The 144179-nt window shown below is 38.8% G+C and overlaps 1 protein-coding gene across 3 annotated transcripts; it reads left to right on the forward strand.

Annotated features, from left to right (window-relative positions):
- Nucleotides 1–16245: 16245 nt before the first annotated feature.
- Nucleotides 16246–82704, forward strand: RAB28 (RAB28, member RAS oncogene family; the record flags this gene model as incomplete). Of its 3 annotated transcripts, XM_081998974.1 has the most annotated exons (8): nucleotides 16246–16323; nucleotides 23722–23818; nucleotides 29071–29159; nucleotides 37912–38041; nucleotides 72169–72272; nucleotides 75180–75257; nucleotides 79838–79896; nucleotides 81523–81955. In XM_081998974.1, the coding sequence occupies 8 exons, from the start codon at nucleotides 16246–16248 to the stop codon at nucleotides 81605–81607; spliced, it is 720 nt and encodes a 239-aa protein (XP_081855100.1). In that variant the 3' UTR covers nucleotides 81608–81955. The 3 variants fall into 3 exon arrangements, with proteins under 3 accessions (XP_081855100.1, XP_081855102.1, XP_081855101.1); XM_081998976.1 differs by lacking the exons at nucleotides 79838–79896; nucleotides 81523–81955 and adding an exon at nucleotides 82528–82704; XM_081998975.1 differs by lacking the exon at nucleotides 79838–79896 and having other exon boundaries at nucleotides 81512–81955.
- Between the last annotated feature and the right edge of the window lie 61475 nt (nucleotides 82705–144179).

Consider the following 144179-nt stretch of genomic DNA (forward strand, 5'->3'; position numbering starts at 1 on the left):
TCCGCAGGAACGAAATAAAAATAAAATATCTAAACAAAGTATTTTCTCAGCTCTCGTTTTTGAGGTAAAGACGATAGAAAAATACACCAGCCCACTTGTGAGGGGTTTGCATGGCAAGGTTTTGGTAGCAGGTGGTCTGCAGGGGCGGCTTGTGTGAGAAGCTGCTAGAAGCTTCCCCTGTGCCCGATAGAGCCAGTGCCAGCCGGCTCCAAGATAGACCCACTGCTGGCCAAGGCCAAGGCCAAGGCCGAGCCCATCAGTGATGGTGGTAGCACCTGTGGGGTAACAGAGTTAAGAAGGGGAAAAAAACCACCTGTGCAACTGCAGCTGAAGACAGGAGTGAGAATATGTGAAACAACTCTGCAGCCCCCCAGGCCAGAGCAGCAGGAGGGGCAGGAGGGGCTCCAGGTGCCGGAGCAGAGGTTCCCCGGCAGCCCCTGGGGAAGCCCACGGGGAGGCCGGCTGTGTCCCTGCGGCCATGGAGCTCCACGGGGGAGCAGATCTGCACCCGCACTCGGGGAGGGCCCCACGCCGCAGCAGGGGGATGCCCGAAGGAGGCCGTGACCCCGTGGGCAGCCCGCGCTGGGGCCGGCTCCGGGCAGGGCCTGTGGCCCCGTGGGGAGAGAGAGGAGTCCCGTCTGGAGCAGGTTTGCTGGCAGGACCTGGGACCCCGCGGGGGCCCAGGCTGGAGCAGCCTGTTCCTGAAGGACGGCACCCGTGGAGGGGCCCAGGCTGGAGCAGCCTGTCCCTGGAGGACGGCACCCGTGGGTGACCCAGGCTGGAGCAGTTAGTGAAGAACTGCAGCCCATGGGAAGGACTCATGTTGGAGAAGTCCATGAAGGACAGTCTCCCGTGGGAGGGACCCCAGGCTGGAGCAGGGGCAGAGTGTGGGGAGTCCTCCCCTGAGGAGGAAGGAGCGGCAGAGACAGTGTGTGATGAGCTGACCACAACCCTCATTCCCCATCCCCCTGTGCCACTTGCAGGGAAGAGGGAGAGAAATCAGAAGTGAAGTTGAGCCCAGAAAGAAGGGGGGGGTGGGAAGTTGTTTTAAGATTTGGTTTTAGTTCTCATATCTTACTCTGATTTGTGTGGTAATAAATTAAACTAATTTTCCTAAGTCCAGTCCATTTTGCCCGTGATGGTAATTAGTGAGTGATCTCCCCCTGCCCTTAACTCAATTCATGAGCCTTTTGTTATACTTTCTCTGACCAGCTGAGGAGGGCAATGACAGAGCGGCTTTTGGTGGGCACCTGGCATCCAGCCAAGGTCAACCCACCACACTGCTACATGTTAAAAATTGGGGCACTGCGAGTCAGCTCGTACTGACTGACTACCAGGAGCAAAGACTGCTTGCCTGGGAAAAGAAGGCTGGTCTGAAATGCCCCGGTCCTCAGGCGGACCCAAACACATCACAGGGGAAGGCAATGGAGTGCACAGGTTGTTTGGGAGCCAGGTCCCTCCTCTGTATCCTCACTCCTCGCCCCAGCATGCGGAACTCCAGTCCTGTGTCTTTGCCACCCCCTCCCCACGTGCTCTATCCCACCGGCCTTTATTTCTGCAGGGCCCCAAGTACCACTGAGCTCTCCCACCTGTGTCTGCACCACCTGGACCCTCAAATGCCTTCTCATGCTTCCTCTTCTCGCCCTCAAGGGATCTGCCCAGTTTTAGGTCAACGGGAGAAATGCTTGACTTGAGTGTCCTTGCTCAGTGAAAGATGTGCTCGGTTGCACCTGGGAGGTTGGGGGTCCAGAACTGCATCATGCAAAGGAATAGACCCACGTCCCTCAGCAGGAGCAGGTCTGGAGCTGAGGCACTCCGTAGTGCTAGGAAAGTCATCGAGGACACCCTAGCAAGAATCCTCCAAACTCAGCAGAACAGTAATTGTTAATGACCTTCACTCGGTTTGGACATGCTGGTGTGATTAGAGGGTCTTTAAAGTTTATTTCCCCACCGAGACTCTGCCAGGTGTCTGGACTCCAGATAGCTCCATTTCTGTCAGGTTTGGTCTGGGGCTTTTGCCAGGTTTTAGATCACATTCATACCTTCTCCACTCTCACCTTCACATGCTCCCCCTCATTGATTATAGTGAGCTTCCCAAAACAAGCAACAAGACGAAACCATGGCATTGAAGAACTAATAAAGAAATTTTCCTGTCTTTGACAAGGACTAGGCTCTATGTGTCACTCTAGCCAGCTACAGACAGTGGTGATATATGAATTGGGAAAAAAAAATTTAAAAAATTAACCTATATCTCCATTCTCAGCTAGGATAACACCAGGGAAAGAAAAGCAATGTACCAGCGACAGAAGGTCCATTTTCCTTGCTAACTTAGATACAAGATACATATAATTTTATGCCTTAACACACCGTCTTAAACGCGAAGATCTCAGAGATCTGTGTGGGAGCAAGACCTGTTCCACAGAGTACTGTTTCCTTATTCCTTCTGCAGGGTATTTTCTACGTATTGTTGGAACAGAAAGGTCTCTTATCTCCCTAGCAGGAGTTCCACAGGGGTATCAAGGAAAGCACAAAGACCTCAGTGCTGCTTGCTTCTATCCCCCCTCCCAAGAGATCCAGCTGAACCAGTCTGCAGTCCCCTGATGGCTTGGTACGTGGTGTCTGACACTGCCATCTTGTGTTCTAGAGTTTCAGTTATTATTTACAAAATCAAAGTCTCTGTCACGAAGTTTCAATGAAAAGGTGTAATTTGCAAAGAAAAAGGTGTAGCTGAGTCTGCAGACAGTTTCACACATGCTCTCAAAGGGGGGTGCCAAGTACCCATTTTATTTAAGATGCTAAACTTCAACATTTTAGCTTCTAGTTAAAGAGCAAAGTTTAAGCATAATTGAGCCTGTTGGATCTTCTTGAAGGATGAGCAGGTTTTTCTGCATCTACCGTCTGTCTATCAGGCTTTGTTGACCTCTCGGGTCTCTCCAGTGGCACTTTTCTTCTAGTCACGTTTACCATTCTCTAGGAAGAAACTAGCAGAATTTATCTATCCTTTGTAGACACAAACATGAAGGTCATGTCAATAGTTTCCTGCATATTTTCTGCCTTTTCTACCACCACTGCAACCCCAGACAAATCTCTGTGGACTCACCATGCAGTGTTGGTGAATGGCTTTAGTAGGTAAAACCGCATGAAAGAGAAAAGCGAAGGAAAATAATTTAGATGAGGCAAGACAAGGAAGTTTTACCCTAGCTTGATAATTTGAACTGACTGGCACAGACATCTGGACAGTGAGGACAGATGGAAGGGAACTGAGGGTCATATACCCATTTTATACCTGCTAATAAACATTAAAAAACATTTTCGGGAGCTGAAAAGGGAAGGGTAAAATGGGGACAACAGAGGCATCCCTGGAAATGCAGAAGGGCTGGCAAACCGTGTCCTTACTTTTAAATTATGTAATTTTTTTCCTTACAAAGAAGGCCCAGTGGCATGTTAAAGATAATGACCCAAAGTTTATTTAATGTTTCCTAACTTTTTTTTTTGTATGTTATGACCTAGATTACTTAAACACAGTTTTCTTTTTTAATTAAAATAAGTATAGATTGCAAATCACTGTATCCTTTTAAAAGAATTAAAGTCACACAAGAATGGTGTAATTAGAGCAAGTGATGAAAACTTGCTGGTCAGGACTTCAAAACACATCAAATTAATAATGAACAACTTGAGTAAGGTGTTGCAAATAATGTTAATTAAAAATGTCCACGTGCAGTCCCTTTGAGGGCATGTGAATAAATATCTAACAGTTTCTATTGGGGTCTCAGTTTATACTGAAAATGAGGAAGTCTTTATAATTCATAACTATTACAGAGTCTTTATAAATGGTCTTTCTCATATTTCCCACTGGAAACCATTAGATAATCTGTTTTTATTATACAGAGCCAAACATTTGGCTTAATATTTTTGTTTTAGAACAGACCACAGAATCGCGGGGATATTAGCCATCTCATAATTTTTAGGGGTGCCTTAAAACCATGTACATTTATTCCTGTCCTGAGACTTTCTTAAAGTTACAATCTTTGATCCTTGTTCTCCTAAAAATGTTACCCAAGATACATATAAAACAGGCATTAAAGGAGTTTCCTACTCCATGTTTCTTCATTAGCCATCTACCTTACCACCCACCAATGCTGTGGATTTAAGAGTCTACATAATTGAGTCAGTAAATTAACAAAAAAATCCAGACAGCTGGAGCAACCAAGCAGTAGATGGTACATTGGCCTTAATGTTCTCATATTAGCACATTAAACAAGCAGAAAGGGAGCTTTTAATTATGCCTGGGTTTTTTTCTGGCAACAAGATACCTGTTTTTGCCTGACCTTCCTGCAAAGTCAATATATTTTTGGGGCCAAAACTGAATTAAGAGAGATAACAAAAGTGCATGGATTGAAGAATTATTCTGAGTACCTGAGAAAAATTGTAGGTAGGAAGCAATAAACTTGAAGCACAATCCAAACTGGTGTTCAGTGTTCCAAACTATGAGTTATTCAGCATTTCAGACTGACAGCTTGTAAATGTAAATTTTATTAAATGCAGAGCAATGAAATTTTGTATGTTTCTGTCATTTTAAATTTTAGTGTCTCAGATTGAAGCCTCCAGCCTTTTAAATCAGAACTTGTATGAGCACAGCTCTAAAGCATTCACCATTCTTAAATGTGTGCTTTTCAAGACCTCATTATTGCCTTTGCTTACAGAATATCCTTGTCAGGATCCAGGTATGCATGTCTCATGTCAATGACAGGCTGACATGCCCTCTGTTGTGTTTACATTGTGTATTGTATAAAGCTTTCTTCTCTTCATTCTCACTAGGCAGAAAATAAAACAGGGTTAGCAGTGATATCACCCTTCAGACCAGCCAGATTTTCTCCTTTGATCTCCAAAAAATTTCTTTGCATGTGCACGGCAAAGAGTCTGGCTCAAGGATCCTTGTTTTGCACTTGAGAGAGACATCGAATGATTCAGGACAAATGAAAACATACTAACACCTATCAGTTAAAGCTGAAATCTAGCAGGGAATATTTCGGAAAAGTTCTTGCAAGACAGTGAGGTCAGTGGAGATCTCTGGTAACATTTTAATGGATTAACAGAGCTTGAGGAGGAGGCAGTTTTGTGTAGGCAAAGGATCGCAGGAACTTGGCCAAACAGCTCAGACATTTATGAGACCAATTTTTTTTCAGAAGATTACAGCTGCCACTGAAGCACCAAAGTGAAGGGACAGAATTGCACGGCATCCAACAGGATTGTGTTTGCCAGCGGGGATCTAAAATCCAGCCACTTCACTTGATGTGCTCCAGCAGTCACAAATACATTCATCAGGGTGTGTGGATGTGGGTGTACATTTGTCCATTTAATAGGAACACTATCAACTTGAATATCATATTTTCTTCTAAAAACATGTGTAAGCAACTGTAGCAAATCACTCCAAACATTTCAAATTGTGTTGCATGGTGAGAAAGATTAAAGAGCCAGCACAGCTCATTGTAAGTCTGAATCTTGGTTCTCAGAGTACTCTAGATGTGTATTTTTCATAGTATTTCATCAGATCCAGGCAATAAGCCATGCAAGCTCTTAATTAATTTAATATATTGCCAAACTGAACATGAATTTTAGTCTGTTATTAACCAGCAAGAATTTTGCCTGAGTAAAGTAAAGTAAAACCAACAGGATCTGATCCACTATTAGATGCTAAAAGGATATGTGGTGGAATCCTCAAGACACTGAAAATAATACCTAATCTCTCATAAGCAATAGTTGCATGTTCTCAAAATCTTAATTGCAAGGCTTCATCGTGGTCTACTTGGGTACAGAATTAGATACACAAATTCTGCCACAGTCGCTGCTTTTAACTTTTCCCAGTGTGCTTCTCCTAACTCTCTCTTCCTTACTATTTTCTGTATTTACTGGGTTGCTAATACATCTCTACAGTTTGGCTAAACAAAGATCTGAGATAACCAGGCCATAAAGCTACTCCAGCTCCATCAAGAACGCCTATAGTTTTGGTAGCAGTAAATGAACTGCCCTCAAAGATGTAAAATTTCCTGTGAGGAAATTAGTTTGTGAGCACATAGACTAGCGCTGAGCAAAAGCATTTTGTGCGAGTCATAACTTTTGACACCACAACAGAAGAAAATCAATACAAAGTAGAGTTTTGAAAATCAGTTATCCCAGATATGTAATTCTGCTGGTCATACTCGCTTATGGATTATTGGCAGTTAGTTCAGATTTTAGTTTGTCACATGCAATAAGAAAGATGGACAGGAAAGAAATTTTAGCCCTTTGTCATTCCAGCTGAGACACGTTATCACTGAGCTGTAAGCTTTACTGTGTTAAATAACATCAGTAATATCCAAGAGAGTATGTTTATTAGAGCTACGACAGGCCAGCTGCTGAACGGGACTGCGACGCCCAGCCAGGACGGCAGCTCTCCAGTTTGCTGGATGTCACAGCAGCCGAAGCGGCAGCAGGGATCTGTGCCCGGCCCCACGGCTCGCGTCATGGCTTAAGTCACTGATGAAGATGAATGAGTTCTTCACGCACAGGCGTGAGGCTGTGGTGTGGGTGAGGTGTGGACGCACGTTCATTTCTGCCAAACCCCTTGCTGCGGTGGTAACCGCGGGCAGAGGCGTGGTAGCGCGTACCGGAGAGGGTGGGGACGGTAACACGGGGGACCGCTGCAGCTGGCTGCTCTCTGAACGTGAGTCAGAGCCCTCCGCCACGCGGGGCAGCGACAGGAATGCCTGTTGGGCACAACAGATGTTTCAGAGCCGATTAAGACATGTTAGGTGCAGTTAGTCAAATGGGGATCATTTTCTGGCAAAGTACACGGGGGTAGTTAGTGCTTCCGTCACCTTTGCCTTCGTTCGCTGACACGTTGCACTGAGCTGGCGCAGCTGATGAATGGCTGGGTGGTTTGTGGAGGTAGCGCTAGGCTTCATCCTCACTTGCCCTTATCTTATATACAGTCTTATCTTATATAGTCGTGTATCTTATAAACTCCTCTTATATATAGGAGTCACTAACAGCAGTACATACCTGAGTAGGAGGCTACTAAACGACACTTACCAGTCATTTCAAATTCATTTTGGACTGGAATAGTTGCCTACTCAAGAAAATCAGGCTCGGGTGTCTGCAGGCAGTGCAAACCTACCTCTCCCATGAAAGTTTCACAGGAAAGTGTGCATCCAGCTGAGTAATTCCAGACTGAGGTGCACACCTGGCTGTATTGCTTATCTATTCGTAGCAGCTCCGTAGTCAGGCATGAGGATCTCAATCCACTAGGTGACGTGCCCAGATATAGCCAATAGATTGTATTTGTTCCTTGAAAATTGTAAATTGCAGTCTAGGGATAAAGAAAGAAACAGAAACTTGCCACAGTCATGGGGAAGAACCAAGAAACAATGAGACAATTTTATTCAGCGTGACAGACAACTGTACTCGATCATCAGTAACTTCCAGCTACCAAGGTGTTCATGACAAGGAGGTTGAGCAGTGAAGGAGTGAAGGAACAGGCTCTCGTCTCTTCACAGCCAAGTCCTCCTGTAAGCAGACTAGTAATGTTTTTTTCCCATACAATATCGGAGCTTCTTGAAGAGCTATGCAGATGCATAACCAAAATAATTCAGAGTGATCTCTTTCTGCAAAAAGGTTCCTGGAACAGGGATTCAAGTTTTGCCAAGTGCATCACAACCCAGAATATTTTTCTATCTATATAGAGACTAGTAAAGTAAAGCCTAGCAGTCTGGGGAACTAATTAGGTTTGAGCACACTGAAAGCATGGTTGGTATGTGCTGCAGTGAACACAGAACTGCATGTTTAGGTATAACAGTCATGACTAAGATATGCAATTTAGTGTTGAAGATAAATGTATTTTTGGAGAGGTTGAGGTAGGAAACCCTGAGCTCTAATCTTGCCTTTGAGGCTGACATTATATATGACTTTGAGCAGGTCAGTTCAGAAAGGGGATTGCAGTGGGTTTCCCATATCAAGATTCGTTCAACTCAGGTATGTGCAGTTCCTTGGATGGGGATCAATAGCAAATGATTATTCTTGGAAAGGGTGATCATAAAAATGCTGAAAGGGATATATTCAATATCATGGGAGTCTTAAAAATAATTTTTGATTATTAATTTATTCAGAAAATTGAGTTTGTCTTCTTGTGAATTGTTCGTAAGTAGATCATATTTTCACAGATTGATAGATTATATAAAGGCATTTACTGATGTACTTCCAAGTGACTTCTCTTGGCATAAAATTCAGTGCAAAAAAGAATAATTAATAAGAACCTCCAGGCAAGTGGAAGATAGGATACATTGCAACACAGGTTTACTTCATGTGTCAGATTAACATGACAGTTTTCTTTGCTGAAAGATTTTTTAGACAGGGGTGATATCATAGATATCATCTATGTGGATTTTGATAAAGAGAGAAAGAAAGGTGAAAATCAGTAGGTAAATGTGGGAGAACTAGCTAAAGAGAAAATGATGATGGATATTACCGAAAAAAATACCGGGTTGCAGGGGATGGGCTAGCTCAACGATGAGCTTCAGGTGCAATCTTGTGTAATGCATTTCCTAACGAGCTGCCCACAAAAAGCAGGATGGGGCTGATTAACTGGTAGGAGGATGCTGGGAAGCTATAGAGGATGCTTAAGATACTGGCCAAAAGAACAGGGTAACTCTGGTCTGAAACACTTGATGTGGGGTAAGATTCAGCCATATAAAGTGCAAGGTCATACACTTAGAAACTAGTAACCAAATCTCCAGGAGAGGATAAGACATCATAGCGAACAATTTAAGAGGAGAATGAGGCAGCTACCAGGTTTATTGAAAATGTGCTTTATTTGTGAAAAAGGCAAATGCAATTTGTGTTCTGCCATAAAAGCTGTGGGAAAGGAGGAGAAAGGGGGGATATTTGAGGTTATGGCATTTGTCTTCCTATGTAACTATTATGCATGCTGAGACTTTGCCTCCAAGGAACCTTCTAAGCATCTACCTGCTGATGGGAAGTAGTGAATGTATTCCTTTTTTTGCTTTGCTTGTGCATGCACCTTTGTTTCACTGACTAAATTGTCATTATCTCAATCTTTATTTCTTGCTTTTGCCTTTCTGATTCTCTCCCCCATCTTGCTGACAGAGAGTGAGCAAGTGACTGGGTAGGCGCTTATCTGCCAGGTGGGGTCAACCCACCATATGGAGTCAAAATACTAGACTCTAGAATAAGCTTCCAGCAAGAGTGGTGGGGGCAAATGACTTTCCTGCTCTTGTGATGGAACTTTGTTTCCTTCAGGAATTCTACCACAGGACACCAGTGACTCAGGTGGGTCCTTCCAAACCTGTAATCCTAGATGATAGAAAATAATCCTAGAATTATTTTCCATGTTGTTATAAAAGGAAGAAAAAATAATGGCTTTTGATTGGACTGGTAACAGTTCAACACTGTAAGAAAGACAGCTTTCTCCATTATTCCAGCAAGGATTGTGGTTTGGAGACAAGGAATAGCAGTTCCCAGTGGTCCTCTGTGTTGAGGTGGGAAATTTCAAATTTGCGTGATCCTGTCAGTAGAAGTTAGATGTACTTTGTGTGAATTCCAGTTGCCTCTTCTATAAATTAGTTCTTGTTCTGAAGGTCTCTTTGACCCCTTCTCTTTCTCTAACTGTTGTAATAATTTAGCCTGGCTGTTGCAGGATTTTCTACTCTGAGTTGGCTAGTGTGCTTTCCTTCAACAACGAGAAAAAGTGTTTACCACACTGAGAATGTGGTGTGGCTTTACTAGCAAATTCGGCTAGTGGAAAGACCAGAGAACTTGTTTGTGCATTCACACAACTGGAGAGCAAGTTTCCAATGTGGGTTTTTTATGTTAGCTGCGGCCAGACTTAGTGTTCATCTCTTAAATACTAGCCAGTGTCAGTTAGCTATTTCCTTTTCCACAATGCAGGGAAAATTTAGCACCTTACACAAAGAAAAAACTTCTACTTACTTTACTCTTCTCTCCCTAGCAGACAGTGTAGAAGGAGATATGTTGTTTAGGACCACATGCCTTGGTCACTTTTGCAGGAGGGAGGATGAGGTTAGCCTTCTCTTAAACATTTAGCTTCGTCTCCATAGTCTCATGCTTGGTGAACCTCACTGGTCCTGTTTTACTGGGTAGTTTGTGGGGAACAGCTGGCTAGCGGTTCTTCCCTGTTTTATTAGGCAGTGTAGTTCATAAAAGTTGCGGCCTTCAGTTTAACCATATTCCTGTCTGGAAAGTCTTGTTCACTGAAGTGTCTGGGCCAGAGACGTTTACATCACTGTAATCAACAAGCACTTAAAGCAGTTATTTCTTAAATGACCTTAGGTTAGCAGGAAGCAAGATGGAAGAATGCCCTTCTAAAAGCAAGGATTTCCAACTTGAGTAGGAACTGGGTTTTTTTTGTGTATAAACAAGTGATTATTTACCATTTCCACTCAGTTGTCAGTCAGCCACATTAATCACTGAGCCTGACTCAAGGCACAGTAATCAAGCAGTGCAGAAGAAAAGACTATCTGGTAAAGACATTAGAGATGATACTGATGAAGAAGAAACAGTTCAGTTTTTATTTGCAAATCTCTAGTGCAATTAAAAGTAACGGCTGCTTTCTACCCTGCTCCAGAGCAGAATGGCAAAATCAACACAATAACACAAGTAAATTTGTTCATTTTTTTGATACACATTCCACTTTTTTTTGCAACAATTTTGTTTTTCTTTTCAAGAAGAACACTTTCCTCATTCAAACAGATGTAATGTAATGGCAATTTCCACGTTGAAGAAGGAGAGTCTATGGATCCCAGATATAGAGACTTGAAATAGAAAAACTGATATGAATTAAACGCAAAGGAAATGCATGTGTTGGCATAAACACACGAAGAAACAGCAGAACACAAGTTAAAAAAATGGCTTATATTGGTAACAGAGGACACTGCTCTCGTAGACCACTGAGAAATGTGTTGTTTCCATCAAGCACTGAAGAGGACAGCACAGATGACTTGCTAGCTAACGACCCTGCATTCTTGACAAGGATGGCAAAAAGGTTGCAGACTCTCACATGTGCTGTTCCTTTTTCTGTCAGCCCAGAATTCCACCTCATTCAGCTTGATTCATGCCTTCCCCTGGAGCCTGGGAGAAGCATACGGCTCTGATACAGGGAAGGATGACACAAATGATTCTTATTATAGCTACTTCCTCTATAAGTAGTGATTTTGGGCTCTTTTCTAGATACTTGCATGTAGGAAATGCAACCTTATACTATATTCTGAAAAATTCACACATTTATGAAAGTCCAGTTTGCATTTGTACAACATGCATTTGCAAAAACAGTATACCTGTGTATGCCACAATTATTTAGTCAGGGTAACTTAAAGACAGCTTTGGTTCCTTCGCCCTATGTAACTGTGTTATTTCTTCCTCAAACCGAAACTGATTACTAACGATTATTTTCTAATTAAACTGGAACAAAATGGTGGGGAAAAAAAAAAAGGAATATTTCTGACTGCCGGCTCAACACAACAGCAGAAAAGAAAAGCAATGGGTTGCACTGAAAACTGACCAGGAGGGTGTAGGGGAAGTGTGAGGGAGGAAAGTGGTGGCCTCCAGGAGAGGCACAAAAAAGCAGGTGCCAGGAAGAAAAGTTCCTTTTGACCCAAATGAGGAGTAAGCAGGGTACATGGCCCTGTCTCCTGGGAGGTAAGAAGGTGTTGTACAGGAGGGGTTGACTGGAGAGAGTGAATAATAGAGACTCCCACACTTGTCTCTGACCCTCAGAAATTCCTGCAGATCCTTCCCAGCACCAGCTGACTACAACACCCACTCAACCCTTCCAGCCCCCCTTCCCTACCTCTTTTATATAAACCTCTGACTCCCCCACTGCTGCCTTTCTCCTCTTCTAAACCTCTTTGGCCCCTCTTGTCACTCTCCATTACCTCAGTCCACCCAAACTTACTCAGCAGTTGCAGTGATCCCACTCAGGGAGAGCTGCCAAGCCTTCAAATACTCAAGCCTGTTCATCTAAAACTGAACTGGAACAACTTCATTGATCATCTGAAGAACAAAACCAAATGAACACATTTATTAAACTTTCTGCCCAGCTAATAAAAGTGGAAGATTTAGTAGTGACATTGAGCAGCAGCAACAGTCGGTCTTACAGACTCTTAAAAGTCCTCAAATGAAGGTGAAAACCTACATAGGCTAAACCTAGGCCTTCTGGGTTTGCTTTTCTCAGCAAGCTTGCATGACTCCTGCAATGTGTTTTCAGATGCCCAAGGCTCCACTGATCAATAACTATTGGTTTAGGGAATTTAAATGAAGTCATCTAGCTCTTCCCTCCCTTCTTCTGAAGTATAGAGGTAAGAAACTGTCTATACCATTTGGTTTCACACGCTAAAAAAGTTGATTCAATTCAGTAGAAAATTCTCAAGCCAAATAATAGGCCAAAACTTGAGAGAGAATGGGGATACAATTGCTTTCTTATTTGGAGCCTAAAGGAAATATGGGAATTTTTAAATTGTTGCCATCTCACTTATCATTGACAATATTCTCGATTACCAGTGAAATTTCTTCATAAAGAAATAATATAAAGTATATAGAAAGTATAATGAAAAACAAAAGAGCAACTATCAAAATAAACAATTTATATTTACTTTCTGTGTCATTGAGTGACCCAGGCATTTTTCAGTGAAAGCCCTATTCAAAGGCACTGCTCGAGGATTTTTTTCTTAGTATTCTAAAAATGCAGAAGAGTTTAATGTTATTTGCATACTGCCATTGATGAAAAAAATAAATTAATTTTGACTGCAGTGTGTTCTCTTTGTTAATTCCAGTGCTTTTCAACATGCTTCATATATTTCCTTTACCTGGAAAGTGTCAAGCAATTCAAGACTAGCTTCTTTTCACCTATAAAATGTTGTTGATATTTAGCAACTAACAAACTAGTTAACATTGTAATGACAAAAACATTTCAATTTGAAAACCTCCCTAGAAGAGATGTGCTGGTACCAACAATCCATACTGATCCACATAAAATAAGCACACCACACCGTTCATGTGCTTGCTGAACATGGACAACTAAGATGCATAAAGATTTGTAGTCTGATCGTTTGCTCTGTTTTGTTAGTGTAAGGTGAAATAATGGCAAACAATATTCTTTTATAGTTTTATTGTTAAACATTAACTCCACCAGACAGCTTTAACCTTATACACTGTTTTTTTTATATAGACAAAAAGGATTTTAGTACATCCTTGTCATCCATACACTTAACAACTGCAAGGAGGCTCTTGAGGGCTGAGTTGTCCGATTACGTTACTATGTTGTCTCCTGGGGTAGTTTCCATTCATCTTTCTTGGTAGTCAAGAGCAAACATGCATGTTGATCCATATCAAGTATTCTTTGTATTTCCAAAATTATGCCTTAATACATAAGTGCTTATTTAAATAGACCAGATACACAGCCTCAGGACAGCTTTAAGACCATGCATGCCATATTCAAGATGAAACAGTTCTTTTTATATTGTTCACTCAGATGATGATACTAGCTTTTAATAAGCTCAGGTGATTTGTGGAGGAAAAGGAATATAATCTAAGAAGAGAATTAAGTTTAGTGATCTGTATTATAACAGACACATTTCTTTGTCCTATTTCAAATGAGGATACATACATTCTGGACACCTGGAGCACCTTCCCCTCTGATCATCCTGCTTTTGCACATGTAGCCCGCCCACCCCTAATTCTCCTCTTGACGGTTGAACAGAACCCTGCTTCTCCTCAAAAGCACCAGGAAGTTTTGCATTCATCTTTTATGTTCTTTCTTATTGTGATTGTGGCAGAATTGGAAGGAATATGAACAGTGCCATCAACAGTGGTTTACAAATCACGTGTCTGCCCTGTTGTGAGATGTGGAGCTTTTAAATGTCTAATGCCAATTGTATAGCTGTTCAGTGTGTCAGAAATCATAAAGGAAAATTCCATGTTTGTCCCTGTTGCTCTGCCTTCCAATAAATGCTGTTCAGCTGAGCCCTTATGCTGATCTTGATGAAATTCCTAGTTAAGAGAGTTTCCAGTATAATTAGGCTAAAAGATGATTTGAAGTGGAAAATAGTTGTTGAGTAACACATTTAATTTGTTTTCAAGTATGAAGAAAGTGACAAAGATGTGTGTCTGGTTTTCCATTAGAAATGAAGGTCTTTTCTGCCTTTTTTCCCCCTTTTTCAGAATGTCATTGGGAAAGCATTTGGCCTCAATTCTGCAAACACTTGGAACACATGAGTAATAAGGAATCTTCTTGATCCTGATGAGGATTGAGTAAAACAGTGTACTTGTAATACTGGAAATTTTGGACATACATATCAAAAAGAAAACTTGAAAGAGACTGAAACAGGAATGATTTCTAGTCAGACCTTACACAAAATTGTTCTAAAAATTCTGGTCTTGGTATTGAATCCATTAAAGTAATTCTATACTTTAAAGTTTTAGCTGGCTCTTCTGTTCAAATTGATGTGTGAACTGTGTCCACAGAATTGTTATCACTCATCGTATTGGAAGGATTTGTCAAACAGGGGCCTGCAGAGATCCAGTACTATTGGATATCTTTATTAATGACCTTGGAATAGAGAATATGATTCTTGAAGTTGCAGATATAACCAAGTTGGAAGGGATAACGTGTTTTGGAGGACAGGATTATAAATAAAACTACATTGACAAACTGTGCAAGTAGCCTGAAATATAGGATGAAATTCAATGGGGACAAGCAGAAGGCACTACAGTTAGACAGGAATAAAACCTCAAAGTGTATGAAATTCTGATAACAGGAGGGGATTCAGAGTTTTTTTAGTAAATCAGAAACAGTATGAGTCAGCAATGTCATACCGTGAAGAAAGCAAACATCATACTGGGATATATAAACAGGAGTCTCATATGTAAGACACATGAAGTAATACTTCCACTCAGTACTTGTAAGGCCTCAACCAAAGTACTGTATCCAGTTTTTGGCACACCACTTCAAGAAAGTGGAGGGAGGCCAAAGGAAAGGAACAAGAATAATCAGAAGGCTAGAAAAAGACAACCCAGGGAAAGACTGAAAGAAGAGTTGTTTAGTCTACAGAAAAGAAGACGGACTGAAGACAAGCTAACAATTTTCAAATATGTGACAGACTGCTGCAAATGAGGAGGTTACAAACTGTTCTCCATGCTCATAGCGTATAATAAAGCAATGGTTTAAAATTCAGTTAGGGATACGTCAACAAGTTTTCTTACTAACTGTCTATGTGGATAGAAAATTTATAAGCAGGTTGCAGAAGAAAACGGTGGCATCCTTATCTGGTATGTTTAGGAAAAAATTAGGCAAAAAGCTGTCAAGAATGGCAGAGCTGCAACATGGGGAAATTAGGCTGGACTCGGCGCACTGCTCGCTATCCTATTCGCTTTCTGTGTTAGCACATTTCTTTAAAAATATTAATATATCTCGTTGCTGTGCTGAAGCCCAGCCAAGAAAAGGACTTGGCCACGGCCGCGGATGTAGCTAGAATGAAAAAGCAGCCCCTCGGTTGAAGTGATCGCCTCCGGCAGGAAGCGCCGCAGGCGGCCGGTTCTGCTCTCAGGGAAGCCTCTCAGAGCGGTACCCGGTTTTCATTTTCCCTTTCCGAGTCCTCAAGCCGCCTGCCGGAGCTGCCCTTCCCTGCCGGCCTGCAGCCACCACCGGCGGGAAGGCCCGGCGGAGCGACAGGCCGCCGGCTGGGGATCGCAGAGCCACCCGCCGCGCGTACGTCCCTAGGAGCTGTTAGTCCCGCCCCATGCCCCGCCCACCCCGCGACCTCTGACCTCCACGTTCCTTAGTTACCGCGCGGGGCGTCACTTCGGGGCTAAAACTACAGCTGCGCGTAGCGGCGAGTTGGGCTGAACCATTCGCCTGGCCGCCGGAGGGGGGGAGGAAGTGAAGGCGTCGTGGGTGCCCCCTGTTTGCGCCCGCAGCGGCTGTTGCACTTGTTGTAGCTCCTGCCGCCGAGCTACCCTCTTCCCCCTTCCCTCCGCGCTCTCCTTGGTTTCGTCCCGTTCGGGCCATAGCGACGGCGGGCGCGCTGAGGGAAGATGGCGGCTTCGGCCTCTGCACTGCTACCGGCTCCGTGAGCGCGGCCCTCGCTCCTTTCCCCTTTCCCCTCCTCGCTCCTGCACCTCGGCCCTCCCGGCTGCTCTCCGCCTCTTCTATCTCTCCCCGCCGGGGGGGTAGGGACCATGTCGGACTCAGAGGAGGAGGAGAGTCCGGACCGCCAGCTCAAGCTAGTGGTGCTAGGGGACGGCACCACTGGCAAGGTCAGTGCCGGCCCCCGCCGGCAGCGCCGCGGTGCCCTCAGCCCCCCTTCCTTGTTTCCCCCCGGCCCTCCCGCTGAGGAGGGAGCAGCCCGCAGCGGCTTCCAGTCTATTGCGCTGCCGTTGTCGCGATACCCGGCGGCTTGACGCCGGCTGGCTTGCTCCCCCTTTACTCCTGGCCCTGCACTTCCCTCTCGCTCTGTTGTTTTGCCCCGCCGTGTGTGGGCCGGGGAGTAGCGGAGAGCCGGGACGAGTCTCTGCCGTTCTAGGGCCGGCCGGCAGGCAGAGGCGGGCTCTCGGCCGGGGAGCTTCGCTCCGGCACCGCCGCTATCCGCTCTGTGCTCGGCAAGCGGAATGGTCTAATGGGGTGTCCGTACCCTCGCGGCACCCGAAGAGGCTTGATCAACAAATAGACGTATACGACTTTAATCCAATTTTCTTGAGCCTTAATAAAAGGAGCGGCTAATAACGTAATCGCTGTGGTGCTGCCTGACACGGAGTTTCCCGCCGGTGCCCGTGCGCTGCGGACGGTGTGCTGGTGGCGGGTCGCTGCTCGGCTGCAGTTGCTTGAACAGCTCCGAGTTCTCGGTGGCCGGCGGTGCCCGGGAAGGGGCTGGAGTCGGGCCGAGCACGTGAATCCGCGGTTCCCGCCGGCACGACGAGCCACGGAGGTCGCTTAGCTGGGTCTCCAGGCTCTTCGTTTCGGCTTCAGAGCTAATAACCTCCAGGGATGGGTAGAACAATTTGGACCTCTTTGAGTTACTGTTTCAGACTTTGGAAAGGCGCTTCTGGGACTATTTAGTTTGTGACTTTTAAGGTTTTTTCCCTATCCCCAACAACATAATTAAGTACTATTTATGAAAGTTGTTTACAAGTAAGTTATATTTCTCTTTTAAAAAGAGAATTTTTGACAAAGAGAGACCAAAGAAGGCAAAAGAGAGGCTGCTTTCTTACCCATTGAAATAGTGACTGATCTTTGCTATACATGTGTGAATGTATTTATTTCCATATGTAGCCTGAATCCTTTTGTGAGATACACCTGAAAATAGTCATTTTATTGTATATTTGAAGAATACAGCTTTTCCTCTATCATCAACTTTTGAAAACACGAGGACGCGGAAAGTCTGCCAGCCTCACAGTTCATATGAAAAGTAGAAATATTCCTAGAGGTGGTGTAAATGAACTGCCTGCCATTAATAGAAATAAGCTGTCAGTGAAAGTGCATGCATGGTTTTGCTCACTTCTGCAGAGCTCTATGAAGAAACAAAACATTTTTTTGTCTCCAGTGATTCTAAACCCAGTCTTAAGTGGTATTGTATTCATCTGAGTCAGTAGATGGGCAATTCCCAGCGACTATGTGATGAGAACATAATAAATGCACGGGATTGACAGCTGAAGTGCTGTTTCACTGGTGGCATTCCCCAGGAGTTTTCCATTCAAACTGAGGAATCCTTTCACTACTGCTGTTCAGCACCTTGTGGCAAGACCTCTTGCCAAACATGGATTTTCAAGCATTCTTGAGTTTTGATGTATATTCCTGCTGGTTCCTACCTCTCACATGGGAGCTGCCACTCACTGAATCTCCTGCTGGCTCTAGGAATCCTGTGCTTCAAGTGCGGTTTATTTTGCACGAGCAGCAGCTATGCTACGGTGGGCTGCTTTTCCTTCTGTTCCCCCTAGATGATGCTGTAATAGAGGCTTCTTCCAGCCATCCTGATGGCCTAGCAGCAAACACTTGCAATAATAGATTTATTGTTAGATCTTGTAAAAATAAAGAAGTGATTGGGTCATGGAATGGAAAGATAAAATGTACCTAATGCTATTTCAAGCACCTCAGAAGACTAAATTGTTGAGGTTCCTCTCCTTTGTTGGCTACTCGTTCCGCTTACTTGTTGAAACGTGTATGTCTATATGTTTTCAACTCTAAATAGCCTGCCTCTCACATCTGGTTCACAGCCGGTCTTTACACACATGTATACTTAGCCTCTCATTTACTGTGCAAGACATTGTTTTTTCTCTTCCTCTGTTGCTGGGATCATGAGATAGGAGCGGTGTAGGAAATAATGGACTATATCTTTGAAATATTGCGTCTCATGTTTAGTGTGAAATGTTCACATTTGACTTCTTTCCACTGCTTTCCCTCTGGCCAAAAAAAAACCACCCCAAAAATTTATTTCTTCCCTCTTGGCTATCTGGGGCTGTCTGGTCTTCAGTTCTCCAAGGGGGAAAAAAAATTATGTCTTTGTGCACCTTTGGCCAGCTGACTCAAACTTCATTTCTTTTTTCTCACCCATTGTTTAGAAGCAATGTGATTCAGGTTCTGTGCAAGGGTTTGTAGCAGTCTAAAAACAAATCAGTGTCAGTTCAAGCTAAGGGTAATGTTCGTGTTTCCACTAGCTAGGAATTGCTCTGTCCATGAGGCAAGGGAGGGATGTTGTGCTTCTATTAATTTGTTTTGTGGTGGTTGAATGAGTAATTGGGTACTTAGAATTTAAGGGTAGGAATAAGCACTGCTGGAGCAAGTCCTAAGGAGAGAAGAGTAAAAAGGGAAGAAGGAATGAGAGGAGTGAGACAGAGCAGAATCTGAAAAAGTATTAGGGTAAAATAGAGATGGTAAGGAAATGGTAAATTGATGAAAAATTGAGGAAGGCAAGATTGCTTAGTAGGAAGATAATAGAGAATTATTTTAATGAACTAGACAAACTAAGAAAACAATCTGAAAAGAAATTGCAAGCGGGGACAATGTGAGATGAAAATAAACAGCAATTATTAATAGCAGTTGGCTCTTTGATTTGGATTACAAGAGGGAACATATATACCTACAGCAGCCTTATGCATCTAGGTTTTAAATCAACCCACTCTTCCTGCACCAAAATGATTTTCCATTAAAATAAACTAGCAGTATTAGTATGGATTGAAAAAAATGATGTTATGATTCAGATATTTCTACTCTTGCTATGCACTCTTGCTAAGATTAGCTTAATATTGAAGTATATAATGATGCTGATTTGAGGCATAACTAACTGATTTGCTACTGTTGGAAAAGGTTTTGGGCCTCTGGAAGCAAATCTTGGAGCTATTCATGGGAAGGGAGGTCCTGAAAAATAGGTGTGTGGGAGGAGCAAAGCAGCCAAGGTCCTGTCTTTCCACCATCTGTTGCAACTGGGGCTGCAGCATGGTAGCAGAAACATCCTACCTTCTCCTCTTAACAATGGATGATGAAAATGAAACCTGGTGTGGGAATTTGCAGGAGCTAAAATGTAGGCTGGAATACAGAGTGGTGTCCTGCTTGCGTTAGGATTTTTTTGGATGCCAGATTTTTAAGCATTGTGCCAGTTTTGGATCTTCTTGTTACGCATGGGCACAAAAACATTGTTGTCACTCTTTAGTCTTGCAGATGGCAAATTGCATCAAGTGTGTGGTGCAGATTGGCCTAGTTTCAGAGATGGATGTCTAATGTTGAAAAGTCTTGATAATTTTTTCTGTTTCATTGAACAAAGTTTCATCTGTAGTTAGGAGTGGGGTGGAAAGTCATCAGCTTCAGATGACAGAACTACTTCCTTTGTTTGCAAAATACTTCATCTCCCCAAGCTTCACTGTTTTTAGTGACAAATTCTGTGTTGGACAGTTACATACGTAGTTTTATGCAGGTTAAAGCATTTCATTATTTAGCCCAGTGTTTCTTGTCAGAAGACAGACAGACATTTTGTCTGCCTTAAAATCCTTGCCAGTAGGGCTGGGACATGACTGAGGGGTGTATGTTGCTGTGCTTGGAGAATGGCATTGACGTTCTAGAAGGGAGTGAGGGAAGGGATAGATTGCTTTTTGCAAGGTGGGTTCTCAGTTGGCTGGTAAAGTTGGTATGTGAATGGAAATTCATGGCTTCAGAACTATATGCTTGCATCCCATTGAATTTTGGTTTTAGTTTTTCTTTCTTACAACTGTGATACTACACTTTGGTATTGCTTTTGGAAAGCTTCCTTCTATAGGATTTTACTCAAAGAATTGTCTTTGGCAGGGTTTTCTCTACAAGTTTCCATGTTGTATTGGTGAGTAGTCAGTGTCTGTTAGAGCTGGATATCATTGCTTATTCTGTTTGACTTGTCTGCTACTATTTCATAAATATTGTTTGCTTTTTTATCTATTTACTCACTATGTAGGTATTTAGTAACAACTTGTCAGCAGTTTATACTCTGAGGTGTTGACACTGAAAAACAGAAGCAAGAAATTGTGTTGCCACACCTGTGATGTTTAATTGCATCTTTGATTCCAAAAACCCTTCCCAAATATCCTGTTGTATTTTGCACTTAGAATATTGTAATTTTGATGATGTGGTGGTGTTTGTTTTTTTTTTTTAACTGCTGTCTTGATTGCTCTATGTTAGAACCCAAAGACTTTTTTTTGTTTGAAAGGAAGGAGTTTGTAACACCAACCTTCAATAGTGTATTGCTATTCAGAACAGCATATAAACATTTGCTTTCAAGTATTTAAGACACATGTGAACGTGCCAAACTGGGTCTATGGAAAGTCTGCTATGAAAGTTGGTGGTCTGGTTGTCTTAGTAGAGATGTGAAGGAACAAGGCCTTCTTCATATCATACTATCCTCCCATCTAGATTAATGGCTGAAATTTTATGAATGGAGCATAATCTTTTTTAAAAACTGTCACTGATCACTTATTTATTTTTACAGCTGCAGTTCTACTGAACCATTATTTAACTTTGGTTATTTTTTTACATAGATTGTACTCAACATATCCATACAGGCAAAACTGTAATTCAGAATCTTTTATGGCAAGTATGGCAGAGAACAATTTTAGGATTGAAGGGAGTATCTGCATTGTAGAGGTACTTGAATATGCATTGATGTAACTTCTCTGTTTACTGTTGTGGAGAAGTTTGGACTGTTACTCTTAGTATTTTGTGGATAAATGCTTGTTCTGTGAATAAATAGGGGACTCTAGTCTGGTAATCCAACACCTTCCTTAAGCTCTAACATTTATTAGAAAAAAAAATTAAAAAGGAGTTAGTCAATGATTTTCTGTTATAAATTCCTTTGCATTCAAGAGCACAGTAGAGGAAAACTGTTTAAGAGAACTTTGCCATGCTGTTGATTACTTGCTGCTCTTATTGGTTGGCTGTTAATTGAATGTATGCTGTTTATTTTTACTAACACCCCTAGAAGCCCTCAGGGAATATTGAGTGTTGCAGAGTGATAAAGCTAATATTTACTGAGCCCTTAAAACAAGAAGGGAGTGGTTGCTTATTTAATGGGGATCTAAATTAACGTGTTGGAGAGCACAGAATGCTATGATATGGTCAGATGATATTTTAATTTGTACTCTGGGTACTGGTTACTTGTCATGGTCTGAAACCAGGACATTACTTTTCCGAAAAGGAAGATTTCAAGGAGAAGACTGTGTAGTGTATTCCTGCAATGTTTTTATTCTTATCTACATCTTTAAGGTCATGACGGGTTAAAAAGAATGTCTTTGTAATCTTGACATGCTAACTATTGTAATGAAAAGAATCAGTTATGCTTATTTTAGTACTTACAGTCAAAATTTGCATTGAATTTTATTTTGTGCATATTGTTAGTATTGCGGTCTCATGGCTGTAGGCAGAAGAATCTTCTCACGATTCATCCTCTGCGGTCTTCACCCCTTGTGCAGTGATATAAATATATAAGTATAGTCATGCTATTTCTAGTTTACTTGCTTTTTTCTGCATTTATTTGTTTATTTTTAATCCTCTCGGGACTTGAGTTCAGTGAAGTAAATGGAAATGTTGCCGTAGTCTTTAATTGATTTTTTGGATTACTTCCTAAACATATCTTGTGATATCAAAATATCATTTATTATATATTTGACAGTGATAGGAATATAAATGTGATATAGAAACAAGAAAACAGTAAATCTTGTGTTATTGATTTCACAGGCAATTTAATAGTTGAGTAAATGTTTGCCTCTTCATATTAGAGCTTTAATGCTAGAGCTCTAGTAATCATGTTTTCATTCAAAAAGTGTCACCTTTTCTTCCTATGTATATTTGACATTATTAACATAATTTAGATCTTATAACTGTTCTGTTAATAGAACTTGCCTATTCTCGTTTTTCACAACTATTGGCATTATTTTACTATTGCATTTTTAACTAAATGTTCTCTAACAGCAATTTCTAATACCAATTGATGTGACTCATCTCTTCAGAGATGAATGGAAAGCTGGCAAAAAAAAATTCCTTCTTGCCCATTTTGAGTTTTCTCAGACAGTGTAAGGGTTTTGTGAGGCTGTTAGGCTTTTTTCCCCTCTATATATGTAAAAACATATTTAGATTTTTTTTTTCTGCGATTACTTAGTTTTTCTATTTTCAGATGTCATGTCAACAAGAGATTTTTAAGTGTATACCACTAATTTGATGTAGGATGTATTTTATCTATGTGACATTAATTTCCAATATAGTATTTATTTTTTTCCACAATAAAAACTTTTGTAGTCTTTATAACTGCACTCCTCTATTCTCCTTTCCTTTTCTTTTAACCTTAGATTGTGGAGCTTGCTTGCCTTCTTTTACTTCCCCTCTGCCCCCCGCCCCCCCCCCGCCTTGCCTTGCATGGAGAACTTAAATTGCTAGTGAAAGAAAATGTCTTGCTTCATTACTTGATGTAGGTTAGTTGTGTATCCTTTTAGCAGTATGAATTAAAAGCTGATTCTTTATTAGGTCAACAGTGTATTGGTCTACTTTCATAAATCCACAAAATTTAAATTGAAGAAATAAGTTTCCAAAGTTCTGCTTAAAGGAATGATTCTGCAAATGTGCATTCTTAACATGAGTTTAGTTTTTTCTGTGTACAAGAAAGTACTCTTCCTATCTTAGACTTCATGTAATCCCTGATCCTGAAACTTTGATGTACAGTGGCAGGAATCCTGACACACTTTGGAACCCCTGTGTGACTCTGCACTGTGCAGACCTCTGTTCCCTCCCAGAAAGTTGGTCTGGGATCATGGTGTTCTGTACCAGTGAAGGACCCTTGTTTTGGGAATGGATGCTTTTAAAAAATAATAAGCTCTTCAGGTATGGGTAGCGTCACTTAGATTTGTGTCAGTTTGATATCAGAATGATACCTCATTCAAATCTGTGTAATATTTTGTACTATGACTATCACAGTTATCTTTGAAATACAGAGGAAATGTGCACCTTGCTACTCTTTGCATAAATTAGTAGCCTTTGTCATCTCCTCTTATTATGTTGAAGCTGACCGGAATGCTTGTCAATCCAAATCCATGGATGCTGTTAGCATGCATTGATACAAAAAGCGCTTAACCGTATTTCATACTTCTGATTTAACATCAAGTTTTTTGGTGTTTAAAATGACAACTTAATTTGATGTTGTTCTGTTTTAGACATCCTTAGCAACACGTTTTACCCAAGAAACATTTGGAAAACAGTACAAACAAACCATAGGACTGGACTTCTTCTTGAAAAGGATAATATTGCCAGGTAAGAGAATAAAAACTAACACTTACACAGCAGTAAGACTTGCAGAAATATTTCTTCAAGGTAATGTGTACTAAATAAACTTAGTACAGTGCTTTTTATGGCAAAGTAAATTAGGTTATTCAGAGAAAATTTTGTTAGTATGTTCTTGCCAGGTGACAAAGGGTTATGCATTTGCAACTTATATCTTTAAGTAAAACACTGAATTCAAATAGGAGGAATGCTATCTATTTTTGTGATTTTTATTATCTATACTTGAGTGTACTTGCTGTCCATCTGGATAGTGTAACATACAACAATGTTATTGAACTTTAAATATATTAATTGAGAAAGTATATGTGTTTTGAAAGAAATAGATTTTTTTTTTTTTAATGAAATACACAACCTGTGTTTAAGTTGTGTGAGAGAAGCATAATGCAGCTATGGAATTGCAGTGCTCTAATATGTGAATGCTGTTTTATGCAAGGCAGCATGAAATTGCTGGCATTTAATAGACCACTAAAATTTAGGGTCCCTCGGCACTCATAAAAATACAGTTTGAGCATTCAAGATGTTTCACTTCACGACGGCAAAGGAACTATTTAGATGCCAGTTGCAGCACACTGCATGGAAAATGCAGAGAAATAATTAAAAAAGAACAGTTGCTGGTAGAAGTTTGTCTCTGAACAATTGGGGGTTTGAAATAAGTCTTTTCATTGATTTGTGGTTGCTCAATTTCTAAGCATGAAAGAATTTCATTAAATGCATTTTCTTCTGGCTTCAGAAATGAGAAGTTAGAAAAAGTATGTGTAATTATTAAAAGTTTTAGTGAGATTTGATAAAGTTGATGCAAATTCTGTAGTTCTGTCTTTTTTCCTTTTGGAGGGTGGGGAGGGAAGCAAACCCAGAAATGAAGCATTTTAGCTATAACCTGAAGTTGTAAGAAAATAAATACAGTTCTCAAACTTATTTTGTTAAAATTATATTGCCAATAATTTCTTGATTATGTTTATATATTTTCTTAAGTGAAACAGAATAATCATTTCAGGCTATTCCTGTATTCACTATTTTTGTACTTTTTTAGTATCTGGTGAGTGATAAAGTACCAAATTTCGGTGCTTATTTCTCCATAAAATCAATAGAATAATTTTTTTATTGTCCTGCTCATGCCTCTAAAAATACCAGTGTGCATAATACTTAACAGCAGTACTTGCAAGTGGAATGTGTATACAAATCATGCAGTGTGCATGCTGAGAACTTGTATTTTGCAAGTTTTTTTTCCAGCTGTTAAGCATACAGAAGCTGTTAGTACATTAGTGGGATTCTAAATATTCTTGTTGAGTGGAAAGTTTGGAAAAATATCAACTATTGATGCATTCATTTCTTCTAGTTTATTTTGTAATAAAATCAGAATGTAGATGAAAATAGCTCCAAAACAAAGTCCGTACATCTTTTCCTCATTTATCATTAACAAAATAGTAACGTCCATGGAATGTTCGTGAAAGAAGCATTTTTCTGTAGATTGTCATTCTGGTTTTGCCTATGCCATATATGTGTTTAGGTATATATGGATTTCTGTGTTTTGTAGGTAAGCTGAACTAGTGGTGGGGAGTGAGAGGGAAGGAAGAGAAGAGGGAGGGAGGTAAAATTTCTAAGTACTGGAATGGGAAGCATTACTTAAGTAAGCGGATTTTTCTAATTTCTTGATTAGTTCAGGGTTTGCAGAGCTACTATGTTTACTTGAAAGGTTGATTTGTACTGCTGCACAGATATTCTAATGCATGTATCAGTAGGGAAAAAGCCTTGATTTCTCTTATTTGGTAGGAGAATTGATAAATAACTGTGGTTCAGTAGTTGAATTTTTTTCTTCTTGAAACAGAAGCAAAGATCTCGGAAGTTAAAATTACTGATTTCTAGAATTGCACAGAAGTTTACATTAGGCCACATTAGAAATGCATTTTAGCTTGTAAAATAAAGTACTGTTTTTCTTTTTTTGGGAGACTTTTTTTAAAAACAGAAGTGGTATTTGTCTCCAGTTGTTTTAGTAACTGATGCAGTTTTGCAGTGAAAAAGATAAATATTTTACAGAGTTAAAACAATATGGTTTAATACAAATAGTAAATCCTTTGATTAATTTTGAATGTGACTTTTAGTGTTCAACTGTTGACAAATTCTCTTCAAGCAGTTATTTAATTTTTTTTTTTTCCAAATGCAAATCAATTTCAATGTATTTATTGATGCAGTGTCTTGTCTAGTCTGGATGCAACCATGGTGTAGATTTTTGCTGCTTAAATAGTGTATGTGTTAGAGGGTTTGCTGATAAAGATTTTTAAGAGCCATAGTCAAATACTTTTAGGAGGGTTGTGGGTGCAGTCCAGTAAACAGGATTCTTCTGTTAAAGGATTTTTGTTTTTTTAAGTCGTCAGTGCAACAAGTGGGCAGACTTGTATTTTTAGTTCCATCTTGACTGTGCAGCACTTTAAGTAAAGGTTAACCAACGCACCAAGTATACTTCTGCAGGCTCCCTACTGAATCAACTCAGTGGCTTCTGTTCATACCAGAAACAATCTAGATACCTGCACTGTGTTGCCTCAGTTATTTTAACTTTGCCCTTGTGCGCATTTGCTACAGAGCTAATGTTTTCTTGTTCCTTACCAGTGTACTACATATTATTTTTATGGGATTCTTCAGTTATTTTTATTGGTATGTTAACCTTGTTTCTAAGAACTGTCTTATTGTGCATGGTTTCTTTTTTGTTTTGTTTTCATTCTCCAGTTTGTATGTTCCTCTTAAATCTATAAAAAACTAGAAAGTTTCAAAGTCTCTGCAGAAAACTTCATGTGGTGCTATCATAGTTGTTAAATAAATATTTGCTAGGCAAATTGTCTGGAGTTTTTCCTTCTGTCAGAATAATCCTAAGATCCTTCTTTCTTCCCCAAAATCAATTGGAACACAAAGCAAATATTACAGGACCTAACTGAAAAAAAGGGATGATGAAGCATTGTGGACTGCACATGATCAGCATGAATTTTAGTAGTTAGTGAGGTCTTAATTAAGAACCACTTCACCTTAAATGAGCATTCCAACCTTTTTTTCCCAGTTTCTTCTTTCTGTTGCTAGTGAAGGAAAGTAGATAATTCATAATAGTAGATTTTCAAGTTGAACAGTCACTGTTAGACCATTTAATTTAACTTCCTGCATTGAAATTCCTCAGATAATTTCATACAGTTATCCAGATTCTAAGCCCAGTATGCTGTGCATAATTACTACACTTAGGAGGAAAAATTAAGTTAGAAACTGTTTAAAGCATTTGAACACAAAATTAGGCATCTGAAAATTGTTGAGTTTGAAACTGATATTTATAAAGCTTTTTTTCCAAATAGGTGGCATGAATGACATGGTAAATTTCCAGCAGAATACGTACAACCAAGCTAGGGGTAGAATACTGCAGCATGGTGAGCTTTTGAGCATGTTTTAGTTTGTTTACCCACTGAAGATGCATAGTCCTTTTAGACTGCAGATTCACCAGTTTATCCATGCAGGATGCTTTATGGAAGACTTTACTGCATTGTTTGCAGTTGCTTATGTTCTAAGCTTTAAAAATAATTAATCAATACATAGTATATGCACTGTCAAAACAAATCAGCTTTTTAGTCTATGAAAGGTTGCCTTTAGTGAACTGGAGTGTTATGATGTATTTACTAAGCTCCATGTAGAAATTCTTTGTCTTCATATCAAATATAATAAGATATAATCAAAGATAATATATCTTATCACACAGATAAAACTCAGTGTCAAAACTCAGTGTGGCTTAAAAGTAATGTGAATAGATTGTCTCGCATTCATCTCTCTATAATTTGAGACCAAAGTAGCAGTTTACGAAATCTGTGCTTTTAACCAGATTAAAGCAAGATACATCATAAAATACCACAAGTAGCATATATTCAGCTATATAGTTCTAATTTGCTGTTTATATTCACTGAGTGCTGGGATATATTTCCATGGAGCACATTCCTTTGCATAACTCATGTGAGTCTGTTAGTTATAAATTGATGGCTGAATAGATCACATTGTGTAAAATCAAGTTGTTAAACTCTTAATTCAACTATTTTATGTTATTATCTTTCTTAGCAACCCAAATTAATGTGTTCTTTTTCACTTGATTCTCATTTGTGATGTGGAATTTGTTGCAATTAAAAAAATAAATGTAGGAATAAAATTAGCAGGCAGTTGTGATTATTTGTGACTATGTAGAATTGTTATTAATGTGTAAGTCATGTGAGTTGTATGTAGATGAGAAAAATTTTCATCAGACCTTACTGTATTAGCTTGGTGCTTCCAGATAATCAGTACAGTTTTGAGAACAGTTCTCACCGTACAAAATGAGCCAAATTATACTTTAATATGTTTGTATGCACGTGGTGACATACATTGCTGTGTGTATGTTTAGTCTATGAGTTTCTTGTTAGTTTGCAGACTATGTATGACTTGTAGGATATTAAATAGTCTGTATTTACACTGATCTTTTGTTACTTTGTTTTTGAAAATCTGTTAATAGTTTCAACAAAGCTTAAAGACTGTTTAGAGTAGAAAGGAAGATCTATTCTTGGTGTAGATTCTTCGAAGATGAGATTATTGTAAATCATGTCCAATTTAGTTGCCTGCTTTGGGGTGGTGAGTGGAGGAAATAATCATAGTTTGTATCCTCAACTTAGATGTGTGTCAGTATTTCCATTTTTTAATCTAACAACTATATAATTCTTTAACTGTGTAGTAGTAAGAGCATCACTACCAAAATACAGTTACTATGGAGATTTTCCCCACTTCTAGATTTGTAAAGAAAATTTGGAGGGGGGTGGTGGGGAAGGGAGACAGAGTATGGAATAATGTGGTTAAGTTGACATTAATTGTATTACCTTTCAGTTCCAAGTACTGTGCTATAGAACTTTCTCTGTGAAGTTTTACATGCTTCTTCAGTGAAGTATGTTATATAACTTCTAGTCAGGAATGTTTTACTTTATGCAGTTCCAATTCTTTTCTGTTAATATTAAATAAGTTAATATCTAGCTACAGTTTTACTGCATCTTAATGACTTAGTTGGACACAAGTGACTTTTTCCAAATGATACAGTCATCTTTGTGTTGAAATTTAGTTACTATTTATTGTATACCTGAAAAAAGTTACTGCTCTTGATATGCTAGAGTTGTATTATCAGCTGTGATAATATATCTTTATTTTTCCAGGTTATACAATATCTGTGTCATTTTCTTTTTTAGGAAATTTGAATGTTACTCTGCAAGTGTGGGATGTAGGGGGACAAACGATAGGAGGCAAAATGCTGGATAAATATATTTATGGAGCTCAGGTACAGTATAAATGATAATTGTATTTATAGTAATTATATAAAATTAATTGAAACTTTGTTCTTAAAATTATGTATATCTTACAGGTTGTTGTTTTGTAAATCTCAAAAATGTTGAATCACAGCTAAACTTAACCTTAGCTGATATTAATACACAAGTCTAGTTTTGGTACGTAGTTAATTTTTTAGAGCTGACTTAAAAAGCAAAGCAAGAATGCGCATTTGTAGATCTGAATAACTTTGAAGAACAGATGTATGTTTCCATGCTTTGTGTCTTGAGTTAAGAAAAGCAATCATAGTAAATAGTAAAAGCTATTTGGATATCCACATGGTAGATATAGTGGCTGCTTTTAGAACAGATGCCTCCTGGGGGGAAAAAGTAGAAGGAGGAAATTAAGAGCAATCCTACACCATTAAACTCATACATGCAACAGGGGTTATAAGAGGGCAAACAAAAGGAGGCAACCAGGTAGCTAAATATTTTTGCAAAACTCCTGTCCAATGAAAATTAATTTTATCTTGAGGTTAACTAAGCAACTTAAAGTGAATGGTAGGATTAAGTAAGAGCTAAATATTATAACAGTATCTTGAGTTATGAGATGATTTAGGAGGATGTACTATACACCAAACTTCTTAACATGCATGATCCTAAAATGTACTCTGTTCTTTAATTTGGAATTTGTAATGAGAACAATAGGCATAACATGTTTTATTATATAATGGTATATTTATCTGAAAAGAAAACAGACACACCTATTTTTTCCCCCGATACTTTAAGCAATAGGAATATAGAATCCTAAAACTTTTATTGGACAGAAACTTTGTACTAATAAGTACAGCACAGGAATGGCAAATTAAGGAGATTAGGATTTATTAGTTAAGGGGATAATGACTACTTGTCGAAGACTTTTGTCACTTTCAAAAAATGTCTGAGTGTTTTTAACTGTTGCATTTGTTTTATAACATTTTCCTATTTTTTAATAAAAAACATTTTGCTGCCCTGTTAAAGATCTACCAAGCAACAAGAAAAAGTGTCTTCTATGACAGAGTGAATTTGATTAATAACAAATTGTTGCCATATGCCCAAAGTAAACTCAACGAAGGAAATAAAAGGCTATTAACTTTTTCTGTATTGAATTTGGTCATAAACTTAGAGTTTCTTATCAGCAATAACAGGTCAAAAAGTTAATACCAGTGCCCCAAAGTGGTGAAAAAGTGGATATCAGTAAGCCTAAAATTACAAAAGTTTTTGGTTTTTTTTTTTTAGTCATTCTGACCACATTAACAAAAAAGCCCTACATCCAATCTCTTCTCATTTAATCATCCCCCAGCCCTCATTGTAACTCTAATTTTGTTAATGAACTAACAGCTGGTCTGTCTCCCATTGTTGGCATGTATTGCCAGTGTCTGTAATAGGCTTTGTATCATCAAAGTGGACTTTTCTATTAGCTTTGTAACAGCACCTGTCAAAGACACATAAAACTTATCTTTATTTTCATCTATTCATGAAACACCATGAATAGTTTGGAAAGGCACTGCTTTCAGCTTGCTTCTAGACAGAAGCTTATTTCATATTGAACATCCGTAGCCTTTTAGAAGAAAAAGAGGAAAGAAAGTAGAACAAGTAGGGGTATTTAGAAAGAAAAATCCTTTTAAGTATGTAAAGTCCTGTGAATGGACAACAAAGCAACAAGAAAGTAATTGGGAAGAGCTAGCAAGGGTAAATTGTGCCCAGCCAACTTGATTGCCTTCTCTGGTTAGATGATTGGCTCTGTGGAAAGCAGCGGATGTCATTTACCTTGACTTCAGCAAGGCCTTTGACATAATCTTCCATAATATTATTACAGACAAAATGCAGAGGTATAGACTGGAAGGGTGAACCATAAGGTGACTGAAAAACTGAACAGACAACTGGACTTAAAGGGAGATGGTCTATAGCTCAGTGTCTTACTGGTGCCTGGTTATAAGTTGTATTCCTTGGGGGTTGGTACTGGGGTCATGTCTTTTATTAATTCTTTGAATAATGGAACAAGACATTGTAAGTTTGCAGATGGCACTAAATTGGGGATGAATGCTCATTGTGCTGGAGGGTGGGGCTGCTATTGAGAGAGACCATGACCAATTGAAAGAATGAACCAACAGAAACCTTGTGAAGTTCACTAAAGACAAATGCAGAGTCCTGCACGTGGGACAGAATAACTTTAGGCAGGCTGGCAATCGATTGTTGAGGAATCAGTTGGAGACCATCCAGCAAAGGGCCTTGAAGCTGATTAATGGACTGGAGCATCTCTGTTATGAGGAAAGGCTGAAAGAGCTGGGACCCTTCAACCTGGAGAAGAGAAGGCTCAGGAGGATCTAATCAATGTATATAAATACCTGAAAGGAGGGTGTAAAGAAGATGGAGCCAGGCTTTTTTCAGTGGTGCCCAGTGACAGGAAAAGAGGCAATGGGCACAAAGTGAAACACAGGAGGTTCCTCCTCAACATCAGGAAACACCTTTTCACTGTGAGGGTGATGGAGCACTGGCACAGGTTGCCCACAGACATGGAGTCTCCATCCTCAGAGATATTCCAGAGCCATCTGGACATGGTGACTTTAGGTGACACTGCTTGAACAGGGTTGTTGGACCAAACGACCTCTAGAGGTTCCTTCCCACCTCGGTCATTCTGCAAAATGGCTTTGGAGAAAAGAACGTGGGGGTCCTACTGGAAAAAAAACCAGTTGCATGGAAGTCAACAATGCACCCTTGCAACAGTAAAAGCTAAATGAGTACTGTGCTGCATTACTAAGGATGAAGTAGGCAAATCAAGGAAAGTGATTATCATCCTCTCTGACATTATTGAGGCTACATTTGGAGTACTGTGTTCAGTTTTGGGTTCCCCAGTACAAGAAAGCCTTTAAAATAATTGGAGCAATTCTAGCAAAGGTTGCTACAAAAGAAGTATGTATACCTACGGTGTGTTGCACTTGGTCAGTGTGTGTGGTGCAACTGGGATTTTAAACATGTTGTTTGTAAAGTACACAAGCTGTACACATACACATAGACTAGATGATTTGGATCTGTTGCAGAAATTGTGTTCATCTGCCTGTATTCTCCATATCTAAATAACTGAAATTTAAAGTACATGTGTAGAATAGCTTGCAGCATTCCTACAGTATGCATCCTGCTTTTACCCAGTATTTGCACATGCCCACAGCCTTGAATAGACTTCACCTGGTTGATCATCTTGAGGTTTAGAAATCACAAGTGGCTGGATTCTTGGTTTTCTGCTCAGAACTGCAACTGTATGGTAGACCTACTTAATAAAATACTAAGAATGGCTGGAAAGGGAAGTTTTGAGAATCTACAACAGCTGAAAAGGTTATCTTAATAGCAAGTCTGCAGTTCACTTTATCTTGGTTGAAATTTGGTCAAGATACCAGGGAGAGTAAGTGGAGCATCCTTATATACTTTGCTGCAAACCTTGCCACTGGAGATTTCCTTCCTTTTGAAAGACAGCTGAATCGATTCTCTATGCTAGATCTTTTGGTTAAATTACTGTTAAGGTGCCATTTTTTGACTGAGGTCCCTGATTTCTTGTGCCGTGTTTTAAAATAAGAGTGCCAGATTTGAGGATGGGAACCTATTTAATTTGCTTCTGTGGCTGTAGTTGGAGAATTACTCTTCACTTGCCTTCTTGAAGCAGTTACTTTTTTCTCCCTTTTTTTTTTTTTTCCCCCTCTGGTGTTGCTTATCCAGAACAATATATTTGCTGCATCCTGTCTTAGTAGCCGAATTTCACTGATGGGTCAGAAGAACTCTGCAAGCTGTGGGGAAAAGAGTTCTTTGATCTTTATAAATAAGAGGTGCTGATAAACAGCTTTCTGTCAATGTTGCTTAAAACTGACACATTTATCTCAGAATTGAGAGAGGCTAGGAGTAATCATATAGTCAGTTACCACAGCTGAGCTCATAGACAGTAGCTCATTCAAGTATGGCAACTCAATGGCATGTATTTGAGTGACCATATCCTCAGTATCAGCAAAGACAACAGTGGTTAAGTATATGTAGACTGTAAACTGTTTTTGCCTGTAAAAATAGCATTTCTGCAGATGTGCAAGATATCATAATGAAGCTACTCTTTGCTAAAATGAATATTCTGTGACTAGAAAAAAATATTTTAGAATTTTGGTCTGACATATTTCATGAATATTAATGAAAATTTGACAGTTAATTTAGTTCCTTCATACTGAAGTCAGTCATAGGATGAGGGCAGCTAAGGATAAACCTGAAGAAGAAAACATATGGTTTTAATTAGTGTTTTCTGTAGCTTGCTTTTATTGTGACAAATCTTGACATAAACTTGACACCTTTTAAATGTTGATTGTCTAGTGTGAATATATTGCCTGGTTACACCACTTCCATAATAGCAGTTCTGCTGCTGTTTGCGTGGTAAATATTACAGAACCACTCCCATCTTGTACCTGTAATTGCTGCTCCTACCCACATATCTAGTTTAAAGTATCTTTAAGAGCTGGCATATGCTACCTCATAAATTGGCTTGTTAACAGAATAAGAATACTGCAGACTCTACCTTCTCCAGAGACCAGCAAATCATTTCTGCAATATTCTCTGTTGCCAGTGACTTATTTTTGAAAATACTCCTTCCAAAACAAAAAGCACTCACAGATGTACTAATGTAGGCAAAGTGTCTCTCTTACTAGAGTACAATTATACAAACAGGGACTATTTGTCACCTTCCTGGAGACTAGAGAATGTGTTCTTGGCATGTTGTCCTCCATATGCTTCAAACCTTTTTCATGGCAGGGAAATGCGCTACTTTTGTGTAAAAAGGCCAGTGTTAATTTTCCACCTTAATTCCTCATGCATAATAGGGAAATAACAGCTTTTATACTGTGTACTCATTTTGTACTCCGTATACCGTAAGTTTGTGGAAAATATGATGTATTTTTGTGAAAGCAGTGATGGAATTTATATGTTAACTAAAAAAAGTGAAATAAATTTTAGGTATGGGGTTATGACTAGTCCTTCATTAATTATCTATATCATACTAAGTTGCTTATGGAGTGCTGCTGTGGCAAAAATTTAAGCAAGAAGTATTCTTTATGACCTGGATGCCATGCTGCTTTTTTTTGCATCTCTAAGATGTCATACCTGCCGTCTTTGTTTCTTAAGTAGAGCAAATATTGACAAGATAAAAAAAAAAAGGCTAAGAAAAGAATAAGAATATGCTTTAGAGGTAATGTTTAGTTCATGGAAAAGGGGACCAAAAGGAAGTTAGGTGACCTCTAGTTGCAAACTTTGTTCATTGAATTCTTTCACAGTAAATCCACCATGAATAGTGGATTCTTCCAAAGGTATAGGTAGTTGGCTAAAGAACATGTAGCAGAGGAGCATTTTGATGACGGATAGTTATAAACAGAGTTGTCCATCCTTAAATGCTCAGATTTTATTAACTTTATCTTACATCTAACTCTGATTAAACTCTTCGGTGCTGAAGATGGTTTAGATAGTCTGCTCTGCTTTTCTGCAAGCTAGTGGGAGAACTTGACCACCAGTGAAGTGTGCCTTGTGCTTTTTCTTATTTACAACTTTCAGCCTTATATCTGTTTTTTTCTTTTTTTTTTTTTAATCTTTACTATACCTGTCACTCAGCTTGAGTTTCTTCTTTGTCACTGAGCATTTAATAACATCAGTATGTCCTTCCTTGAGCGAGACTTATAGTATGAAAGATGAATAGATGCATGCACAGGTATTTGGGTAGTTACAAAAATAATCAAATAAATTAACTGAGATGCAAGATGTTAAGGAATAAATTGTACAAAAGTTGGAAGAGGGAAGTGGATATTTAATATTAAATTTGGTTAGTAAATTAAGGGAGGAAAGATAACAAAGGAAAAGATGGGTGTCATAATTCTTAATTTCCTTGAAGGAACCGGTGAAAGCTGCTCCTCAGAAATTAATAGCAGCCATATATATAAGGAACAAGAACTCATTTTGCCAAGGAATTCATGGCATCGAAGGAAGAGATTGATTTGTATTGCTGTCATAGGGAAATAGGTATTGAAGGGATCTCAACAGGATCTGTTGCCCTCCTCCAAAGCTATATCTGTATAACATCTATTTAATTTTTATCAACCTTCAGAAATCCTCCAATGTTGTGAGACTGCTGTCCCTGAAGGAGGTGTATTTCAGATCTTCACTATTCTTACTGTCTACATGTTTTTTTTCTAGCATGTACCCTCGCTGTAATCATCTGGCTGTAAGTTAAACCTATTGCTACATGTCATTTTGATACAGAATCATAAGAAGGCAGGGTGGAAGGGATCTCAGGAGATGTCTAGTCAAACCTCCTGCTTGAAGTAGGGTTAGCTGTGAGATGGGACTTGTTCCTCAAGGCTTTATCCAGTTCCTTCTTGTTAAGCTCTAAAGATGGAGACTGAGCAACCTCTTTGGGCAACCTATTCCACTGCTTGATTCTCCTCGTGGTGAAAGAGCTTTTCCTTATATCTAATTTGAACTTCTCTTGTTTCAACTTATGCCCACTGTGTTTTATTCTCCTGCCATGCACTGCTGTAAAGAGCCTGGCTCTCTCTCCTTCATAGCTTCCTCATGGATATGAGAAGGCTGCTTTTAGGTCCTTCTAGGGCCGCCTTCTTTCCATGCTGAAGAATTCTGGTTCCCTCAGCTTTTCCTCACAGGACAAGTGCTCCAGCCTCTGATCATTTTGGTGGCCCTCTGCTGAACTTACTCCAGTTTATTGATGTCTTGAGGGGCCTGAGACTAGATGTGTTACTTTAGATAGGATCTAACAAGCGCTGAGTAGAAGGGAATAGATCCCTTGATATAGTGGCTGTGCTTCTGCTAATAGAGCTGAGGATCACATTGGCCTTCCTTGCTGCCAGGGAACATTGCTGGCTCATATTTGGCTTGCTGTCTACCAAGACCTGCAGGACGTTTTCAGTTGCTCCCCACCCAGTCAGGGCTTTGCATTTGTCCTTGTTGAATGTTGAAGGGTTGCTGTTCTTCCATTCCTTGAGCGTGTCTACATAGCTCTGAATGGCAGCCCATCCCTCAAGCATATTGGCTGGCCCTCCCAATTTAGTGTCATCTGCAAACTATGTGTAAGAGCATATAAAAAGAGAACTCCTGTTATCTTTTCTTGAAACTTTTACCAGCATCGTCATGCCTGCCATCAGTCTTGTGTTTGTTGAAACATTCCAGTTTTTCAATTTTCTGATGTCAGTCATGGTTTCTAAACCTCTGATGTTGTTACTGGTCTCTTCTCGTCTACCCTTTTCTTGACATTCTGTGTCCGAATCTGGATGCATTGTTTCACCTAGAATGTTTCATGCCGGTGTGATGTCTGCCTTTTTGCTACAAAATAAGCTTGACATATTCAACTGTGATGTGCGATAACTCCTTGATCCTATTGTATAGAACTTGCTACAAAGTCAGATGTTTCCTATTGTGCAGTAGATTATTGCTTCCTTTGAACTTGTCATGGTACTTACTGAATTGCATCCTGTTATTTTTAGATTATTTCTCATCATACAATCTAAACTCTTCTCAAATAATCTTGCAGTCTCTACCAGTTTGTTGTCATCTGTGAAATTAATTTAATAAGCATGCACTCTTACTTTATGATCTAAGACATGCCTTATTAAACTGTCAAGTAAAGCTGGGCCCAGACAAAGTCAAAAAAACTTGACTTGAAAAAATCTTTTCTATTGACAGTGGGTCACTGAACCAGCTAATTTTGTATGCAATTTGTATTGGATTTTTACAATATTTGTGGAAATTTCATGTGAGGAATAGTGGGCAGTTGTAGGGCTTTTTTTTTCCAGATGTGAATGCCATGAGAACAAGTGCAACAGAAGCCAATTCTGACTTCATTCCTCATTTACAAGATAATTACTTTATTAGGGTGTAGTGGAAAGCAGGGGCAGAAGACTCAATAATTGAGAGAAGAGTGATTTGTGAGAGCAGATCTTCGAATTATGGAGGGGCGAAGGTGGGCATTTGTGCTGTTAGCAGGCTGTACTTTATAATATTGGATATTAGTTCTGAGGAATCCTCAGTCTATTCTGAGTATTTGTTACTTTTAACCTGACCCAAAACCTCTGAAATACATGGGACTCCTTTCTTTTTGACTTCTGACCACATTTTTAGTTTCTCCTTTGAAAGTTTAAAGCTTGCCGGTACTTCTTGCTTGTCTTCTACAACAGGGAAGGAAGGGATCTGGCCTTTCTCCCCAAAGGAGAGCAGATACGCAACAGTCGGGCAATTTGCAGAAATGTACAAAATGTACAACTGAACTGCTTTTATTTTTAATTTTTTTCAAAAATGGAACAGTGAAACTACAAATAATATTAGCTAAAATAAAAGTCCTTCTCCGGTGTGATTTTTATCTTACTATTAGTGTGAAGTGCTTTTTGGGTTTTTCATTAAGTATATGCAGTTTGGAGTATTTCTAGTATAACTAATTGTGCTTTTTACTGAATTGCCATTTTTTTTCTGGCCTTGTAGATCAGTTAGCATCTGAATTTGGAATACATGCAATGCAGGAGAAATACTGTAATAAAATGTGTTTATTACAGGAGCTTATTATTCCTTTGATTATTCCTCAAAAGAGACAATGCCATTATTTGCTAATGCTCTATCTTATGATAATAATAATTTAGGCTGATGCAAATGTTACCACGTTCAAATATTTTTATAACTGTAACATTTTAAATATATCTTTTTATTTAGGGTATTCTCTTGGTTTATGATATTACCAACGGCCAGAGCTTTGAAAATTTAGAAGACTGGTATAATGTGGTAAAAAAAGTGAATGAAGAATCAGAAACACAGCCACTTGTGGCCTTGGTTGGAAATAAAAGTAAGTTATTCATACTTAATTGAAATACTCTGGATGTTGCTCTCTGTTGAAGAAGTGGCACAGGACATACATCTTTAGTAAAATGAAACTAAATACTGTCTTGTGTGTTGTTGCTGTGTACAGATGACATATTTGGGTGTACTTCAGGATTATGGTTCTGGGCAGTTAGGCTGAGGGACTTGCTGCATGATGCTTTGCCTAGCCTGCAGCCTCTCTGCCTATGTTTTTTTTACTTGGGGAGCAGCACACGGGAGTAGAGAGATCTCTCTCACCCATGTTTAAATTTGATAGGGCTTCAGGATATAGCCATGGCATGCATCTAGAATGGAGAACTGTGAAGCATTCCTGGATCTAATAACAGGTATATTTCATGGTTCTGTATGTCAGGAGACTGCTAAATTAAATACTGGTGTATATTATTTAAAATAACTACACTCTGCATGAGGCATAATGTTTATGAGTTTCTTACTAGGCTATTTTGCATGCTATCTGTAGTTTTGCACATGAGGTTACTAATTTCCTGTTGTTCTGGAGTTTACTAACCTGTCGTCTTTTTGATCATGTAAGTATGATATAATGGTTTTCTTCTGATAACCAAAATATGTCACCTAGTTAGTTTCCTAGATTCCAAATTGCCCCATTTCCAGCTAAGAAATCTTATAGAAACATCCTAAGTAGCATATCTGAGGTCTGGATCCTGACTCTCTTACCCTTTTTCTATTGAAGATGATAAAAGCAACATAAAGCAATTTTAGAAACAATGTGGTGGAAACAGATACAGAATTTTTTAACAATGTAAATATATTTCCTTGAACAACAAAAAACAGATTTCATTTTTTTTTTTACTTTCCAAGAAATTTGTGTTCATGTCACAATGTCAATATCATGAACAAACCTGAAAAAAAGACCTCATCTAGCAAGTTAGTATTGTTTAAAAGCATTTGAAAACAATGCAGAGACAACACTTTCATTCAGAACCATTTAACTGTAGTGTTGCTACTGTGATACTGTTAACATTTTGTGATATTAATTATGAAAGATTACTTATTTTTTGCGAAGAAAACAGAGAAGCTCTTAGACTTACAATATATAAATAGCACTTCAGTATAACATAGACAGTGTTGTACTCTAGCAGACTAGAGTCAATAATACAGATTCTGTTGAAATTCAAATGAAAAATATTTTTCACTGATTTATATTTTGCCCTGAAATTGGACTTCCTAGCTGGAGTTCTGCAAATCTTATAAAGTATTTACAGTAAGATAAATTGTAACATAGGAAAAAGTAATGTTTTTTTTTCTTGAATGACACCATAGAGGTAGAAAATCAGACACTGGTTTCCATTTGATGGAGTTTTATCTCTGTTATATACCTTAAGTATATATATTTTTCTCATAGACATGCCTGCAATTCTTTAAAATCCAAATAGAATATGGTTTTGTAGGTGAGTTTCCAGATAAAGGCTGACACTGACTAGTGAAAGGGATTTCATTTTATGAAAATAGCAGCTGGAGGAACATCTGTGTTTGCTACCTCATTTTCCTTCAGAAGCTGTGTATAAAGAAAAAAAGCAAACTATTGCTTTCATGTGATCCTAATGATGCTTGTTGTTATTGCACATTGAGCTTGCAGGGGATGCTGCTTACAGAGGTAATTTTTTGCTTTATTTTTATTTCAATATGATAAAAATTAAACTTTTAGAAGTGTGCTGCTTTTCTGAATTCAATAATAGGAGAAGAATATCTAGGAGGGCTTCTACTCCAATACTTTAATGGCCTGTGAGAGGTAACTGTAGTCAGGCTCCGATTGTTACACAAATAGAAAACAAGCTGTTTATATAGAAGCATGTTATGAAAGGATAAAGCTATCGGCACTAACAAGTTCTTCAGGTGCAATCACTGTGTTCAGAATAGCTCAGCTTCTTTACTCAGTAAGTGATAAGACACTTGTAGAGAATGCAAGAGCAATACTAGGTTTAAAGCCAAGAAGAGGGACCTGGAACACATTGCCCAGAGAGGAGGTAGATGCCCCATCCCAGCCAATATTCAAGGTCAGGTTGGACGGGGCTCTGAGCAACCTAATCTAGTTGAAGATGCTCACTGCAGGGGGCTTGGACTACATGACCTTTGAAGGTCCCTTCCAACCCAAACTATTATGTGACTCTATGAAGAGCCATTTTGATGAACTTATTTGACCTCATGCATCATACAGGAAAAATACATTGAGTCAGTAGTCTCTGTCTCCAGGATTGTACTTGGCTTTTTGAGCTATGCATGTCTTTTAGGAAAATATCCAGGTATGCTTACTTAAAGGCTAGAAATGTCTATATCCACAGGCAAGTTATGCTAACACTTAACTTCTTCTGATAGTTTTACCAAATTGCTGAGAATGCAGTTATTTTCATTAATAGCAACTGGAAAGCATTGGGCCAGTATTTAGATACCTAGATAAGAATTTGGAAGCCCAGCTGAAACCATCTGTTTTGAAACTTTGGCCTAAATTTAGTGCTGCTCTTTTAACTGTTGTTAGCTTGGTCTTAGGCTCTCATTTGACTGTTTTCACTTACTAATACTGTCTGAAAGAAATGCATATTTTTCTTTTTTTGGGTATATAGATCCAGGATCTTTGCTGTAGTGCTTCAGAAATAGGAATAAAACTATGGTTTTAAAAAAAAAAAACACTTGGAAGACAGCAATGATAAATACTTTTCTTCACAATGAAATATAGAAACTGTACACATGAATCCTATTAGATGAATATAATTTCCTTTGGTAATTTTGTCATTGAAAGCAAATTACCTCAGGTACAGCAGTATATGGTGCATAATTGTGTACTAGCTGTTGTCTATAAAACTCCATGATTTATTAGTGGTTTTTTTATATCAATTTGTAGTCATTCTGTTAAATGTGTTAAGTTTGCAGGAATTTCTTCAGTATTCCACCAAACTTGAAGAAATTGTTCAGTGCTGATTTAAATTAATTAGTGCTAGTTTTGACTATTCTATTTTATTGTACATTGCAATAGATTAGAAGCATGAACGCAGTAAGCAACTGTGTGTCTGTTTAAAGCACGATAATTAACTTCAGAGTGGTGGCAATTTATTAAAATGTCCTGTTGTGATTATAAGAGATTAAGATTTATGCATGAAACATCGGAAAGGTAATTTCTACATACAAAGCTCCAATCAGTCCCCAATCTCTCATCCATCAGAAATTTATTTGAAAATTTTTTGAGCAGCATGACAGAAAAATTTTCCCCCTCTATTCCATTTTTTTGTTAGTATGCTGGCACAGGCCATTTGGCTTTTAAAAGCCACCATCAAAATCTATGCTGTATACATGCTCCACTAATGGCTGCAGCACTGGAATAAAGTCCAGAAGTCTAGAAATCTGTGTTTAACCAGTTTATTTAGCAGCTGCTGTGTCCACTGTGACTTCCCATCCAAGACATCATGTTATGAAGGATACTGAAAGAAGGGTCCAAGTAAAACATGGGCTGATTTGCAACCAGATGCAACAGATACATTCATCATAGCAGATTACATGGAGACTGGGGCCAGAATGGAGTACGTATGCCCAGATCCCTGTGCTCTATCCTGCCAGGTGTTTTCCCTTCTCAGCCAATGGAATATGTCTAAGTAAATACTACATGACAGCAATAAACCTTCTTTCTTTTGTTCTGTATAATTTTCTGCGAGCTCAGCTACTTTCTAAAGAACTACACTTGAGGCTCAGGCTCCGTTTATGTATCTCTGTGTGACATGTATCACAGTTTAGTAGACTTGCCTACATGGCAACTTAACAGACAAAATTAAATAGAACACTTCGGCAGTGAAGGTAGCCAGCACCACTAATATTATGCTAAGCATGATTTAGGCCCAAAGTCTTGCAAGACAGATGCTTTCTCAGACAAGCAAGGTAATTTCATCACCCAAAAATGCGTATGTTTCTAGATTGCTCCCATCCCTAAAGTAATACAGAGCACATACAGACACTGGGCTGGAAATACATTATTATGGTGAATAAATGATCATTTTCACCCGTAATTTTCCCTTTCATTAATTTAAGTTTCTTGTTAAAAATATTTTTTTAAAAAAGTTACCTGACCATTGAAACAAACAAATCCATAAGACTGCAATTTCCTATTAATCGTATGAGTTTGCTGAGACAAACATTCTATACATATTTTAAAACAGGGTAGCATTCTACATTTATTCAAATGAGCTGGTAAATTGACCATAGCACAGGACAAGGTTTTCTTTTTAAGGGAGTCTCTGCATGTAAGTAGTTTACCCTCCAATCCCAGGAGCATCTGTGAGGCTCAGGTAACTGGACCTGCTGTCAGGCATGCAGGAACTTTAGTTTAATCAGGCATAAGACTCAAAAGAACAGGGATCTTTGCATTTGCTGCTCAACACTTGTCTTAATTACAGGTGAAGGGCCTAGCAAGTGCAAGCCCACAGGAAACAAGAGTAGAAAACAGCTGGGGAGGTCGGGAGGGACAAGAGAATGAATGCATAGCTCTGAATTTTAATAAGTCAGAATCTCAAAATGAGTATTAATGAAGACATTTGCTGAGTACAACTGGGGAACCTAAGTGTATAAGGCAGTAACAGAGTCCAGAAGCAGACTGGGCATGTCCAGATTCACATTACTACACAGTACACCAAACATTCATTTGTATCTGGGCTGAAAAATGTTCCTTTCTATGCTCAGATAAGATAGGTAAAAACATTTTACCTTGTATGTAAATGCAAGTTAAAGGGGACACTAAAATGTAACCTTTAAACTTCACAATGTAACAGCATACCACTTCCTGTTCAGAGACTGCACTCCAAGATCAATTAATCATGGCTAAGATGAACAACCGGTCAACATTCTTAATTAGTGTTGATGCATTCTCCTCTGTGCCCTCATCTGTCACGAGGACTGTTTAAAAATCTGAGTTATTAGTCTTTATTGAGGAGTGGCTCTGGTTAATATCTCTAAGAATAGAAATCATTCATCCATCCACTATACACTGGTACCTGATAATTCCTACCCCCATATAAGCCACAGATAACCATCGCCCTGACACCATCTTGGTAGCTATAAATCAAAATGAGTGTAGCTCCCATGCAACCTGGGTTAATTTTTGTTTACAATATATCCACTGAAAACGTTGGTATGACACTTGAGGAGTCTACTTATAGACTAGTGCAGAGGAGAATACATAAAGTAGTCAAGGTAGAAAGGAAAGAAACGCATCAGTCATACAAAACACAGTAAAATTTCTCTAATTCACACTAACAACTAGAAGATACACTGTGATTACTAAACTTTGTCAATACAAAATTTAAGCAAAGATCCTAAGTGCACAAAACACAATTCATTCACTTGATAACTATAGTTCAATTTATCCTGTACAATACAAGTCAAAGCATTTGACAGCAACATATCTATAAAAGTTTTAAGTTACTGCATTGAAACTCAAAAGCATTTGTTAATCTTAACAATAAGGGTTACTCCTTTATTTCTGGTGCACATGAAGTGGTATTAGCAACACAGAAATAATCACATTTCAAATATACTTTGTATTAAATAAGATTAAAATACAACAAAGTAAGTTACAAGAAAAGTTAAATTTAACATTCAATGCAACTGTAAATTTTAGGATTATTAAGATCTTATGACTTAAAATTAACATGAAAAAGAAAAATTCTCAATTAAATTTTACAATTCCTTAGTTGTTTACTAAATGCACAGACAAAAACCTATGGAAAGACAGAGAATTAACTGATAATCAGACATAAGTGCAGGAAGAAAGGTCTGGGCAAGATCTTGACTCAGATCAGTTTTCTACTCTCTCTGACCAAATGTGTAGGTCAGGCTATGGAAAAAAATATATGGAGAGGAAGAAAGAATGAAACATAAAACTAAGCATCCAGGAGAGAAGACAGTCACCTTAAATAAAGTACCACTTTCACAAAGGAAGACTGCATCTCTGAAGCTCTTGTTCTCCCAACTATTTTTAATAAATTAGTGGGCAATGACAGTCCTTAATTTTAGCTAGTCCTTAAGAAAAAAAAAGAAAAAAGGGGGGATAATGATGATTATTATAATTTTCTGCCCTGCCTGTCCTGAGACCAGTTTCTGATGTTCAACACTGGATAGCTTGTTCATATATATTTATATATATCTCAAAATATATAGTTGATGTTCAGCAATAGGATTAGCTAGCAGTGAGCTTGCTTTTTGATTTGTGTTCTGATGCAGTATGGGATTCAGTACAGGGATGAAACTGAGTAATATATACAGCTTGCCCATAGAAGATATATTACTGTTATACCACTTGTCTTAGTTTGAGATTTGTGCAGCTAGACAGAGCCCTGATATAAACAGGTGTAATTCTGTGAAAATAAATTAATTTGTATCCATTTGAATGAGGATCAATTAGATTTTGTACAAACTGTTTGCTGAAATTATGTTTTCTTGTTTGGATCATAGGGTGCTTTAACAAGAAAGTCAGGGTAGTCATGAACCAGTCCAACAGATAGACTGTTCTTATGTTACGCTTTTTTTATTTTAGTGAGTGTGAATAACTTGGTTTCTTCTTCCTGCACTTAAAATCTGGAGGCTGCACTTCAGTTTTTTTATTTGCGCATGTAAGTTTTGCCTACTAAGACCAGGTTCAAGGATCTAGTAGAATATTGTTAGTGTAGTTGGAACTGAAACACCAGTGTGACAGAAGTCCCAGTAAATAATATTTTCTCATTCACTAACAGTTATACTTAAATTCAGAAAAATCTTTAAAGACAGCGTTGAAAAATGGAAGTAGAAGTAAGCCGTTTAAATACAAAGGTTAGAACAGTATATGTATCCTATTTTTGTAATAAGACACAACTGAAATGCTGAGAGATCTCTTACTGTTTCCATGGATTTTGTCTGTAGTTTATTTAGCAATGTAGACATACATCTAATAAAAAAGATGCTGCATAAACCATAGTCCAGGCTGAATGTGCTTCTGTTTTTGGTTTAGGTAGAAATGTTTTTTCTGGCTGCGTCCTTCATACTTAGGTCTTCTTACAACAAATGGAAAGCCCTTAATTGTACCTAAGGGAATAGTTAATCTACGGTGGACATATGGTGGACAAAAGCTGAGTCTAGTAAACGAAAAAAATTATAAACAGAAAATGTGTGAATGTCTGCACAGTCTGAGAGTCATGGGAGATATTGTGCTGTTGGATTGTAGCTTATTTTAAGTTAATTTGCTATTCTTTTCTATTAGTATATTAATGGAAGTTAGTGCAGCATAAAATACTTAGTTTTAAAAACCAATCAATTTAATGTCTATTTTATTGGATTGAAAAAAATACCTGTTTTTAAGACAGGACAGAATTTCTTTTCTTTGCAGGTTGTCCTGCTCCCATCTTTGCCATATGACATAAGTGCAATTTGATTTCATTAGTGAAGCTCTCTGAAATTTTTAAAAGTTGTAACATTTGATTGGGAGCAGTTAATCAGTGTTAACCCTGAGCAGCTCTTGGGCTTTATGGATTCAAGCATTATATGTGGTTGCACTGCTCCAGCAAAAGGTTAAGTATTAATGGAAAATGTTCACAGCTTTTTTACTTAAAGAAAACATGTTACTTGTAAGTTTTCTTTTGATTTTACTTTTACAGTTACATTGAATGTCTTCATTCATTTAGCCATCCATAAAGCAAATATTGTTGCACATGCAGTGGATAATAAGTCTTTTTAGGACTACTTGTGTGGTATGTCACAGATCATTAACTGCAAGTAACCACCTGACTTGAGGGGAGTCTGGAAGCATCATTACAGTGAAATAAGCTTTTATTTCTGTATCACTGCAGCACATTGATTTGTAGGAATGTCTCCATTAGCTACTGTGGAAATATATTCTCATATATTATTATTGAAGGAAGTTGATGAGAGAGGATAACCAAATTTCAAGTGTGAATAGGGCATTAGTATTAGGATTTTGGACAAAGTGGGAAAGAGACAAGTGCTATTGTAGCATTATTTTCTATTTAAAAGCTAGGTAAATCAGTAAACTAAACTTTTTGTAATACTTCACAGTTTAAGAGTCAGACTAGTAAGATATAGTAACAGTTGTACAGTATTTATGTGTACATTGCAACTTGAACTGAAATGCGTATAGTAATTGAGTATGTTTACTAGTCTGTACAGGCAGAAAGCGTGGAAGAGAAGTTTCTTCCTAATCAGCAGGGAAAACTTAAGCTTTTTCTGTTTATTTCAATGAACCATAAAAATTTAAGGTATTTATTTGAGGTAGCTAGTAATTATTTAATCTCAATTTAGAGGACGAAGGATAGCCTATGTTAATATGGGAAATAATCATAAAGGATAACCTCCATTAATATGATTGATAGGAGTTTGTAGTATGAAAAATGTAATTGGAAACATTGTCCTGAAAATATTTTAGCAAAACTGAAGTTCTTATAGATATTAAAGTTAACATAATACTGTAGAGTTATCTTCCTATGTCGTCGTTTTTCAAAATAATTTGCTGTCAGATCCTTTAGGAGCAACATACAATGGAAGAACGATAAAGGAGTAGAGTGTTCAAATCGGCCTCTCTGAGTAGTATAGTATGAACTATGTGCATGCAGACTTAAGAATGAAGAGGGAAAATTATGGGGAATGCATTATATGTATATTTTAAAATTGTATAATTGTCAGGACATTCTAATGTTTATTGGGGATTTGCAAGAGAAGAATTAATGGTACTGTTTCAAGTTTAGTCCACAATTATAGCTCCATACAGTTGATATAATGAGACATTCTGAGTTTCTGATGCCCATGTCAGTATAGGAGCATGTATACTTTGCTAAATGTGGGGCTTTTTTGATAGATCTTTAAGCATATTAATGCCTTCATGACATTAGCATTTCTGATTATGAATTCTTCATTGTTCCAGTCTTTGAGATGGTATGTCTTGATGAGGTTCTGAATGAGCTGCAATTCTTTTCTTTAGTTTATTTTATAGGTCAGTTTTTTTAGGGCAAAAAAGGTATTTGAAAAAATACCTTTCATTATTTGTCTGTGTAATATGAGACTGTGAAGGTGTTATCATGGGAGTAACTACTAAGCCCGTACCAAACTTTGTTTGCTCTTAATAATTCACTGAGATAAACCAGGTAGTTTAAGTGTAGACAGCATTATTGTTATTTACACTTTGTGCTTTCAGCCCTCATGACATGGCGGATAACCTCAAAATATATTTGTTATTTTCAAAGGAGATATCTAAGATTCTGTAGTGCCAAAAAAATCAGTGTTAAAAATCAATTAAGATTGGCTGATACATGTTGATTAAGGAGGTGGAGTACAGTGATGTTGAATGGTAAATTAGAAATCTAGTTTGTTTATTTAAAATAAGGTCTTAAGAGGAGAGCTTTATGTACATTGTACATGTTTCTATTAAAAAATTTTCATGATATATTTTAGCATTTTAACTTAATTTTTTTGCAGAAGTAGTGCTTTCAGCATTTCATCTGCCCCGTTTAACGATGCAACAGTGTATTTTGTGATTATGACAAATCTCTTGCAGTAAATATTGTCCAATTTGTTTACTTAATTATGTGTGATAATAGGAATATATCATACAAGTGTAATACTAGTATGTGATAGTAGAATTCATTAAAGTTTTGAAATATGTATACAAAAAGAGGAATAACATTACCTTTTTCTGACTTTGACTAGAGAACCCATTCCTAAGCAATCCTACATTATGGCATTTCAAAAAATTGCCATCAGGTTCATTGCTCTTTTGTTTCAGATGCTAAACAAACACAAATTCAAAAAAAGCTACAGACTAAATAGTTGAACGGAACACACAGAATAGTAAAATGTCTTAAGGCTTGTGTTTGAAAAATTCTGGGATATATCATTATGTATATTGAGGACAACTTAAACTTTAAAATGCTGGATTTTGCAATCGAGCATTTTTTGTGGTAGATAATTTAAAATAAAGTCTGGGAAAAATAACATTTTTATAGATAGCACACCTTTGATACTCTGGAAAGAGAGAGAGACCCTCAGTTGCTAAAAACTTACTTTATACATTTACAGGAGAAGTTTGAAAAGTCATTTGCTGTGGGCATGCAGAAGGAGGAAAGCAGTGTACAGGAATTGTTGGTCAGGCTGTTAAGTGGAACTGTTTCCAAAATGTTTTTAAGTTCTGCTGACCACATAGAAAATGTTGGTATTTTGGAGTCTACTTCTCAGTTCCCTTCAAAACCATTATGGAAAAGCTTGACGTATTTTGATTTGGAGATGCCACTGTGATGTCTCATAGGAAGTATAGTGCTGATCTTTTCTTTGCATTCTCCTACAGGCTATGCTCCTTATGCTATGGATATAAAGGCTGGTTTTGTTTTTGCTTTATTTTTCCCTTTGTGTCTTCCATGATGTATCACATCCTATTAGTTATGACAGGACTTTGTGAGAGTAATGCATCATGGACACTGTCCAACTGGCAAATCCAAACTTCGGATAAAAGTGTAAGAGTAACGGTGTAAGACAAACAAAAAACCCCTCTCACTGGGCACCGTACTGATCTTTCTGAATCAAACTGTTCTGTTATCTTGGTTGGAATTTTTTTAGAGAGTTAGTTTTATATGGAAAAAGGAACCTTTCTGAGCAGAAAAAGCAGTTTTCAGTATAATAAAAAGCCCCTAGTAGTTTGGACTGATGATTCTGGACTAGACAAACTGTAGAGTTTCCAGACTTTTTGATTTTGATCCATTGTTCAATTCTAAGAATACTGTTATGGTAGTTTGTTTTAATAACATTACCCTGTATTTGCAGATAATAGAGGAAGAAAAGCCTAGTCTGGTTATGTTGCAATTCTATGAGGTTAAAAATGGTTCTGTATGAAGAGTGTTGAAAATTCTTCCACAGAAATATTCATTAAACAATGCTGTAAAGAAATTTTCTGGAAAGCACTGTATAAAGCAGTTGTAAAATATGGAATACAAGTCAAGAAAGGTTCTGTAGAAGTTACTCACTGTGTTCTTTACTCTGTTAGTTCTTGTCATCCTACAGTAACTTCATGCCACAGTAACTAACATTCTACAACACTACTGATGTCTATCAGGAACAATTACTGAAAATGTCTGGACATAATATTTTTTTTTAATGTGAAGGGATTTTATTTCTTAAATTGTCTCAATCTACACAGTAGAAGTAAACGAAACAATGTAATGAAACAATAAAGAACAGTCATTGTAGAGCTCTTTCCTACCAGCTCATACATCGCCTAATTAATAATTAGCAGTTTTCTTGGGCTGGCTTTTTAAAGTACGTATGTTAAGATGACCTCTTACACCGCATGTTTTGCAGTTTTATTTTGGGAATGGTGTATCCAAAAGGTTTTTAGAGAATAGTTACTGGTGTAGTTGCATGTTTAAGTGGTTGATCACTAAGGCAGTAATGCTTGTTTCTCAGCACAGCCAGTGCTTTTTCCAGCTGCTTTATAGTGATATCTTGAAGCTTAAAATGTAATCTATATGGGTAAGCCACAAAAGCCACTATATATTAAAGCAGACTCTGACAGTAAATCAAAATTGAACAGCTGGCAACACTACTAAAGTCATAAACCTATTTATTAAAAAAACTAAACAGAAGAATTGCATTAAAAAGAGAGGAATATGTTCTACAGACCGGTGGATACAGCTTAAAACCTGGAAAGTGCTGCAGATTAAGGGCCCAATTTATGAACATCTGTTCTGGCAGTTTCTGTGAGATCCTCATGTTCTTTACAATAAAAGTGTGAAACATGTTTTTCCCCCCATACTAATCATGCTTTTCTGCAGTTCATAAAACTTGCACTGAGCCTTATGCAACTTGGGCCTGTCTGGTTTACACACTTGCTAGAGTAATTGCTATTCATGAAAGAGCAAGTACTATAGCAACGTCACAATCCTACGGTATAATCCTGACTTGTTCCAAGTGGTCTCATTGGCTTCAAAAGCAGTGAGAGAATACTGAAGTTTCCTTCATATATTTAAACTTAGAGTCTGTCAATGAACTAATAATGGAAGCAGGTCACTAGAGAGCAAAATAGACAGAAAAATGTCTTGTACATGATTTCTCTAAAACTGAAGTATACTTACAAATCCACTGTTTTGCTCTCTAACAGTCACCAAAACAACTGTTGACAACCCCCCTTATCTCTTAATTTTGAAATAAATGATCATAGAATGATTATTTTAATTATGATGTTTACACTGAATAGTAATGTACATTTTTGTCCAACTGACAGGTATGTGGGAATAAGCTTTAGGATATCCTTGTTCTGCTTTGAGAGGGAACCAAAAAATCATAAATTCAAAACTGAGTGTCTAGTTCTACTGCAGCGGTACTGTTCTGCTTTGACATCAGTGTGACCAAGATTTGTTTCAGAGATTTTAGCCACAAGCCCTGTTTTATAATGAGGCTTGATTTACATGGCACAGGTCATAATATTTTGCTCTGTACCTCTTGCATCGTGTCTAGTAATTCAGACTGAACTAGAATAAATCATTGTGAAAGGCCATCATTTTTACTCTCAAGCAGTGCAGACCCTACTAACATCCCAAGCCCTGCTGCTTTCAGGAGGCAAAAAGTCAGTCTCTCAATAAAGTCCAAGATTAGGAAACCAAGGTGCAAAGGAAACACTGAGCAAACATGCAATAAAATCACTTTCCCTGCCCGGAGCAGATTATATTGCTGTATTGATGAAAATGGTTATGCTTGCTTTCTATTTGAATTTGAATAGTTTCACCGTGTTATGCCTTTAGTTGCAGAACCATATGCTTCTATAGTTGTTTAACCTGAGGAGGACACTTCCAGTTAAGAATCCTCAAGACAGGAAAATCTCTGTGATCCTTTTGGGAGCTAGCTTCTGATAGGTTTAGGCTCATACTGACTGACAGGAGTGAAAAGAAAGAGGATTTCTGGTATCCTTTGGGTGAAGAAATATCTTATGGGAACAAGGCATTTTCTGTTTCCATGCCATCCATTTTTGAGCATTTTATAGTGTGGGTGCATCTCTGTGGTCTTATTTGTAGTGTGTATCAATTTCTGAGATTGGTTAACCAATTTTTTTTTCAGCTGGCTTGTGGAATATTAAGTAACTGTATTTCTGCCAAATGTATATTGGTCATTGATAGTTCCTTCGGTCTTCTCATTGAGCGATACTTTCATAAGTATAAAAGTATGTATTGATTTATATGTATTTGTAGTGCTGAGGGCAGTACTATTAGGCAACTAAACAAAAAGTGACTTTTTGTTCATAGTTATGGAAGTTGAATTTTCTTTCTGCTCTGTCTGGTATGAAACGTGTTTTATTAATTGGTGGACTGTGAATCCTTTTATCTGTCAGTGGTGTACAGTATATTAATCTCCATTCTTAAAGCATGGTTTTAGTTGTAGAATTTTCGGAAACATTAGTGCTATATTTGCTTTATCAGTGTGTTTACCTGTAGTGAACTTTTATTTGTTATGTTTGATGTGTTGAAGTGCACAAATGTAATTTATATGCACCTGCATAAAATGTTTTACTTGTGACCTGGGTTTCATTTGTCAAACTGTGCCTTGGATTCAGCAGGGAACTAACCCAACAGAAATCAAGGCTTCATATCATCAAGTTATGTCCCAGAGGTACCCTAGGCAGGGATCCAGGTTATAATGTTTTTTATTGGACCTGACTAGAATATTCTGGATTCTGGTTTTGATTAGGTCAGACTTTCATATTGGTAATGAGTGCCTTATTTCCCATCCTTGAGACTCTTACCTGTGGATGGACAAAGGAGGCAAAAAGATGACTGCATCACTAAAATTTTTCACCTGCCTCTCTCGATTAGGCTCTGCTGTCCAGGCTGGATTACATGTCTCTCTTCCTGTACTTTTTTATCCTTTCCATTCTCTTTTCTTTTCCATCCTTTTGTGCCTGGTGCAAAAGGAATGCTCTTAATGTTGTTAGTTTTCTTTTGCTCATAGATCTTCTGAGGGTGCTGCTTCATCAGCCTGATATGGACACTAGGTTTTTCTTTTTTTTTTTTTTAAATAATTATGTTTTGAGAAGTGTGGGTTACTTTGCATACTTTTTTAGTATATTAGACATCTTAGAAAAATTCTAGCAGTTCCTCTGGATGAATAAACTTGATGGATGAACTACTAAGGTCTTTTGGTTTAAATAGTAGCTGTGCTAGTGCACTGGAAAAGATTTCTTTTGGAGCTGCTACAGTCTACAGGGTATATAATCCATGTGGATTAATGTGGCATTTCCTTCATAATCCTATGAATTGTCTGCCTTTAAAAATACTTTTATGTTTTTCCTAAGAGTTTTAGTAAAAAAGACCCTTTAAATATGTTCTGATATCTAGAATTATTATATTGTCATTGTGTGCTTTTGTACTTAAGGTGTACAGGTAGAAATAAAATGTGTCATTTTTATACTCCTTTCTGTGGGTTTTTTCTTTGTTTGAATTTGGTATCTAGTGCTATGTATTAAGTAATTAGGCCAAGAGGGCAGAATTTTTGTGAATATGCTGGCGCTTAAAAATGCAGACTGCTGTCTGGTGAGTTTTTCAAATGTGGTTAAACCATTGCTTAGTTGCCCAGTAGTTGCTTTAAAAAGTCACCCTAGGAAAGCCTGCTTGCATATTTCAGTATCTCGGTACTGTTGCAAATCTGATTCTAAATGTTTAATTATTCCAAGAAGACCTCTCAGTGCAGGGGAAGTTAAATTCTTTTGACAAACAAAACAGTAAACGTGGCAATATTAGTGAACTAGTTTCGAGTTGTGTGTCTGAGTTTTTTCTGAGCTCCCAAAGGTATTTGGGAATAATACTGGAACCTGTGAAGCCACTTCATTCTGGAATTAGTTTTAGGATTGCTCTGAGGAAAGAGCATCATAGATAGCCAAATTCTATTATATTTGCAAAATACAATTTAATTTAATTTGGAAAACATTTCTCAAGAAACATAGAGTTAACTTGCCATTACTTAATAAAATCACTTAAGTGTGGTGTGCACTTAGTTTCATGAAACTTATTTTGTGTGTTTACTCTACCTCACTTCTTGTTCTGGAATTCTTTTCCCTAGCATCAGCACAGCTGCATCATCCATTTCCACAGTCCTTTTAACCTCCACTTTTAATTAAAAAAAAATTAAATCAGATGCTGTTTAAAGCTTCGCGTTTAGTTTTGGGAGAATAAAAGTTCACATCTAGCTTAGGCGTGTGTGAACAGCTGTTAAAAGCCACAAGCAAAACGATACTTACAAAAGTGGTGGGGGGAATTTTAAGAGCAAGCTGCTGGTTTGACTGTACTTTTCAATTGCTCTTCACTTTCTGCCAAATGGTTTTAACAATAATTTTCTTTGAAAAAAAAATCTGTTTTATAGAAGCAGCAGCCCAAGCAGTTAGGCCAGTGGTAACAGGAGGCAACTTGCCATTTCTCTTTAACTTTTTATGAAATTTTTCTTTGAATGTGGGGAAATTGCTCATTAGAGAGGTCGGAGAGGCTGATGTGCACCCGTGCCCACCCACCGTGTAGGTACATCTGTCCCCATCTAATTCTAATGAGGGATCTTGTTCATTGAAATTCCCGAGTTCCAAGACCAAGTGTAGAAGGATAATACTTCCCTCGTGCCATATTTTGCAGGCATTATAGTCCTGCTCATGACTTAAGCATTTTGAGGTAATCACAGGATTTCTTTTTTTGAGTCCAAGTTACCGCATTTGACTAATTGGTTGGACAGGAGCATGCAGGGAATATATCAGATGTTGAATATTTAAAAGAAAGAGGAAAGATTTAGATCATTCCTTGTTCAGTCCACCTTCTGTACTGTAAGGAGCTTTCAGAGAAAAAAAAAAATAGTTCCTTCAAGAACATTTTGTCTTTACTGATGAGGAGGCGGGGCTAGAGTATAACATGCTCTGGGACCTAATAGCCATGTATATGCATCTCTGGAATTTGTGTGGGCAATTTTCCTTGAGCTTGACCTAGCTGGTCCGTTCCATAAGCGAGACGTCACCACTGCGGCACCTTCCCAGATGTATGGTGGCAGTGTGTCCAAAACAGGCATGACCAATCCCACTGTGGTAGGGCGGCAATAGGTTCTCTTGGCTCAAGCTTACTGTGTCAGTGTGCACTAATACTCATCCAGAGCATGCACCTGGATGTGGAATTGTCTTCATACAGTTTGGAAGCCTGGTAGATGTATGGCTGTTGCATTGGCCGGGGCTACATGTGGCATATAGATATGAGCTTGTATGTGTGAGTGTGACAGAACGAGCTTTGCATGGTAACTTGTGCTGATCCACTGAAGTGAGATGTCCCCTGAGCCACATGTTCTAATTAAGTCTTTTGACTTCTTCATGGGGCAGCAGAATGATAATAATCATAAATGCTTTTGAAGTTTCTTCAAAGCTGCAATTTTTTTTTTTAAATTGAGGTTGTTGAGGTGTATGTTCTCTTTTAATCTTAGCAGGTTACAGCCTGTGTTAACTGGTGCCATCACTAAAACGGTCTATCTTGGTATTACTGCTTTATTACACTTCTATCTGCTGTGTCGGGGTTTCCACACTTATGTTATGCCTTCAGGATCACTTTGGCCCCCAACAGTGTAGCCTGTGGTGTGCAGCCTCATGTTTCAAATTTGAAGGTTCGGTATGGCTTTCATTTGACACATCTCTCTGCAATATGCCCATGTTTTCTTTGCATGGGCAGCTAGTGAAGATGAGTTAGGTAGCAATGTAAACACTTTTAAGGTTATTTTATCATTTTCTGCTTCTATATGTAAGTATGTTATGACTTCATATTATTAGCAAGCAGGAACCAAAAAACTTGTTAATCACTTCCAATTTCTTGGATGTCTCATTTTTGTGTTGTTTAGTCAGAATTCCCTAAAAATTTCCCACTGTCATTTTTGAAAGGAAAAGAAGAAATAAGTAGGACAAACAAAATGCCGAGTAATTTCCTTCCCTCACAGTGAGTATCCCTAGTGCCAAACTGTAAAGCTCTGATAGGACTCTGTCTATACTGGAATTAGAATTCTGGATATAAATCACAGAATTATCTGCAAGAATTGGGAAAAGTTTAGGTGATCCCAGTCTATACAGTGCGTATAGGAGGGGAATAATGACCAGAGGAATGAAAAAGCTTTTATATGAGGAGGGATGAAATAGATTGAGTTTCACCGAGAGGGTGGTCAAGCATTGGAACAGGCTGCCCAGGGAGGTGGTGGAGTCACCATCTCTGGAAGCATTCAAAAAACGTGTGGATGTGGCGCTTCAGGATATGGTTTAGGGGACATGGTGGCGCTGGATTAATGGTTGGACTTGATGATCTTGACGGTCCTTTCCAACCTTAGTGATTCTGTGATTCTGAGTTCCTTAGCGGTAGGAAAAAGTCAAACAGGTATATAAAACCATGAGAAGAGACTAGAGAACAATTATATAGCATCTTTTCAATACAAACATGAGGAAATCTCATGCCATTTTATCAAACAGCAAGCTTAATAAAATAAACAGATAAATTACTTTTTCTCATTGTGAATAATTAAATTATGGAGATCCTGCTCATTGACTGTTGGAGAAGCCAAAAGTGCACATGCGTTCAGAAAGGAACCACAGAGATTTGTGAAGGACTGGTCTACCAGTGGCTATAAAACATTTCAGCTGTATTCCTAGCAACCTGGAGATGTAGTGTCAGGAGAAGGAATGCAATGTGCCTGAAAGTGAGGTGTGTATCAAGGAATGATCATTGTAGTTGTACTGTTTCTTATTTTCCTGCCTCAATACCTGCTGTTGACTGTTCCTTGTGGTGGGTTACTCACATGGGTTATACCACATCTTCAAATATCAGATTTAAAAAAAAACAAATTCCTGACCTTGGGGAGTTGTAACTGCTGCTCCCCTTCTCCACCCTCCAAAAAAAACCCCAGAACAGCACACGAAATACCCCATGCCATTTTACCATCAGTGCCTTAGGTTGTGTAGCTGTATTTATGTGTACTACTTTGTATCGGATTGGTTGGAACAGTGCAGTTGGGAGAATGTGACCTGGATTCTATTGGTTGCTCCACGGTCTCTTACTTACTTTTCAATACAATAGTCTTTGGATAAAGTAGTTAGGAAGTCTGTAGGATAGAGAGAGGCACTGAGTATCTGCGTAATCCCTAGTGATTAATTTTAGGCCCTCAGTGTCTTTACAGTATCTGCCCTTAACAAATTCAGCTGTGCCAGTTACACAGACTCTTCTGAAAACCCCACTTCTTGCCTAGACTATGTTAAAGGACATTGTTTTGCTGAAAAGTTCTGAAAATCGAACACGTTGTTTAATAAATTTTTATAAATATGTTTTAAAAGGAAGTATGATTGTGACACAGTTTTTCAGAGTGCTCAATGATGGCCTAAATGAATGTTTAACCATTAACTAAAGTCTCTTTACTATCCTAATTCTGAAAACTTCACCCATGGAAATTTTCACTGTGGAAACTCCATACCCTCTTAATGTATATTAGTAAGTCACAAAGAAACTAGGTCGTCATCAGGGCTGTGCTAAAATTTTAGTAGATAATATCTTGGGGTTACTTTCAAGGGACTTGTTAACTTCTTGACTCATATTCTCCCTTTCCTTTTCAAACCTAGCAAAGGAAGTGCTGCTTATCCTTGAGGACTCCTAACTACCAAAAGTAGAGTGGGTTTGTTTAACTGTTTGAGGTCATGACTGACCAAATGATCTGGGAAAATATACTTTCAGCATCTAAATTAGGCTGTAAGTCAGATGTGGCTGTTTTCTCTAACTTCAATAAAAATTGAACACAACAGAAACTCTTAAAATTGTCTTTGGTTTTAAGAAGTTTTAGAAAAAAAGTGTTAAAAAGTTTACAAAAAGAAGTCCCAGCTGAACCTTAACTTGGTTGCTTAGTATTTTCAAATTAAAGTGAACCCTGACAAAAATTTTTAAGAGTGCATACATGTGTCAGCTCTTCTCAGTGTTGTATTCCCCACAACACTCAGCCCATTCTGAGGAGGTGGTTTGACAATTGACTTAACCCAGTTTCAATTTTGTCAACTGTAGTCATGGTAGCATGGCATGGAGAGTTGGTTCAGTTCACTGATCCAACCTAAACTGAACAGAACGGGAGGAGTTCATGTATCAGCAATAGTGTGGCCAGCAGGAGTAGGGAAGTGATCAGCCCCCTGTACTTGGCACTGGTGAGGCCGCATGTCAAATCCTGTGTTCAGTTTTGGGCCCCTCACTACAAGAAGGATGTTGGGTTTCTGGAGCGTGTCCAAAGAAGGGCAACGAAGCTGGTGAGGGGTCTGCAGAACAAGTCTCATGAGGAGTGGCTGAGGGAACTGGGGTTGTTCAGTCTGGAGAAGAGGCTGAGGGGAGACCTCATCACTTTCTACAGCTACCTGAAAGGGGGTTGTGGTGAGGTGGGTGTTGGCCTCTTCTCCCAAGTAACTAGCGATAGGACGAGAAGAAATGGCCTCAAGTTGCGCCAGGGGAGGTTTAGACTGGATAGTAGGAACAATTTCTTTACAGAGGGAGTGGTCAAACATTGGAACAGGCTGCCCAGGGAGATGGTGGAGTCACCATCACTGTTCAAAAATTGTGTAGATGTGGCACTTCAGGGCATGGTTTAGTGGGCATGGTGGTGTTGGGTTGATGGTTGGACTTGATGGTCTTAAAGGTCTTTTCCAACCCTAATGATTCTGTGATTCTGAGTTCTTGTCTGAATGAGCTCATGGATTCCTTTTATTCTGCCGTTGTAGCGTCACATGAGAAGGTTTGGAAGTGATTGGCCAGTAGCACAGGGAAAGCCAAGACCATCCATTTGATTTGCAATTATGGTAGCTTAAGCCGCTAAAGAAACTATCACTTTTCTAACTCTAATTTCAGGCCAGCCCTTTCACTGAACCATCTACTTTCTTGATAAAAGATATTTTTTTGGTGCGAGTTCATTTTTTGTGTGCGTGTGTGTGTGAGACAAGAAGAGGGGGTTGGATTGCTCTGCACAGCCAGATGGCCAGATTAGCTCTCAGAAGACTATGGACCCTGCTTTGTTAGATCTGTAACAATCAAATTATGTACAAAGTACTTTTCTTACTCCTTTGGGTCCTTTATGCATTTTGTAGCTTTTTAAGTCTTGAACAAAGTTATTAACGATTTTTGTTCAGTTCCTTGTAGCTACCCTGATGAGTTGGCTCCTCTTGCTCCTCATCTGAGACTAGTTAATACTGTAAGGTTGCGATATTAGTATATTCTTAGTGTGTCCACTATTCAATGTTTTTAATTTGTTTGGAACAATAATGGATAGAAATATTGTAGAAGAACTTTTGTAGATTTTCCTCAGTATCTGAATCAGTTTTAGTCTTCTGTTATGTTAACGAAGTTTTGGATTGAAGTGTTCACATCATGGTAGAAATTTATGTCAGGAAGAAACCAGCTATATGCTCATTCAATTTGGAGACAAGCACAGTTCTTCAATACTATGATGAATCAATGATTGATGCATTGATTGAAATTTTTTTTTTTTTTCCTGGGTGACTAGTTAGTGATAATGAAATATGTGAGTTCGCAAATGTGAAAGGGGTTTGTAAAGTCCCACTTCTACTGTCTGGTTTGAAATCATCGTATTATTGAAATATAAACAGTTTGAATTCAGTTCTTTATAGTCTTTGAAATGCTGTGGCTCAATTTAAGAAATAGCTGATAAATTTACCATCAGTGATCTGAATGTATTTGGTTTTCATTTATCCTTTTGTAGTTAATCAATGTATGTTATATTTCTTTGCTAAGCAGTCTTATTTTTTTCTTATAAAAAGTAATTTAATATAAAGTTGAGTTGTACTATTAATTTTTTTACTGCTAGTTGAAAACAGTTTGGCTTGGTAATAATCAGTTACAAAAGCTTCCAAATGGAAGACAAACTGGGCTGCTGTCAAACAGGATTTGATACACATGGAACAGTTAAGCAGTAAAAAATTGCCTAGTAACTGAGTAATTTCACTCAGATATGTGCCAATCTTGCCTCTACACTGAAAAGAGTTTGGAAGAAGAACTGATGTTTGAAATTGCTTAATGCTGGAGGTTTATTGTAATAACAATAATACTGACTTGGCCTGATCTTTGAACATTTAAGGCTTGTTTTTATATCCCAGTGAATGATTTCATGTTCATTTATAATTTTTGTTGTGGGAGAGCTCCCAGGGGGGTATGTCGGAGAAGCACTAAGTATCTCCAACTCTTTATTACATCTGCTGGAAGCAACAATGGAATCAGGCATGGAAGGGCCTAGAGCTGACCTGGGTTGGCTCTGTTAGGAGCATGTAATTAAGAGTATTGGATAAAAGCATCACACTTGAGAGGATAGCCAGTTTTTGAACATGTCTGCTTGGCGTGAAATCAACAGAAGTATACCTGTGTAGATAGATGCAGCAGCAGCTATCAAGAATGCTGGAGTGGGTCCGGTGAGGAAGTGTTATTTACTAGGTAAATGGTTTTTATAGGAAGAAGTTTTGAATTAATAATTCATTTCCATGGCTTCATGAAATATATTATTCTGAGATATGTTCCTATGCATTATTTTGAGAACACTGGTTTAGGAATTGCTATGTAAAGATAAAGCTTTTTGCTTGATGCTATAGTATGTCTGGATTTACTACTTTTGGAAGAAATTACTCGTACAACTGTGCCTAGCTTACAAGGCACAGTAGAATGTTTGAATTACAGGTAAAAATGCAAATGTGTCTAACGTTTTGTGGGGGTTTGATGGGGGGAAGATAAGTGGGGGATTTTTTTATATTCTATCTATAATTACAGACTGCATCTAATCTCTTAATAAGGAGATATCTGCCTTTAATAACATGAAAAATTTGATTTTTCATATGCAATAGTGAGACTGACTGTGTTAACTTGCCTGCCCGTTTGAATGCTGATGAGGAATTCAGCCCTTCTCAGCTCACGGAGGCTGCAGTTCCATGATCGGTTGGTTTTGTGGTAAAGCTGGTTTACGTCTTGGCACCACTGCCGCATGGGAGATCGGATCTGTGACTTGATCTGGATTAAACAGAACATTGCAAAAAAACTTGGCTATTTTTAACATGGATCAGCTTATTAAGCTTCATAAGCTCATACGAGTTCCATGGCCTCCTAAGTGGGTGAGGAGAGAATAATGCACTGTGACATGAGGGTGGGAATGAACAACCAGGCGTGGGAACAGGTTGGCGAGATTTTCAGAGCTTTGGTGGTGGCATTGGTAGGTCTTGAAACTGTGGGCGGAAACTATCGCTTGTTGACTGCAAAAGGAGACAGATGTGAGTGAATGAAGGTAGGATGTAAGAAATGTATGAGTTTTCATTAAGATCCCAAGACTTAGAGTTGATGAAATTATAATGAACTTTATATTTTATGGCTGTCAATCCACTAAATCTTTCTGAATTTTAGAATGATAAATAATTTAGTAGTGTTCTTACTATTTCACTGACAATGACTGTACCTTGTCCTGGGACTGATAAATTCACTGATGATGTAGTAGATGCATAAAAATTAGAGAAGATATTTGAGGGAGGTGAAGAAAAGCTGATCCATCCATGGCTTGCAGATGTATTGGGCTAGCACCATCTTCTGAATGTTTAGTACATTACAGCTTTATGTCTAAGGTATTAAAGAACATTTAAAAAAATATATTCTCTCAACTTTGAATTTCAGTAATCACGGTACTGTAATGTCTTTTTTACACTCTATTGAGCTTGTGAAATCATTAAATTAAATCAAAACAAAGTGTATCTATAGTTGAATTAGTGAGAAATTAAGATTTGTTTTTTTACACTTTTACACTGTCCTAAAAGGTTGATATAATATTACAAGGAGGGAAATTATTTTGTGAAAAAGGCGATTGAATTCCAGCAATTTGTCACCAGTAGCTCAGCTAAATAAATCAATTTAAGCAGTTTTCATGTTGTTTCAGTAATCCTGGTAAAAATAATTTCATGTTGAATTGAAGAAGGGTCTGTTACTATTTTTCTGTCAGCAAGTTTTGTTTCAGAGCGCTTGGGCAGTCATTGAAGTTTTGGTATAGGGAAGTTTGGTAACTACTATCAAAAAATGGTAATGTGCAGTCTCAAGAGAAACATGTTTTGAAGTTAGGCTCATAGCAATTAATTTGTCCAGAGGAGTTCATATGAATATTTAAAAATATATATATGTTCCGGTCGTCATGGTGTTAAACATATTCTTACAATATTATGAATCCAGTGATTCTGTGTTTCTCTTATGTTAGTCTTTTACAGGGTAGTGTTATACTGGTGAAAGAAAATGTCAATTCTAAACAGTATAACTTTTTTCTTGTTAGTGTCGCTAAAACACTGGCAATTAGAAAATGACATATCACTTGAAACTTGTTTTGTTCAATGTGTATGTTTAATTACTGTGTTTGTGAAGGATGCTGGATCCGAAAAGTGAAATGTTGTATTTATTACTCGTAGAAATTTTTAAGAATGTGAGAAGAAATGCTGCAGCTAGAGTTGCAGAGATACAAAATAATTATTACATATTTTTATGCTATATCGTATTTGAGTTATCGTACTTAATTAACAGAATTGCCATTTGTCTGAGATGGTCATCCTAATGCTATGACTGTATCATTTATAATTTCATTAGACATTTCATTGTCTAATGCAAGTTTGTTAGAGTGTGCCTGTGGGGACTGGAATTCCAGCTGTTGTTGGGCATCCTGGATTACCGTTTGTGAGTACAGGTTAGTTTGTTTTGTTTTGCTTTCTCAGTGTTGCTCAATAAATAAACCTTTCCCACTGTGTTCCTATGCTGTGCTCATCACTGTGACTGACAGTGATTTTTGTAATTAATATAGCAAGAAAAAGCCAGCTGGGGGTGTTCTCTTGTCCCAGCCATTTTCTCATTTCTGCTTGTCACCAGAAAATAGCTATTTATAAAGATTTTTGAGTCCAAATTAACAGCTTTAACTTAATAAGGAAGTAAAACTAATTGCTGTCAAATTTCACATTTGCACAAAGATGAGGAAGCCTGAACACAAGTGTTGAAGAAGATGAAAGATGATGTAGTGCACAAAGCAATAAATTCATGGTTCAGTGAAACTTCATGTGATCTTAGGCAAGGCTTTAAATATATATTTTCATATATGTTCTTCCATTTGTAAAAATAAGTATTTGCCTAATTTATTGGAAAGAGAATTAGTCAGCAAATGATCTGTCAGTAATTGCAAAGTGCTTACAAACTGGCGATAAGGGCCATGTAAGAGTCCGACTGTCTAGATAAAAGCAAGAGTGAACAAACTGTCTTTCTGGGAGGAGCTTGTGATCTTAGGACACATTTCTTTGTGGAAAGCAAAAGCTAATTAACCAAAGGTGTGAAATTAGAGAACATTAAAGTCTTGTGAGATGATGCTTTTGAGAGAGAGTGGCATTAATTTGCTGAAGCTGGGCTGTTCATTCTCCATACTAGTATGCATAAAAGTGTTTCATGTTCTTTCATTTCACACCCCCACTCGATTTGTTAAGCTTACCCTAAGGGCATGTTTGTTTAGGTCTGTACACTGCAGACAATAAACAGAGATACGTGGTAAAATCATCTGCACAGAGGTCTGTACTGCCACATCTAAACTCCTTGTGCTCAGATTAATGCATTTCAAGGTAACTTGGTCATCTCCTTGCACGCCACTGTATGCCGTCTAGATATATCTCCAAGGTACTTAGTCACTTGAGTTGCAGGGTGGGGAGATGGCAGTCAACACATGTCTTCGTTCTCCTCTCTTGCTTTCTGTGTCCTTATGACACCCTTTTAAAAAGGCAAAGAAAAGCTGAGTTGTTCCAACTATATTTTAATCCTAAAATAATATACTAATATACAATAATAATCCTAAAATGATACTACAAGGTGACTCAATTGTGTATATGTTTGATAACACCATCTTTTTTGAACACTTGTTTCCAAAAATATCTGCATTAGGGGTAGGGTTAAGGAGTATAGGTACCTAACAGAAGGGATCAGATTCCAACTATCAATGAAATCTTAGTTTGTTCATTCCAGTGATAAATGGTTGCAAGAGTTTTTGCCAAGAATTTATTGAAAAATGGAAATGTCTAGCTGAGGAAAGAAATATTCTTACTTTCTCTTTAACTGTCTCTTCAAGTTGTGTAAGCCAGTCATGTCATCTGAGTTTTGAAAAGAAACTTGGGTGTATTCTTTTTTTTTTATAAGAAATTTTACTTTGGTATGAAAAGATGCCTGCTTGTTTGTATTTCTGAAGGTTAACGTATCTTCTTAAAAAGGTTCTGTCATCTACCAAACATTATACATCCTTGTTATTAGGTGAGAATCCTGTCACAGTTTGTCCTCTATAGTTAGCTGCACTTGGTATGCTGAAATGGAGACATTTGCTTCTGGCTGCTCTTGTTTTTTGTTGAAAAAGTGCTGTAATACTTTATTATTTAACAGTATTTGAAAATCTTATTTATCATGGGATGTTTTTGTGTAGAACACAATATAAAGACTACAGCTACTTGCATAAATGCAAATCAAAGCGAACTTGTCATGCTAAACACATTCTTTCTTATTACTTCTTGTGTTAGAACAAACTATTAGCATTATCAATCTGATTTTTTGTGTGAAATACCCTTATTTTAAGAAACTCATCACAGATTTTGTGTCTTCTATATGTTGTTCTTTGAGAGGAAGGAGAATTCCACATAGGCTTTGTACAAATAGTGGAGGCCTATAAGAGAAGTATGCACAAAACCAGGCAACCTCACTTTGTAGGCAAGATGCCTTTCTGTTTTTAACTGGAGACCTAAGGATTGGGTCCTGGGACCTTTCATTTCTCATATTAGTCCTACATGTTCTTGTTTTGTATCTGTAGGAATTTGTCTTTTGGTTTAGAAGGAGCTCAGGTCATAGATTTGGCATTTAGAAGGTTGTATTTGTCTTCAATAATTGACAAGCATTTTTGCTGATAATTCTTTTTTTTTAGAGGAGGAGGTGTTACAATGTTTTGTGTAAATTACAAGAGTTTTTAAGCTATCAATTTTTTTTTCTTTCTGAAACCAATAATTTCCTGTTGTAGCTGGAAACATTAAGTATAGTTTTTTTAAGTATTAAAGTGCAGCACCAGCTATTATTATTCTGCCTTAGCAAGTTTTCTAATACAACGTTTAATTTGTTACTATGCCCTCATAGCGAAGCATCAGCAGTAGAATGTACATGACAGTGAGAAAGTAAACACATGCTTGCAATCAAATTAATGTATTTCATCTGTCTTCAACTAATAACACTCTGTCATGCTATCTATCTGAGAAGGGGCATAAACAGTTTATTTTGTGTTTGGAATAACTTCCTGGAGGTAGTTAATGTGACATGTAGTTTGTCTGACATGAGTATAACCAGATCAACACTCTAGATGTTTTCTTGATAACCTAAAAAGTTACTGAGAAAATCTGTACTGGAACTATATTTATATTTCGTTTTGAGCTTCCTTAAATCAGAGTAGTGGCATAGTTTTCAGGACTTCTATGAAAGTGTTTTCTTTTCTTGGCAGTTATACAATTTCAGTGTGAGAAAAAGATTGAAAGTATTAATAAAAAATTAACTACAAAAAGCTGTAGTTTGCACTCCGACATTTACATTTGAATGTTTGAGAAGAACTGTGTGCTGTAGTAATAATGTAATTCAAAAGTACCGAATCAAAACTAGTTTTTAAAAAGCTGGGTGATACATAAAGTCTGATAGTACTGCAGCCTTGGTACAATTTGTTGTCAAATTAATTTATTATTTCTGCATATTTCTAGTTATGTTATAATATCAGATAATGATAATTAATAACATCAGATACTTGATATATCTGAATTTTTAGTTTGCACAGAAAGAATCTTTGTGTCTATTAGAAAATGAAAGTGCACTTGCTTGAAGTTCTAAGTAACCCATTCAAATATTCTTTAAAAAAAAAAGGCAAAAACTAAGGCAGAATGAAATAGCTCCATCTTTTAGTGTGAAAGCAGTAGGTTACTGGTAAGCTGAGCAGTAAAAAGCTAGGGAGGTTTTTTGATGGCTTTTTTTTTTTCTATTTTCTTTGGAGTGATGGCAGAATTAGAATTAAAACGGGGTAATACTGCTTATGGCAGGAGAGGCCTGAGAGGGGTTCCTTGTGACCAGAGCTGTGGGACCCACCAAGCTATGCTCTGCTGAGGTGCTGTGGGGCAGAGGTCTGATAAACTGGGCAGTAAATCCTGTTACCCAGAACGCTGCTCCCAGTATTCATTATGATTTTTTTGTACTTTAGAATAGTGGATATTTGGGCACATCTTAGAGAAATACCAGTTTTATTCCCTTTTTCATGCACTTTTCCTTATGCATGAGAAGCAGAACCTTCGAACTCTAAAATTAAACTGACTGTGCTTGTTGAGCGGTGTATACTGCATGAAGATATTACTGTATAACAGTATTGTCTTCATCACTCTGTTAGGTTTTCAGGTGCTCAAGCTAGGTTTGTTCTTAAGAAATCAGTTTGAAATAATACAGAAAAATAGGATGAAAAAGAGATCATCATATACAGCCCCCTTTTTTTATGACCCTGGAGTATTTTCAGAAGAGAAAATATGTACATAATTTTAAGCACATGTAAATCAAATTAATAAATTATTAAAGCATTTTACTTGTCATGTCTGTGTGGGCTAATCGTGATAGCTCATTATTTAAACATTATGTAATTGTATACCTTGTGTGAACAGCTGCAAATACTTTGCAGAAAGATTTATATTTCTTTTTTCACAGCATACTATAAAAGAATATATTTTTGTGCAGTACCGTAGATTAATGTAGATGTTTACTTATAACTTTAAAACTATGCTTGATTATATTAAAATATGAAATAGTTATAATATGCATGAGAACTAGAAAACTAGAGAGTTGTAAATTCATTTATGTGTTAATACCAATTTTAAGAGCAAATACTGTAATTACCAATAAAAGAAAAAGTTTAGCTTAAACAGGAGAACTGCCCCTTTGTAACAGATTCCCTCGTGGTTATTACAATTGCAAGCTTTGAAAGTGAAAGACGGTCAGATCTGAGTGGAGAGGCATCCCTTTACTGAGATTCTTTGAACTGCCCCTTTCATGTTGCTTTTCATACATATGGTTTAGAAAGTGGTTATGTTAGTTATCACTGGTATAATCATCTAAAACGACTGTGTAGTGCCTTATAGTTCACAAGTGCCATCTCACCATCCAGGAGGAGTGCCAACAAACTATTAAACATTCAGACTTGCTTAACACGCATTATGCGTGCCACTCAGCTGTTTATGCCATTCTGAACAAGTACTGTCACTATTTTTTCAGCTGCCTGGAAGTACCTGTACAAGTTATATATTTGTGTTTCTTCCAGAATTACCTGAAAGGAAGATTCATGCAAAATGAATGTTTTCTGACTTTAAAAAAACTGTAGTTTTACGTGGATTTCTTCTCCAGTGATGTTGTGAAAGAAGAGACTGGCAGCTCTGGGTGAAAGGGAGATCAATAGCATGAGTAGCAGCCTTTACATTCTACATAAATGATGTTCTGTTGTCTTTTTAGAGTGTGTGCATTTCTTGGCTTGAATGACAATATTTAAATAAAAATACAGTATTATTACATTTTCAGCATTTTGAACGATTCTAAAACCAGAACATTCATCATTCTTCTAACTGATGATACATATTTTAAAATATTTACTGGCTTCATGTTTGTATCCGTTGTATTACTCTGGTAGATTGTTACACATATGTTTATGTAATTAATTTTAAGACAATACAGCTGTGTGACTTGATATCACACTTTATTCCTTGAAGCAAACTGATTATATTCGTTCTAGTTCATTTCAGGGAATCAGGTGAGCTAAAGTAGTATTTAAGCTGCCTGACTTGGTTTTCCGCATACGTATAGTGTAATGGAATGGAAATGCTTGTTTGTCCCTGCACAGTGGTGCTATGTGGCTTGTTGCAAGCCTTTTTTTATCTTAAAGGAATGGTACACATATCTAAATAGTGCAAGAGAAACAAATATGGCATTAATTCATTTACCATTAGTGGTTTCAAAGTCTCAAGTCAAAAATAGCAGAATTATTCAATCAAGACTGAATTGCTATTGAATTGACTGTGTGTGGGTAGATTGTAAAGCACCCATTTGTGTTTTATCTATCACTTTCTAGTGCTTTTCTATTCCCTTGCTACTACCTAATAAAAATTTCAGTGACTGACTCTTAATTTCTCAAGTAAAGTTATATCGAGATTTGACTTGGAGTAACTATTTATACTGTCTCAGCTGTTTGCTCAGAATTTGATACCTAGCCTTGCAGATAGTAATTTAAATTAAAATACGATTTCCATTTTGAGTTAGCACTGTCTATCAGCTCTTCACTGCAAGTAAGTGATGTATAGCAGCAATTCAGAGGATAATGAAAATGTTGTTTGTATAAATAACCTGAAGGTATGATCTAATCAAATCTCTCTGGTCCTAACTTAAAACGACTATTTTGTCCTTGTCTTCTTTGAAATGTCATTTGCTCTCCATAGAGGTGACCATGATGGTGTTTACATTTTTTTCCTTACATAGATTCTGCAGTTTTCTTGTTACCTGTTTTTTTGTTTTTTTTTTTTACCTCACATCTTCAGGAATGCCTTAGAGGGAGTATCTTCGGGATTTCTGTGGGAGTTTCATACTTCTCTCCTAGATGCTCTTTTCTTTTTTCACCTCACTAGGTCTCTGTTTAGTCTCACCTACAAATCAGAATTGAGTTCATGAGAAACAAGTCTTTTAGCAAGCCTTACCTGCTTTTGCTACAGCAGACGCTGATCTATGCTGGTTTCATCTACGAGATGAGATTTTTCACTTGCATCTGTCTGGCTTGGTGGAAGTCATGTCTGAATTCCTGAAGTTCCTAATGTATTTTTGTTATGCCAGTATCTTTATGGGATACCTGTACATGTAAATGCTTATAGATCTGTAATGGAGCAGCAATATATCTCACTAGCTATAATTGAAATGACTTTTCACACCAGACAAGCTTAAAGGTGAATGTTTGGTTTGATTCCAGGGAAACAAAATTAGAAACAGAGTTGCAGAAGAGGACAAATAAGACAATAGAGATAATTTTTGGAGAGTATCTGGTACAACCGTGAGGGTTTTTTGTAGTTGTCACGTGAGCTTTTTAGTGTGTACTTCAGGCACAAAAGTGAGCAAATGGCAGCAGCCCATATTGTGGATGCTTTTTTCTTAGAAAAGGACTTCAAAATTACTCGGGGGGCTGATGAGCCCCTTTTTCTGTCCTCATTAGGCCAATCAGGGAAACAAATGTGACCTTTCTCTCTCTTCCATTGCTCATGATGTCCCTCTGCTTCTCCTGATTTCAGTTTTCATGTAGTTTATTTAAGTATTCCATTTAATGCAAATATACTAAGTGGTTCCTGTATAGTCAAGGAATTAGCAATGTTCTCGGAGTCCTTTGACGTTTTAACTATTGCTTTGCTAACTTCTACTTTAACTACCATTCCTGTTGGCCCCATTTTTAAGATCTTTAGTTAGAAATGATAGATCAAAGAAATGCTCTCACTGCATTCTGTAAAATTTACACTTCTTGGGGTTGCATTAGCTTTTCATGATCAGAAACCATAATTTATAGCAGAGTTTGTATCCAAGCGCTTAATCCAACATACTGGTTTGTAACATTTGTGTGCTTTAGAGACTCACTGTTTGTAAATAGTTAAATCTCTTTTCACTTTTCAAACTAAAATCCTTTTGTCTCTTTTAGACATCCCATTATGAATTGCTATCCATCAATTTAAATTCTGCTTGGTAAAAATGGACCTATTAATTTTCCCCTGCTGTTGTCTTTGTCATTCATTTCAGATGAGCAGGATGACTGTACCGTCTGGCACGTAAACTTTGCTTTGGGCCTTTCTCTAAATGTTTGTGTTTGATGTGTGTCCAAATCTTGCAGATTCTTTCTTTGAGACCTTTGTTAGATATGGCCTATTATAACCATTACCAGAGTTAAAATGTTCTTATTTTGCATCTTAATTTCAGTAATTCCTTTTTCTTGGCCAATGCAATGTTATCTAGTCATTTAGAATATTCTGCAAGATCATTTTCCTGCTTTGTAAAATCAGACTGTATTTATGTATCTGATTCTCTTTGTTTCTATCCAAAACTTATTCGTCTTCGCCTTTAAACTTTTCATGGCTTAAGTGCATTCTAGTATCATACTTCATCCTGAGATATCTATTCCTGCTGTTAATTGGCTCATCAAACCAGCCCACATTGGCCAGCTGTTAGTTTTCTTTATAGAAAGTCCCTGCATTCCTTATAAACATCTTTTTAGAAAATCATTTTTCTCCTCCAAATCCCTCCTTAAAGTCTTTTTGCTGTGGTGTCTAAATAAAAGCTGGACAAGACTTATCTCCTGGTGTGCTAAGAATTCTGCCTGTCGAGCTGACCAATGTCAGATGTTAAAAAAAAAAAAAACAACAACCCCCCCCCCAAAAAACCAAAAAACCAAAACCCCGAGGACTGGAGGGTAACTATTCCCTGTAGTTTAGCTGATCTTCAGTAGCTGTCTATGATTGTGCCCTTAGCCTGTGGCAATGCAAAGTAATTTGAGTCAGCCTAGTCATCTTTCATTGACTGCAAACTGCAACTTTTTATAGTTAAACATTTATTAATGCTTGAAACCCTTTTCTTTTACTAAAACTGTGCCCTCTTTCATTGAGAGCTAATGTAACATGAATTGCCTTGCGTTTGCTGTGGCTGAGAGTGTGCACATGGACAGTTACCTGGCAGTTATCTAGCGTAACAGTAACCGTACAGTTCACAGCAGACTGCCCATAATTCAGAAGGCACAAGCTGAAATACTTGCAAGTGGGGAAGGGGACTGAGAATTACACAAAATTCAGAAACATAATTTCACCTTGATTTTCACTTCCAGTGTGTTAGATTCTAGGATCTTGTATGCTTTTAATTTCTCTACTGTTGTAAAGTATATGCTTCACTGACCATATATTATTCTTGTCGTTTCTTCAAATAGAAGATGGGAGGAATTGGAGGATATGATTTCCAAGATGGCAGTGGCATTTTCTTCTTGAAAATTCATCAACCTTTTAGCATGCTGTTGTGTTCTTCCACTCCCTATTCTTTCCTTCCTGGGAAAGAGAGTCTGAGAGAGATTGTAACTTGCGAGCTTGTCTTTATGGACTTACATAAGCATGTCGTGGTATTGTAAAGGGATACAGTGTGAACGTGCACTCTCTCTCTCTTGCTCCTTTTATTGTAATCATGTGTAGGTGTTTGGGGTTTGGGTATAGTCAAAGAAATACAGTGAGTGAAATTTGGAGGTGGGGTTAAGGTTCCTTTAAGAGTTCATCAAATAAAAATAAGGAAAATATGTATTTATTTTTCCCAAAAGAGTAATCTCACTGTCGTGTTTTCCAAGATGCACTTAAGGCTGATATGTGAAGAGTAAAAATAATAGTTAATAATGATATGATTTAGGCAGTATGCTGTGTTTTATTCTTAAAAGCATTTCAACAGAGGCTGTCTTCTGGTAGTTATTTTTCAGAGGAAAAAGTTAAGTAGCTGTTATGTAGACTGCATGAGTTTGTAACAAAATTGTTATCGACTTCGGGTTTTATCCTAGTAAACGTGTTTGTTCTTCCTATTTTTTATGAAACTATATATTCTGCGTTTAGTATTATGAAAAACTGTACTACAAACATTAGTGTTAATAGCTTAGTATTTTAGTCCTTCACAAATTAATGCCTGTGGTAACTGGATGATTTTAGGCCTGTTCTTATAAACAAGGCCTTACTGATGTGCAAGTAACAGTAATATGTGGCAAAAACTCCACATTAACCAAGGTAAGCAGTATAAATGGGGTGTAGGAATCCCCTGTTAGACTAAAAATCGCCAAGAGAAAATCTCCAGAGCCTACAAATTAAAGACCTCCAATATCATTTTAAAATAAAGCCTTTTATGTAGTAGGAGAGCATTTTTTCAGCTGATAATCAAATGACACTATTATACAGGCTTACTAGATTTGCAAATTTACAAGTTTTTACAAGTCAGTTGGGTCCCTTCCTCAGGAAATCAGTTTAAGTTTTTTTTTCCTGTATTGACTCAAAGAGCCTGGTTGTCCTTAAATCCTTCTGAATATATTTGCCTTATAATTTGACGGCATTGAGTCAACACCCTTATAGGAACTGTAATGCAATAAAAAGAGAAACTGTTCAATATAGTTTCCAGTTACGTTAGGATCAGATTTGGAGGAACTGGAATGTACACAATAAAACCTGTGCAAGACTTGAGTTCCATGTTGTTTTGGAACCAACTAGTGCTTTTCAACATAAAATACCATTTGAAAGCTTTGCTGTACTTCCAATGGTTGTAAAATGATAAAAATTAAAACGTGTGTGATTCTTGAAATACACATTTTACTGTTTTTAATTTTCTGAACCATACCTTTGTGGAATTGAAAATTTCACATACAAGTAACTAAGCACTAATGTTTTTACTCAGTTAATTTTTTTACTATAGTGAATGTTTTTGCTGTACCATGTTCTGCAATAAAATTCTTTATAACTCATTTACATTTTTTACTTAGAAAAAATATGTAGATTAAGATGTACTTGGTGAACTCTATTTTGTAAAAGTCTTTAGATTACACTGGAATCTCCAATATGCATCATCCTTGCAAACAGAATGCACAAAATTTAGTTCTGTCTCAGGTTTTTGTGTGTAGTTAGCAGTGAAGTTGTTACAAATTTCTTGTGTGTATGCAGAAATAAATTTGTCCTTTATTTCAGATATGAATTTGTTGCATTTGACCGTATAATTTTAATTGTGGTTTCATTTTAGTTTTGCAAATTACGTTAATCTGAGGTACTTAGTTATTTTTATTTTGGCAAATGATTATAAAAAGAAAGAAGCTTATATTTGCATACACCTATAAAGAAAAAGATTACATCTGATGTGTATCCAATGAATAATTTCTAAGACAGTTAAATGGGCTGTACTTTCATAATTTTTCCTTTTTTCAACTTATTTTTAGTTGACTTGGAGCATATGCGCACAGTGAAAATTGACAAGCACCAACGATTTTGTCAGGAAAACAATTTCAGTAGCCATTTCGTGTCGGCCAAGACAGGAGATTCCGTAAGTAAGAAGAAGAAAATCCTTGTGGAGCTCTCTCTTTTTTTTTTTTAAGAAAGCCATTATTCTGGGATATGGCGTAGCAGTTTTATTATACTTCACATAAGAAATCATTGGCTGCTGCAGTTCCTTTTTGCCTACCTACTTGGGTGAAAAATAGTTCTTAATAAAAAAGTTCTTAAAAATAGTTCTTATGTGCAATACCCTTGTATAAGTGTATGTGTTCTTTATTAATTACAGTAGCTTCTCATCTGATTTGCAGTTTGAGGCTTACATTTTAATATGGAAATGGTGTAGCTTATACATCAGCATGAGAACTGAGACCAGCTAGATCTCTGTTTGCTGTCAGCTTGTAGTTAAATGCATTCCTTCAATGCAGGTGGAGTCTCATCTGTAGGCCATCAATATAGACACTTCCAACAGTTGATAATGTCACAAGACCCTGTTGTGATCAAAGTTTTTAATACGGGTCCTGAGCCATGAGAGACACTCCCTCTGCAGGTCCATTGAAATTTGAACATTCTGGTATTTGTAATGCTTTGCAGAGCACATTTTTGAACAATTTTTTGACTCTTGAGCTATTTGTTTTAGTTGGAAGCCTATGGAAGAAAAGTTTCTTTTTCAAATGACCGTATCAGTCTAATTAAATCACACTGTATTGTTTTGCTTGATTTCTGTCATATGCCTAATGACTTTGTCATTCCCATAAAACAGTCCTGTATCTGTCTCCTATTTATGATAAAATAGTTTACTTTATTTTTACGTTATTGAACAGTAAGACCATGTTCAATTATATGGAAATATAATTCTGTAACAAATGGAATCAATTGTTTTAAGATCTTTGATGAAACTTCTACACTGGACTGGCTAATTTTATACGATAATAGTTATTCTGTACAGTCTAACAATACTGCTGTTACAAATGCAGTAAATCCTGATTCTCCTTATAGTTTGTGTTAAATCTTTGGCATAAATTTTTGTCTAAAGTGTGAAAATTCAAGCTTTTTATGCTAGGAACAGAAGAAAAAATTTACAATACTTCAGTCAATGAAGTGTGCATCTGATAAAATGTATTTCTTTCTCAAGGAGACAGTCTTTTTGGTGGGATTTGATAATAAGATGAAAAAGCAGTTCTTTTTTATAAGGTAGATATATTTAACATTACAAATTATGAAGGAATCTTCATTACATCTTTCTAATTGATTCATGAATTACAGCCGCATCCCACTACATATACTGATTGTACTTTCTTTTAACGTACTGTTTAAAAACAAAAGTAAATCTGAACATACATAGAAAGCATTAACCAGAAATCTCTGTTTAAATATCTACTAACAAAAGAAGGTATGAGGTATGGTTTACAGTAGTTTATTTTTAGTTCAATATAGATTCGAATTAACTCTTTCACTGTTACCGCACACTGGCCTTTCCAAATCTTCATGTATTTGGGTACTTGTGCAGGAAAGACAGGGTGTTTACCCTAGACAGTGATTTAAGAAGAGGCCATCCATTGCTACTGTGGAGTAGCAGTACTCCATTACTAGAGGAATCTTAAATACTCAGTTAAGATAAATGATTTGTTTTGTTTACCTCAGATCTTTCCAACGTTTGCAAAAGATAATTTTATGTACAGAGAAAAGCGCAAAAGTCTCCTCAGGGGAGAAAAACTTTCACGAAAGATTTAGTATAACCAACTGTCTTACTGTCCATCAAATTACGTAACTGAAGCACTGAACTCATGCCCCATGTTTCGTGCACAAAGCATCCTCATGGCAGGTGATCTAGTGCACCTGAGAGCCCAGTGTGGGTTAAAGTTGGTCTCTGGAAAAGGTAAGCCTGTTCAGGATTTCCTGTCTTGCTGTGTGGATGCTAGTAGAATAGACCAAGTAGTTAAGAGAAAGAGAAATTATTTTGGAAGCTACTGTAGCCTGTTGGTTGTGCCACTAATTCGCTACTAGTTTCCATGCCAGGTGTAAGAAGAGATTGTGTAAATGGTATTTTTTTGAATTCTCATTGAAAATGACTAAAAGCACTTATACAGACCTTACCTTTTGGGGTTGGCAGCTACATGATGAAAAGCAATGTTTGTTGTTAGTTTAGATTGTGAGCTCAATTGAATAACCATGTAGCTTGCCAATACAGTGTTCAGCAGCAGTGCAAGCTTAAGCTGCTGCTCTTTAACATCTGTTGTGTTCTTTAATCTCATTTAAAATGCAGCTGCCTAAACAGTAAGATTGGTGGACTGGATTGAGATGAAGTGAAGCGGTTAGTTATGATAGCATTGCCACCCCATGTTATCTGTCAAACCATGTCCAAAGTCTGACTCTGCTAGGTTGGTGCATGCTCTGCACCATCTTGCCTGTTTCCTAGATAACTTCTGTTCAGTATAACACTCATAATGTTTTGCAAGACTCTTCAGAACAAATATATCATTGCTTGGCTTTCATACTGCTGTTTTTTAAACACGTATAGTAGAGATTTTGGTGATGGTGATGCATAGTTCTGCTCTCAGTTTCAGAAACCCACATCTCTATTGCACAATACTCTGGTAATATATTTTTGTGCTAAACATTAATGAATACCCTTATTCATATTTTATAGCACTGAGAGTAGAATTTGAGAGGTGGGCTGTGTGAAAGCTTGTTTAAACTTAGGTCTCTGGAGGCAGAGTGGAAGTGTTACTTAACAATCCAGTATACTGTTCATTGCTTGTACCATTGTTGAGTTATTTTCTCCAATTTTTAAACAAAATTGAATGTACCAGATGAGGTTCTTTTCAGATCTGTTTTGCACAGGTCATACTTTTGTATATCTCATTGTTTACAGTTCAAGAATGGTTTGATAAATTTGAAAAAACCTAAAGGATGTCTGTTTTTAATCATTTAAATGCAATTTAATTTTTTTCCATAGGTCTTCTTGTGTTTTCAGAGAATTGCTGCTGACATACTTGGCATCAAATTAAACAAAGCAGAATTGGAACAATCACAGGTGATTTTCCACAAATACATGTTTTTTCTGAGTATTTTATTTAATATTAAAAAAGAAATCTAATTGCAAATTAATAACTGTCCTTTAAAGCAAGCTGCATCTGTTGTTCTGAAGACAATTACTTTCACAACAGCTTTTAAAAAAATAATAATTCTTTATTTATCCATCATGATAAACTTGCTGAAACAAGAAAATATGTGTTCACAAAATTAGGAAAAAACTTCAGTTTGAGAGCTTTTCCTGTAAAAATAGTACCTAAAATTGTTTTAGAAATTAAAATCTCTCTATACGTATGCATATACAGGTATCATGGAAGACACATATACATTAATTACTGTGCATTGATGTCAGGTACAGTGTTAATGATAATTGTTCCTTTTTAATTCTTTACATATTTAAAAACAAATTTCATTTTACAACAGAGATTTAAGGGATAGAAGGCATAAGCTTCTGTGAGTGGAAATGTCTCAAACCAATCTTCATTGTAGTCACACAGGAAAAAATATTATTTGTCAGTCACAGAGTCAGGAATTAACTATGTCAAATCCTGTGTTTGGTTAATCTCTGATTTTATTTTTCGTTGTGTGCGTGTATAATACAGGACAAGAATACGTTCCTCAGTAGTGAATATCTGCCTCGGGGAATGAATATTGACATTGTAGTAACTATTTCCTATTTTATGCTGATGTGCAGATGAGAAATGAATCCTTTCTGGTTCAGCACACCCATTCTCAACAGCAGGCAGACCTGTGGAATCATGCGTTTGGGTAGCTATTACGGCCCCTGGCATCTGCAATTATTTTTCTCACTGTCCCAGTCCCAAATAATCTCCCCCTAAAGGACGTGCATAGTTTCTGCCCTTGCATTTTGTGTTTTGTTCTTTTCATTATGAGTGTTATCTTGGGGGTTTTCTGCCATTTCCTCTGCAGTAAGAAAGGGCTGAGAGAGAGGAAAATGTTTCCCAGCAATAGGTGGGAAGGTCGTCACAAAAGTTGTCCCTCATTCTCTTACATTGGTTAGTAGTGAGTTAGGGATGTGAATATAGCAATTTCACTGTGAATGCATGGGAAAACCCTGCTGCATGTCCTGCTCCGAACTGTAGCAGAGCTTTGTTGCAGTTCATGCTGTTCAGTAATTCACGTATGCAAATGGCTCTAATGAGAACATTGTTTTATGACCTTATGAATTAGTGAGGAGAAAATGTTTCCACTGTTTTTAAACATTTGAACTGGAACTACATTAATTACAACATAAGTACTTGCTTAATTGTATTTACCAGAGTTCAAAGTCACTTAATTTTTATCAGTGGAAGTTAGCAGATTAAAAATGTGTTAATTGTTCAAATAACAGGCAAGTACTAATATAACCCTTTTTCCCTTACCACCTCCTTCCTAGTTCCTGCTTCTAAAAATAATTTTCCTGCGAGGAATACTGTGTGCATAGGTTTAAACCAAAGATTTTATACGAACCCAGTTTCAGAAACCTCGAAAACAAAGATTATACTACTGAGGCAACCCTTACTGTATAATGATGTTTAACACTACAATACGCTTATTGTAAATTTAAATTCAATAAGTAAATTTACTTATTGAACTGAAAGGTTCTAGCAGTGTGATATCTTGGAACTGCTGGTTACCATGAATATTAAACAAGTACCACAAAACAAGTCCATAGGTTTATTTAAAAGAAAGGCCAAACGTTTCTTATGTACAGCTTGGTCTCCTGCTTTTGAAATATACAATAAATTTGTAATTTCTGGCAGTGTCTTGCACAGCAGTGTTTACAATCTGTGTTGAAGTGGTTAGCTAGAAAACTTTATTGCAAACAGTAAAATGGTAAAATATACTTATAGTGCATACCTAAAGCAAAGCTAAGGAGCTTTGAAAACCTGTAATTTGTAGTTAGAGAAATACTGTGTCTTTTCAATGATCTTTTACTGCAAAGGTGCCATCCATCAATTGTTCTGAGCTCTATGATTATTTGCATATAAATAATTTAGCACATAGAGAGTTCTTTTGGTTGTTTAGCTAGCACTGGAACTCTGTCTTAGACCTCTCTGCGGTGGTGTGTTCTGGTAACTCAGGTGTAAGCTTGTAGATAGGTATGCAAGCACCTTAAATTAAAAAGAGAATATGAGAAATGGGGTTATGCAGAAAATTGTAGCTTTCTAAAGAAAATGTCTGGTTTTAGGTTGTTTTTAAAGTAAGAACCTCTATATAGCCCTGAGTCAAGAGTACCTAACTTTCTACGTCAAATTGGTATCAGCTTTAAGTAGGATTCTTCCTACCTTAGTATTATGATTACAGTTTTTAATTTTGTTGGGTTATTGCAATGGAATATGCAATATGTGGATCAGACAAAATTGATATTACACTAATTGCAGTAGCAATAACCTATAAATATCTCATGCATAAATTAAAAACTCACTGTGGCCCACACATTACTGTTAATGTGAACCCAAGCTATAGTGATTAAAAAAAAAAAAGGTAACCCGCCCCCAAGAACAACAACAACAAAAGTAGAAACAAAGCTGGTAAATGGAGTTGGACAGAAAAGAAACTTCATTGTTGCCATTCAGGTACAGCAGATGTCACTACGTGGGGCTACGCTGTGCATGTAGCTAAAGAGTGAGAGCTGGAAGGCAGCTGCTTGACATTGCAACATTCTGCTAATCAAGCGTAGTTTCAATCTATTCCAAACAAACAATAGTTCTTCGTTACCAGTAAAACATTTGCTTCCTTTCAGAGTGCTATTTTGAGTGGGCCTTAGGAATTGCCCAAATTTAAGTCAGTGAGAAACCAATGGGAATTGTATTGGAGTGTCTCTCTGTTAGCTGTATCTTAAGGTTCCTTGCTGTATGGAACCAAATACGTTGGTCACTTGTAAGATAGGAAAGGTAAAGTCTATGTAAAATTGGAGAAGGAAAACTTTAACCTTCATGTCCTCAGGGAGATGAATAGAAGGACATTTCTTGAGAGAAATTTATTAGTCTGCAGTGGAAAAGACTAACTGAAGTAATGTGGTGATGCTGTTTCCCAAAACCATAGAGCGGATCTCTTGGCTGGTTAGATGCCATTACTAGGTTCCTGGTTTACCACAGATTTTTGCTATGACAGGTAACAGGTTACTTAGTGTGGTGCTTGTTTTTATCTTTTTTTTTTCCCCCCCTTCCATCTGTAAAATGGGCACAGGGCTTCCTTAAATTGTAGAACAGTTATGTGAATGTGTTCCTTAAAATTTTTAGGCATTTAATACTCTAGCTATTGGACTGTAAAAGTAGATAGATGGATGCTAGATAAAGAAACAAATAAAGAAACAAATAAAGAATATAATAGTAAATGTGACTCATCCTTAAATAAATTTTTACAAACGTGCACTATTTACACGCTGGATTATATCTTCAAATTTTCCATATTTTGTGTAATGTGAGGGTTCCTCATTGTGAAAAATGAGAAGGTTGTTGCTTGAATATGTTTGTCAGAACATCAGATGTCTTCATTCCGTCTAGGTGGTAACAAAGTATAAGATGAAATACTGAGTTTGTGTAAAATGCCAATAGTGAAATACTATATGTGAATTATGTTTTATTTTGCATTTTTTTCATAATTACTGATTGTCTAATATTGAGAATACCCTTTAAAATTATTTCTCACCTTTTTGATTTTATGCCTGAAGATCATATTTGTTGTGTTTGAAATCAGCTATGATTGTCACAGTCACTAGGAAGATCTAACTTAAAAGTGACTCACAGGTGGTTAGAAATAAGTAATAGGAATCCCAAACACATTATTTTAACTTGTATGAATTTGCGGGGCTTGAGTCATGACTTCTGAGCTTTGACTGGCAGAACTGCAGAAGCTCTTGTGAAAAGTGGATGGGGTTCTTGGTCCCCTTCAAATTAACAGCAAAAATTCTGTTAATTAACTGCAAGAATAAGCCTTAGATATTTATTTACTGTGCATTGTTTTAGAAGACAGCTGCAGCAGTTTAAGATATTAATGCAACCCAAGCTATTTGTTACTGCCCTTTTGCTGGAATTTATCACTCCCACAGCAGAATGAGAAAATGGAAGGTGATCATGTGCCTTGGCCACATCAGGGTGAAGTTGAGCAGCTTAGCTTAAACTGCTGCTGAAAGTTGTTTTTAAGTGAAGCTGCCAGACTTTGTGCTGAAGCGGATGAGGTGCAAGTACACGTTACATTCCACCAGCTCTCCTTTGGCAGCAGTGATCTCCAGCAGAGGAATAGGACAGACATTTGGGGGTGGTAAGTTTTTAAACTGTCTCAGCTAGAGCTACTAAACCTTGTGTGTTAACATGCTGAGATGACTGTTAATCAAACCTTTATTTGGTCAAAACTGTGGTGAAACAAAGAACTAGATTACTCTTTATGCGTGACTGGAAAGTAGAGCATGTTTTTGAAGTGGAACAGTTCCAAAGTAAGAAAATTGCAGATTCTGACTTATTTTCAGTCCTCAAAATACTCTCCCTTTTAAATCGCAAGGGTCTGAGGAAATTTGAGGAAATAGCTCCTTTACTAATCAAATGTTTTTCTTTCTATACTTTTTACTTTCAACTGTAGTATAAAAACTGCATGGGGTACAGCTTTGTTCCTTGGCATTGGCAAGAGCTAGCATTTTTGTAAGTGATGTGTAGTTTTCTCTCTAAATGCCAGTTCAGCAAACTAGGGTATGTGTGCCAGCTTTGTACACTAAAATGTTTGGCAGATAAATCAGATGTGGAATTCAGAGGACCTGCATCAGGAAAGATTATTTCTCATTATTGACAGTGGTTTGAACCGTGGCAATGATGTGCCTGACACAGAAACTGATACAAAGAAGCTCAAGTTTTTAATTGTCCTGAAGTTAATAGAAGAAATGTTGCGGTGGTATTTTTTTACTCTTATTTAGATTAAATTCCTTTAGAAAATCCAAGTCATTTATGATAGTCACTTTCTTGCTACAGCATGCTCACGCATGGGTCACTAACCTGCCTGTGTTTACAGGATGGGATTTAGACCAATGGTTTGAGGCACAATTAATTGCCTACTGATTGCAAGACTTTTTTTTTTTTTTTTTTCTCCTCAGCTCTAGTCAAAAGATTGGTATGAAGAAAGTAGGTCCTGTGAGGTCAGATAACACTCTTTAATGCTAAAACTCCTCCTGCCACCTTACATGGGATTTGGCAACCTTTCCCTTGATAACATCAGGCCAGGAGTCCAGTAAATCATGTGTTGTCCACTAGATAAGATAATATGAATGTCATCAATTAAACTCAAGAAGAGTACATCAGCAGCTAATAAATCCAGATCCCTTACCAGCCAATTCAATTATTGTTGCTTGTTTGACATACAGGTTTTATTTACAGAGGTAATCTTTAACATACACTGTTTATGTAGTCATATAATCCGGTTTATATATTGTTTCCTTTAAAATAATAGTATTTATTCATTTATCCATTCGTTTTAACCTTGAAAATATATTGTGTAGAAGTTGAAGTATTTAAGAAAAAGCTATTAAACTGGTTTAGGTTATATTTCATAGCAGACCTACCTCTTCTGTTACTGATTTGCTGAAATTGTTCTATGAATTTTTCTCCCCTTTGCTTGAACGCTGTATTGATAGTGAGAACACTTTCAAAAGTTTTGTTTTTTCTTTAAGAGGAAAAATGAAAGCCTTTTGTTTTTATATGAAATAAAAATCAAAGCTTTACAGCACTTAGATGTGAGGTTGTTAATTTATATCACTGCTTTTGATTATTTATTTAGTTATAATGCAATAATTATGTAATGGAAAAGATGCATGTGTACATCTACTTGTTACAATGTTTATTAGGAAGCTAACTAAAGTAACATTTAAGTACCCTAGACTTAAAGGAATAGGCCATTGTCATCTCTTCTTCCCCTGAATTGTCTTCCTTTTTATTCTGTCCCTTCTCTTACTTTAACACACTTCCGTTGATTGCATGTATGAATGTTTCACTTCGGTGCTTTGAAAGGGCACGTTCTTGAAGAAGGTTGAGAAGCAACCCTGATGCTGATAGTGATGCGTTCAGCTAGGCGTGTTGCTCTTGTATCATATTCAGCATAAGGGCTGAAGAGAAACCTACTTTTGTTTTGCTTCTGCATAGTCTTTTTATGTCATTCATTTCATTCTTTTCAACTACTGATCAATCTCTCTGGTTTTTTTCCCCTTCTCTTTTCTTTTTACATTCTTCTCCTTGCCCTCTATCCATTATGTTGATACATGATTCACAGCATGTTGTCAGGGCAGAACTAGTGAAATATCCTGAAGAAGATAACCAACACCACAACACTTCCAACTGCCAGAGCAAAGTCTGCTCAATGCAGTAGTTCAGGTATTAATGGAAAACTTGGGTGGTTTTTTTTTTTTCCAAGGTGCATTGTTTTTACATGAAAGTAACAACTGTTACAGTAAGTTCTGTTGGAAAAATATATTTTGTCTCTTTAAGTACTTGAAATACTTAACATATTAATTTGGAACTCTGTGTGCAATTACAGTCTTTCTGATAACCAGAAAGTTCATAGAAACTTTGAAATACTTCATGTTACTGTATTAGGAAGGTCCTTCAGTGCTGTATATCGAAAATGTTACATAGCTGCCTCAGATGGAAATGGACACAAAACTGGAATCTCATTTCCTTCTCCTAATATAGGAGAGACCGACAGTCTTATCAAATGCTTTGTAAATAGAATGGGTAATATCTGTTGGATCTGTAGCAGAAAATAAATATTTATGGTATGCAGAGGTTCTTCTTATGTTACTTCAGTCTCTAGTCAGTCTGCCTATGAAAGCTTTTTTGAAATATTGTATTTGAAATTTGTTTTGAATTCTGTCCATATTTTCCTGTGAAGTGCTTGGAGTAAAGATGGAAAGACAAACTTATATACAATTTCCAACTACAATTTAGGCATACATAGTCTTTGCAAACAAATACTGTTTTACTATTTCCATACAAAACAACTTTCATGGAAGTAAAACAGTATTCATTGCTTTTGCAAAAAAGTCATGTTCCACTTGTAGTGTGAAAAACTACCAAGGTGCTGCCTTCTGCATAGTATGGATAAACTGGTATTTAGAACAAGAATTAGCACCTGATAAGACTTTTTGTAAGGTAATGAAAAAAACCCTAAACAGTGTCTGTTTTGCCTAATTTTTTTCTCTTCGTATTTTGTACTAAAATATTTGTTGAATGCTTTGTCAGCATGAAGGTTATATTTTCTGATTGTTATTGTGTTTTCTTCTATGACAGAGGGTGGTGAAGGCAGATATTGTCAACTACAGCCAGGAGCCTGTGACAAGAACCGTTAATCCTCCTAGAAGCTCAATGTGTGCAGTTCAATGACCATGCTATTCTTCTCTGTTTTGATACCTTTGGCGGTCCTCCTATCTTGACACAGGCTCTGGGATTACCAGGAACTTTGTTTTAACAGTGATCGTCGCCACAATGCAATTAGAGGTTTCAAAAATGTATTGCACCATTGTGCGTTGAGAAGCAGCAGTCAGTTTTCTGACTGGCTGAAATTCAAACATGAGACCACACACTATGAAAAATTAAGATCTATATTCTTTTAAATTATATTTAAATAAAGCAGTATAACTGTGTTTATGTGTTTCCTCCTATCTACTTGACTGATACCAGAATAAATATGGATGAAGAAGTCCTGCATTCAAAATACTTCTAAAGACGTCACCACGGAAGGGTATTTTGCCAAAGCATTTTAAAACTTTTTTCTTTTTTTCTCCTGTCATCTGAACTAACACTTGGCAAAATGTAACTTGGAAAAGCTATTGCTGGAATAATTTTAAGCACGTAATATATTTTATCTAGGGATAATTTGGAAAGTATTCCACTAATATATATACATAGTGCAAAATGTATAAATTGTATCCAGTAAGAAAGAGTGCTTGAAATAAAGCTCTAATATAAAAATAGTTACTCTTCAGAAGTCTCAAGGTATCTCCATGGATGCTCTGAAAAATGCTAGTGTTTTTGTGTATTTTTATTCCCACATCAGCATTACTTCTTGCGGTAGTAGATATGCTCACGTGTCTTCATGAATATGGATGAACCTCAGTCAACAGTTTGGGCTGTAAATGTTGAGTGATGTATTCAGCGTGCATTAGAAACTGTTGATAGATCAATTAGGATCAGTCATTTTTAATAACCAACTGAATGATTTTTGGCCTGGTACTGTTTTCTTCTAGGTCAGAGTAAACAACAAATAAAAAACTGTCTGCTCTGTGATCATCACATTTCTCCTCTGTTGCTTTTCTAGCAGTCTCTTTGAGACATGCAGTTCACTGCTGGCACACCTGAATAGAAAGCTAAGGAGAGGAAAAAAAAAAATTAAGCCAACTTGATTCCAAATCCAAAATCTTTTCCTGTTTTACCTCTACAATGTGTTCCTATAAAGTACAACAAAACATTTGGATATTTAGAGAATTAGTAAGGCTGAGGAAGGAAGCTTGTAATCACAAGTGAAAATGCTGAGGTCCTTCAAGTGAGTGTTCCTAGTAAGCTGTTCAAGCAAGGTCTTAATAGTTGGAACTATTAAACTATTAATAGTTTAATAAAATAGTTAAACTATTTTAACTATGTTTAAAAAAAAAAGATTGCAGATGGCAAAAATGTGCTATTTGTTCTTATTCTGGTATATTCCAAGTTCATTGAAAAGCAAAGTTCATTTTTAAACCATACAACATGCAACTTGACGCATAGTTTTGTAACTACATGATAATGACTTAGTGTTGTAATATTTTATCATTCAAACGTGGGAAATTCTAAGAAACAAGCTGAGATACTGAAAAATTATTCAACACTAAGGTAGGTGTGAATTTGCAGTAAACTATTTATTCTAGGGTTACAGTCGTGTTCTTGTCTACAGTCTCCTGTCCATTAGGGTTCGTGTCCCACTGCATAGCTTTACCTTATAGTTAAATGCAACTGAAAGGTGAGCTATCTTCCACTACCACCAGATGAGAACTTCTCTTCAAACAGTTTTCCTGAAGTAGCTGATAAGTTTACAAGTTTATGGCCTCCAAAGCATGTGGTAAGTTTTTCTGAATGCTCAGATTTGTGGTGTTTTTGTGTCCTGAACTCTGCCCATATGTTCAAATATTCTTGAGAATGGCCTCCCCTCCGAGGAGCTGAGCACAGGCGGGCTCAGCTAGATGGGCTAGACCCATCTTCCTCTAGTGCGTGTGAGTCAACTTCATAGTCGTGCTTCCCAAGTAAGATGTAGCATGGTCTTAAAAACCAAACTGCTGTTCTCTTAAAACTTCTGTAATCTTGCTTCTCAGAAGAAAATGCTTTTTTCATAGCTTAGTACGCAACACCCATTATTACTCTGAATAATAAAAAACTTCTGCTTTACATTTGGGGTAATCCTGCAGTATGAAGGCTATCATACATGTCCAAGCTACTTTGCAGATGGATTTTATGTCTCTGACTCATTGTGATCTTTTATTCTCAGTGCCTGTTTTTTCTAGCTGTCTTTGACTTTTACATCCTTTGGTGTTTTATTCCCATTCATCTTTTTACCATTTTCTGTGTTAAAGCCCTACCTCCTCTGAAGATATTTTTGTTTACATTTCCAAGCTGCTTTCATTCTTCCCCCCTAACATACATGTATCTTATTCACGCTAACCAGGAATCTCTTGCCTTCTGTGCCCCCAGCCCCTCCTTTTGCTGCCCCTCTTAACCTCCTCAGATTTTCTGTATTGTATACTGACTTCCACTCTCCCTGCCTTTCCCTGCCCTAGCTGCCCCATTTAGATCCATTACCTGTCCACGTTTTAATCCTTACAAATGAGCTTTGCTCTTTTTGCTCAGCCCTGGGGACCACACCCTGAGCTTTCGGATTCCAGCTGCAGTCTAAATCCTTAGCTGTGGTAGCTGCCTTTGAAGTGCTGCAGCAGCTTGTGGTTGAAGATTCAGGGGTGCCTTTGCCATCGGTATGGCCAAGGAGCACTAGGCTGAGCAGAAAGGTCAGATAATTCTGGAGGATTAAGCAACACGGAGAGAGGGAGTAGACCCTGTTCTGCAGGGAAGGCAAAGGCTCTCTGGAGACTGGTGGGATAGAAATAAATTTAGTCAGAGAGGTGTGTAGGAGGAGGCAGACGAGCCACTGCCCCGTGCCTGGTCTCCTTCCATAAGTGATGTCCCACTACTGATCCATACAATTCACATATGGTGGAGTTTAAGTATGTGCCATATTAATGCATTTAAAAGTTTTTTGCAGGGTGAGAACTGGTTGAAAGCAATCCAGCAAACGGTAATGAAGTTAAATAATGCAGCGCTTTCCAAACGTGAAGTGACATATGCTTAATGTCCGTTGACATAGGGAGCAGGCTGGGGTGGGCGGGAAGCATGTTTTTTCCTGAAGCTGAGGCCAGATGAGGGGAGTAAATGTGCTCAGGCCTTGATCTTACACAGATCCACGCTGGTGAAGTCATCTGCCCGCTCAGAGCTGTTGTAGCTGATCATTTCAGTAACAGCTCCGCAGCTAAAAATTGTTTCTAAGCAGCTCCTCGCTCGGGTCAGTCTCGTGAGATGTGGTGGGTACCAATAGGTACATCGTGTCTGGCTGGTGCTTTTAAAACATATTCAAAACATTAGACTCATGCAGCTTCCTATCTTTTGTGGTTCTAACATTTGGTGGGATCAAATTGAGTGTCTTTCACAAACAGCAGTGTGAAGGTATTTTCCCTTATGACCAGCTGCTGTGAGTGCCAGAACCTGCAACGAGTTCATGGTCTCCTCTCTGCATACATTGTTCTTTTGACAGTTCATAAAAGTTATGAAAACACATGAACTTTCTTTTTAGCCAGATTAACTTAAAAAAAAAAAAAGTTTTAAAGGACACATACAAGAAAAATGATGTGAAGTGTGCTGTCTTGAATCATTTGAAAATTGTTGGTGCTATTTATCTGCATCGCTAGGCACCTATTTACCAAAAACCCTGTTCCACGAAGCATTGTTTGGGTTCAGCTGGAACTAAAGGGCTTGTGGATCAGATGGCTTCTTTTATACTTGTCTTCAACCCTTTCAAAGTAAATCTTGGTATATATAACTAGAACTGTACTGTCCTGTTTATGTTTTATCATTGACAGAAAACTAAAGTACTGTTCCTTAACTTAATTAACAATTTTATAACAGGAAATTTTCTGCAGGAGAATTTTTCCTATTTAGAATACTTGCATCCATTTCTGATGTAGCTTAAGAGTTTGTGAGAGGGGCCTGACAGATGTATTTAAAGTGGCATTGACTTTTATAGAAATTATATTTACAAAACTGATGTGATTAACTGCTTTTTTTTTTTTTTTTTTCCTGGAACTTGAGCATTATGTCCCAAGAAAAGAGGTTATTCTACAATGTTGTATTCTTTTCTTTCTCAGTTCAAGTACTACTGCTTAACATATCATCTGATTTCCTTAGGCTCTCTTTATTTAAAAGCAACTCATAACCACTTAAAATGTCAAAATAGTTGAATGCTGCTGAAAAGAAAAAGCCAAAATTTATCCATGTTTGCATAGGGGTAACGGCATACATATGAGATTAAAACTCCAGTCCAGATAATTATCGTTAGGAAGCAAATTTATACTCTGATTTCAGATGCTATGAATAGAATGTGATTAGAATTTAATGTGCTACAGTTTTATTTGCAAAATACACAGGTCCTATATAAAACCTCTTTTTATAAAATACTCTCTAGAAGCCTTGGGGATCCCTGTTTAACTTGCAAATGCCGAAGTTTGATCTTCCCCAAATAGAAGATAGTGAAGCTCCTGAGTTCCACGAACTGATTTCTATTTTCAGCTTCCCATAGAGAGCTGACTGTTCAGCCAATTTAAACTTTTTTTTTTTTTCTTCTACTCCACTTCATCTTCGTTCATTTTGGCACCATTTTGAACTGGAAAACTTCCAGTTAGTTAATTGGCCATTTGCCTTGTTTTATGTGGGGGTGATGTCAAGTGCTGAAATAACCAATTGACTGAAAGCAATCTTGTTTCAAAGCTTGGTCAGAACCAAACCTCAGAAGGTACCAATTTCAGGTTTGTTTTGTATTTAACCGCTACACAGCTTTCCTTATCCTAGTGGACGAACCTCGAAGAAGAATATAGATTTGAGGTCAAGAGCTTGTGTTTGCTCAGATACCACATTTAGAGCACTGAATTCTGGAGGAAATGGGAGTCCAGATATTTTTTTAATTTTACTTTCAAGACTTTCTCTACCTCTGCTCTCTAATGTCGTATTGGCAATCAGTTTTTATAAAATATTAATTCAAGTTACTGTTTGAAAAACAAAATGTGTCAATTATACATTGGTTCAGGAAAGTTTTTCTTTTAAGGATGCATGGACAAAACTTTGTTGTATAAGGTATCACTGGCATTGGTGAAGGTGTTTAATACACATTAATAATCATCTTGTTATAATCTGCTAAATATCCTATATTCTGCTTTCTACATTTCTTATTTAAAATATTCCTTAGAATGATAACTATTATAAATCCCAAATAAAATACCAAACTGATTTTAACTAATTCGTGCCTCAGAAAACTGGATCCTGCAAACTGCCCCAGGCAAACATTTTTTCTTTGCCAGCTAAACTCCATTTCTGTCCTTTCCTGGGCTGATCCATACCAGGTAGCTTGCAAGATCGTGACCTACTAATCCTTTTTGATTTCTGGTGAGCTTTTAAAAACAAAGTAGACCAAGAAACATCAAAGGAGGATTTAAAAGACACACACCGTGCCCCGAGAAGCAAATGTTGCTTTGGAAAGCATTCTCTCCTTTACAAAGAGGTGAATGCTGTGGTTCAATACTATTCACCAAAAGCACTTAAGCATATGCTCAAAATTAAGCGCATATTTAAGTTCCCTTGAAGTCTACGCGATTTAAGTACACACTTGAAGCTAAATACATTCTGGCATACTTTGCTGACACAGAAATTCTGGCTCTATTGAAATAAATGCCTTTGAGGCTAAAGTTCTTTCAGGAATTTCAGTGTTGTTCCTTGACTTTTCTACCCATTGTGAAGGGTATAAACTAAAGCCCCTTCCAAGTTAAAAGGAAAAAATGAAAATAGGTGTTTCTCATACAGTCAGTTGCTTTTCTGATACTTTCTCCTAGCATGAATGATAACCAAGTTGGGGGTAACAAAAAAGGTAAGTTGAAATGTGGTTCAGTTGTGTGATCAGAGCATTTCCTTGACATTGGGCGAGTTGCTGTTTTTGGAAGAAATGCTCCTCAGATCCATAATGAATCGGAGACAGAGAACAGAATCTGGAGACACTTGGCAAACTGAATACCGGACTGATAGTGCAGGAAAACTCATTTGTAGTGTCTGAACTGCAGATCTGACATGCAGGATAAACAAGAGCTGATACGTCTTGCTCAGATTTGGGGAGGTATTTGATCACCATCTTGGAAAAAATGAAGTGTGATTTCTGGATATATACCAGTATTTGTCAAAGAATGGTGAGGCAATGTTTAACTGCATAATGGAAACTGGAGAGAAATTTTGACATCCCACTCATCAATCCAATTGCTTTTTTATCTCCCCACTGTCTTGGAAAGAGAGCAAAGTGTAAACCAACATTTGGCACAAATGGGCTGTCTGTGCCATTTAGCAGCAATTCGCGTGTAATTGGTAACAATTACACAGACAAGCCCATTTATAACAGTGAGTGAGCTCACAACCTAGCATAAACTACAAGAAAACTAATCATATCCCCCAGGAATCACACGCTGATGTAAGAAAGAAAATGGAAATCTTTCAGTTTAACCTCTTTCCGGGTTTTATCAGCCAGAAACTTAGGGATGCAAGTAAGCCCGTACACAACAGGTTACACATTCTCAAATTAAAAGTGCAATTTGTGTTTGTGCCAATTAAGCTTGAATACAATCAAGACTCTTCAGAGAGTGCTCCCTCTCTTTTTTTCGCTGTGGTTCTGCTAATCTTCCTGACTAAATGGCCAACCTTTGTAAGTCAGGGTTGAACTCCGTCTCCGTACAGTCAGCGGCTACGTTGGTTACGTGGCTTTCTGATCGCCGGCGTGAAGGGCACCTGCTGCCCGGCAGCAGAGACGGCGACGGCAGCCGGCGGTGATGCTGAGGCGCGGCCGAGCGAGCTTGGAGGAAGCTCAGCCAGGTTTTGCAGTCTTGCAAGTGTCAGTCGGTCGATGGATTGCAATGCAGTTAGTTTGATTCGTACGCAGTTCACCAGCGGGGTTTTTTGTTTGGTTGGTGCTTGAGTTTGTGGGGGTTCTTTGGTTGTTTTTGTTTTGGTTTGGGGTTTTTTTTGTTTGTTTGTTTCGTGGTGTCTTCTTTTTTTTAGGTAAGTTTACGATAGTTGTTTAGTTGTTGGATTTTTCTGGGTGTGGGCATAGTCTTTTCCTCTTTGGCTGAGCAGCTTGTTGCAGCGCAGACTCATTAACCTCGTTGATTCAGGCTGGACGCTACCCAGACTGTGGAAGTCTGGAATATCAGGTGAATGTTCCCATTTCACGTGCAGAGCAAATCCAGTTCCTTGCAGCTGGTATATAGGTACTTGCACGATACCTGTGCTGTTCTATTTTACCTAATGCTGTCTGCTATTCTTGCTACTTGTGTATGTACTGCAAAAAGATATATTTGAGTTCATATAATTTATCCCTTTTAAAAGAGTTTCATTAAAAAAAATATAGGGGAAAAGCTCAGAGTGATTGATACTGGGGAGTGGAAAATCTATGCCCCCCCGAGACAAAACAGACTCAAGGAAGATGCGTTTCAATTCAATTTCAATGCAATTCAACAATTGCAAAGTAAAGGTGGGTTTGTGCACGTATGCTCCTCTCCATAGTAGCATAAATCACGCACATGTAAGGCGGCTGGTTCAGGGTCCATGCAGGGTCTTCTGTGTCGTGAAAGTCCTGCATTGAGCTGCTAAGTGGCCGTGTAGAAAGGTAGAGAAATGCTAGACAGGATCAGCATGAGAATTGGGCTGTTGGCTCTGCATTTAGTTATAGGATGAAGTCCTTGAGGTACTTCAAAATGAACTACTCATAAATTATTACTACCCTCTGTCCACATGAACCTCCATCATTCAGTAGATGTTTCTCTCTCAGGGCACATTTTGTGGCTTTTGTGAACAAAATTTCAGGTTTTCTGAATCGGATTCCTAGCATTTTCCAGTTTCCTAGGCTGGAGCAGCAAGGGTGAGGCCAAACCTCACCCCAAAAGAGTAAGAGAATGCTAATTCCAATGTCTGTTGTTCATCCGAGGAGGAAGTAGTGCTACCACACTCCAAGTGTGATATATTTTTTTTATTTGAGATATTTGTCTGAACAAGTAAATACAACAGCTTTCAACATTTACTGACAGCTGACTGGAAAACAGTATGGGGCACAAGCCTGCTGAATCAGGGCACAGATACTTGCAACCATGGATTTGCCTATTCTGGCAAAATGTTTATGCTGCCAACAGAAATATGGTACGTTATGGCAAGGCTAGGGTCCATGAAGATCCCCAAATCATTAACAATGATCTGCTACCGGTGAAAACCCTCTTTGTCTCTCAGCACATGAAGAACACCTTTCCTGTCGGGTAGTAGGGGGCTGCATGCAGCCCAAGTTCTTAGAAGCATCATTATTTGTTTCTGGGTATGAAGTTAATCAAAGCTGTGTGCTGTACCTGGTTTGAATCATTCAGAGAGAACTGAGCTGGAAAGAAAGAAGGAGGGTAAAGGTGCTTGTTGGAGATCGGTTTACGTGTGGAAACTGCATTTTGCAGCTTACCTGTATTTCTCTTCTGGAATTTTACAGAGCCTGAGACCTATTAACATGGCAGGTTTGTCAGGCATTAAAGATTTCCGGCAATAAAGAAGAGAATTATTCTCCAATATAAAAAGTATTCTGATCATGACCACTGAATCTGACTAAGCTTTGAGAAAGATCCTTGTGCAGGCACCGAACCCCTTGGCCAGCTCTCTAAATAATGTTGATGCTGCAATATCCATTATAAGGGGATGCTATTAAGCAGCTGGTGGTAGTTCTGATCTTTGTGATTGTTTCTTTATTCTCCACCCCTGCCCCCCAGCATGGTGGAAGTCCTGGGCACTGAAAATTGATGAATTGCTGAATATTGATGTTTGGGTTTATTTTTGTTTGTGGTGTTTGGCTTTTTTTTTTTTTTTTTTGTTCTGGTTATAGGACCTTACTAGTGTAATTGATACTTACCCGTTCACCAAGAAATTAAAATGATAAAGTCTTTAAGATTATTTGAAACTGGGCTTTGCAGATGAGTGTTTTCAACAGAAATTGGCAGAATGGCATCTCTGGCTCTGAGTTGGAGGCGGTGCAAACGCTTCTTGTGTGCCTTTGTACAATCCCCTTCAGCTGCCTGTGTCTCGGGACTCTTCGGGGTGACCATAATACTCCACCCAGCAGGACTGCTGTGGACACTTGTGGGAATGTCCTGTGGTGTTGGAGTTGTAGTTTTGACTGATACCTTGTCCAGCCGTGGGAGGCACCAAGCAATACTACCCCGGATTCTTGTTAATGCTTCCGTTGTGCGGCTGTGCAGTCTGCTGGTGTTCCTCTTCCAGCCAAATACATGGGGCAGACCTGGAGCGGCCGTATTTCAGGTAACAAATAGGTTCAAGTTTGTAAAAGTTATCCCAGCGAGGTTAGCTGTCTGTTTAGATCACACAAGCCGTAAACATTAAAAAATGTTGTCTGTTTCTGTTTAGAAGACAGAGAAAAGCCAGCTGAGGGCTAATGCAAGCGGTCACAGGTATTTTGGCAGAGCCTGGGATGCATGCATGTTTTGCCTGACTGACTAGTCACATAAGTCAGTCTTGGGATTCTTTTGAATTAGCAAAAGAAAGATGAGTCTTTTTAATGGCTTGTCCCTTTCCCTAATTATTCTAGTAAAAGCCAAAAAGTTTTGACCAAAGGTGGTCAAAACCACCTTTTTTTTTTTTTTTTTTCCCTTTTCTTTAAATGTTCAACTCATTGGAGCAGTGGTTTCTGTTCTATACTTGGCAACTGCAGTCGTCCTCAACAGCGACCGTGCATCTCCCTTCTGAGCATACCTGATTCTTCTATTGCTATGTGCTTCAGTAGGACATTATATTGCTCACACACACACATGTACGTCCGTGTGTATATAAATACGTATATAAGCCTATATACACTTTTGCACATACATATGTCTTGGTTGTTGGTGCCAGCAAAGTTTTAGATAGCTGTCACCTGTATTTACTGTTTTAACCCAGACATTTCAGTACTGCTAGAAGCACGTATTTGATCGTGTGGCTAAAACTTGGAAATACTGCCAATTATTAACGGTATATATTAAATATAGCTGGCTCTAGGCTATGTTGACTACATCGATACAGTAATTAAGCAGGTCCAAAGAGCACTGCAGAGCAGCGGAACTTTGCTGCTTGCACTGCTGCGGTGCAGAAGTGACGTGTCTGCCCAGAGCTCACCTTCTACTTTTAATTACATGGTGCAATAAGGGCTGCACTGGGAAGTAGGGAAATGGGAAGATGGCTGGAGAGCAGGTACGCAAGCTGGCTTTTGTTGTTTCACCAAAGCCCTTGGATGTTCCTAGTAGTATCAGCCTAGGGTATATCAAATCCCCCCTCCGCTCCACTGCCACTGTTATTTATATGACCATGTTATAATCTGGACTGGGAAGATGATCCAGCTGAAAAAACGTGTAAAAGGAGCATAAGAGAATCAGTTTTTCTTAGAAGACGGGATCGATGTGGCCCGCCACACATTCCTTAAGCACAGCTGGGGTGCCAGTGAGCTGGGGCACAGGAGCATCACCCGCCAGTGTTTCATGGAATCACAGATGGGGGAGAACGTATAGCTCTTTATGACCTGCATTCTTCAGGCTGTGCAAAAGTTGTAAAGAAAAGCGACCTTTTTCTCATCCTTCTCACCACTGTCTGACCTCCTTTCGACATCAATTCCACCTGCAGAAATTCAGTCTGCAAACATGCCCTTTCCTGGGCTCCCACATATTCAATTCACATTGTTTTCCTTGCATGTTGCTCTTAATGGCAGAAACACAGCAGATAATAATGATTTTCAAGAATTTCCCCTTTTCTTGCCAAGCCAGCTGCCTCATCAAAGAACATCTGGCACCAAAAGACAGACTTGACTGTTTTCCATCCAGAGGATATTTCAGAGATACCTAAAATGAGACACTGAATACCTGAGCATCTGATTGCAAGGCTTGGGTTACCCCAAGTGTTGAAAATTGACCTCTCTAATTTCTTCATAAAATCATTTGTGTTTTGTTTTTTGTTTTTTTTTTTTTTTAATTCAATGGAAAAAGATTATTACCTTAAGTATAAAACGACCTGCCCCTTTTCTGTACCTCTATAGTGGTTGCTTGAAACAGCAGAGGAAAGAGAGAGGAAATATACAGGATGCCCCTTCAGCCTATCTGAAATCTGTTGCAAAGCAATACTTTGCATTCCTCCCTGGGGTTTCTGGCACTTTTTTTCTTAAAAGGAGCAGTTGCTGTTTTTAACGTATGTGACTTTTCTCTTCTTTCATCTGATGGTGACTAAATGACTTGAGGGAGGTCGTGTAACTTAATGGCAAAGATGAGCCCATACTGATTAGAAGCTTTCTCGTGTAGTTTTGGTCCTGGATCAAAAACTTCTCTGCGCGAGAAAAGCGTGTGTTTAGCATATGGCTGCAACTGCTGCTAATGTCAATGTGCCCACAAAGCTGAAGTTGCCCCCTTGTATTGGAAGCCACCATCCCTAGGCGTAGCCTGTTAATTTATATTTGCAGTATAAGCTTGTTATGTATGTAAATGCTTATGCCATGTAAATAATATACATTTGGTCAAATCATTCAAATCTAAGCACTCCTCTCCCCTTTGTGGTTTGGGGTATTTTGTTGGTTTGCTAAGGGAAACATGGAAGAATATTTATTTGTTATCTTTATCAAAAAGTGCTGAAACCCCAACTGTGGTCTGGAACTCCTGAAGCTTGATGCTGTTCAAATGCAGGAAAAAATAGATGGCCTCGCCCCAAAGAGCTGCCAGTGTAAGTAGGAGTCAGGAGCCAAATGTGGATGTGGAAAGATAAGGGTAAAGTGTGGGAGAGTGCACCCTTAGATGTGGAAATGAGAAGCTCTGTAGGTTGAATTTTGACCAAGGCAACAGACCGCTCTTTTGCAAGATCTGTGATGCTTGGTGACACTGATTTTGCTCATTAAAATTACTTGTTGAACTCTGGTAAAGACTGAGTAGCCTTTCTGTTTAATATTACCCTCTCAAGGTGGAGGCCAGGTGGGGCCTCCTGGACCCCCAGAGAGACCAAAGGGAGCCTGTCCTCAAATCCCTACTATTCGGAAAGGGATAGTGTAAATGGTAACATCCACAATGTAAGTTCAGCGTGGAGAAGCTGCACAGTGGTATTGCACATCCAAGTAGGAGTCAAGAGCTGGGCACACGTGACTCACACGTTTGATGTCATCGCCTGAGCCGTCACTGCTGGATCCAGAGAATGTGTTAGCTGTACAGAGGCTTCTGTGTTACTGACTGAAAAATTTCTACTTCAGTGCTTAACAGTGGCGTCTAGGCAGATACCCACTCAGAAAAACAATTCTGGTTAAATGCTGTCAACCAGACGTTTGAGAAGAGAGCCAGCTTCCACCGGTGGAGCCCTCGAATCGGGGCCAGGACACCTGGGCTTCTCTCTGGCTATGGACATGGAGTAACACCTCTGGAAATCTATACCTGTTACGCAGTGAGAGTACAAGGTTTCTTTTCCTTCAGGTTAATACTTCACAACCCGAGGAGGTAGCTGGAAGCACAATAAGGAGGGTTTGCGTCCCTCGCCCGAAGAGTACCTGTTGTAGAAAGCGTTAAAACCACGAGCAATGCAACTAGTTACGGCAAAAGAGCAGAGGCTCCTTGATCCAAGGTTCCTTCCATACTAAGCCAGTGTGGTCTTTGAAACATTTGCTAAATTTTAATAAATAATAGATGCATAAAGGACCGAGGGTTTATCCATGCAGCTACGCTGTAGTTTATCTGCTACTTAATGGAGTCAGGAGATGGATTGCATAATAGTTGGACTCCTGCCCTTGATTACTAATTGGTTACCATTTACACTCACAGAGTCATTGACCTCTCAATTTGTAATTTATGAGAGAGTCTTACATCTGATGACACTTCAGAATTTTTTAGATCTCGCTTTTTATCCAGACCAGCTGAATAAATTTTGTAAAAAGTCACTGGGATTTGATAAAGCTGAAATAAACCCAAGCCCGTTATTTTTTTTGTCAGTGTGCTGCTAATTATTTTTTTTTAACTTGAGACATTTTACTTGGTCTTTAAGTTGCAAGTAGGAAAAAATTATCTGCCTTGGTCTCTGATGCTATGAGGTGGGGAGGCTTCCCATGAAGACTGAGTGCTCCTGGTTGCTCCGAGATCTTTAGAAGGTGACGTTGCCAGAGTTACGACTTGGGTGGAAACCGTATTCTCTTGTGTGTCCGAGACCAAGATTATGTGAGGAATTGGATGATGGGGGCATGAGCAACTGTGGAAGGCAACAGCCTGCCAAAGGTATTGGGACCAAGCGGAGTGGCGGAGGAAGGAGACAGGGGTGTTGTGAAAACACGTGCGTGGCCGAAGCACTCAGTTACTATGGGGCTGTGCAACACCACATCACCACTGAGAAAATTGAGACAGTTGGCATCCTTCAGCCTAGGGAAGAGAAAGCTCCAGGGAGACCTTACTGCAGCCTTTCAGTATAAATATAAGGGGGCTTCTAAGAAAGGTGGGGACAGACCTTTTAGCAGGGCCTGTAGCGATAGGACAAGGGGTAATGGTTTTAAACTAAAAGAGTAGATTTAGACTGGATATAAGGAAATTTTTCACACTGAGGGTGGTGAAACCCTGGCACAGGTTGCCCAGGGAGGTGGTAGATGCCCCATCCCTGGAAACATTGCAGGTCTGGTTGGACGGGGCCCTGAGCAACCTGATCCAGTTGAAGATGTCCCTGCTCATTGCAGGGTGGTTGGACTAGATGGCCTTTAAAGGTCCCTTCCAACCCGAACCATTCTATGATTCTATGAAATAAATCCTGCCCTCACAGCAAGGCTTTCTTGCCAGTGCAGTAAATAACAGCATGTGCTCCAACTTTCTGGGTGAGAGAGGGAGAAAATGTGCAGTATCTGGGGGAGGGTTTCTTTAGGGAAAAGCGTGAGTGGTTGTGTAATGGGAGGTGGTGTCATCATGTATGTGCACGAGCAGGCAACACTATGGCAGAACAGGGGGCTTGAACTCTGTCTTTTTGCTAACCTTTTAGTGTTTGGCTTTTGGAGTCTTGATGGTTTTCCATATGGGTTTTTTGAATATCGTATAGTATAATATACATTGAATATAATATACATGTATAAATGAATATGCTGTGGTAGACCCAAGGCTGCCTGTGACATTTAGTAGATTTTAAACCAAATTATCTTACCTCTTAATTGGGTTTTCAGTTAGATTGAGCTAGCAGCATTGTAAAAAAGGACGTTTTCAGCTTCTTAAAATATATCCCTCAAGATTATTCCAAGTTCCCACAAACGGATTGTGTTGGGAATGTGTTCATGTTCTTAATATTCAGTCGGTAATCTGTGTAAATTCATTTTAGACTGTGGGTTTTTTTCTTATGCCGGTTGCTGCAATTTATTCATGCCATAGGATCATTCGCTGGTTTTGCACATTATTCTTTTTGTTTCCTTATGGAAACCTTAAGACTGAAAATGTGCTATCTTGTTCTCGGTTTCCAAGTTGCTTAAGGATTTGTAATGGTTACTTCTATGCTTCTATGAAATAAGAGCTTTTTTTTCCTGCAAATGCAAAGCTTGACTGCACGTATCCGTGGTTTGCATGAGATAGCTTTCGATCCGTGCATAGTCCCACTGGCTGGCTCCATGTGAGCAATAAGTTGTGAACATAAGTGCTAGCGGGATCCAAGACCTAAGTAAACAAGCAAGGTGCAAATACCAGTGCAATGAATCAGCAGAAGAAATAATCGACAAGGGAATAGTATTTGGAAATAAATTTTGGTGTATTTCCTGAACACTATTAAATAAAAGATCTGGAAAAATTAACTGCTGTGATTATCTGACAAGCAAGTAAAATTGCCATTAGTCACTACCAGTTAAGCTTGGAATTAGTTAGTCATAGCAGACTGAAAGGTAAAAAAAATTGAAGTACCAATATGAAATGCCAAAAATAACTGAGATAAAATGGAATGTTAATATTTTTTTTGCTTTCTCTGGCCTCCGTGCCCCTCCCCATCTGGTATTAATTTTGATTTGATTTGATTTTAAATAATCTTTAAGACATCAAGGGCGTTAGGGCTTTGTAGCTTTAGAGCACTAGGTCTGCTTTTCACATTGAAGTGAAAAGAGCGTAGCTTTGAAGTCCACTCATGGTTCAGAAAGGAACACCCCCACTCCCTCTTTTAGAGTAGAGTGAACCTCAGATGTGTTTAAATATTGGCTTGATATATTAAGTTTGAAAATGTTTTGGAGCAGTTTCGTTTCCTCTTGAGCTTTGTATCAGCCTTGAGGGGATGCTGCTGACTCAGAGACAGATGGAAAGATGTATTTAACAAGTGGAAGATTTAAATTAAATTCTTGCTCCCACCCAATCCTCCACTGCACAGTCTGGTTTGCACTGCATGTTGCTGGCCCCTTAATTGTTGTCAAAGCTCCTATTACTTCTCAGAGTGCAGAATGATGAAGGTCATAATCAAAAGACTATGTTTTTATGCCAGACAAACTTTCTTCCTCGCTTGTGGTGCTTTAAAGAGTAAGAATTATTACTTGTCACTCAGAGTTACCTAATCTTAAAGCATACTGTGACAGCAGCATGGTAGCATGCTCTGCTAGTGAATAAGGTTTTATTTTAAAGGTTGCCTAAGTAGTGAAGGGATTAGGCATTCCAGGTTTTATTCTTTCCTCTTGCTGAAGCTGTTGAAGCTGGTCTATAGGAGGATGTCATTATTCAAGCTGGTGAATATATACACCCAAGCAACATCTCTCTGTGCAAGGTAGCAGCTCTTGCCATCTCTACAAGGCTTGCAGGAACTCAGCTGGAACAGGAATCCCTTCCTTGGTGAGACCAGCAGTTTGTCAGGTGTCTCACACCTCTGGGAGAGGACAGCAGGGAGTCCTGTGGGTGCTGCAGCTCTGAATGTCTCTGCTTGGCCAAGTGGGCATATAGTGCTACTGAGAGTAAGACAGTGGTAACATGGTGACCTGCTGCAGACCATCACGCTTCAGCTACTGTCTATTTTGATTACGAGGGATGGTGAAGCAGTGAATTTACTTTTCCTTCTGAGGGCAGCTTAGGAGGTCCAGTCTGATCTCAGCTGAGAGGCTTTCAGCCTATACACCCAAGCCAACTTGGATAGCCAAGCCCTGGTATTATGGTATCAACGCTGAAGAGACTGTGGAGCAATACAAACTGCCTGTCTGGGGCTGCCAGGTGATGCCTCCATGGGCAGTTAGTAGTGCGGTGCCATCTGTAACAGGGAGGGTCAGCAGTGACATAGTCCTCTCTCCTGCACAGCACAAATCCTTTACTGGAAACTTTCCCAGCCTCATACTGTCTCCCTGCGTCAGGTTTTCTTTTATATCACAATTTTCTTTTTGTTTTTAATGATAATGGAAAATATGAGGTCAGGGAAATGTCTCTGCTTTGATAGCATGTTAGAATCACAGAATCATTAAGGTTGGAAAAGACCTTTAAGACCATCAGGTCCAACCGTCAACCCAACACCACCAGGCCCACTAAACCATGTCCTGAAGTACCATGTCCACATGTTTTTTGAACACTTCCAGAGATGGTGACTCCACCACCTCCCTGGGCAGCCTGTTCCAATGTTTGACCACTCCCTCTGTAAAGAAATTGTTCCTAATATCCAATCTAAACCTCCCCTGGTGCAGCTTGAGGCCATTTCTTCTCGTCCTATCACTAATTACTTGGGAGAAGAGACCAACACCCACTTCACCACAACCCCCTTTCAGGTAGTTGTAGAGAGTGATAAGGTCTCCCCTCAGCCTCCTCTTCTCCAGACTAAACAACCCCAGTTCCCTCAGCTGCTCCTCGTAAGACTTGTGCTCCAGACCCCTCACCAGCTTCATTGCCCTTCTCTGGACATGCTCCAGCAACTCAACGTTCTTCTTGTAGTGAGGGGCCCAAAACTGAACACAGGATTCGAGGTGTGGCCTCACCAGTGCCGAGTCCAGGGGCACAATCACTTCCCTACTCCTGCTGGCCACACTATTTCTGATACAGGCCAGGATGCTGCTGGCCTTCTTGGCCACCTGGGCACACTGCCAGCTCATGTTCAGCCGGCTGTCAACCAGCACCCCCAGGTCCCTTTCCGCCGGGCTGCTCTCCAGCCACTCCTCCCCAAGCCTGTAGCGTTGCATGGGGTTGTTGTGACCCAAGTGCAGGACCTGGCACTTGGCCTTATTAAACCTCATACAGTTGACCTTGGCCCATCGATCCAGCCTGTCCAGATCCCTCTGCAGAGCCTTCCTACCCTTGGGCAGATTAACACTCCTGCCCAACTTGGTGTCATCTGCAAAATTCCTGAGGGAGCACTCGATCCCCTCATACAGGTCATCGACAAAGATATTAGAGAACTGGTCCCAATGCTGAGCCCTGGGGACCACCACTTGTGACTGGCTGCCAGCCAGATTTAACGCCATTCACCACAATTCTCTGAGTTTGGCCGTCCAGCCTGTTCTTTACCCAGCGAAGAGTAAACCCGTCTAAGCCACAAGCCGCCAGTTTCTCCAGGAGAATGCTGTGGGAGACGCTGTCAAAGGCTTTACTCAAGTCCAGGTAGACAACCATTCACAACCTTTCCCTCATCCACTAGGTTGGGTCACCTGGTCATAGAAGGAGATCAGGTTGGTCAAGCGGGACCTGCCTTTCATGAACCCATGCTGGCTGGGCCTGATCCCTTGGTTGTCCTGCAGATGCCCTGTGAGCACTTTCAAGATGAACCTCCATGGTCTACCCCAGTTCCCTGGATCCTCATTCTGGCCCATCTTGTAGATGGACATCACATTGGCAAGCCTCCAGTCACCTGAGACCTCCCCTGTTAACCAGGACTGCTGATAAATGATGGAGAGTGGCTTGGCAAGCTCCTCCGCCAGCTCTCTCAGTACTCTTGGGTGGATCTCATCAGGCCCCATAGACTTGTGGGTGTCCAGGTGGTGTAGCAGGCTGTTAACTGCTTCCTCTTCGATTATGGGGAGTTTATTCTGCTCTCCATCCCCATCTTCCAGCTCAGGGGGATGAATACCCTGGGGATACCTGGTCTGGCTATCAAAGACTGAGGCAAAGAAGGCATTAAGTACCCCAGCCTTTTCCTCATCCCTGGTGACAATGTGTCCCCCGCCTTGCATCCAATAAGGGTTGGAGATTCTCCTTGGCTCTCTTTTTGCTGTTAATATATTTGTAAAAACTTTTTTTGTTGTCCCTTACGACCATGGCCAGACTGAGTTCTAGCTGGGCTTTTGCCTTTCTAATTTTCTTTCTGCATGACCTAACGAGATCCCCGTACTCTTTTTAAGTTCCCTGCCCCTTTTTCCAGAGGTGATAAACTCTCCTTTTTTCCTGGAGTCCCAGCAAAACCTCCCTGTTCAGCCAGGCTGGCCATCTCCCCCACCAGCTCTTCTTATGGCACATGGGGACCGCCTGCTCCTGCGCCTTTAAGATTTCCTTCTTGAAGACTGTCCAGCCCTCCTGGACCCCTTTGTCCTTCAGCATGGTGTCCCAAGGGACTCTCTCAACCAGTGACCTGAACAGGCCACAATCTGCCCTCCGGAAGTCCATGGTAGTGGTTTTGCTGATGCCTCTCCTTACTTCACCAAGAATCGAGGATTCTATCATGTCATGGTCGCTAAGCCCAAGACGGACTCCGACCACCACATCTCCCACCAGTCCTTCTCTGTTTGTAAACAGCAGGTCAGGTAGGCACCTCCCCTGGAAGTTGTTGTGATATTAGATGGTAACAGTGGTGTCTGCCTTTTGGGATACTTCACTATTTGCTTCTCAGTGTTAATGTGAATTAAGTTGCAGTAATGCAGGGCTACGAATAAAAGAAAATGATTTAACAAGATTAATATATATTTTAAACCTCTCTTTTCTTTGTCATGGTAGATGTTGTAGAATACTACATCATCAATATTCTATGTAATAGTTAGTTTTATGAGGAAGGGAACTATTATAAGTGTAAGATTTACAATTCCTTTGTCTAACTTTGTGAAAAAATATTAATTTCTCAAGCTACTGCCTGAAAGAAAACATGTCACTGTTGATTTATAGCCTTTGGTCAAATACTCGCATAGAGTTTGATCCATCTGTTAGATTGTATAAATTTTTGGAAAGATTAATTGAAGCATGTAAATTACATCTTGTTGAGGTTTTTCCTTGTCTAACTACGTGTCTGTCAAATAGATAATTACTCTGATTAAATTTGTCAAAGAGAACGCACTCTAACCAGATGTATGAATAAATGTTTTGTGCTGTTAGAGCAATTAAAATCTTCAGTTGAGGCAACAGTTTAAGGAAACATTGAATTTAGTAGACTTAATAAAAAGAGGGTGTTTCGGTGAAACCACCCATGAGATTTTACAGCGATGAAAATATTTAAGATATTTGTTACATTTCATCATGATAGTTTCATTTTTTTCTCCATATTTCTCTCAGTGCACATAGAAATACAGTGCTTTGAACAAAAGATTGTTCATCTGTTTTTGGTAATCACATGTTCAGATGGGTAATGTCAGACCTGTGGTACTAAATGTGTTATACAATGGTGAGTTTATGGATTGAATTGCTGTATTTATTTAGGAAGAAATAAAGTTCTTAACTAATAGCAGAATATGAAACTATAGGAATCTCATAGACTCTCAGATGCTATGGAAAGCAGATGAGCCTCCTAGAGTCTTTGCATGAAGTCTAACTCCATAAAGACTGATCTAAACTTGTCATCAAATGTTTAATACATATGAATGTTCTACTGCGACATAATTTGCTTATGAGAGAAATATTAAAACTTATTGGTTCCAAGTGAGGACAGAGTAACTCTGGGATTCACAAAGTCTAAAAACTTACGTGTATAATTTTGCCATTTACAGACTTGCACGGGGGTAAGGCAGCACGGATGCGTTAAAGCACAGGAGTGTAGTCAGCGTGCAGAGACAAAAAGCAAGGAACTTAATGCGTGGGCTTTCAGAGACAAGTCTTTCACGAGCTAGCACTGCGTGAATTTTGTTGTCTTCAGTTAGAGAAAATGTCCTAGATCTACTATCACATTGTAAGTAGTGTCAGCTACACCCAGGGACCAGTAATTGGGCAACGGGTAGGAGCTGGGATTGCTTTTGTTTGAACCTTGTTTCTTTGTGCTAATCAGAAGTGTGTCTTTATATTTATTTACTACTTGCAAAAGGAGCTTTATTTTATATTTGAATGTAATTAAAAAAAAAAAAAGAAGGAAAGGTGATTCTGTTGAATAGTGAGAAGGTGAGAGAATAAAATGTAAAGTGATAATTGTCCTGACCTCTTCATACATGGATGTGAATAGTTCCAGTGATCTCAAGGAGACTGCTTACGGTCGTGAAGTGTTTCCCTGTATGTTATGGCTTGTCCATTTATTCTGTTGGCATGATTTTACAGCTCTCCGAGACACAGGAAATGTAAAGCTATCCATTGTATATTCTCAATATTCGGAATTTGTTTAGGTTCCCCCCCCTACCCCCCTGTGAACTTGGATGGAAAAAATGCCTTTAAGATATTTAGCTATAACATTCTAAATTCATCATGAGCGCAGTTCAGCTAATTCAAAATCTGCGTGTTTCTGTTGGACACCTCTAGAAAGTGAGGACAAAACTATTGTCTTGAGCAGACATGAAGGGAAGCTTAGCAGAGCCTAGTGATTTCTAAGGATGCAGAAATACTTAATCTTCAAATTTTAGTGGGAATTAGCATAAAAGTTTGGATATGAGAAGATAAACACCCTTGTGGAACTGGCCCCTACTGAATTTCAGAAAAATAACTGAAAAAGCACATGCAAACACAACAGATTGTTAGGTATCTTCAGCTGGATACATGCATAGCATAAAAGCTCAACAAAAACAGGCTTAAAAATAGATTATTCTGTTGGTTATTGTGGTTTAAAAGTAGTACGCTTATGTTTCTGACTGTGTACACTAGCAGAATTCTAGATAACTGATCCAAACACTGTAACCCCTGAACCCTTCCAGAAGAATACATGATCCTGCTGTTTGGATGCTCAGAAAAATGAGGAAAATATTTATTGCTTTTACTGTAAATCAGCACTGGGAATGGAATATTGTGTTTAGTTTTACAACTGGTTTGCATCAAAATGACTTAAAATCCTGTAGCTATATTCTTTTAAGGGAAGTGCTCTTTTGGGGGCTAGTTTTGCCAGAGTTTATTTCAGCACTGGGGCAACTCCACCTTTAATAGTTTGATGATTTGTTGTATTCTATCTTCATCTTTTGAGCAAAATTAATCTTTATTGAAACTCCATGTCAGGGTTATGTATGACCCAATATATATCTTATGGTTGTCTATATGCGATAATCGTAATTCCTAGCTATTGCTTTATTATTATATGGACTTCAGGAGTTTGCAGTCCACTTGCTTGTAATTCATGGCATGGTGAAATTTAGTCTTGCTGAATAACCTCTCGCTGAATTGCTCAGCACTATTTCTGGATAGAAGAACAGAAGAATTGGTGTCAATTGGGTTTTTACAGTAAACTTGAGAAACACTCAGCTTCGAAAAGAAGAGTGACTATAACTAGATTATTTCAATGTGCCTAACAGTACATTTAAGACAAATTAGTTATTTTTAGTCCTGTCTATCATAAGGAATTTTACGTGACAGCTGGCTGATGAGGCATAAATTGGCATTCTTCAGTGTAACTGAGACGACTCTTCCTTGCTTCCAGTCTTTGCAGTCCCTCTGCTAATCTGACAGCTCAACAAAGGTGACCGGTGTCTTTGGCTTTTAAAAGAGTTCAGGTGATCTAAGCCCAACAGCTGTGTGTTTTCTCCCATGAACATCTGGCACTCATCGTGGTATGTATTGTTGCATGTTTTGTTTTCCATGTGGCAATACTGCCTTAAAGCTACTAGAAGGCTAAAGTTTATTTTGGCTGAGTAGTCAACTATTTAGAATACACAATAATATAAAACTGCTCATTTCCCTCCAAACTCCTGCAGCTGTTTTGATAAGTTATAAAGCAAAGAGGAAAAGCTAGACATGCCTGTGACTGTAAGATGGATTCTGTGGTGCATCTGCAGTGGGCTCACAGCTTGGGTGGTTGCAGGTCAGATATATAAAGGAAAAGGGATCATTTCACACTGGTATCCATCATTAGTAGTAACTTAGGACAAATATTAATATTAGTGAAATCAAAGCTCCTTGAGTTTTAAATGGGCTAGTTACATGTAATAAACTACTTAAAACATGATGAATAGCTTTAAAATTGTAACCTCTTCAGCAATTAAATGTCCATTAAATAAATTTCTGGATCTTCTTGATGACCAGACTGAATTCTTTACAATTCAATACATTAACATGAATCCACTGACAGCAGTAAGTGTAAACCTGCCACTTGTTAAAACGTGGAAGCTTTTCCTGAGCAATGGCATGTGACAGAAAGATGGTTCTGAAGTGTTATTTTATTATAATAACTTCTAAATAATTAGTGACTGTAATAATTTCTCTAATAGGGGAAGAAAAGACCAATATTTAAAGCAAGTAAGAATCTCCACCAAGATCATGAATTGATGCAACTTTAATCAATGAGTTAAACCTTCAGTGTAAATATGATTCCTGAAAGAAAAAAGTTAAGTCACAAAAGGTCTGCTAGTGGGTCATGAAGGAGAAACTATTTCGGTCTGTTCTGCAGAAATTCACATTTGGTGTCTCCATACGAATTTACTCAGTGGTCTGCAATGGAAGCTTCAGGTGGTACATGCCCTTGTTTGCTTTCACACATTCATCACAAATTACAGAACTGCTCAGTTCTGTGTGAAACACAAAATGGAAACAGTCCCTTGCTCATAGAGTTTGGTGCTTAAAGGTAGAAAGAGAATATGCACTGGGAAACCCACTGGAAGGATTAATTTTCAAGTTATATTTTTAAGCAGAAGAAGATGGAATTAATTCAGAAGTGAAGGTGGCATCGTATTTATCATAAACTCCAGTTTTGTTTCTCTTTTATGAAATGTGTCAAGCTGTCCGTTGGACCAGCCATTTCAGAGTTATAGGCCCTACAGGACCTGCCATCTTTGGATACACTCTAAGACAAAAAAAAAGGCAATTTAGCATAGTACAGAAACCTGCTAGCAATTATATGTAGCAAGGAGAAATTAGTTTGAGACAGAAGTATTTTTAAGGGGATTCTGTCCTTGCTAGTTGGTAGTTCCATTAACTTTATGGAAATGTGGAAAAAAGCCACAGTCAGAAATAAACACGAGATGGGGCAGCTAGAAGATACTGCTGTCTGGGCAAAGGAATGAGATGATTGTTCGGTGGCGCCTTGAAGGTAAAGACAAGTTCTGTTTTTGTTGGAAATGCTTAAAATAAGGGTGTTGGGAAAAAACAGTAGTGGGTGTTTGTGTTAAATGGACTGCAAGAGAGAGGCATGGGAAAGTTGGGTGTGTTTTAAGTGTTTCTACATTGTACTTACACTTTCAAAGCTGTTATCCTGCCTCTTGGGTAAATAATATTTAGAAAATATTTATAACATACACAGTCAACTTGATGTTTAGGTCTTTCAGAGACTAGGGAAAAAAAAAGGAAGCAGCAGTAGTGTTAACATAGTCCAACCCTTGTGTACTTAAATTGTAAACTCAGGGAGGAAGAATTGTAGAGGGATATGTTTGCACAGTGCTTGATACAGTGGGTTCCTGGCTTCTGTATCTTATTATACTACAAATAGCAGGCAAGAAACGTAACTACAATACAGTCACTGTATTTTAGAATTATAGTTCAGACAGTAGTGATCAAACTGATGGTAAAATGGGATTTTAGTCTGTATTTGCACATGTATAATTTGAAATTAAATCCTCAAATAAGCCAAGAGAACTATAGCTGTAGGGGGAGCAGATGATCAGAGATCAGGGGCCAGTCAGTTAGTAGGAGGAACTGGGATTTCCTTTGTTTCACCCATATATATGTGTAACTACAGCTGCAAAATTACCTTACTTTGGTCAACAACTGCCTCCCTCTTCTCTCCCCTGTCTAAGCACATGGCTACTTTCTGCTCATACAAACTACAGCTGTGGAGCAAATAGCTTGCAACACTAAGGCTAGTGTTACGCTAGCCTTGTCATTCCCATGCTTTTCTCTCGGTGCCTGCATATAGCCTTCATCCCTGGATTTTAAGTGTTTTTGGGTGCTATTCTTAACACATACCTGAAACATCATATTGAAAGATACAGGACAGTATCTTTCCTTATCCAGTAAAAATATTTATTTGGTTGGTTGGTTGGTTGTTTTTTTAAAATGATAAAATGGGCAGATAAAATCTTGGTGAGGTAGCGCAATCAAGCTATGAAATTTGTTCACAAGCTTCTCCTGTTCTTCCGTGTGTATGACTGGAACAGGGGTACTTGCATTTTTGATGCTGGGGGAAGGTGAGTGTTTCAATGATAGTATCCACTCTGGTCTTCCTGGGCAGCCTTGTTAAAATCCAACGTCTTCCCCTCAGGAACGACAGAGAAGAGCTCAGCTCTATTCTTTATATCTCTCAACTCTGCTCTTCTGCCTCCTCTGCTCGAGCGGGAATCCCATCGGCGCTGCCCACGGGAGGAGAGCAAACAGCAGCAGAGATGAAACCCGGGGTGCATGTGTAAGAGGGGAATTTTGCTTAAGGCAGCTGAAGTATCGTGGGAGGCTTAAGATAAAAGTTGTTTTTGTGTTTGGAGTGCAGCTGTAGAATATCTGACCTCAGGCTCAATAGCTACCAGGGACTTTGAGCTTCATCATTTGACGGTATAAAGTTTCAAGAATGTTGATTCTGCACTGCTAACATTAGATGTGGTGGATGCTGCCTCTAGTTCTTCAGCTGAATTTGCTGGAGGGCATGAACTCAAGAATTTTTCTCCTCATTTTATTGGGTAGGAGAGATTGATTCTAACTTTACATGAAGGTGAATTTTAAGTATCACTGCTTAAAATTCTGTTTTTCCACAAAACCTACAAAAACACTAGCAGGTGACTGGCAAGCTGAGACTGCTGCACTTCAGAATGAGCAGTGCAATTTTCTTCATAGTTTCCAATCTGCCCATCTGCATTTGTCTGTACCTTCTTGTCTGATACTGGAATTGCAATGTTTCTGTCGCAGGGATTGTTCTTCTGCTCAGGGTCAGGCTACACCCAACACACTGATGTCCATGCCCAGCACTTGTTTTCTCTGCAGCTAATTAAAACACAAACAAAAATGGGTTTAATAACACTTCAGGAACTGCAGTCAGCACCTCTTGCTCTGCAGATGCCTAGGATTGTTGCTGCTTAGCTGTGCAGGCTAAATCCTCATGGTGTAATTCCTCTTGTACATGTATTTATGCTCATATCACTCTCACCACAGTGCTTCACAGTACCAGAGACTTGGGACTATATTATTTTCTGAAGAGAGGAAAAAGATACTCCCTGTCTCAGTGGGATGCACAGCCTGAAGAGACATACTTTGCCAGATCGGTCCAAACTGCAAAAATGGTACTCATGGTATTTTGTCTGTGGTTTTGCTTTGCTTTTTTATAGCCACCATGCATGGGTGATATTGGCGGGTAGGCTGATAGATAGGCTGTTCCTTAAAGAATAGCTATCTTCTCTGAGAGTCCCAGATGAAGTATGAGCTCTGCACGAGCTCTCTCAACACTGGACACTTTCTCTGCAGTAGGGTACAAAATCTTTCTGCAATGACTCAGTATCCCAAATATTGCACACATGGCTTGTAAAAATATTCTGTGCTGATTGAAAATATAAGTCGGTCCCTATGTCTCTGTAAACAGGTTGACATCTTCTCCCAAGCATTTGAGTGAAGGAAGGGAGAACTCTTTTTGTCTAATTTCAAACCCAGTCAGATGTCATCGCTTTCAAGGTTCAGCTCAAGTTTGAACATTACTGGATTCATGTTTAATTTCAAGATTGTGGTAAAGGGGCAGGGAAAAAATCAGTGAAAATACAAAGGAAAAAAGGCAATGGAGAGCTTCTTTCTCTGGAAAAACAAATATGGAGGTTGAGAGTGATAAAGAAACAGGACTAGGAAGAGCAGAAATTCCTATGAAGACGTCAGCACTCTCTGTACTATATGGGCCGGTCACTGTGCTGGGTTTGCAGAAGTTTCCTTATCCATGAAGAACAGGTTTCCATTTAATGGCACAGGTAAAAAAATAAATTGCCCCTAATGTAATAAAAAACGTTTAAAGAGGGAAGAAAGAAAAATTTTGAAAACTTTGATCCCTCTTACTACCAGTGTTCACCAGGAAGATTTTTCACGAACTTTTCAGCTTGGGAATGCTTGCCCATCTTCTCTCATCAATTTTTCTTTTTTTCTTCAATGTTCCAACTGAACAGTTGCTGCAAGCCCAAGTGCGACTGGCTAAGGTGGGATACTACTATCTTTCAACACCTACTTTACAGTCTATCTCTTTTGCTTATTTCTGACCCCTCCTCACTGTAAGATGTGATATATGGCAACTGTAGTGCTATTTGTTAAATTTCCTTGGTAAAAAAATAATTTGCATGTATGTTCTGCCTCCTTGCTTATTTTCTTGCAATATGTTGCTTGTATCCCTTACTTGCAAAAATGATGTCATGACTTGTTGCTTGCTCTGTCTACAGTATAGCTAAATCCAAAGGACTGGCTGGGAACAGCTGAAGGCTGGAAAATTTGTTCCGCTTTCAGCTGAGCTTTTCTCTGAAGTTTGCTCTGCCTTGCGTTGCAGGATCCCTCTTCTGTTCAGGTGCACAGCCAGGGAAATGAGGAGCGTGGAATCTACTGGAAAGAAAATTGGAAAACGTTGGGCAGTAATTTTTCCATTTTGCAGACCAAACTAATTGGGCAGAATCATCATTTTGTGTCCACATCTACTGATTCTGTACCTGTGTTAACCTGGCAGGGGAGTTGACAGTAACATTGCTATTTGACTTCCAGTGTCAAAATATCATAAGTTTCATTAATCTTTTCATCCCATACCCCTAGATTTTACTTTCATGGTATAATTTAACTGACTTGTAATATAACAGCACCCCTCTCTTTGTATGGACCCTGATGCTATAATCCAGTAACAGTATTTAGGGGCAGTGGTGCCCTGATTAACTTCCAGTGGTGATTAATGCTTTTTTACCTCTTTTTTCCCTCCAAATGGCAGTTGTTTATATCATTGGTAGTGCTCTAAATTCTGACCAGCCTTTTCTTATCGGCCAGGTCCTTTTTCAACACCTGGACCTGGCAATGGATTTCATGCATCAATGCCGAAGAGCTATTTTAGAGCCATTTAACCACACCAGTGTTTACAAATATAAATGCTACACCCTCAAAACAGCATTCTGTTTTCCCAGTGCCCTTATTCCTATTCTTTCCCCTCCTCCCTGTGCCCCTATACCCTCAAATTATTTTAAACTAATCCTGTGATTGAGACTAGGCTGGGATCTTCGGCACTCTGTCTTGCCTTTCCAGTTTCCAACCATACATTGACTTCCAGTAGGGAAAAAAAAAGGAAAGGAAAAGAGAGGAAGGGGAAGGGAAAAGGGAAGGGGAAGGGAAAGAAGGGGAAGGGAAAGGGAAGGGTCTTTTACTTTACTGAGGCTGGCTTAAACATCTGCCTACTCTTGGCACTGTCTCAACCTGGAAATTTAACAATGCTGTACTCTGAGTTGGCCAGCAGGTGTCAAAATAACCTGTCATTTGAACAACTGCAGCGTGTTACTGATGGGAAACTGGTAATCTTTTGTCTTGTCTGGAGTTTATGAAGAGCTAGGCTCATCGAGTGTCTTGTGTCCCTACCCAGGAGCAGAGCTGATACTGTGGCAACTTACCAGGAGTTTGGTGCTGCTGTAATAGTATTACAGATGCTGCCTCAAATCTGGTCAAACCCGTAGATATTGAAAGTTTACCTAGGCTAGTAATGCTGTGGGAAACCATACACTTCTCTGACTGCCTTTCCCTCTCCCCCATCAATACTTAGCAAACAGGACATATGACTTCTAATAGTCTGCACGTAGTGCTGCCATAAATTGAGGTGAACACTTCATTTTGCTGGTCTTGTTGGCTTTGTTTTCAGTCCTTTTGTCCCACCGCATTTGACCTTAACCTGATTTTTCTGAATGTCTTGTACCTGAAAGCAGACCCGACAAGATAAGTTTTCCCCTCAGGGGTGCAAGGTGGCTCCTGCTGACTTCAGCACTCAACGTGACCCTGTGAAGTGGAATAGTCTAGCCATTGCATTTGGTGTCTCACTGAAAAGCTAAGGAGCTCCTGTACTTACTCAGGGTGTTCGGATTATGAACAATTCTCATGTTCTCTGAGCACTTTAGAAGATAGAAAAATAATTGATGTTTTTGAACTGTCTTCAAAATCAACAACTCGCATAACATTCATGGATATTTTTCTTCTTTCCAGCCTGAAATATTCCTGCTTGTTAACGTATATTGGTACGTTTTGCGGTCTCGGTTTACCAGGATGAAGGTAGGCACAGGTTTACTGCCATGCCCTAAAACTTCACATGCTTGTACAATTCTAGTTTAGTATTGTGAAGGAAAAAGTTTACCTGTGTCTATAATTTGTAGATTTTATAACCCAAGTTTTGTATTTCAGTTTACTGATGTAACAGAGGAAAAACATAAGTAATGAAATTTAACCTGCCTCCTTTGGGAATGGAGTTTTTCTAGTGTCCTCAAAATGCTGTATGTGAGTCTGTATGTGGATGACCCTATCTTTGTGAAGGGTGCTGTTAATATGAATTTCAGTTTATTTCATGTTTGGTCATCCACATGTGGCAAAACAGGCAGCCCTTTGGCTTCAGTGAGGATTCCAGGCACAGGTCTGGCTGCAAGATTGCTCTCCTGGAAATCAGCCCCCTGCCAGTGTTCATGATGGTGATGCACTGAATTAGTTACAGTAAGTGAGAGAACTAATGACTTAGCAGAGGCTTCACTGAGAAAAAAATGCTGCTTTTATCTGGGGTTTTCACAGAAAGAGAAATTAAAAGCTGAGAACTTCAGTGACATGAACAACAGACTGATATAGATTGGTCATAAAAATGCAGTCAGGCTGGAAATGAGAAGGTTCCCACCCTCAGAGCAGTGAATTTCTGAAACAGTCTTCCAGCAAAATGAATAGGAGAAACACAACCCATGAAAACAAAGCAAGACACAGATTATTTAAGGTGAATTATATAAAAATATTTACCTGAATTGGTGCTTGTGAGAGCCAGGGCTGGATCTGATGACCTGAAGGTTCCTTCCAAGCCTGTTTCTCTTGAAAACAATGCCTGAAGCCATGTGTTCCCTCCCTGATGCTACAAAAGAGCCTGTGTTCATGTCACAGGATTACCTGGTCCTAGATACCATGTGGGTTAGATAAGCAATTGGTTGAAATCTGTTGGTTTCTCCCTCTGTCAGAGTGTGTCACAGTGAAAGAAATGCGACGCTGAAACATCTCACCCAACAGTGGGCAACTTGTCAAAAATAGGGCGGTTTATTGGTGGTTTGACCTATGCCAACTCTTCAGCTTATGTATTCATGGCTCATCATGGTGTGGGTTCCTCCTTGCTGCTTCATGTTCATGGGTGATTGTGGTGGAAAATTTTTTTCCAGTTAGTATGACATCAAACCCAGTAGAAAATACTAAAGTATGGGGGGAAAATCAACCCTAGATGAGTCCAGAAACTGCCTTGTGTAGGAGGTATACAAAAGCACAAAGGCCAAAGTCTTCTTCAACTGAGCAGAGTGGTCAGGCAGGATTTGGTTTGAACTGGAGAGCTCTAATTGATGAGATCTTACAAGATGTCATACATCTGTGGGATCTGTTGGTTCCTTGGCCCGGTGAGCAGAACATAATTTATTTTAGTAAGATTTTAAGTTGAAATACAATGTATATTGACTCCTGCCCTTCCAGCTTTCACTTATTTCACATGACTTTCTGATCCTTAATATCACACTATAGTAACAATAAAAAAAATCTTTTTATTACCTTATAGCAGCTGCCAGTAATAACACTAGTTTATAATGAAGCCAACAAATGCTGAAATTTGAACAATTTGTGAAGTCAGTAGAAAATGTGTAACCACATACTCAGGCAAATAGGCTTTTCTTATGTAATAATCACCCTACTCTTATAAAAAGCAGATGCAATTTCAAAGCAATAGAAAATATGTATGCTGCATATTGGAATACTTGTTTAAGAAATCAACTCTTAAAAAGTCCATGGCTTTGTGTTTATTACTGTCTCTGTCTCCTCCTTCTGCTCAGTGAGATTGTTCTCTGGTCCCCCCCTTGCCTCCCCATCAAAGGTGCGCACCACCCACCACGATCATGCTCCATTAAGCTCTTGTGCTAAACAAAAAAATTCTACGGAGCTTTCATTTATCAACCTTCCCCCAAAGTGCTTTATGCATTTCATCAGGGATTTGCAAAACTATTCACAGCTTTGGAAGAACAGAACCAGAGCATTGTGATCGATGGGAGAGGAATTCAATAACCGCCCAATGCTGTTGAGCAATCCTGGGTAGTGGTTTGGGACAGGAAGTGAAGGAGCAAAAGATAATGAGCTGATGCAGTTGATTAGGTCTTCGTTTAAAATGGGTTGGGATTTTTAAGTGCTCTTGCCAGTTAGAACCTCACTTTTAAGTCTCCTTTAAAGAATTTTATTTTTGAGAAAAACATAATTTAACACGCTGCTGGGTATTGGTTCACGCCTGTCCCTAGTATGTCTTTTACTTTTTTTTTTTACTTTATTTATTTACAGAGAGAGGTAAAGTGTAAAGATATTTCATTATCACAAAATATCTCATTTATATACAATGATTTCATGAAGATGATGTTCCTCTGATGGACAGTGATGAATACACATGTAAAACCTTGCAAAAGATGGATAGTACTGCTTCAAGACCAAATGGTGCCCTGTAAGCACAAAGCCTTCTTATCTGGATTTATCTTAGTGCTCTCCATCTGAATACAGTGGCAGCTAAGCACTGCTTATCTTAGCTATCCTCTTAATTAAAATAGAAATGCCTTCACAGGCAGCATTTCCCCTTGTCTCCTTCAGAGCCAGGACTGATGTAGTGTGGTGTGATCTTTCAATCCTGGAATAAGAGGGTTCGTCCTTGCAAACAGCTTTGGAGGGTGTCAGTCTGAGCTCCTTTATTCTGCACTGTAGATGTCTGGAAAATTGCCGCGTCTCCTCAGCTGGGTATTCTCATCGCTTAGCGCATTCCCTGCAGCCCCTGACAGGACCGTTACTGTGGGAACAGGGGAATGTCCAAAGCACACGATGTTCTGGCAAATCCCAGCTGGCAGGCAGCCCTCGGGGGTCACAGCTAGCCAGATGTGACGTGGGCTGCTCTAAATCAGAGCATTGGCAAGCTCGAAGGGCCAAGAAATTTCTTGCTACATCCACTTACCCCCAGCAGATACTGGGGCAGCTGAGGTTAGAGGCTAACATAGTGCTTCTTAGCAATTTTGAGGTGGAACATCGATCACTGGTTTCCATGAGGAATTAAATGGTACATTCTGTTTATTGACATGAGAGGCTATATAAAAACATGTTCTTTCGTACACGAGAGAGAAAATTATGATGCTTAAAGCAGTTATTTAATCCACAGGTTCTATCTCAAAAACAAGGGGCTGACAGCAATGTTGTTTAAAGTTTTATTTAACTCAGAGTTTAACGGGACTGTTCTTACAGCCGGCGATAAATAATGATGAAGTCACTATAATTAGAAGTTATATTATTTATGAAATTTATAACCAAGATTAGGATCCTGTTGTGCTATGTTATTTTTAAACATGGAATAGAAAATTATTTTTGGATGTTTAATGGCAAAAAAGGACAAGACATGACATGGACAAATAACCATAGAAGAAGTGGAATAACTAAGTGAAAGCAATCATAGGAATGAAGGAGGTGACCCTCACAGCCCTGTGTTAATACTGTTTCACAATCATAGGTGAAATTGTAATTACTGTGAACACTCCATAGCTGTTTTTTAAAATTACTATACTTTGTATTTAAAAAAAATACTGGTGGAATGAAGACTGCAGAATTTTATTACATTTCCATCATTACAGTTTGTTAATTCTTATGCAGAAAATATTTGTCTTATGTTATAAATGGTCATTTGCCATATATTGTCTCATTTTGTTAAAGTAGCCATGTTTTTTAATGTCTTTTAACTTTCTTTGAGTTGTTTAATTTAATTGTGTTTTAGTCACAACTGTAGTCAAGCGGTGAAGAATAAATAGTAAATAACAATGATGAATGAAGTTGAGTATCACAGAATTTCAGCTTCTGCTGAAATCCAGGAGTAGATTCCTATTGACTGTAGTGAAAACAGAGAAATGATCTGTCAATTCACGTTGCAAACTTTATGAAAAATTAGTCTGCATAGTTAAGCCCACATAAACCCTCAGCCATAAGGCACTATAGTGCTATAATTTTTAGGCCTGAAAGGGATTATTAGTCAAAAAGCAGTTTAATTTTTATGAGAATAGAAGAATTGTCCTTCTATGTTATTGATTATGGGTAATTCAGGAAGATCTGGGTGGTCTTATGAAGGACAAAATAAATTATGGTAGAGGTAGTGTAAGTATGTGTAGATGAGGTATACCGGTAAGGCATACCATATAACGGTGCCTTACCACAGTGAATTGCATATTGCTTTTTTTTACTTATTGCCTAAAAAGTCTGTAACAGTTCTCAGATGATAATTTTATATAAGAGAACAGGAACAGAAAGGAGAAAAAAAAAATGGTTCTGTGTCCTTCTGTGCAGTCTAGGAGTGTTGTTGCTTATTTATGGAATGTAATACTGCTGATTTTTAATGTTGATGAGTTTGCCTCTTTCATACACAGCTGATAAAATCATTCTGATCAAGAACTTTCTCTGGATTTCAAATGTAACTCTACTTGCATTCTTCTATTTCCTGAAAGAGATGTAATTTAATATTAATTTTTTTTTTTTTCTGACCAATCTCTCTGAAGCACCTATTTCTAGGTGGGAGACAGAGTATTTTCCTGCATATATCTATTGGGTATACACAACTTCTGAATTTCAGTTAGACAGAATTTATATATAACTGACCTGTTCTCATGCTGAAGACTGCACCAACTCTAGAAGAGAAGTTGAGGTAAAGGTTGACCAAAGGCTCTTTGACAAATGGCAGAAAATTAGTGGAAACAGCAAAGAAATGAAAAGCTAAGATGTGAAGTGATGGACACTTGAAGAAAACTCTTGATGATCAAAACTCAAATCATATTTTGATGATGTAGGAAGAAAGCAAGAGGAATACTTTATACAAACACCTTAGGTGTATAACCTAGCCACGGTGAAAGTTACTCCTATGAACAAATGTAGGACATGGCGACTTGATAGAGATAATGCTAGAGAGTTTGCTTCCCCACACAGAGGAGGGCCATCCAATAAGTGTTTTTGGACAGCTGAAGGCAACTCTGTAATGGGGCTGTAGACTGGAGAGAAACTGGAGATAAAAATAGGTATGGAAGCTGAAGGAGAAAAGGCACAGGCCGAGGATGGAGTCTTGGGGTCCTTTGTTGAAAGTGGCAAAGAAAAGAAGAGAGAGATGTTGAATAACACATTGAATGCCTAATCAAAAGGCAAAAAGCAAAGGAAGGTTGGATGTAAAGAGAAGCAGCATGACAAAGAGTTCGTAAAATCAGATGAAAGTTGAGGTGGAGCAAGAACATCTGGATTCAGGTGGGAATCTGGAAGGATGTAATTTCAAGGAAGAAGCCAGACTGGACTGAGTGAAGGATGAGGTCAGCGGGGAAGAATTCAATATGACTGTTCATGGCAACTGTTGAAAAGGCAGGATGAAAGGATGGAAGACAGAAGGGGTTTTATGCCTTTCTTCTTCACACAGTGTAGGAGAGTAAGGCATGTTTCTGTCAAAAGTGTGAAGAAACTAATGAGTGAGAGGTTAAGGAAAGGCAGGGGAGTTACAGGACAGCAGGGAGGATGGACTGGGTCACTGTCTGATGGTGGGAGTTAGAGGGGTAGTAACAAGTCACACAGTTACTGTGGCAGATTGAAGGAGGAATAAATTTAATATTAATAACCTTCCCTTCAAATGTGCTGTCATTTCTTTAATGGCTTTACTTTATGACACTGCTGATAGCCTCCTGACTCTCCCTGATGTCGCAGACAAACCTATGCACAGGTCATAGGCTCTTCTCCTGTTACGCATACAATGCAGACTGTGTTCCAGTGTTGTGTCCAACACTAATGTTAAATGAAGGCTCTGCTTTTTATTTTCAAGGACTCAGGCTTTCAAGGCTTTGGACTGAGTGCCAAAAACAATTCATCAGGAATGCTTTACAACTCAGCAATACAAAACCTGTTAGGATACAGATCACCCAGAAGACAGAGTTTGGGGAGGAAATATGTAAAGCACTGGTTGACTTCAGCATGATTAATGGTTTTTAACACATTGAACTCTGTTGCTTACGATGTGAATTTTATGCTGGCTCGCCCATGGTTGCTTATTTTTATTTTTTGAGGGTGGGGGAATCTCCATTTGTGAAACTTCCATTCTGTATAGAAGTTAATGACAGTCCATGTATAACAGCAAAATATTTATATGGAGGCACAACTGTCCCAGCTGATTCTACTTCTCTTCAACAGTTTGTTCCTTTCAGAAGCAGCCTTTAAAAATTACAGGCCTTGCAGAGTTTGTGTCAATCATCTCTGTCATAAAAGGATCATTTGAGTGATGTGACACTCATTTACTGGACTAGAGCAATGAATGAGATCTCTTCTACAACTAGGAATCCACCCAGCCCCAGCTCCTTGGGTTAAGAATATCCTGAGTTGGAAGGGACCCCCAAGGAACATTGAGTCCAACTCCTGTCTCCACACAGGGCAACCCATGTGTCTAAGAGTGTTGTCTGAAAGCTTCTTGAACATTGGCAGGCTTGGGGCCATGACCACTTCCCTGGGGAGCTTGTTCCAGTGCTTCACCACCCTCTCAGTGAAGAACGTTTTCCTAAAGAAGATGAAGTAATTTTGATTTCCCGCACTAGCACGGGCCAAGCAAAGGTCAATAGGCCTGATTAGGCCAGTGGGACTCACAGGGCCCCTTATTTGTAGCTGAGAAAGTGTAAAAACCAGTTGCATTTTGTGTCCTACATCTGAATGACACCTACTGTATCTATTTGGTTTTAGGTGCTCGTAGCGATGGACTACATACCTTGTGAGTGAATTCACCCTTCCTTCTGAGGCTGCTTACACCCAGGAGCTTGGTCCTGTCAACTGCTGCGTTCATACGGCCTGGAAGAAGCCACCAAACAGCAGCAAGTGCTCCATAATGAAGAGACTTGCCACTTTGCCTAATCCCACCACTCCTTGTACTCAGTGTTGCTGGGTCCTGGCACGCGGGACATAATTTCAAATTACAGACAGAGCACTTCCTTCTGGCTGCAGCAGGTCTTGCGTTCAGAGGCACTTCGTCACCTGCACATAGCTTGTAGGATTTTCTCGTGATGTGCTGAAATGAACGGAGCTGAGCCCATTTCTGCTGACAGTGGATGGGATTCTGCTATGTCCTTCTGGGATGGGGCTGTGAGCTTCCAGGCTGTGTGTCCAGCGCTCCAAAGCTGTCCTGGGCTTTGCACCAGCCATGTGCTCGGGTGTCTTGGTGCCAGGCACATGAGACCTGGACACCGGGCTCAGGGGAGGGAGTGCTGCGACTTAACGCCTTCTAAGCTGATTCATCGTCTTTTTGATAGGACTCGCGAACTTTAAAAGCCAAAGGACTCCTTGCCTTGTGCTGGTTTCAAGGAGACCAAAGAGCTTATAATTCTTTCTAGGCTTAGCTGCAAAGGGGATATATTGTCGTCGTTAACAGTACTGGGAAGGGAGAATAAACCAAGGGGACTGTCGTTAGCTGTGAATCGCATACGCAGTCCCCTGGAGGGCTGGTTCTCTTCCAGAGGTGTCTGCATCAGGATGAAGGATTAGGGCTCCGTCCTCCTTCAAGCCACTTCAGTGTCACAGCACCGAAAAAAAGCAGCGGACAAAAACCTCGTGTGTTAGAAATGCTCTGGTACTGGGTGAAAAGGAGGAAGACCGCACCTGTTTCATAAGTATGTACCTTTAACCTAGAGCTACAGCTTTTGTCTGGCTGACCCCTTATATAAGCAAAGTCCAGACCTGTTTCTGTAAGCTAGTAACATCCATTCATCTCCCAGTGAGACAGTCTCCATATTTCACCCGAGCTCCGACTAGTGTTACTTGTTAGTCCTGAGCTAAGTTTAGAAGAGCGAGCATATTACAGAAGGCTTATTCCAGCTAGTTCAAATCCTTTAGCAGCTGGTACCCTTTGCCAATTCACTTAAAGAGAAAAAAGAAATTTTGACTCTACTTCCTATTTCGTTCTTCTTGCAAGTATTAGACCCCAACACTACTTTTCTTCATATATGAATTAACAATTTTCATAATTGCTTAAGTGCAAGTTCAAAAGTTACATGTTTAAGCTCCTTAGAAACAAAGATGTTTTTAGAAACATTACCTAATATTTTGGAGGGTTTATTGCCTGGTCTTTTTCTTATAGAAATCATGCAGTTGGAATCTGAAAAGTGGTTATCCACAGAAGTATCCACTTGCTATTTTGAGGTGGTAATTCAGAGTCATGCTGTTATGACACAGTATTGAAAAACATTAAAATTAATGTAGAAAAAATTACCAGTAGTTTTTCAAATAGTTAATAATGCTGTCGTCATTGTAGCATTTTATACCTGTTTTCTACACAAACCATCCTAACCATGTGATCTACCTTTTATACATATATACATATCTTTAAATATAAGGCATAATCTAGAAAGAAATGATGTTATGCAGAAATATTTATACGCACTTAGCTAGCCAAGGGCGAAGAATAATACAGTGCCTCATCAGACCTACAGCAAATTGTTTTCCCTAGCAGCAAGGCGAAGCCATGCAACAGCCCCCAAACTCCTGAATTTTACCACGTCTTCTGCCTTTCTGTCCGAAGGTTTCCCCGGACAGCATGTTCATGCGCAAACGTGGGGTTACTGTCTAAAGCAAACATGGAGCATGCCCATGGGCACGAGGGGAATTAGTGAGAAATGTACATTTCAGCAAGCAAAGAAGATAATGTAGATGCTGAAATGAAAGGTCACGTTTCAGATGAGGTAATTGCCTCATGTCAGTGTGCAGTGGGGTGGTTTTGGGGAGGCTAGGGAAGAAGGAAAAAGCATAGTGCAGGGGTGATGCCTTGAGGCTCATTTCAGGACAGTTAGCAGTTGGTTACGCCAAGTCACTACTCTATTGAGCTCTGACACCAATCAGATATGTAGGTTCTTCTCTTGTCAGTTCTGAAAATCACAGTTACAGCTGTAACTTAGATATATTAGATATATTCCGATTAAGCATTTTTTGTTGGGAAATAATAGAATAGAATGGAAAACAAAGGGGCTTATCTAAAGAATAAGATTACTTTGAGTAGTGCAATTTATAAACAAACAATTTTCTTTCCTGTTTAACCATTTTCCAAATGAAAGGGTTTTTTTCTTTTGCTTCCAATGCGAAGTAGGTTTGTTTTGAAACTTTAGAAGTTGCGAGGGGAAAAAAAATCCATATATTTAACACATAAAACAGCAAAAAGCATGAACCATTCAATTGACCTGTAAGCTATTATTGGTTTATTAATGTTTCCAACGTTCATCCCAGTTTGGACTGGTTAGCCATTTTGTTGTCTATGTGGAGCACTTTTAGAAGATCAGTGACTATTTAGAGAGGTTCTGTTCTGTTTGTGCCTAGAGCTTCTGACTTTGTACATGTTTGCTGCTTTCTGAAGCAAAGTAAATGAAAAAAATTAAACTTTTTCTTTGAGTTACCTGCTGTGAATGGGATAGAGATGTGACAGGTATTGTTACAGGTGAATGGACATTTTGAATTCTGTAATATCCTTTGTTTTTTTTTTTTACAGCCATCAGAATATGTAAGACTGTAGTTTGGTTTCCCGTGTCCATTTGTAAATGGAGGGTAGATACAGTGGCATAAAAAATTTAACATATTTTTGGAGTTAACAGAATGTTCCTCCCCTTCCCACCATGTTTTGTAGTCTGAAGTCGCCCAAATTCAGGGTCTGAGTACTGCTGAGCCCTTGCAAAAGGGACAGGTTACTGGTTGATGCCGTACTCATAAGTGCTAAGCAAAAGGTGTTTCTCCCAGGAGTCGTGCATCGTGAAAACTCAGGAAAGCCGAATTCATCCCTGGCTTCCAGCTGTATTTTTCCAAAATATTAGGCTTTCTTTCCTTGTAAGTCTCACGTCTTAAGGTTGATTGTTTTAACTATTAATTCAAAATGAAACTCTGGGCCATTGTATCTGCTTCTGGAAAAAGGAAGGAAAAAGGAAAATAACTGAAACCTCACATAGAAGATTCACTTCCGTCATTGAATTTTATAAGGTGATATGTGGCATATAAAAGTCTGTATTGGTAGCTTGGGATCACGTGCTTGTGTTTCTGCACTCTCTCATCTGGAATGAACTTGGACTATCTGCGTTATGGTTTGGACTGGAGATGGTTTTTCCCTTTCTGTTAAGTTGGTGACTACAGGATGTGGCAGTTCTGAATACACTGAAAATTGCTGTAATTGTTATCAGGCAATAAACATTCAATATACTTTTTTAAGATGTAGAGCTTAGTGGAAGTTTTCCGGTATTTGAGAATAATAGCTGGAAGCAAAATGGTAAGGATGCAAATTGAATTTGGATTTTGTATACTGAGAAAGTTGGCTTGCTTTATTCTGTTAAGAAACTGAGGATTACCGTAACACTCACAGCAACACAAGACATGTTCTCAGCTGAGAATGAATATGAATGTCTTTTTCGTACAAAACCACATTGTAAATAGTGCAGGAATGCATACCTGTCATAAGCATAACTGCTGTACAGAAAACAGAACAGGAATGTGAATTAAATGTTCTTACAAAGGACATAATTTTCCTCTTTGGTTCTCTCATAGGCCATATATGGCAACTTCTATCAAAGGAGCCTGCAATAAAAACTCTGTATTGTGCATTCACCTTTAAAGCAACCAAAAGATAATGCTTGTATAATTTAGGTGAGAGCTCTTATTTATTACTGTGAAATTATAGTGCTTTTTAAAGTACTTCATATGTGTAGATGGGAGTGAAGATTCTTAAGTTGTTAACATTTGATCTCCTGTTATAATTAATCAGATCCAGAATGTAGCTTAAATAATGTGTTTACATAGTGTTGTCTTAAGAGTTTTACTTACAGTCTTTCTCTGAAACTGTCTGTATTGAATGGGACTAAATATAGTGCGCTCTTTTTCCTTTTGATAAAACACATTTCCACCGGATATTCCTCTTACTTTATTTTAAGAATTGATGATTTTAGAAAAGGTAAAGCTAATTCAGAAATCCTGTAAGTATTTTATCGGCCTAGTAACGTCCATAACTCACTCACTTGAAACATTACAGGATGGGAATTAGGTTCTTGGATTAAAAAGCTCACTTTTAAAGTAAACAGGAGGAAACATAGGGGAGAGTCAGAATAGTGTAACTTGTTTAACATTTAACAAGCCTCTTGATCCATTTTCTGGACTAGTTGCCACGCTTTTGAAGATAAAAGCAATTACATTAGATATGGGGGTGGTTTTCATGCACTGAGGGTTGAGAGATTTTTGGTTCTTTACGGAAGCAGGAATGTGAATGCTTGGCTCTGCCTCTAGGGTGATTTTTTGACCATTTTTCTGAGAACATATGGGAGGAATCCAGACCTCACTGAAATCAGTGAGACTTTGCTCATTGCCTTTAATGGGGCCAGGATTTTGCCTGTGAATGATCAAGCTTTCAGTCACTGGCCGGCTCCAGTGGAGCTACATTTAAGCTTTTCTTTTTTTACTACTGCAAGCTGCCTCATCCTGGCCCTAGACTGCAAAATGACTCCCAAGAAATTTTCTTTCTGGAAAGTACATCGTTGATGATCTTAGCATGGACTCTTGTTAGCTGAAACACACTGATATTTTCATGAAAAGACTGGGGGCCTAGTAAGAAAGTCTGAACATTTGCTAGGCGGTGGATTGTATTAGGCTGCATTGGGTCAAAGCGCTGTCTTATAAATCTTGGCCAACCAGTGGGAAGCTTCTGCATGGGATCCTAGTGTTAAACAGAGGGACTTCATCCATATTGGGATCTCTGACAATGCTGTAACAAAGCTAGCAGTGATAATGGATCATGCAGGATAGGAGATTTGAAATCTGTGGTTCTCTAACAGAATGAGAGTTTGCTTTATACTACCTCTGCAGAGAGGGAGAGACACACACAACTGATGCAAATTCATTCATCTTGGTCCTCTGATGTGCTTGTCTCCAAAATGGTTTGAAGGAAACAATTTACAGAAGTCAACTCACAGATGTAGGAACCTAAGACATGTTTTTCAAAGTCTTGGTGGTGTATAGACCTAACCGTATTGCAGACCAGTGAATCTTGAGGTCCTTGATGCCTCATTTGTGTTTGAAAAAATGGACCTGGACACCAAAGTCTTCTATCTACTGATGAGCAAAGGTAAAGAGGTGATTCAACGTTCCTGTGCATTGTTTATGCTTGACTTTCAGTCTCTGCTTTTTGGAAGAGAAAATTTCAAATTCAACGTAGGTGCCAGAAGCCACCCCAGACACTGAATAAGAGTGCCAAAGAATGGGTTTGCAGAAGGTGACTGAGATGATTTTTTCCATTTGCCTACTAGGCTGCTCTTTGGTCCCTGCCTGAGACTTGGATGTGGGATTCCTAGTTTGGAGGTCTCTAATGAGGTTATACATAGGAGGCTGGTGCTGGAGATACTCAGGAAGCCAAGGTGACCTGAGAACAAGTGGGTCAGGCAGTGCCCTGCCCACACAGACTGCTCACAACACTGATGCCAGTATATTGTCCCTGTTCAGTTTGCGTTCCCTCTACTTACCATTGGGCGGCTGTCTTTTCAGGTCTGACCTGGAGTTTGTGGATTACTTTCTCTGTATTGCTTTAAGAAAATCTCTATTTGAATGAAAAGTGAATTCCACAAATCCATCCCCTGTGATGTGTCTTTAGCTGTCTTCCAAGACAACTCAAATATCATCATTCATCACAATGGTTCTATTCAGATTTCAAGTTATCCTCATAATACAGTTATAAATCTGTTGCACAGTCATCTGGTTGTTGCATATTAGAGTAATGTTTCCTAGACATTTCCACTAGTCACAGTCTGTTCCATAATTTTTGGGGGTTATGTAAAATTCTGAGATTGGTTGTGAACTCATTTTGTTATCTTGCATACTTACTGGAGAGCATAAAGAAATAAGTGGTGGTATACAGTCTTTCTGATAATATTGGAGAGTTGAAAAGGTAATTTTAGGTTGTACTGAGTGTAGAAGGAGGTAAAATACATTGGAAGATTTTTATTATTTTTTTTGAGAAAGCAGAGCTCTAGAGCGGACACTATCTAACCTATAGTCTTCTGTCACTTTAAGTTAAGCCAAGATTTAGACTTCTGAGTACTATGTGTGTATGAAATTGTATGTTTAAAATGTAAGCCTTCAAAAAGACATACAATTCGCCTCTTCTAGCTTCCTCTCAAAACTGGTAATGTGTTTTGGATTAAACACATTCAAACAATTTATGTGTCTACAGAAACTGCTTCAGTCTCCACGATGTGTTGCTGGTTTGCCACTCCGTCATTCAAGTCTTGAGTCTGATGCAGTAAATAGAAACGTTATTTTTGCTTTTCTCAGTCCCTTACCAGCCCGCTGTGTGTTAGCCACACAAGTAACTCTGTGGCAGGTCAAAAGGAAAGTTGGCAACTTTACAGCGAGGACACCTCTGCAAACACCGTAGGCTATTCCTACCTCTTTCCTGGATGGCACTGGAGTTTCCAGGTCCTTGTGACTCCTGTGGCTTTTTCCCTGCTCTGCTGAGCCTGTGCTTTGGGCTTCTTGGTTCTTCTCTTCCTCTACCTACAAGAAGCGGCTCGGGGAAGGTCTGCGAGGGAAGGCAACGTGCTGCTTGGGAGCGGACAGCGTGTTTCAGATAAAGGAGTGAAGGGTGTGAGGTGGCTCAAAATATTACTACAGGAGGGGTTTGCTGGAGCCAGGAAAATCCAGCTCGTCCAGACCGGCTCTGCTTTCCTTTCACCCCCTCCTGTGAGTAATGCGAGTTGTTTATTTCTTCATCCCGGCTCTCGCAGAGAACAACTAGGCGTTCATTTGTTTTCCCACCTCCTCCTCTCCTAGGCCTCTCTTTGTTCCTTGAAGAAGTGGGAAGGGACAGGGGAAGGGAAAAACGCAAGGAAAAGCTTTCTCTCCGTTTGCTGACGGGCTGACAAGCCAGCGGGGGCAGGATCAGATGAGCTGCCTGGGCGTGGGGAAGAGCAGGAGGCTGTGACATGTAAATGTCTCCCTGGCTGGGGCACGCAGCCCGCCCCAGGACCTCTCCGCCTTCCAGACCCGGGCACTGGCGGCCCCTCTGCTGTTGGGTTAGATTCCTGGGCTGCTGCCTCTATGTTTCCATACAACACCCTACTGGAGATTTCAGCTAGGACGGATTTTGAAATGAATTAGAACCTTAACTTCCTTTTCCTTTAATAGTTCTCTCTAGTAATTTCATCCCTCTGTTTTTAAATTTCTAAGTAATTACTGAAATAGATGTTTATTTGATAATTTACAGTTTAAAGAGGAGTTTGAAAAGAAATTAATCTTATTAAATGGGAAGACACTATGTAATCTTCTCAGACATTCCAAGTTTCCTCTTAATATTTTACAGTCTTTTTACTATTTACTTTGTATCTCTTTTCTTGAAAGTGTTTATTTTGGGAAGGTCAAAACAAAATTCTCCCTATGTCTCTCATCAGCTGTAAGATGAATGCATAGAGTTGGAACAAGTTCCATTGAAGCTCTCATGCAGAATAAACAAAGTCCTGACCGAAGGCTTGACTCATGATAGATCTTTAATGACTATTGTCATGAAAAAGTAGTTAACGTATTCTCCCCTGAAAAAAGGGTGTAGCTTTGCTGCGGAGTCAGCAACACATCAAAATAGGGGCAACTGATGGAGAGATTCGAAGCGCAAGGCCGATACGGAGCCGATGGGCATTGGAAAGAACATGAGCAGCTGTGTGCTCATTAACGGGGGTGATGCGAGTGTGCTGGGGAGGTCAAGTATGTCACGAGGAATTTCTGATGTTGTGGGATCAAGGCTCTTCAGATGGAGTCAGCCTGCAGAAATGGGTGTTACAGTAGGGCGTTGTAGTGTGTAGTCACCACTTAAGCTTTTGTAGGCTGTATCATACTGTGGTAAAGCGATTTTGCCTCAAATGTTCCTGTACTCTGTGGGGAATCTTGGGGATTATTTTGGGAAGGGAGGTTTGGTATTTCTATAGATGGAGCTAGAGAGCAGGGAGATGCCTACGACATTACTGCACATCTTTAAACAAAGCAGATCTGTTTCCACTGCCTTTTCTACTCGTGTGACAGCGTAACACTTGGCAGTCAACAAACGCTGCGTGCTGCTCTTGTCATCATGCGGTGGGGCAGGAAAACTGCTGATATGGAAAAGTGCAGACAAAATCAAGCAAAATGATTCATGGCTTGGAAGGCTCTGTGTCCTGGGGAAAGATTAATCAAAACTGGCCCAGAGAGCTCAGGGGTAGTAATATGCATGCAAATTATAGTTACTGGCTGATAGAAAAATATCTTTGGATGAGTTGGGCCAGATTCACAGTTGCTATTTTAGGAGTCACATTTATTATTTTTTGCTGTATGGAAAGGTCTCTCTTGTAAAAGTCTAAACCCTCTGTAAGTGAAGGGGTAGGAAACCTGTGTTGTATAGCTTACTGAACTATGGCATTCACAAATAGTCCTAAGGAGGACTGAGTGGAAAGTCCAAGAAAATTACACCTTCAGGCCACTGCTTAGTAAAGGAAAGATGCTATGAGAGCTGTGGGACAAAAGGAAATAAAGCACTTCAGTGCTTGAAGAGTTCAAGGATCTCAGAGTGGTTCAGACTGTGATCTCACTCTCTGTGGCAGTGAAAAATTAAAATTCTCATTTTAATTTTAGTGCTATATGATAAATGATACATTTTGGAAGGTGTGCATTTATCTTTCTGTAGCCCTACTTGCCTTTGAGATGAAGACAGTAACTGGAATGGTCTCAAAGATTTGGTACTAGTTAGAAGAATAAGAGAGAAAACATATTTTTAACTAATGGGAAAATACGCACCGATGATCTGAGAGGAGGGAACGTTTTAGACTCAATTTCTGAAAAAACATATCTGATTAAATCATTCACTGAGCATGATAAGATATTTTTTTTCCAAGGAAACATCTGTTGGCCAATTTTAACCAAATTTAAATGCCACTGTTTTATCAAAATTATGAAGTTTCTGTTTATTGTGAGAAAGCTAGAGCTCTGAAAGACAGTAGTACACCTATGGAGGGAAAAGTTTCAGCACACATGTCCTGGCCAAGCAATCGGCACATGCAGTGTTCGGAAACAAGTGTGTGCTGCCTCTTGCTTGACCTGAAGCTGGTGGATATGGGAGGGATGGGGGGCAATGTGGATTGCGGGGAGGGGAATTTATCAAAGGGGTATGGAAAAGGGGCTTGAGCTGTTGAAGTACGGAGGGTGGAGTGATACAAGCCACAAATCCGTAGGAAACCAGGCTTTATTAGTTCCACTGCTTTTGGAACAACTTGTTTAAACTTCCCTTGTAGGTAATTAACTTTCTAATGGCACTGTGAGATAGGCCACCTGCAGAACCCTTGGGCAGGGGGATTCACAAGCATGTACGGTTCAAAATAGGGCCTCATGGAAAACTAGGCAAAAGTGTGTTAGAATAATATTTACATTCAGTAGCATTAAGTACATCTGTTTGTTATTAATGGGAGGCTGAACTGGCTAGAAATCTTCCACAAGAGAGTGACCCAGCAGCAGAAGGCCAGGTACCTCTGACAGCTTTTCTACAGCTACCAATAGAGCTATTTTCAAAAGCATGCCAAGATTTCCCTCTCAATGTCAATTTGAATACAAAGGAGATTAAATTTTGATTACTGGCATATATAGGTGTTTCAGTTCTGTCCCTTTTAGGTGTCTGTTTTTTTACTTATTTTCTCTGTTACTGTCATGTTTACATGGATGTGAAGTTTTCATACAAACTAAGGGGAGTGCAGCTCTGGTTGAAACCGGTGCAAACCAAAGATGGTCAGTGTCCTGGTTTCAGCCAGGATAGAGCTGGTTTTCTTCACAGAAGCCAGTGTGAGACTGTGTTTTGGATTTGGGATGAGGAACTGTTGATAATGTTCTGATGTTTTGGGTTGTTGCTGAGCAGCCAAGGACAGTCCAGCTTCTTGTGCTGGCCTGCCAGCGAGCAGGCTGGGGGTGCCCGGGGAGCTGGGAGGGGACACAGCCGGGACAGCTGACCCAGACTGGCCAAAGAGATATTCCCTACCATCCGACGTCATGCCCAGTACATAAACTGGAGTTGGCCGGGGGGCGGAAATCGCTGCTCGGGGACGGGCTGTCGATCACGGGGTGGTGAGCAATTGCTGTATTGGGCATCACTTGTTCTTGTACATTCCTTTGTTGGTATTATCATTGTTGTTCCCTTCTTTCTTTCTGTCCTATTAAACCGTGTTTATCTCAACCCATGAGGTTTTTCCTAATTCTCTCCCCCGTCCCGCTGTGGGAGGGAGAGTGAGCGAGCGGCTGCGTGGTGCTTAGTTGCCGGCTGGGGCTAAACCACGACAGTCAGCCTGTTTGAAAAATCAAGGGTGATAGATGACAGTCTTAAACCTAATAATTTTGAAATTTCCTTGAATATTATTCAATGGAAAAACATTATTGCATCTATTAAATGGAAAAATATTATTGCATCTTATTTAGTCAAAGACAGAATATGATATTTTTATTTGTGTAATTCAGTTTAGTACTTCTGAACATAACTTTGATGTCTGAAGATTGTACGCATAATTGCTAACAAGGATTACTGATTTCAGTGTAGTTGTGATGATTTAAGCTACCTGGAAATAATGTTTAACTTCAAGGGGAAAAGTTTTGGCATAACTAAAACCAGAGTCTAGATCTTTCAATCCTTGTCTTAGGCATATGTTACATATGTGCGTGTATGGACAAAACATTATTAGGGAGAGGGACTATTCTTGCTTAGGGTTTAGGAATTCCACTGACCTGCAATTCAGGCTATTGCGCTCAATTTCCTGTTCCGCTATGGATTTGTTAAAGGTAAAATTTAGTAACTATCTGCCTAACTTGTAACTGTTACCTGTTTATTATTGAGATCTCTTTCTCTTTTCTATTTAGATTTGTAAGAGCCTGAAGGACAAGGAAGAAAAGGCATTCTGTATATTTGTGTTTTTACATAACACACAGCACATAAAACTCTGTAGACACCCCCCCCCTTGCTAATCAACTCTTTCAAATCTTAAGTATCCCCAAGTTGCAAAGAGATTTCTAACTCTAAGAGCTGTTATTGCAAACTCTTCTTTAACCACAAAATATTAATGATTAAAAATCTCTCCATACATCCCCTCTGCAGCTTTCCTTTAGCTTTCCCTTTAGATTCACACCCACTGTCAAGAACTGCCTTGATCTCTGGTCTAGTGTGTGCTGTCTCCAATCACTGATTTTTGTGTTGACTGGTGTTTCCTGGCCAGTCTACATCTTAAGTGGTCTTCAAGGTATAAACATGCTTAGACATTACGTTACACCTTTGTCTCGCACCTATAAATTCTTGTGCTGTACACTCTTTGGGATGAAGGATCCTCAGGCTATTTTTTTTGCACGGCATATTGAAAGAATGATATAAATGATAGAGCTCAGTTCTGCTGCCCAGCCACAGGCACCCATGTCATTAGAATTGGGGTGTGTGAGACAGCTCTGTGGGACTGGCAGATATCATACAGGAGCTTTGAAGGACTTGCGTGCCCCTGCAAAGGTGTGTCCCTCCTATTAGAGGCCAGGGCATGCCCAAAGGTATCTCTGGTGGCACCCAGCACTGTTACTCACTTACCTCAAATCATACAAACTGACATTTATTAATTATGTAGCTCCCTACAGTCAAAACCTGCTTCATGGAAATCATTTCTGAAGAGAGGAAAAAGCAAACAGTCTTTTTGATTTGACCAAATCTGGAAGAAATCTATCTCAGTTATGCTCAAAGGGAAATGAGCAGTGGGAAGTAAAACATCTCCGAAGAGAATTAACACAATAGCAACAGATGTAAAGAGTTGTGTGTCTGGAGCTTAGCAGCAGAAGTAACCACCTTATCATGAGACTCAAAGTGTTGTTTTGTGGTTTAGGAAAAGCAAGTAGGTATGACCAAAATGACTGTCCTTTGGGAAGATGGAGTCAAAGGGCACATGCTTGAGAGCCACAAATATGAGCTATTCAGGAAACAAAGACAGACCTCTAACTAAAATGTGCAGGTGACTGAAAAGGTCACCCTGTGAAAAGCACAAAGAATGAAGCAAAGGGAGGTGATGAGGTGCTCTTGAAACAGTGGCCTCATCTCCTGTGTAAGTGCACCAGATGAGAAGCAATGTGGGTCAGTAGATCCCACACACAGTTGGGATCTCCAAACTCCTCCAGTTTGCATGAGGCCTTGGGACACAGTTGCTCAAATGTGTGTGTGGGGTAATGTGTTCAAAACGTGTTGGTTTCTAGAGCTGTGCTATTTAATCAGTCCAGAATGGCAAGACTTTGAAACAAATCTTAACATTTTACAAGCTGTGTAGCTGCCTGAAAAAAGGAAGCAAATATTCATTCAAAAATGGGAGACCACCTACTTAAAATGTAACCCTGCAAGTAAGACAAGTATTTCTTAAATAAACTCAAATGCAAACAGTGAGTCACTCTTTTACTTCTATAAATCTTTGTGTAGTGTGTTTCTATTGAAAGTCATCTGGTTTCAGAAAGGTATGGACCTGATTCTCTGCTTTCTTGTACTAGCTCCTATTAGTACAAAGTAGGTTGATTACTCACTGAAGGATTTACTCGTTCAAGGACTTACTCCCCTCTGTCTTCCTGCCAGCTGAAAGCTTTCTACTCTGATGTTGTGCTCTCTGATACCAGCTCTAGGCAGTGCTGCCACTTGTTTCCTATAAACCCTTTTCATGCTCATGTGAAAGCTGATGGCTCTGCTGAAATCTGACATCCTTTTATGAATGAAGTTTTATATAAATAAGGTGAACTGGGTTCCACTCAGGCTTACCAGGTCTGCTCTAGTATCCTTGCTTTTCAGTGTTCTAATTTCTTTTCTTTGCTACAACTTTTTTTTCTCTCTCTCTTTCTCTCTCTCTCTCTTTTTTTTTGTTCTTATTCAGTTACAACTAGTTTGATGAGTCTCATTTTGTTATGTGTGGTCACTTGTCTGTTGCAACGCACTTACTGGCTTCCACATGTTGCTAAAATGTGTTTGGAAGAAGGGATTAAGTTACTGTTTCTAGCTGTGAGTTTGTTTGGTCACTTGGACACGTTCACTGGGATGTGAGATCTTAGAGTCCATACAGAGCCTTCCAACTGGAGATTTTCTATTTTCTTTCTTCACTGTGGGGGACCTCACACAGGCTTCCCCTGTGAGCCCTGCTGCAAGGAAATGGATGTAGCATCACAGCTTTACTAGAGCAAAGTGAAATCTCTTCAGCCCAACTCCTGGTATCCACTGCCTTTGGGATATTACTTGAGGTGCCTCCCTCCAGAGGTAAAAAAGAGAAACAAGGATCGTGAAAGGTTTCTCAAAACACTTAATATCCATTGCAGAAAACAGTTATTGAATAATTCCTGACAAAACTGGTTCAGCTTCAGAGTGAAACCCATCCTTGCTTTTGTCTGTTAAAATTGAGGGATGGGGAATTCAAATACGAAGTTTAACTATGAGTGACTAAAAGAACTCCAGTTTCCAGAAGGTTTTGTTTAATGAATGTTCCCTATTAGAATTATTTCCTACTAATTATAGTGCTTCTTTGAGAATGTAAGTGTTGTAAGCATTAACTAGGTCATGTTTTAGTCAAATCTGTTTCCTTGTGAATGCTGTGACTGATTTAGCTTCTACTCTATCAGCTTTTTGCTAATGCCTTCATATGACCATTTTTTGTACTTGAGCGTGCTTGGGGGAAGATGACTTTTCTTGTGATTCTTAGCAGTTCATAAAAATAAACAACATGCAGTGAGTTTGTTTTTGTACAAACAGAGATATTTATGTTATACGGTTCTGTATAATTGGCTTTGGGCATAGCTTTGGGAGTGAAGAGTTAAGGCCGAGATGAAGAAACTGTTTAATCTGCTTGACTATTTCAAGCCAAGTAAATATACCTAAACAGCACAGAAAAGAGAAGACAATTCTTTGGTCCCCCTCCCAGTGGTGTTTTGCACGGATTGTGCACCGAGCCTCAAGTATCAGTAGTGTGGCCACATGCTACAGTAGCAGAACCACCTTCATGGACAAGGTGTATCATTATACACAACATCAAGTCGTGTAGGTTTGTCCTTTCTAGCCTGTTTCAAATAGAATGCTCTTCTGGGTTTTCTACAGTTGTGTTCTTCCAACACCCTTGAAAGATACATAAATTTCTTTTGCATGATGCTGCATGAGATTGAACTCAGCCGTTTCCCAAGACCACTGGTAATGGAACTATGAAATAAAAAAACCCAAGAAAAGGTACTGTTTTCTTTACAAATGTTGTATATGATACAGCAATAAATAGATGCTAATGAAATGCAAAGAAGTTAATTCAGTCTCTGCTTTTAAGTGGTAAAGTATCTGAATACTTATAGTAGTATTTTATCTGAAGAGATGGGTATGATTTGATGGAAAATACAGTGGCTTCCTGAAACCGTTGAACACCCAAATAACTGAACAAGCTTGTCGTGAATTTGAAGGCAACTTTCACATCTAGGACTGTGTATGTACAGGCAATTACTTCTGTGAATGTGCAGAGGAAAAGAGAATGTAATGTCTGCTAGGCAGCCAATAAACTTGAATTATATCTTTCTGTTTCCCTCAGCCAGGAAGTCACCCAGCTATTTTTAAATCTGTATTCATGAACATAGTCAGACACAAGGTTCTTTCTTGAGTGAAAAAAGGACAGGAAAGGATTTAAAAGATCTTGAAATTTCCTACCCCTGTTTATCTCTTGCTGCCTCTCTCAGTCAGAGGGTTTACAGGTTTTTCCAGCCTAAAGGCAGGAGTCCAGGAGTTCTTTCCAGAAGTGCTGCATTTTAAAGGGGTCCCTATATAGCAAGTAGGCGATCAGTGAATCGTTCACTCAGGTGTTTTTACTGCTGACGTGTGGACCATCTCTTGGCAAGTTCCTTGGAAGTTTGCTAATATTTAGATATTAGAGGATGGTGATGACAGTCAGATGACAGCAGGTTTTCACTAGAGTTGTCACTACTCTCTGGAGTACTAGACCGTGAGGAAATATGGGTGTATGAAATGTTCTCTGTCCGCTGCACTTTGCAAATGGAAAAATGAAGATTTAAAGATTTGATCCCTTAAAGGTTTCACATGGAATCCACTTCTGGGTTTTCCTTCTGTTTATCACTGTAAAAGAAAGCTGAGCAGGTTAGTTAAATCCCTGGGCTTTAAGCTGGGCAATCTAGGTTCATTTTCTAGCTCTAGTACAGATGTAAGATGGGGTTTTGAACAAATTACTCAAAACTTGATCATATAGTAGTAATTCTGTTTAACATGTGTATTTTAATGCCATGTCTTAGCACAAATGAAAGTCTATCTTCAAGAATTACCTGAAATTATAGAAAATAAAATTATAAAAGGAAAATAATTCCCTATGGTATCTGATATCCTGTTACCATATGGATGAAATATCTGCAGCAGACTAATAAACAGCCATGTGTTAATGAAGGGTAATAGCAAAAAGTTATGGAAGGACCGCAGGAGAGGAAAGAGGTAGAAGAGTCAGAGAAAAAGACAATGGAAGATAGAGATCTGGGCTGGTCACTAAGTCTTTGATGTTCCTTACTTGTCTTTAGTACTGGAGTTTAAATTTCTTTACATTCATATGACGGATGCCCAGGGTGGGAGGCAGCCCAGCCTTTGTTCTGTGTGATCAAAACGCCCCTTCTCTGTTCTGTGCATTGATTTACATTTCTATCACTGCAAAAACATTGCTTAATTTCTGAGAACAAGCAGGGTATTATCCTTGTTGGGTTCATGAGAGGTTCAACTTTGCATTAAGCACTCATATCTAGTGATTGGTGGACTCTTGGGTATAAAGCCCAGAATTATGTGTATGAGACTGTTACTTTCTTTTACTCTTAACTTTAAAAAAACCCATAACAAACCCACCACAACCTAACCAAAAACCAAAAGGAAAACTGGAGGACCTTCCCATAACTTATGTAGAGGTTTACCTGTATCTTTGTCACAGTACTACCATTTACATGTGAAGAGCTTAAACTGTACAAAGTCTTTCCAACACTCCAGAGACTCTGTTTTTAGCGATAGCTTGAATCCACTGCACCCTTTCTCATCACTTACTGAATGGATTGTGGAGAACAAGGGTCTGGGAAGTTCCCGGATCCGCTCAGTACTTCACAAGTACTGGCTAACGTCAAAATATCTTGCCTGAAAGTAACAGCCCTACTCAGCAGATGTTTCTGCTGTCCCACATTGTCATTGTTCTCCTGTTCCAGGCTTTCACCCTGTAGGATCTGGAATGGGGAAACACCCCATGAACAGCTCAGCTGGAGAGAGTTATGAAGCCACTCTCTACCCAGTCCCCATATTTCAATGACTGGTTGCAAATCTGTAAATCTAAATTATGCCATACAGTATTACATTGTCAGGCATGACAAGGGAATCTACTGGCTCCTAGAAAAAGAGTCTTTTAGCACAGCAACGATCCCAGAACCTCAAAGGAAAAAAAAAAAAAATTCTTCTTAAGTGTGTTCTTTAGAAATGGTTAGATAGTCTGAAATATGCTAAGGTTAAAATAATGAAGACTTAGGAATTTTCTGGTGAAATACATTACGTCAGAATATTCCAGCTTGTGGAAACAGAAGCTGTCTGTGAGAAAAATACAGTTTTTTTTTTTTTTTTTAGCTAAGTCTCCTAATGTCAGCTCTTTTAAAGAAGAGTTTTGGAATTGTTGGAATATCTTTCTGACCTTTCTGGAAACAAATGAATCCCTTTTTCAGAAAACATTTTATTACAAAATTTTAATGTATACTGTTCCTTAAAAATTCTCTTGATCTGAATTTTTATTCTGATTTGGGATGGAAAAGAATTAAAAATATTGAAAAATATTTTTGAAGTAACAAAACAGGTTCGACACAGTTGTTTTGAAGGTCCAAGCTCAGAGGTCATCTGATAAGTAAAAAAATAAGTTTTATTTTCAAGCAGGCTGACTTATCATGTCAGATTTCTTTATGCATATTTGATGATCCTATTAAATATTTTAAATGAAAAATAATGATTTCTATTAGATGTGTTCACTTTAATGTTGTTAGTTTCCTATCAGAGGCATAGAGAAGTTGCTTGCCACCAAGTAACATTTATTAATGGGTGTGGAAGTATGAGTTGTATGTTCATTTTACAGTTTTCTTAAGGATTATTGTCTAGGCATGTCCTCGCTTAAAAATCTGTACTAAATGAGTGATCATAGTTTAATAACAATGCATGTTTGTGCCAGAGGCAAAACTCCTTAAAATCCAGCAAAGACCTTGGGGTAGTCATGGACTACATGACCATCTCTGCACGTTGTAGAGTTTCTGTTTCAGTCTGTATTTGGAATCTATAATTTCTGAGTAGATCAGTAGCTGAATAAATCCAGGAAATCTGAGATGTTCTCAGTAGTGTGTATCTAGATGTAACTGAAAAATATGTATTTGTTAAGAAATTTAAACATTATCTATTTTTCTGAAATGCGCATTGCTCGTATGGTTACTTAATATGTGTATTACTGATATCGATAAAGAGCAATTTTCATATGTTTCAGTTCTTAGTGTATAGTGTATATTTAAAAAAAAAAGTCTTCTTTTGCCTCCCTATGTGATGAGGGCCTTCAGGACAAGTCCAGCAGTGGAAAACTAGTTGATATTTCTGTTTAAGAAGCAAAGTCAATAAAACAAAATCCCTGGAGTCGGTACCTCTGCCATGTTCTCTTGGACGGCTCCTAATTGGACAGAGGTGCCCTCTGTCCATACACAGAGCCCGGCGATCAAACACATGTGGGGAATTAATTCCTGCAGACTTTATAGCCACCTCTGCACAATAACAATAAATAATGAAATAAATGCAGAGCGCTTTTGCAGGTTGGTTCTCAAAGCCGTCTACAGACCACTTAAACAGTAGCGCATTGATTTTTCTCACCCTTGGAATACAGCGATCCTGTGTCAAAACATGGCTGCCGCTTAAAAGCACATAGCAAAATTACACAGCGTTTAGGACAGGAATTAAAACTTGCAGTAAAAACTACAGGGTATTTTTAAGGATACAAAATGTAAGAGTTATATGGACTATGCCTGTCTTTTTTGATGTATGTCTGTCGCTGCTGTTTGACTTCAGAGCCAGAAATCTGCAGAAAATGGCTATATTATCAATCCTTAGTCAAGGAACTTCTCTTGCTCTTCCATGACTACGTTTTTTTTTTTATTTCTAGTATTGAACTGCTTACACGGTGCATATCTGCAGTCTTATCAATACCAATAGTTGAACTTGACTGAAGCTGGAGAAATGATTGCAGGATTGTTGGCCAAATCTGTTAATTTTGTCAATCTAATCTAGTTGGATACCAGTAGCAGAGAAACAGAGGATGGGGACTCCAAATACTCCAGGAAAGAGCCTGATCCCCAGCTGTGCTTGAACAGCCTGCACTGAAGTCCGCGCTTTCAGAGCTCAGCTGCTCCTGGTACCTAAGCTAGGCTTATGGAAGTTGGTCTGGGCATGCCTCTCTCTGCTGTGACCATGCTTGAGAGCACACTGTGCAACCTGTCCCTCCTAAGGTAGTTTTGAATATGTGTCACCAATAGCATTGAACTCCTTTACAGATGTTACTTCCTTAGTTTTTATTTCTCTTTTTCATGTGTGTATGTGTGCGTATCTTGCGTATCTGTCTCTGTTATTCAGTTTGTAGGAAGATGTCCCACTTTGCTTTTCAAAACTCTTTTGCTTTTTTTTATTTTTTAAGAATTAAGGGGAAGAGAGCGTCAAAGACTGAGCAGTCTTTCTTTTTTTCCCCTGCTCATATTTTCAGAGTCCTGAAAGAATATCCTCAATAATGAAAACTCTATCACTGAGAGTTCAAAAGTAATATATTTTAGACTCTTACCTCAGATGAAATTGTGAGATATTATTAATTTTCATTCCCAGCAGTTTAGAACTGCAGGGTTTGGGTGGTTTTCTTTTTTTTTTTCATGGTAAGCTCTAATGACACACTGTTAGAGGAACTACTGTGTTCCAGTAGTGAGGAATGAACCTCTAAAGGTCTGGAAGTTTGGAAAAGTTCAGATGCCTCAAAATGCTTGGATTCCTCTCAAAATTTTTTCTTAGCTGTATAAATCTACCACCCAGCTGTCATCCTCTGAGGAATTAGCAAAAAAGCGTATTTATAAGACAAATCATTTGGCTGATGGAGAGAAATATGTTAGCAATATTTTTCTGATTCACATCTGAAAGCAGAATGTTTCTTCCATTGCAGTCAGAAGTCAGGGTTGCATGTAGGTTCTTTCCAGCAAACTTACAAAACCCTTTTTCTTTCTGCAGGCATTTAGCCACACCACCGTGGGCTGTGATCTTGTCAGTTCTCATAAGCTAGTAACACCAATGGTAACGAAATACTTTCCCTCGTTGTAAGATGTACATTTCCATGAACTGGTTTGGTTCATCTCATATATGAAGTGTCAAATCTTTTTTTTTTTTTTCTTTTTTTTTTTTTTTGTGAAAGCCTGAAGAACGCTGGAAGAATTTTGAGCAGTTTTCTCATTATTAGAAGCTAGTCGGCCGAGGAGAAGCCATTTCTCAAAATTGATTCAGTAATGGCAAAACCCCTGTTGTGCACAGACATAGCCTGAAGGGCTGGTCGCACCTTTCTCCGTGGTCGTCCTGGTGAGGCAAGCTGACTAAATCAGACAGGATCAGGCCCAAAGCACGTAAATGAGCTGGCAATTCCCGGTGCAAGATTTTGCATCTTCTGCAACGCATCCCAGCATCTGGGGTAAACAACACCAGAAAAGGTAAACTAAATAGGAACTGCCTCTCCTTTGCTATATAGGCGATTATCATCCAGGTTGGATTTAAAAGGGCTTTACAGCCTAACTCATTTATACAATGTGTTAATGTGTGTTACTTCTCCTGCCACTGAAAGCCAGCCACTTAGGAACTGAAACATGGCATCAGTTCAACCCCATGCAGCAGCAGACTGCGGCACGGCAGGCACCGAGCACAGCAAACATCTCCAGCTGGAACAGCCCCGAGAGTGGCAGGAGGGAGAATTTAAACTGAATTTAAATAGAAGTGAATTGAAATTTAAATTGCACGGTGTGTATTTAGGTAAGAGTTGCAACTTGAGGTGACTTGTGGAAAAATCTGCCTGGGGCTGTTGGCGGTCAGTGATGGGGACAAGCTTGATCCTCAGCCTCGCTGAGAAGATGGCACTGCTAATGCGGCAGCACGACCTGGCACCGAAGGGCAGCGGTCTGTCGTTGTTGACTCAAAAAGAACAGAAACTTTCGAATTTGTGGCCAGCATGACTAGCAAGAGCGGCTGAGTTTTCTCCTCTTAAATAGACCCTGCAGGCACAGGTAGAGCTCAACAACTGAGTTCCTCTGACAACTCTATTTCCAGTTTGTAATAGTTCAATAGGTAATAGTTCTTTGAATAGGTAGGTTATTTGAGAGAGAGAGATGTATTTGCAGCAATAGGTCTCTCTTCCTGTGAAAGCAAAGCATTATGAATGCAAAAGACTTTTCTTGCTAACACCATTGAGAGGGTGGAAGTTCTGGTGGGAAGACTTCCAAGTGAAACTTTGGCTTCACTCAGCTGGAGTGGCACAGTCTCCACACTAACAGCACCTTCCCCCTGCCCCCCCCCCCTTTTTTTTTTTTAACCACAAACTTCCCCGTGTCACAGCTCTGTGCAAATATTTCCCATATGTCAGCTGGCTGATCCAGTAATCACTTAGAGCTGGAGTGTAAATTACACAAGCGGCAGCACGCACACAAATATCTGACTTGTACCATTCTGTAACTTGGTGAGATTTTACTATGGTGAATTGAACTGATTTTGAATTAAAAACTTCTTTTAATAGCTGTAGAGATTCAGTGCTAGAAGAGCTGTTATTCCGCCTCCCACTTTACTCCTAGCCAACGTCCAATGTCCAGCTTGTGTTTTAATGGTGCCTCTCCTGCTGTTTGCTTTCTCCATTGGCTTTCATTTCTAACCAGCGTGCTGTCATTACACCACGAAGTAGTTTCTTTGGGTAGGAACTACCTTTTTTTTGAACATCTAGAAGGTGCATGGCATTTGGTAAACAAATCGATTAATAGTGTATGCTATTGTTTATTTTATATCTGCAATACCGCTCTTGAGCAGTTGACTGTAATGTTTCAGACAGGGTAATAGCCAGAGAGTATTTTGATTTTAGGGAATTCTGGGAGGCTTTAAATTAATCTTTTCCTTCAAGGCAGTAGGAGTGCCCTCCTCAGCACGACGCTGGCTGAGTATATGCTGGCATTCATGGGCGGCAGAAGAAATATAATAGTGCGGGAGGCTTGGATTTCTGAGACTTTTTAGAAAGAAAAGCGTTTTAGGAAAGAATGCTTTGATCAGCCTTGGCTGCAGGTTTCGCTCCCCGGTCGTGCACGTGCCTGTCCGTGCGCAGAGGGTTCCCCTCCTGCAACTGGGGGGTGGGCAGTCAGCTGGGGCGAGCCGGCGGCTGGCTCAGGGCCCCCGCTCCTCACTTCACAACTCTTAGGTGTGAGAGCTCTTGCTGAGGGAGTCACCTTCTCTCAGCTCATCCCCACTCTTAGTGTTACTCTCTCCGCGCTTGCGAAGATTTACTGATCGGTTTTTACGCTGTCTGTAACAGTTCCCGTGCAAGCCTTATGCTTGTCCCTTTCCCTCTTCCTTTTTCCATTTTCCTTTTTTCTTTTTCCTTTTTCCTTTTTCCTTTTTCCTTTTTCCTTTTCCCTTTTCCCTTTTTCCTTTTCCTTTTCCTTTTCCTTTTCCTTTTCCTTGTTTCCTGTTTTTCTTTGATTTCTGCACTTCCAATTTCTTTTATTCTGTCTTACTTTGCTTCCTTTATTTAAGTTTCTTTTTCTCCTGTCTCCCTCTTTTATTCCCCAACATTCTTTTCATTATAGTACTTTTGTAGACATGGACATTGAATGCTGTGAAAAAGTAGAATAAAAACTGTTTCTGTATTAGAGAATTATTAGACTTATTTGTCCCTTCTCCCCATTCATCCTCTCTTTCACAGTTGTATTGATAGTAAAACAGATATTTTGCACTGAACAATACTGTGAATGAATGTAGCCTACAGCATGTCATGAGCAGGTTCAGTCGCAAGGATCGAAGCGCTTGTTGGGTTATAGGTGACAATAAAGAGGTTGTAAATAGGACATTTGAGTTGTATTGTGTAGCTGCCATTTTAATGAGTCTTTCTTTTCTTCTTTCCTTCTTTTTTTTGTTTCTTTATTTCTTGAAGTAAAAAAGGTGCAACCTCTTCCACGGTTTTGGGCAAATTTTTAACCTGATTATATAAAAGATTCAATCATTAAAGGTAAGCTCTAGCCTCATCCTCCAGATTTAGAAGGAAAAAGGCCCAAGACCAAGAGGCAGTTTAGTAGAATTTCCATTATTTCCATTCCATATTATCCATTGCTTTTGATATGAACCGGCTGAGCACACCCCTGACAAGAACAGCCACCAATGCAGACCTCTACACGACATGAATTTTTGAATATGTATGCAGGTTCCTGCAACATTTCCTTCTCTGGGTGGCTGCCACAATCCAAACAGTTAGAGGAACTGGCTTAGGTAAGGATTGCCTAAACCAAGCTGGCTGGTACCAGTAGACAAGGCTTGTTCTGTGCATCCCCTGAGATTTGTGAGCGGTTCCGGAGCTTCTTTGGGGATGACTCTGAGTTTAGGGTAGCTTTAAAGGGTGGGGAGAAGTGGAAGTTCTGTGTGATTTTCCTTGGGTAGGGAGAGGAGCCCTCAGAGAGAACAGTAGTCCTTGCTCACCATGTGTGAAGGCGCAAACTGCATCTCCCTGCACCTGCTGGAATACATCTGGCCTTAGATGTTCTTTGTAAAAGTTTCTTTTAATGTCTCTGTAGCAACTCCGTATAAATTATGTAGGAAAATGAAACTCGTGTTGCCTTCAGTTGCAAGGGGAAGAAGCAGAGCAATTCTTTACCGTACTTTCTATAACTCAGAATTATTTACTATAGCAATTATTTCTGGGAGTTCAGAGTAATTTTAGGATTTTTTTTTTTTTCCCAGCAAAAACCCACAGAGATAAAAATGGCTCTTGCCACACTGGTACAGTGGCAACCACTGCAAAGCAAAGTACTCCCCTGAGATGTGAAACTCAGCAGTTTCCCACTGAGTGCTGGACCAGCTGTGGAAGGAGGAGGAATAAAAGGTGATATGAGTTAGATTTATGCTGATGTATGAGGTGAGTGTAGATTTTTTGCTTAGAAGTTGCTAGAAGGTCATGGTATTTTACCAACTGAGATTTATACATTTGAAAATGAACCTCCAAATGGGAATGTTTCCAAAGTCTAATAAAGCAGAGCTATGCTCATACACTGACCTTGGCAAGCCTGCAGGTAAGTTCCACAACTTCTACCACCTTATAAACACTAAGATGGGTTATATAGAAAAAACTATAGAGGCTCTATTTAGAGACTTATGGTAGCAAGTAGGCAGAAAAACTTCAAAACCACCAATTTAATTTATTGAAGGTCTCAACAGGAATATATAGGAAAAAATTCTGTCTTCCACTGCAAATATTCCCCCAGCAACCCAATCTACCCACCAAGAGTACCCAGAATTTCAGGCAGGGGGTGGGGGAACCATGTTAAACCTATTCAGTAATACCACTAAACTAAACTCAAAAGATGAACACGAACCTGGTTCTGTATTTTGCCTGATTAGCTCAGCAAGGAAGCATGTGGCTGAGAGGTTCTTCAAGCTGTACTTGACCATTTATGTAATTGTATATCAGGGTTGTAGACAACACAAGAGAACACCCACTGGGTCTTAGGCACATTTTTTAAAGTTTTCCAGCCTGTCTCTGGGTTTCATAGAGCTTCTTAAAAGTTACTTTTGTGGATCCAAGTTGGGAAAACACAGGTGAGATCAAGAAGTTGTTTCTGGTTCCAAATAAAGCGCTGGTAACGCCGATTTAGGGTTCAGGATCTCTGCTTCCTGGGAGGCAGGGCACACCAGAAAAATATGCAGTCCAGAAGTGGAGTCTGGACCACTCCGGGACAGAAATTAGAGCAGTTTCAGGAAACGGCCAGTCGGTCCAGCATCCTCCCAGCTTGCCGGTGTCCCAGGACACCATGGCTCGCCTGCGTTGGCTCTTTGCCACTCCTGAACTCGAGGAATTTCTAAAGGCCAATTTATGCTGCCTTTGCTATATTGGGGCAGCATAAAGAGGCCACAGTGAGTGATGGAGTTATTCACCTGTATAATTCCAGAAAGTGACAGGAATCACAGTCCTTACACCCATTTGTAATAATTTTGTATTAAACCATCATTAGGTTCTTCATTAAATCATTTTAAGAAGTGTATTTTTTTCTTGCATTGCCTTTCCAGGATCAGTAGAAAGCTAAATAATATTTTACAGTAATCAGACAAAAATGTTGTTTTAAATTTTAGTATATCTTGTGATATGTTGTATTTTTAGACTTTGTAAACCCAAGATGTACCTATAGCTTTGATATATTTCAATGTGAAAGATACTAAAAGTGTCTCTTTTAAATAGCTGGGTACTGGTAATGGGTCTATTTTATTTGCATGCAGCCTTCTTCTATAATAAACCTGAAGAGCTACCCCTTCATGGCCTTTCAAGTTCTGTTTCCCCCAGAGACATATAATACTGTAGCGTCAATAAAAGGTAGAGTGCACAATATGATATGAATAAGCATGTGTGTTCTTTGGGGCTGCCAGCATGTTCTGCCTTAGCAGAGCTGCTGAAGGGATGGGATTATGAACATGGTCCCAACTGCAGGACTTTTTGTTGCGTTATGTAACTACTGTAATTTTTTCCTAATTGATTTTCTAAAATTTAGTTTTTGTTATATTTTTAACTTCAAAAAATGTACAAAAGGTTGCTGTTGAGCTTAGAAGTCTATCTTGTGTAGCTCCAACAAACTGCTTCATGCTTTATGGATGGGTTTAGTTTCTAGGAGTGTATTTCACTATGCAAAATTGATTTGAGTTGTGGAGTCTTGCCAGTAATACTCATAAAGTGGACTCTCACCTAACATAAACTTTTTAGGGCTTATCCTACATCTGCAGTTTGCGTTTTGTGGAACACACAGACCATGTGCTGGGGGATGTATGGAACTCCCAGCTGGTTTCATTAAGGTAGGTTTCCAGTTGTGTGTTGGAGATCTACTTTTGTCCATGTTGAGCAATGTTTTTGCAACGATTTTGGCTCTTTTAGCTGCAAGTCATTGAAATGGTGGAATTTATACTTGATTATATTAATAGGAAAAAAAAAAGTGCATATTTTTTTTTCCAAGAATCATATCATTGCTCTTGTAAAGGAAGCATCATTCACCAGATATTGATCCCTCTCCTCTGCTTAGGAGGACTGGTCTTCCAGTTCCATGAAACGGTTTCTGGCACAGCAAATAGGAACCTTTTGCATTTAAGTGTAATTGCTCTCTCATGAAAACAGAGAATTGTACCAAAGAGTTGTGCCTGGACTCCATACTGTTTAAGACTCCATACCTTCTAGCAGAAAAGACTGAACCTTGTGAACCTTGTGTGGGTTTTTTTGTTTTTTTGTTTTTTTTTTTTTTGTTTTTTTTTTTTGTTTGTTTGTTTTTTGTTTTTTGTTTAATTTTTATTTAAGTAATAAACCAACTTTGAGTAGGAGATCTTACCTTACTCCAATGCTCACTTGAGTCTTGCTGAGTATCTTGACTTTGTATTTTGGGACTCAGACCTGCTTTCAACCCAAATTTGTCTTTTGTCTAAACTGTGTGAATGTAAGCCCATAAATTGGTGTGGCCTTAAGTAAGCCTCAGTGCATGCCGGACGAGGCATCCTGGGACCATGATATATATCAGTATAGATCTGAGTTTGTCCCTCAAACAAGAGGGGACCTACCAGCTGCATTGTAATCACAGCTCTCCTGCAGTACTCTCATATGGTTCATGTAAGGCCGATAAGGAGAATGCAGGGTCCTTCTAGAAGAATACCAAGGAGGTAAATTAAATGCTTAGTCAATGTTTGCCAAGGCTGACCTCACAGTATTGAGGATGCAGTGCCCTGAACAACAGCTTGGTGATTTGGGTACTTAAAGCCAGATCACGTCGTCTTTCAGGCTTTAGTATATTTCT

Source organism: Phaethon aethereus, assembly GCF_964289735.1.
Source record: "Phaethon aethereus genome assembly, chromosome: 4".
Classification (NCBI taxonomy): domain Eukaryota; kingdom Metazoa; phylum Chordata; class Aves; order Phaethontiformes; family Phaethontidae; genus Phaethon; species Phaethon aethereus.